This window comes from Natrix helvetica (assembly GCF_964273705.1).
Source record: "Natrix helvetica genome assembly, chromosome: 1".
Lineage (NCBI taxonomy): Eukaryota > Metazoa > Chordata > Lepidosauria > Squamata > Natricidae > Natrix > Natrix helvetica.
The window spans coordinates 271,627,772-271,771,950 of NC_138548.1; the positions used below are offsets into that span (position 1 = coordinate 271,627,772).

General features: G+C 38.9%; 1 protein-coding gene across 2 annotated transcripts; it reads left to right on the forward strand.

Annotated features, from left to right (window-relative positions):
- The first annotated feature begins 19,596 nt into the window (after positions 1-19,596).
- On the forward strand, positions 19,597-78,656 carry NSG2 (neuronal vesicle trafficking associated 2). Of its 2 annotated transcripts, none has more exons than XM_081942587.1 (5): positions 19,597-19,775; positions 20,502-20,652; positions 44,476-44,595; positions 73,926-74,036; positions 75,024-78,656. In XM_081942587.1, the coding sequence occupies exons 2-5, from the start codon at positions 20,524-20,526 to the stop codon at positions 75,213-75,215; spliced, it is 552 nt and encodes a 183-aa protein (XP_081798713.1). In that variant the 5' UTR covers positions 19,597-19,775; positions 20,502-20,523; the 3' UTR covers positions 75,216-78,656. The 2 variants fall into 2 exon arrangements, with proteins under 2 accessions (XP_081798713.1, XP_081798714.1); XM_081942588.1 differs by lacking the exon at positions 19,597-19,775 and adding an exon at positions 20,203-20,306.
- The last annotated feature ends 65,523 nt before the right edge of the window (positions 78,657-144,179 follow it).

The following is a 144,179-nucleotide window of genomic DNA, read 5'->3' on the forward strand; positions in this document are numbered from 1 at the left end:
AATTTGGTTTAGAAGCTGTCTCTCCTGTCAGTGAAGCCTGAGGTTCAGCTGCAGCTTCTGCTGTCAAATTGAACCGTTGCGAACTGACAGTAGCCATTTTGAAGTCACTGACAGCTATTCAAAAATGGCGCTTCGCGCTCTTTTTAAACTGCCACTATCCCCCTTGTCTTCTGCCTGGTAACAGGCTTACAAGCAGCTTTCTCTGGCTCTTTAAGCACCGTTTAAGCTGTTCTTTAATCTCTTTAGTCCCCCAGGTCGCTCCGCGGTTGATTTAAAGGCTTCAAAGTCAATTAGGAAGCTAAAAATAGCCGTGGTTCACCGCTCAACTGTTAAAGGAGTGGCGGAGCGTTTCCCGGCTTTTACAAGGGCTGGCTTTAAAGTTACAGTCTCAGTTTGACGCGCAGCCTTTGAGGTGAAAGGGAAGGGCTTCCACAAACCTTGCAGGTTCCACGGAGTTACAGGGGAGCCAGGATCTTGTCAGCAATTCAGTCCCCTTTGACAGCTGTCAGCCTACACGCCCTGACAGGGCTTAGAGGCTCTGACCATACAGCCCGGGCGCAAGGACCTTTAGCCCGGTCGTTCTGCTCAGCCAAGCAGGTGCTAGTAGACCAATTTTCACCAATTTAGGTTCTGACAGGTGTAGATGTTGATTTTAACACGGATCAAAGCGATAACGCAGCTGTCCTCTTGATTAGACTGAGTCAAAAGCTGGGTCTACCTAGCAACAAGGGGCGGAGTTTGAAATTTGTTACAAGACCCAGTCCTCAATATGATTGGATGAAGGTTAACCCAGTCTGGATGCTGCCTCCACCACTAGGGAGAATATCTACATTACAGTCACATAATTACTGTTACAAACTTGGGCATTGGTCCAACCTAAAAGTGGAGAATCTGTAGCCATTAAATTGGTGTTTCCTGCAGTCTGGCCAAGGATAAAAATGTTTGGAAAGGACGTTGGTAACTTACCTGATACACCTCTTCTAATAAGGGGAAGATAGCATCCATGCATGGGTTGACACTGTCCGTGCTCTGATTGGACTGAGTCTGATTACTAATTAATTAACCGCTATATAACTCCCTCCATTAGTGGTACCGCTCAGTTTTCTGGCAAAGAGAAACGCAAAAAAAAAGACAGACTCCTTGTGTTATCCCAATAGGATGAAGCTTTAGTAATTCATAGAAAAAAGGTTACAACATGTAATGGAGCCCCAGAAAGGTTCAGGCACAACCTCTAAAGGAAAGCATTCCCAATCATTCAAGGAACAGTTGAAGAAGGGCTGGGGCTGGATGCTATCTCCCCTTTATTAGAAGAGGCGTATCAGGTAAGTTACCAATGCCCTTTCTCAATAAGGGTGGAGATAGCATCCATGCATGGGACATACCCAAGCCCCATAATACTTAAGGGTGGGCCACTGACTGTTCCTGGACTGGTGCCGCCAAATGAACCGCCTGGAGCACCCTTCTTCCGAATGCCACTGGCCGAAGCGAACCTATTCAGTTTGTAATTGTGCACGAAGGGGGACGGAGAAGTCCACGTAGCCGCCCTACAAATCTCCTTTAGAGATGCTTGCGTCACCCATGCCATTGTTGTGGCAGCGCTCCTGGTAGAATGAGCCATCACCCCTACCGGTCTCAGTTCCCAGCGTGAGTCATACCCTGCAGCAATGCATTGCCTGACCCACCTCCCAATAGTAGCTGTTGAAACCTTCTGTCCCAGGGAAGAAGAACTGAAAGAAATAAACAGGGCCTCGGAATGCCTGTGGCCCACCATTCGCTCAATGTAAGTGCTTAGCGCTCAGCGCACATCAACTTGTGCCAGTGCTGTTCCAATTCATGAGTGGGAGAGGGGCAAAAATCAGGAAGTATTACTTCTTGTGAGCAATGAAACCATGACCCCACTTTGGGGTATGAATGATGGGTCTAGTCTGAGGACCACCCTATCCCCATGGAACCTGCAGAGATCTTTCCACACAGACAAAGCATGTAACTCAGAGATACGTCTTGTGGACATTGCGGCCACCAGAAAGGCCATCTTCCAGGTAAGTATCTGCAAGGGCACCTCCTGAAGGGGCTCAAATGGTGGGTCAATGAGGGCATCCAGGACCTTGGCCAGATCCCAGGTTGGATACTGATGCACCACTGGGGGTTTAAGGTTAACTGCCCCTTTCAAAAATCCCCGGACATTGGGATGATGCACTAGCGAACTGACCCCCACCCCAGGTAAGTACACTGCTAAGGGCCGCTACCTGTTGTCTAAGGGTGTTAGGGGACAGACCTTTTTCCAACCCGTCCTGCAGGAATTCCAGAACCTGGGGAACTGTGGAGTGAATTGATAATATCTGTTTGCCCGCGCACCAACGCAAAAATATTTTCCAGGTGGCGTTATAAATGCGGACCGTGGATGGCCTCCTGGAAGCCTGTATGGTGGAAATGACCCTATCAGATAAATTTCCGTCCCTCAGTGCAAGCCGCTCAACCTCCAAATGGTCAGTTGCAGCCACCAAGGTTCTGGATGTCATAACAACCCCTGGGTGTCTCCACGGTCTCTCCACTGAAAGCAACCTCAGGTCGGCAAACCAGGGACGCGGAGGCCAGTGAGGAGCCAGAAGGATGACTTCCGCTTCCAGACAGATGATCCTGCAGATGACCCTGGAAAGAAGGGGAATTGGAAGAAATGCATAAAGTAAGCCCCTGGGCCAGGGGCAGCGAAGGTCATCCACTGCTTCCACCCCCGGTGCATTGAACTGTGAGAAAAACCTCGGCAACTGGGTGTTGTCCGCGGTGGCAACCAGGTCGATGATGGGGAGTCCGAATAGCCGTGTGATCTCCTGAAAGATACAAGGGTGTAGACGCCATTCGGCTTGGTCAACCGTAGATCTACTAAGCCAATCCGCCGTGATGTTAGTGACACCAGATATACCTTGGGCAGAGATGGACCTAAGGTTCCCCTTGGCCCAGGAAAATAAGAGGCTCGCCTCTTCCATGAGATCATTGGATCTAGTGCCCCCCTGCCTGTTAAAGTGGGCCTTGGCCATCATATTATCCGTAAGAATGAGGATATGACAGCCAGCGACAGACTCTTGGAAACTCAGCAGTGCCAGTCTAATGGCCCGCAACTCTAACCATTTGATACTCCTTTCAGCCTCCTCCCTTGACCATCGTCCCTGGGCCATTTGAGTTCCCATATGGGCCCCCCAACCAAGAAGGCTGGCATCCGTGGTTACCGTCACTCTATCAATCAACCTAAAATGACATCCTAACTCTATAGCTGGGGATCTCCACCAGTTGAGTGACTGATGAACTTCCTTGAGTAACTGAACCCTGGCCAAGGAGACACTGTGGTTGGCCTTCTAGTAGGGGAGAGAAACCATTGCAACTCCCTCGAGTGTAACCTAGCCCAGGGTACTATGGAAAAGGTAAAGACCATTTTACCCAATAGCTTAGATAGAGTAGCCAGCGAAGCCTTGTGGCTGCACAGTACCTCCATCCCAAGCTGCCTGACTGTTGACTCGTTCCTCCAAAAGGAAGACCTGACCTATCACCGTATCTATCCATGCCCCCAAGTGTAAAATACGAGTAGTGGGTGTAAAGTGGCTCTTGGCCTCATTGATAGAAAACCCGTGATCCCTCATGACACTTAATTTGAGGTGTAGATCTGACACTGCCCTGTCCCTGGAGCTAGATTGAATCAATATATCATCAAGATATAGTTGTACCCTGACCGGGATCGAACGTAGGTGGGCCGCTAGCATTGCCAATACCTTAGTGAAGACACGGGACGCGGAGGAAAGGCCAAAGGGCAAGGCCCTATATTGGTAATGGCGTGACATGTAACAGAACCGCAAGAATTGTCTGTGGTCCTTTCGGATAGGCACATACAGATAAGCCTCAGTGAGGTCAATTGAGGAGAGAAAATCCCCTTCGTGAATACCCTCCAGGATAGACATCAAGGATTCCATCTTGAAACTTCTGTATTTAACAAACTTGCTTAATCACTTTAAATCCAGAATGGCCCTCCACCCCCCAGCGGCCTTAGGTATGACAAACAGAACAGAATAGAAACCCCAGCCGGCTTGACCGGCAGGTACCCCTTGAATAGCCTTAATTTCAAGCAAGTGCTGTATGGCGGACTGCAGAAGGGACTTCCTCTGGGGGCTGTTGGAAACTGGACAATGAATAAAAAACTTTGGGGGTGTGGAAACAAACTCCAAGATCAGACCGAACCCAACCGTGGTCCTAACCCAGGTATCAGTGGTCGTGATTTCCCATTGGTCAGTGAAAAAATGCCAATGGGATGCTGACCCTGGGGGGAATTAAGGTTTGCGGTAGTATCGGTTACCACCCCCTTGAAAGGGGCACTTAGACTGGTTGCCCCTCTGCTGCCAATACTGTTGTTGTTGCCTGGTCTGTTGAAAGAATCCCCCCTTGGGTGATATCCCAAGGGGGAGTACTCTTGCTGCCTGTTAGAACCCCCATACTCTTGGTTGCGAAAGGCCTGCCTCCTAGGGTAAGGGGCTGTGCCCGCAAACCCTCTTTTGGGATTGGAGGGGAGGATTTTATGCTTGTCCTTATCCTCTATCAAAAGGGGAGTGAGAGAATCCCCAAAGAGCGTGCCCCCCCATGTATGGTTCAGATGCCAAGCCCCACTTATGTTTGACCTCCGTTTGCCACTGTCGCAGCCACAAGAGCCTGTGTGATGCCACTGATGATGCCATTGCTTTAGAGGCAAACTGAGTGGAGCTCAGAGTGGCGTCCGCTGTGAATTGCACAGTGGCAATAATCTTATTCAGGTCCTGGTGGGCCCTTGAATCCCTCACTCCTGCAACTGCTGCAACCAGCTGAGGCTGGACCGTGAGAAGAAGGATGACACTGTCGAGGCCCGCACTGCCCAGGTGGCCGCCTGGTGTCCCCGCTGGATGATCTGGTTGGCCCGTCGGTCCTCGGGTTTGAGGATATCCTCCTGTGCCCCCGGCATCGTGGTGTGGGTGTAGAGGGCTGCTACGGGTGGGTCAATTGTTGGCCATAGCAAAGCCTTGTTGAGGCCTTCTGCCACATTGTAGAAGTATTTGTTATTGGTCGACGGGGCTGGGCCTGATGTAGGCGTGAATCACTGGCGCTGAACGGCATCTACGAAAAGCTGTGGGGCCGGAATGGTGTCAGTTTCCAGCTTGTGTTCAGTAAACCAAACACTAGTAGCTTGGGTTTGAGGTGTGGTCTCCTTTGCTGCTTGGTCACCCAGTTCAGAAGCCACCTTGGCCTTGCAGAGGAAAGGGGTGAACAGGTTAGCTGGAAAAAGGTCCGTACAAGAGGGCTTGTCCACAACTGGCCCCTCCTCATCAGACAGTTCGACATCCCTGATTTCACCCTCCTCAGAGGTGGGGGAGGGCAGTGGTCAGGCTCAGAAGGTTGGGAAGAGTCTGACGCTAATGGATAACCTCCAGTATGTGCAGGCCCCGAGCAGTTGTGGCTAGCGAAGCCTTCTCCTTCAGCTCATCTGTGATCCCCTGTTTAATAGCCTCTGCTATAATGTCCTGACATGCAGGGGGCATGCTTTGCATAGCAGCTGGTGCACCCAGGGCAGGCACGGAAGCAGGCACGCAGTCAGGGTGTGTGCCAGGGGTGCCCCAAAGTCCTGCTGTATTTATTGGTAACATTGGACTAAATGGGTCCTGGGCCAAATTTAATTGTAGTGGGGTCAGTGGACTAGGTGGCGGAGGCGCCCACAGTTCCTTATCATGACGTTGGGGGAGGCTCTCAGAGTGCTTGCTCTTTGAGGAGGCCTTTGAAGCCTTCTTTGACTTTGAGCCTTTGTTGTCAGATGAGCCCTTGTGTGCAGGCTTTGATGAGGGCCCTGAGGTGGATGGAGAGGTCTCCACCACAGCCAGGAGGCCAGGCTCCCCCAGTGCTGCTTCTCTGCCCATAAGAGAGGATGATTCAGGCATATTGCTGTCAGCCATGTCCCCAGGGAGCTGAAATAATCCTCAAAATGGCGGCCATGACTAGTTGCTTGCCCTGGCTCCGCCCCTTTTTCAAAATGACGTTCACGCTTTTTTTGCGGTTGGGCTCAAGCTTCTTGGCGCAGCGCTAGGCTCCTGAGAGGCCTGGGAGCTGTTTTAAGTGGTTCACGGCCTTCCCAAGCCTCTACGCACTCCCCCACAGCTTTTCCAACCTTCTGTTGCTTTAGGAATGCTCCAGCAAGGCCGCCATGCCATCCAGCCGCAGAGCGGCGTTTCAGGCTTTCCCCCTGCATGGGCAGCTGTCAAAAGCCTCTGCCGCCTTTTCTTGCCGCTGCAGCGGTGCACCGTTAAGCCTCAAGGCTTAGGTGAGATCAGGGCTCACTAAGGCGAGCAGGAGTGGGGGAAGCATGAAGGCTGTAGGCTGCAGCCTTTATCTCTCGAGTCCAGGAAGTTCAAATCTCACCTCAATGGAGTATGATGGACATGAATTCAGGCTTCAATATTCAAAATTTCAGTCAGTAAGAGAAGAAGTGAAGGATAACACGACTGTCCCAGAGTGGACCGAGTCGGAAAACTGGGCAGTACCACTAATGGAGGGGGCTATATAGTGGTTAATTAATAATCAGACTCAGTCCAATCAGAGCAACGACAGTGTCAACACATGCATGGATGCTATCTCCACCCTAATTGAGAAGCTGCTATTCAATAAGACCTGCTCATAAGAAAATACATTTGTGCAAGATTTCTCTGATCGAATTATAACTCATGTACAGCTTGGTGTTAGGAGAATTAAATGTAGCAAAAGACAGTGTGTAGGCTTAGGTTTTCATTAGGGAACCTTACAAGATATTATTATTTATTGCAAGATAAAAGTCTTTTTAAAAGATGTTGATTTCTTTCATCTGTCCTTGATCTTAACATCCCTCAGGAATGAAACCTTGTATCAATTATGTCTGGTATATACGGTATGCAAATGAGGTTGTATGTGCTTAGATTCTACATTTTAAAACTGAATGTGGAACACACACACACCCTGCTTTTATTTTCTGAAGTTTTTTGAGTTGATGATGAATAAGTCTGATCAATGGTAAGAGTGAATTGAGATATAATTAATTATTTTTGTTTTACAAAGGTATCTTTGAACAAGAATGAGAGAAAACATTAATCTAAAATGATAGGTCCAAGTAAAAATTGCACCCAATCAACACCTGAGGTGCTTTATTTTATTGAATTCCTACAGCCTCAGGGAATATATCTGTCTATAGTATCTATGGCTATTGGGGAGATTTTTTTTTCTACCAGAATGACCTCAAGCATTAGGTGTAATAAGTAGAGGCTTTGGGTTCAAACACAGAGCAAGTAAAATAGGGCTTAGCCCACAGCCACTGCTACTCTGATTGTTAACACCTTTTTCTGCCTCTAATGTCATTCACTGAATGATATTTCCATACGTCCCCCCCACTTCAAGAAAGCACATGGATTTTGATGCCTTGCTTTGAGAAGCCTCCAAATTGAAGCATCAAGGTCATAAAGATTGAAACCAGCATGCTGTTACCATATCCTTAATCTGAAGAACACCTTAGAGAGAGATGTAGAACTGACTGGGTGGGAAGTCCTACCCAATACAGTTGGTTGCCCTGGTCAGGTCTTTGGAAGCAGCCTGAAACCAACATTTATTATTTCCAAGATTATCGCTGAATTTTTACTAAGTTTATATTGAGATGAAAGGATAGGATTATAACAAGTCCACTTGAATTATTTCCCATTTCGAACCTAATAGGCAGAGAATTTTTGGTTTCTAACATCCTTTCTATGATTTGATGAAGAGCCGGACTACTCACTAGCAACAGAAATGCTTGTGATACACTGTTTACTTGAGGGGTCCTTGGTGCTCTCTGAGCTTGGTTTTTTTGCAGATGTTTCATTACTCAAACTAGGTAACATCACCAGTTAGCACTGATGATGTTGCCTAATTTGGGTAATGAAATGTTTGCAAGAAAACAACCAAGCTCAGAGGGCACCAAGGGCCCCTCACATCAACCCTGAGTTACAAATATTCTCCTTTATTAGTCTACAGACTATTCATTAGTCTAGGACCTCATTATTACAGATGTAAACTGTATCAACAAAGTTGCCTTTCGCAATTGACTGATGGTGATTTTGTCAGTGTCAATGGCATTCAAGGGGTGATTTAGATGTTTGGGATTGCACTCAGGGCATTATAAGTACTGTGCTTGCTTTTGCCACAGCCATTCTACTTCTACTTGCAGGTCTTTGTAATTTGTGATTTTCTCAAGTTATTCCTCTTCTATTCTGTTGTCTCCAGGTACTGCAATAGCCAGATTGCTTTTTCTGGACAATTGTTAAGTCTGTCAAGTAGTCAAGTGCTTGTCTGCTTGAATTTTAAAATCTCTGAGCACTTTCATTTCTTCATTTTCTATTATTTTGTCTATTTTGTGATGCCATCCATTTGTGCTTGTAGGCAAGTGGTGTTTCTTGCAGATATTCCAGTGAACCAATTTTGTTACTTTGCCATGCTGTTGTTTATATTCAGGCTGAATGATTTTCTTGCAGCAGCTAACTAGGGGGTCCACAATTTCTTCAGCTTCTTTGTACAGGCAGAAATTGTTATCTGTTGCTGTCTTCTTAATTCAGACTTTGTATACATTTGTTCTTAAAGCTTGATCTTGTGCAACCAGAATGAGTCCCTTGGTCTCTTTTTTTCAATTTCCCCACGCTTAGCCATTGCCAGGACTTCTTATTATCTAGTTGTGTAAGTATGTGCATGCACATGCACATGAATTGGTCATGTAATACTCTTCCTTGCCATGTCTCTTTTCTATTTTTCCTTTGTTTTGTTTGTTTGTTTATAAACCAGTTTGGTCTCTTTGGTATTCAGTAAGCTTCCATGGTGTACTAGCTTCAGTGAATCTTCATTGTCCTTCAGGTATTCTTCCAGTGCCCTTTTTCTTCTTCCATTTTCTATTTGCAATATTCCGCACTCATCTATGCTCCTTAGCAAGTAGTCAACATTGCTGCATGGATAAAGGGCATGATTCATTGTCATTATTTTCTGGTCCTCCTATTCAGTGCTTTTAATTCAGCTTGAGTCCAGGCCACTATTCCTGCTGAGTATCTAATGTGTTAATTGCTATTACTTTTATTTTAAATTGATTATAGTCATTCAGTGGATATTGGGTGGCATATAAAACCAAAAAATCCATAAAAACAGATAAAACAGAACCACACAGATAATCTGGACTAAAACCATCTGAAAATCAAACAGAACAGCCCCATCCCAAAATATAATGATAACATCAGCCCCAGGCTTGGGGCCAAAGTCAGATTTTGAAGGTTTTCCAGAACCCTAGGAAGAGGACACAGTCCCTATCTATAATGGGATGCTGTTCCTGAAGGCAAGGGTCACAGCAGGCTTGCTTCCTCAGTCTTGCAAGTTGAGAACATTTAGTAGAGGCAATCTGTCGTATGATAACAATCAAGTCTGCATCTCGAGGGTTCAATTTACTGCTTTATTGTTCAGGCCTATGTACAGGAATCTTCTCAATGGTTTGCACCTGGGTAAAACTAGATAAGGTTCAATGGCATTCATGGATGTAGGTGTATTGGACTTCACTCTCTTATGACTACATAGAGACTCTAAACCCGTGATAGTGAGCCTATGGCACCCAGCCCAGCTAAACTACACACGCACATGTGCTTCCCGATGGCCAGATGGTCTTTGGGTCTCTGCCGCACATGCATGTGTAGTGAGGTGCATGTGGGGGATATGTGTATGGGGGGCAGGGGACATGTGTGTGGGGTGCTTGCATTGCATTTTGGAGGTTCATGCACATGCATGCGACCCCTCTGCACCCTGTTTTGGGCCTGGAAGGCCTCCTGCATTAATCTGAAAGCCAAAATGAGGATGGGGCGGCAGGGTGTATGCACGTGGGGATGCTCACATTGCATTTGGGGGGGGGGCATGCACGCGCTTTGGGCACTCGGCAGCAAAAAGGTTAGCCACCACTGCTCTAAACTAATTCCCTCTCTAACAGGACCTGAGCACTCCCACTTTTCCAGAACTTTTGCCTTCAGGTAAAAGTGAATATGTCCCTTGAGTAATTAGTTTGCCCTTGGCTTTTGTTGGAAAACCTGGGGCTCTAGTAATAAAATCCAACAACAAAGAAGGTCTATGAACTTAGTCTGACACTATTCTTGATCAAAATCATGTGGAAGGAGGCTACTAGAAATGCTCGCTGTATTGCAGTTGCACAATGTCAGCAGGTTTATTTTTATATTTCCTACAGCTGTTGCCAAATTACCCCTGTTTAATATGCTATGCACCAGCCTTTGTTTTCTGCACACTACCCCTTTTCTTTATGGTATGCTTTAATTAGACACGAAGAGCCTAATTACGATTGTGAAAACTATGAAAAGGAATGGCTTGTGTGTATCTCAGTTTATTAAACTGAAATAGGATTGTCTGAACTGAATATAGCTCCCCTTTATAAATTTTGCCCAGATTTTGCATGATATATGCCCAAGCTATGTCATACTACTTCCAACTATAATTTTAGATTGATTCAGAATACAAGTTTGAGTCATCATATAATTAATTTTCCAATCCATTTTTCATGTTATTTTCATTCACCATCACTCAATGAGTGTGAACATGCTTTATTTGTAGAATGAACAATATCCAGCCTCTGAAAACTCTAGGGAACACACAAAATTATTGTCCAAAATTTAAAAAAAAAAAATTATTTCTTGAAGATACTTCAGATAGATTTACTACTGGAAGAGTGTTTCTGGTGATGGGGAGAGCTTGTGGATGACACTGTCAATCATCCAACTTATAGACCCAATAAAAGCAGGCATCTTCAGAAACTTTAAAATCTCCAAAGCAAGTCTTTATTGAGTACATCATCCTGGCACAGAAGAAAGCAAAACCAACTCTAAATTTTCCCATGCAAACCTGCATAATTAAAAATGAGTTTTTAACTCATCCTGTCCTCCCATGGAATGAGTCACATTGTCCAATTAGTAATCAGCCTGTTGTTTTGATAACAGTCCACATGTTGGCAGACACCTGGAGAAGTGTTCTTGGTTCTCATTGTTGAAGATTGTAGCCTCCGCATTCCATCTCACTCTTCCCTCCACCCAGTTCATTGGCAAGTTGAAAAGCAATAACTCATAGGAAGCTTAAGCATTTTTCAATCTTGACAGACACCTCCTATAGCAGTGATGGCAAACCATTTTTGGCTCACGTGCCATAAGCGGGGGAGCGCAGGGGAGTTGTGCACAGGCGTGCTGCACCCATAATGCAATGCGCGACGCCCCCAGCATGCATGCATGCATGACAGGCACTTCCCCCATTTTTTGCATGCTTTTTTCGCCTTCCCCAGGCTCCAGAGGCTTTATAGGAGCCTGGGGAGGGTGAAAAAGCCCCCCTGCAAGAGGCCCTCCAGAGGCTTCAGGAGCTTTCCTGAAGCCTCCAGAGGGCAAAAAACGATTCTACGAGCAAACCGGAAGTCCATTCCCAAACTTCCGGTTTGCCTTTAGGGCCAGTTTTTTGTGCTCCGGAGGCTTCAGGGAAGCTCCTGAAGCCTCCGAAGGGCCTCTCTGTGTGTGTGTGTCGGGAGAGGCTGTTTTCGCCCTTCCCAGGCTCCTATAAAGCCTCTGGAGCCTGGGGAGGGTGAAAAATGGCTTTAAAAAAGGCTGAACTCACCTTGCCAGTGCACACATGTGCACTGGACAGCTGGAAGGGCAACACCTCGTGTGCCCTGACAAATGGCTCCGCGTGCCACCTTTGGCACACGTGCCATAGGTTTGCCATCCTGGTCCTACAGCAACGATTGGTTGAAGTTCAAACTATTTATTTATTTAATCACAGTTGTATAGTAATACTTCACACATAATAACTGTAAAGGGTATAAACAACAACAACAACAACATATTAAACCATTAAAATAACAATTTTGAATTAAAATAATAGAAATCAGTTAAAAATGAAATGCTAGCAAAACATTCAGAAAGTGCATTCCATTTATTGTCATATAGTAGGAGTGTCAAACTCAAGGTCCATGGGCTGGATCCAACCTGGGAATAGCAAAGGACTGGCCTGCAATGGCTCTGGCAGCCCCATCTATGCCCTGTTTTGACCCACAGAGTGCTGCAGGAGGCCGTACAGACAAAAATGTGCCTGTTTTGGTTGCCAGCGGCACCACAGACCAGTCCTCTGCCATTTCCATGCCGGTCCTGTGGGCCAGATTTAAGCACCCGTTTGGCCGGATCTGGCCCCACGGGCCTTGAATTTGACACCCCTGCTTTATGACAATAAATTGCTGCAGGGGGGGCTGCCCTTGGTACCCAGTTTTGGCCAGCAAGGTGCTGCAGGAGGTGTATGTCCCATCTCTCCCCCCAGGCCAACCCATACAGGAGAACTAAAATGCTGATACGGCCCTCAAAGAAATCCAGTTTAACACCCATGTCATATAGCCATCCGGCAGGTTCTATTCTATTGAGAGATCTCCAAGCTCAGTGACAAAAAAAAGGCAATGGATTTGGGGCCAACTTCACCTCAAGGGGACTGATGTTCCACAGGGCAAGGGCTATGGTAGAAAAGGCTTTCTTCCTTGGTTCACTCCCTGGCTGATGGAACCCATGCTTCTCCTATTGTATCTGGATGAATATACCATATTTTTTGCACAATACAATGCTCCAAACCATAAGATGAACTTAGCTTTTGGGGAGGAAAACAAGAAAAAAAATCTGCCTCTGTCTCCTAGCAATTTGCCTCCTTGCAGCAAACAGCAAACAGCCTGGTCAGCTTCAGCACAGCCTGATTTAATACCAGCAGCTCATTGGCAATTGGATTGGCCTCCTGGAATACTGCTGATCAGAGGTTCTAGGTTGCAGGGATCACTGTCATCCATCACCACCATCGCCGCTGAAAATGGAGTGCGTGGAGGCCGAAAATAGGGGCAGCAATAGTGGCAACAGCGGCAATGGGTGCCGGCGATTCCTGCAGCATGGAACGGCTGATCAGTGATATTCTGGGAGGTCGATCCAACCATCAATCAGCTGCTCATGCTAAATCAGGCTGTGCTGAAGCTGACCAGGCTGTTTGCTGTTTGATGCAAGGAGGCAAATTGCTGGGAAACAGAGATTGAAGGATTGGGGGCTGGGTGGAACTTCAGCAACATTCTCTTTATAAGATGCACAGACATTTCCACCCACTTTTTGGGGTGGGGGTGGGGAAAGTGTGTCTTATAATGCAAAAAATACAGAAGCTGGTGGTGGGTGGGAGATGGTTTCTCAAATAACCTGGTTTCCAGGAGATCACGTCCGGTCCCCGAAGGCGACGGATGTTGCCGTCTGCTGCTCGTCTCCCCGGTGGGCTCCTTTTAGGAGCACAGGCGGTCTTGGAGGAACCACCTGCCGTAGGGTGGCTTGCTGGAACCCCCAGAATTGGCAGCAACCGCGGGGGTGGTGGTTTCCAGCTTCTCCTCAGGAGCCGGGGATCGTGGGGGGTGCATAGCACAGCTGTGTGCCTTCACCGAATGGATTCTGGAAGGAAATAATCAATCAGAAGTTGCAGCAGAAGTGCTGGAGGTGAGAAGTTTGCTCCGATCTCTTTTAATACCATTTAATTGATGAGCAACAGCTTTTTGCAAGTTGTGGATTCAATCTATTTGAAGTTGCAAGATTGGAGGGGTTTTTTTTTCACGACCTCGGGTAAAGTGGCATTTGGACTATCTCTCAATCTCAGAATGGAGAGAGAGAGTAAAACGTTGAATTACTCACTTGTACTAACTATGTGAGAAAGATTTACATCACAATTGCAAGAGGTGATTCCTGAGTTGTTTTAAAAGCTTTATGGAAACTTTGGATGCTTTGTTCCCTGGTTCCCTGTGAAAGGGGGAGCCAAGATGGCCCACTTCCATCTTCTTCTTTGCTCTTATAAATGAAACTTGCCTTTTGAAACTACCTTTGAAGAAATTTCTGGCTTTATACTATTACTACCCGCCGAAGGTCTCCTGGAGCCCCTCCTGTTATGTGGTCTTTCTGGATTTGGATTATTTGCTTTTCTTCTTTTGGCTTGGGATTGTGATTGAGGATTAACTTTCACTTCTGGGCTTGTCTGCCTCCACGGTCTCACCCAGCTGCGCATTCCACAGACACCATTTATTTTGTATAAGACTTACACTCATCTCTGAACTTAACAAATGGGGCCCAGAAAACCACCTCCTGGCAAGGCAGCCTCGGTGCCCACTTCCTCTACATCCAGCCCAATGACTCAACAGACAAAAATTTCAAAACAACAGAAAATAAACAGAGAATTGGTGTGCCGGAGGAGGGTGCGGTTGGGCTGAGGGAGGAGGTGAAGGCAATTCAGAAGGGGAATAGAGAACTGGAAAATATCATGGTAAAGATGGAACTTGAAAGAATGTCCCTTTTTCTCAGATTCCAGAACCTACCGGAGACAGAAGATGAAGATCTTAAGGATACTATGTGTACAACCTTAGCAGAATATATTAAGAGAGATAAAGAACAATTGCGGTGGGATATGGACCTGGTTTACAGGATCAATTCAGAATATGCCAGAACACATAATGTTCCAAGGGAGGTACATGTTAAATTTCTTAGGAATGAGGGATGAGATTTTAGGGGCCCAAAGGGGGGGGGGACCACTAAAATATAAAGATAAAGAAATTGCCATTCTTAAACAAATTCCGAAAAAAATAAGAGATAAGAGGAGGAAGTATTCCTCCTTATCAAAGAAATTATATAACAAAGGAGTTTGGTTTAAATGGTTATTGCTAGGAGGAATGTTGATCTTCTGGGAGGGAAACAGAATTAGAATCAATACAGTTGTGGAGGCAGAGGCCTTCATGAAAAAACATAGTGCCCTCTTAGAGGACGAAATCATAAGAGGTAGTGAAAAAGGTGACAATACACAAGATATGAGGGAGGGAGGGGCTGTGGCTCCACCAGAGGACAGGGGGGAGGGAGCAATATTGAAAAGACACAGGTTACAAAAATAAATGTATTTGAAATATTATTGTAATTGTTAATATATTAGAAAGTGGCAAAAGAGATGATTGAACATATGGTTGATACAAAGATGCTGTTTCTGCTTATCTTTTATTTTTTGTTTTTTTTTCTTTGTAAAAGTTGTGAGATTCGGAGAGATTTCTACTTTTAGCATGATGTAGCTGCCAAATTTTTTTGTATATCCACCTACCCTTTCCTATAAATGTTTAAAAACCAATAAAATTAAAAAAAAAATAACCTGGTTCCATGCCATGTAGGACTTTAAAGGTCATAACCAGAACCTTGAATTAGACCAGGAATCCAACTGGCAACCAATGTTGCTGAAGCTCCACCCACGCACCAGCCCCCACCCTCCAATGCAGCACATTGAACGGAGATATAATGTTTGCAGATCTTGAACCACATGTAACTCTTGCACTGTGCATATGTGAAAGTGCACATTAGTATTGAAATCTAACCTGAGCAATAATTATATTTTATAACTATAACAAAAGAAGATTCATTTATAGGGAAACATTATAGAGATAGGCATATCCTAGCATCTGGCTAACTAAATGCTATCAGGAGAATATCTAAAAGCATGTGGGCTGTGCATATGTGCCTAGGAAGAGTGGCAGGAGGAAGTAACCTCAGATTAATAATATCTTGAACAAAGAATAGATGGAATAGTAGACAACAATATGTTCCAGAGATAATCCTTAACTATGTACACTTACTGTCATTTTGGGGCCATGAAGTGTTGAAGTATCAGTGTCATCAGATTTGACTCTCCAATATCCCTATGTCTACCAACCTACAACTCCCACATGGTAATTTTTGAAGAGTTCTCTGTTGATCTCTGGGGAAAGACTTAGTAAGTGGATCTGTCAGCAATGTATTGATTGGGGGATCTGATCTGATTTGTATTCCACTGCACCAAAATGACTGCTGTTTAAACATTTCTTTGGGTTTCAAATCAGCAACCTGTATCTTCAATTGTGCATCTCTTTTGAAGAGTAGTGATTGAATTCAAGGAATTCTACCTGAGCATCTGTGCATGGTGGAATTTGGTTTTCATGTGCTTCAGTCATCTTTTGTGCAGCCTTTTTCCATTTGAGCCTCCTCTTGGATATGGCTCAATATGGCTGCTAGAAAATGCATATGCAAGCAGTCCTCACCTTCTAGCCACAACTGAGCCCAAAATTTCCATTGTTAAGTGAGACATTTGTTGAGTGAATTTTGTCCCATTCTAAGGCCTTTCTTGCCACCGTTGTTAAGTGAACCACTGCAGCTGTTAAGTGAGTGACACGGTTGTTAAGTGAATCTGTCTTCCCCATTGACTTTGCTGATCAGAAGGCAGCAAGAGGTGATGACATGACCCTGAGATACTGCAACCCTCATAAATATGAGTTAATTGCCAAGTTTCTGAATTTTGATTACCTGATCGTGGGGATGCTGCAATGGTCGTAAGCTTGAAAAACGGTCACAACTCATTTGTTTTAGTGCTGTTGCAACTTCAAATAGTCACTAAATGAACTGTTGTAAATCAAGGATTACATTTATATAATAGCTATTTCAACTTTCAACTGCATATCTGATTTATTTAATAAAAGTTTTATTCTGAGTAACGTGCAGAATAAGAAGAAAAGAACTTATTAGGGGTCTTAAATACGTTTACAAGAAGAGAGATAATGCAATTGGTTATCCATAATTCAGACATGCTAATAAAAGTGAAGACCTGATTTTAATAATAGAGAAATTTAAATATGAATAGTGCTGATATTTGCACTAATCTGGCAGTTTGTTTAGGGGCATTGTAGTCCTGCTTCCCAAAATGATTTGGAATGGATAGCTTGGACTCTTAAAATTAACAGATCAGCAAAGATAATTGTAAAAAGCAAGAACTTCTTGATTTGCTTAAATTGAAAAGGATATATTTCCCATGCTGAGAGCCAGTTTGGTCTAGTGATGAAGGCACCAGGTTTGATCAGGAGACTGAGAGTTCTAGTCCTGTTTTAGACATGAAAGCTGGTGGGTGACTTTGGGCTTGGCCATTCTCTCCCAGCCTCCAATGTCAGTGATAAGCTAGTTGGTCCATTTCTGTTAACATTTGGTTGACAGTAGGATAAAAAATATAGTCTCATTCTATGGGACTATTAATCACAAAATAAAACAAAGATACAAGGTACTCTGGCAGTAAGCAACATATAGTGTTTCCATGATGTTCCTTTGCATGCGTTGTTTGTTTGGATGGATGTCAGTTCATATTTAATATGCAACATAATCTCTAAATTTCTCTTTGATTTACTGCTTCCAAGTTACTTTTCTGTTTACTTTTTTAATGGTGTTCATACTGTGTTTTAACTTGTTCTTTCCCTCTCTCTCTCTCTGGGCAAAGCTGATATCTTCAAACAGAAAATACCAAGTTTATATAAACTCATTACTGTTACTTCATATAAATGTATAAATAATTGATTTGGCAAGTTGTAATGCAAAGGCATTTCAACCTTAAAATCAGCCTTTTGAACTTTCAAAAACAGCCAGGAGGGCTTCCACAGCTTTCAGGAGATAGCTCAAGTTTTTCTTCTCAAATTTCCACACAAGTTTTTATTTCTAGAAACAGAGAGAAACAGAATGCTATGACCAACAAAAAGAATCACAGGTTAGATATTTTCTTTTTAATTGTCATGATGACCAACTATCATATGTTGGTTAAAAGGCAATTTAAACTCATGACAATTAGTCAAAAGTATTACATTCCACTTAGTTTTCTTATCGCTACATCTTACTAATATTCAGATAACCTCATAATGAAGGAGCAGTATTTACCTGCCACTTCTTTCCTTGCTCATTCTCTCAGTCTTTTATTTCCTGCTATGTTTCTAATTGATTACCAAATGTACACAAAAGACTGTATCTTGAGACATGAAAAATAGAAATCACTGGGTTTTCAGCTGTGCTCCTGCATATGGTGTTCATATTGTACATTCTCTATATGTGGATGATTAATCCTAGCTTTGGCTATTGATTGGAATAAAGAAATTCAGAATTTCAGTTCTTCCTTGGGATCAAATTGAGAGCTATTATGTCTCTGTGCATGGCTTATTCACTACCTGCACTTAATTGACTCCTTTCCCTGCCATTTCCTCCCCTCCCCTCTCTTCCATTGGAGGGTTGAGTAATATAGCATTATCATTTGTGAGTGTATGGTACTGTTTATAATTCTTAATTCTTCCTCCCCCCCTTATCATCATCTTCATCATCGTTGTCATTATTATTATTATTATTATTATTATTATTATTATTATTATTATTATTATTATTATTATTATTATTATTATCACTATCATAATCATTATTATCATTTTTCAATTTTGGTGTCACCCAACTCCAGAGTAACAACTACCATTAATTACAATTTTATATAATTATATGCAGTAAATCTATATTTTTATTCTGTTCTTTATTTTAGCATAGTAAAAGTATACACCATGTAACTCTCAAATGTCAAATGGACTTGGATCACTTAAATCCACATGGCGGTGAGTCTTCAGTCTGACAACAGGCTATGTTTTCTGTACCGTACAATAACATCTGGGAGGGGGGAGCATCACTATAAATATTGGCAGCAATGGGCAAAGTATTTATTGCCCATACTCCACCTTCCTTTGAGAGCATTCTCAACAGCACAAATAAAAAGCATGATACTAAAGAAAAAAAGGTGTCTAACGTAGTGCTTGTGTGTCAGCTCTCTGGAATTCTATGGTGCTAAAATGAAAGAACAGGAGGCTGTTTCCCACCAAAAGTTGGAAATGAAACTTGCTTCCTTTGCCAAATGTTTCTCTCAAGAAAATAGAGTTGAAATTTAATAGTGAGCACTGATCAATGATTAAGCTGGAATTAAGGAGGAAATGCAATTCAGCAAGATACATGGATAGCTGGAATGAATATCACACCAGAAGAAATATAATCCATGACATTCTTATGTCTATTCTACTTTACATACAGGCTGAAAGGAAGCTTTTTCTTGTTTTAAAAACAAGCTAATCTTCACGTGTGATGGTCTGGTCTTAAGCATGTATATTATTTTTGAGTAACTTGAGTTCAATAAGCACATTGCTCTGGCCTGACTGTTTAGAAATGTATTATACTAATTTACCATTTCTCTGTATTCGGATGCATATTTTTTAGAGCCCTCCTGTTTCAACGGTCCTCATCTTCCATTTCCCCCCTCAAGAGTGGAAGAGTGAGCTTTTTTTAAATTCCTGCTTAGGATTTCTTGGCAAACATGGCTCTGCCTATTGTAGCTACAACTGCTCTAATTCCTGAAATCGTTCACCTATCTGTCAATGGCATCACAGCAGATGGGTGACTGACTTGGTGCAGACTTATAAACTCTTAGCATGCTGCTTTAAACAGGCAGGCCAGGCTGAGCTGGGACGTCGCCTGCCTCTGCTTCGTGCAAACTGTAGGTGGCGTTGTCGCTAAGCACCGTCTCCTTTTTCTCTTTGCTAGCGCTTGTGGCTGCCTTGGGCGACAGCAGGTGGTGCCAGATCCCGCACGGAAGCCGCCGCCCCAGCTTGGGAGTGTTTGCCTGCCGCAGACTCGAGCGGCTGTCTCTGCGCTCACTCCTTGATCCTCTTTCAGTAGCGTTTGGAACCAGCCGGCTGAGGAACGAGGCGCTGTCCTTTCAGCACCACCGGGGGCTTTAAAAAGCAGCTTTTTTTTTTTGTTGGCGCAATCCGTCGCGAACTTCCTTCCAAGAGCGAGGTTTGCCCTGCAGTAAGTAGATAGTGGGAGGATGATGGGGGTGGGGGGCGGGAGGAGGATTTCTCCCCCCCCGTGATCGTCTGATTCTGAGGCATGTATTTGTGACCCGCCCCTGATTACTGGTGCAGATGCATCAGGGCTAAGAAAAAAAAACGAGGAGGAAAAGGGGCTCTCGAATATATTTGACACTGTGTTTCATTTGTTAATTTCTTCACAGATTATAATTCATTCTGGAATATGTCATTTGCCAAAGAAGAGGTGGTTGTTAAAGAATGATTGTTATTAAGCATCCCTTTTGAAAGGTTTTGTGTAGTTGCTAGGGTTTAAAAAATAGATGTAATATACAGATAAAAACCTGGGCCAAATGCATCCCTTGTTTAGATATTTTTGGTTAGCAACAAAGGAGCCAAGCTAGGTGTACTCCTACAACCCGATCTTGATATAAAACAATCCTTGTCTGGATCTAAAGCAACAGAAGCTTAGCTGAACTCCCTTGTGGGTGGTTTAGACCTGATGATACATTCTTTAAAGCAAGAAATAAAGGTAAAATGCTTCCCCCTCTTCCCCCTCCCTCTTTTCCTCCCTTCCAATTTAACAGAGATATGCAAGTGGGAACCATATGACCTGCAGGGTGATTGAAATATGGCAAGCTGACATATTCTCCCCTTAATTTCCCCTCCTTTCTGTCCCATCCTCCTTTTTTGCCCCTTTAATACTGATCACCTCAATATGTTTTAGGTCTGGAAAGTGAGATCTAAGGATGGTGAAACTGGGAAGCAATTTGAATGAAAAGAACAAGCAGCAGCCGTCCAATGAGGATGGTTTTCAGACGGTTCCTTTGATAACACCCTTGGAAGTCAATCACTTACAGTTCCCAGCTCCAGAAAAGGTAAATGGAAAACCAAACAAAATCTAAAGGAGAGGGGCGGGGGAGAATACACACTATAGGCTTTCTAACTATTCTATTCTATCGCCCTTCAGAAGCATAGAAAAGACCCATTGTTCCCTTTAAAGGGGTTGACTTTTGCCGTGTGCACCTGTCTGTTTTCAAAAGCTGAGCAGACCAGCATATAATAGAAATGGATCATGGCTCAAGCCTGAAAAATGGCAGGGTCTGTTCATCCTTTTATCCAATAAAACAGAGAGGGGAAAAATACCTTTATTAGAACAATTACAATGAATTTGGGTATTTTAAAATCAGCTTTAAAGGTGCAATCCCAGTTGTTTATTTGACATGAATGTAAATTGCTGCAATGAATTCTTTTGACAAAGTGTTGCAGGGAGATATTTCATGCCTACATTCCTGTACCCCTATTCCTCTATTAGTTTGTGGGAAGAGAACACTTTTGTCAAGCAAGTCAAAGCTTAGATTTTGAATGGGATCCTCAAAAGTCAGCATCATGGATTTACTTCTTACTGAGCCATTATTTTAATACAGTCTGTTGTCTAATCTGTACACATTATCCTATTCTTTAGTATTATTATTGGGGGAGACAATGTAAGGTCATAAATGTGTCTCGAATTCATTTAATCTGTCTTTTATGTGGATAGGAAATGACTGCAGTGCATCTGTCTATTCGGTTCTCAACCCAAAATATGTAGAAAACATACTACATGGACTGTAGGCATGCACACAAAGGTGAAAAGAACAAATCAAACAAATTATGCTTAATTCATCTCAATAATGTCACTCTCCTGCCAAACATTAAACATTCTCTCTTTAATACATTATAGTAAGTCATAATGTCTTTTCTTATCTAGAGGAATTCTACTAAGTAATTTGGTGATGCAGTGATTGAAAGACAAAATGATACAAAAAATTAACAATCCATAAAATTGCATTTCTGATTGCAAAGTCGTGTAATGTGAATCAGTTCTTAGAAGCAATGGGTTTGATGGAAATATTGTGATGATATTTTTTTTGAAAAAAGATTATTTTGAATCTTGAAATGTTTGTTTGTTTCTTTCCAATGATTTTAAAAATGTATTTATTTATTTATCTATCCAAGTTATATGGATGCCTATCTATCCAAGAGTCTCTAGGCAGCAAACCAAAGTAGAATTACATTAAAACAAAACAAAACAAAACAAACAATCAAACACAACTAAATGGCATTGAGGCCCAATGAAAACCCAAAACTACAAGACACATATCTGATGCCACAGATCCCATTGTAATGTCCTAGTCCCAAAGTCTGGAGGAAAAGTCAAGTCTTCATGGCCTTGCCAAAAGCCAATAGAGAAGGGACTACCCATGTTTTTGGGGAGACTGCTCTAAACACTTCAAGAATAAGAATCTTTAAAATATAGAAAAGTAAAATAACTCTGTCAATGATTATTACTCTGGATTGTTATATAAAATTTGCAGAATCAGGACAATGGGCTTCTCAGTACTTTGCTGTGGAACAGCTCCAGAAGTGTTCTGGTGCCTTTATATCCTACTTGTGGGTTTCATGATTGGCTATAATGGAGGTAGAATATCCCACTAGATAAGCCTTATACCTGATTCAACAACACCCTCTTTGTTTTAAAACAAAATAAAAATTACATAGATCCTAAGAATAGTCCATACTGCAGAAAAGACTATTGTTTATTAGATATACAGAATTTCTAATAAAAGAGATGTAAGCTGTCGATCATATTTTCCTTGGGTCATGGAGATGTGGGCCTATACCCTTTTTCAACCACACAATTAATTTAGACAAATATTTATCAGTTTCAAGTTGGAATAAAGGTAATATGAGCTTCATTTTATTTAGGCAAGGAATTCAGTGCACATGGATGAATAGCTGGGGCAATCAGGTTATTAGCAATGCAATACAAAATAGATTATGTGGCTGTCAGATCTGGCAGACAAGGGCTTAAGCCGATCTTGAAAAACCTTGAAAAAAATATGTGGCAGCTGCTTTATCTGGGGATGTAGATGTTTTGGATAATAATTTCTACAATATCTTGATGTTGCTCATAATTGAGGATTTTAGAGTGTCAAATATTTGGTGGACTACAGATAATTTGAGCTTGTCTGGGATGACATAACAATATCAGATGTGTTGAATTTATATTTTACCAACAAAGAAATAGGGAGACTAGTATAGATCTATTTCAAGCTATTTAGCTCTTGCCATGTAGCCATACTCTTTCTGGGATTCGAACCCAGGGTACTTCGAACCTGGAACAATATAAGGTGTTACACAATCACTATAATTTTTGTTTCCTTTACCCAGACTTCCATTACAGCACAGTATTTAAGCCAAGGACTGGGACCTTGCTTACTTATGATGAATAAAGACATGAGCAAAACTGAATTATGCTGTCATTTCCCAACTGTAGCCTTGTGAATGTGTCAGATTCTGTTGGGCCTTTGGTCAAGACTTGTAAGTCATATTATCTCTTCAAGGCAGGAAGTTAACTGAGAAATACATAGAAGCATATACCACAATGTATACAATTATTGTATTTTTTAAAAATCAACTCTTTCTATAGGAGAGGGACAATTTTGGTAGATGTTCCAGGAAAAGGGTCTTGCAGGATATTAGGAAATGATTACAAATCATCAAATTTACCGCACAATATTTTTGTAAGAATCAAGCAAGCTCAATTCCCTATATATTTTAATATTCTTATATTTAAGATCAAATTAGGCCTTTTCTAAGAGGTTTTTAGTGAAAGAAAGCTGACTGATGGCACTAGAAAGAAAAATAAAGTATTGTTATGTTATAATCTTTAAAAAAAAACAAATGGGAGGAAAGTTTATTCTGAATATTTTATTTAGTGTCTTGGGAAAGTCAATAACTTTCTCAAAATCATTAAAAAATAGGGATATCTCAATTCCAAATTTGGCATTGTCAATTCTTCTCATAATATCTTTCCTTTCAATTCTTCTCATAGTATAGCTCATAGTATCTGTTTGAATATATATCTCTATACATATGTGTAGAGTACTCCATCTAAGGTCATACGTAAGTTTATTTTTTTGCATACTGCCTAAAACAACAATAGTGTGGACGGTGTCCTCTCTCTTAATGTAATATAACTAAAAAGGATTAAACTGCTCCAAAACAACCAGGTCTTCCTCTTTGTTCACAAGAGAATCTTAAAGATGGGGAGTTTAGATTGTGGCACTACAATAATCAGACTAATGTTCATGACTTTTGCCAAATCAAGAGTTACCTTGTAGATAGTGAGGCAACCACTGCTATGGTCTGGAAACACATTTATTGATATATCTGTGTTTTACTACATATATATATATATATATATATATATATATATATATATATATATATATATATATATATATATATATATATATATATATATATATATATATATATATATATATATATATATATATATATATATATATATATATATATATATATATATATATATATATATATATATATATATATATATATATATATATATATATATATATATATATATATATATATATATATATATATATATATATATATATATATATATATATATATATATATATATATATATATATATATATATGAACCACCTCATTGCAGTGGTTAAAGGCATTGAACTAGAAATCATGAGACTGTGAGTTCTAATCCTGCCTAGGCATGAAGTCAACTGGATGATTTAGGGCCAGTCATTTTTTTTTCTGGGCAATTTCAAAACCTACACTGAGAAATGTTGCCAAGAAAACTACATAGTCTTGTCCATGTAATCACCAGAAATCCAGAGTGACTTGAAGGCACAAAGTCACCAGCATCATAGACAATCAGAATTTAGCATAAGGAAAGGAATCAGGTTTTGGGTTTTGTTTTTTTTTGGAAATGTTTGATAATAATGTTTGATAATATCTGTGAAGTGTCTGGTGTGGCGTAAAAAAAATGGAAGTAGTTTAAATGACTCCATACTTTCTTTAGGGCAACTCTATGGCTCAGTGAAGCTGCTCTTTTGCCTATAAAGCATTCCAGATTGAGTGCTTGTGATCCTCTATGAAAAAGGCTAGGTATGTCATGGAAATTCCTTATCCAGAAACAGCCTAGGCTGCTTTGTGTTCATTGAACCAATAATAGGATATGACATAAGACCTTACCTAATGTCTCATCATCCAATGTATTATTATATCTGAGCACACTCAGAGTCCATTACTACATATAACCAAAAGCTATTTTGCAGCTCAAGTTCTGATCACTATCTATTTTTGTCTTTTAATTCTTTTAATCGACTCAAATGCCTATTTTGCAATTCCGGGAGCTCTGAAGACTGTAGTGGCTGAATTAGATAAAATTAGGTAAAAACAGGTCATTGTGAATATCCACAGGGGTCAAAAAGTCAGGATGGCAGTGTGACCACGCAATCAAAACCCTGATCATGTTTTAAAAATGCATTGTATGTACAAACAGGTATAAAAAATGAAGGCGGAGTGGTAATTGGCAAGACACAGCTATATCTTGACTTTTTAAATCCTTCCCTTTAGATTCCCCAACATATCACTAAAATTTTCTTGATATGGGGAGTTAGTTTATCTTCTTTGTTTTTCAAATAATAAGCCAAATTAAACAAGTAAGCCATATTTAGACTTTATAGAATAATGATATTTTATATCCCACTTCACACATGCCTCTATCTCTATCTCTATCTCTTCTATCTCTATCTCTATCTCTATCTCTGTCTATCTTTATCTCTATCTCTATCTCTGTCTATCTCTATCTCTGTCTATCTCTATCTCTATCTCTATCTCTGTCTATCTCTATCTACATATATCTATGTCTATCTCTATCATCTATCTCTATCTCTATCTATCTATTTCTATCTATCTATCTATCTATCTATCTATCTATCTATCTATCTATCTATCTATCTATTTCTATCTATCTATCATCTATCTATCTATCTATCTATCTATCTATCTATCTATCTATCTATCATTTATCATCTATCATCATCGTCTCTTGCTATGGTTTGAATAGAATAGAATAGAATAGAATAGAATTCTTTATTCGCCAAGTGTGATTGGACACCCAATAAATTTGCCTTTGGTGCATAAGTTCTCACATAAAATAAAAGATACATTTGTTACGAATAATAAGGTACAACACTTAATGATACTCATAGGGTACACATAATCAATCAAATCATACTAGGAAACAATCAATATAAATCTTTTTTTTAAAAAAGAAGTGAGGTACAAGCATTTGGCCTACTCCTAGGGCTGCTTTTAAGCAATGTGATTCAGACAGCTCTATACTATTTTTAACCCAGCAATTGTAGGTGATGGACATTTTAGTTCTTTGTGAGAGAATAAATAATTATGCAGCCAATGAAAGAGAAATGAAAAGAAATGCATAATGACACTTTTGCTTTTTCTATGCAAGCTCTTAAAAGCAAGGGGTAAACTTTTATTGAATTTGGGGAGGGGTAGAGCAGATTTGTATAAACTTGCCCTCTTAAAAATGACTGCTATGACTTTGAAATTACATCCATTGCTCTTCCTTGACTATCTATATCTTAAGTCTTTTTATTGCCTTCAAGAAACCTTAGAATTTATTTAAGCTACCAGGGACAACATTTATAAGAGATTGTTTGGGAGATTTTAAAATTAAATATGTAATTCATTTTTCAATTTTAGTGGAAAATTCCTCTATTCTTACAAGTATTTCTTCAGGATATTCAATTATAATAAAATTTCAAAAACTTTTGTGATCAGCTCAGTGATACCTTATTCCTTTTAATGTAAGGACATTGTCTTTGTTATTCCATTTAATGTCCTTTTAACCTAAACAGTTGGGAAATTAATTTTCTTGAAGTTCATCAGACATAAGGAGAACTAGTGGCAGTACCAGATCATAATGTTTGTTTCCATTATGTTTCACATTTCTATATTAGGAAATGAGAAGTTTGCTTAATTTCAGCAATTGTTTGCACTTGTTATTTATTTGCAGGTTTACTCTAATCAGAATACTCCAACAGTAAAAATATAAAACTATACAAAGCAATACATGAACTCTAAATACTTCTCTTAAGAAAATGGAGCATATTGAACAATGACCTAAGATAAAAAAAAGCTGAGTGAAATAAAGCTTTTAGCCATTTTTCAGAATGCCACAGGGGAAAGAGTTACACAAATTATGGGAAAAACAGAAAATATTTACCCTTTGGTCCACTATCTATTAATCCCCAATGGAATGGGGGTGTGGGGACCTTAATAGGTCTTATCAAGATATGAATATGAGATGGGCAAATTCAATCCTGGTGAGGTGGTGCTTTGAGGTGCTTTGTGTATGCTATATAGGACTTTAAAAGTGGTGCTCAATACTTTGAACTGGCCTTGGAAGCCTATTGGTGTAATTCAGCAATTTTAGAAGAGATATTACCTTGCAATGGTGAGGTTGATCTACAAGTTCTGTACATCTACATTTTGGACCAACTGCAACTTTCAGGACATCTCCAAATGATACCCCATATAGAGTGCAACACATTAATCAAGCTGAGCTTGAATTAGCATTACTAAAGAATCACGGTCTAGGTATGGTTGCAAGTAGAACACCAGATGAAGCTGGACAAAGGACCTCTAGCCATGGCCTATCTGTAATGTTGATCTATCTGTAACCCAAGAGGACACTTAGATCATGAACCAGTTCCTTCAAAAGAAGCAGGAGGCCAGCCAAGAACCAAAGCTCTTGGATGTACAGAAAGTTTGGAATTTAATCTAAATTAATTTTGCTCTATGCATACATCAGTTCAAACATTTTGTGTCATTTCCAACTCAGTTTAAGATGATAAAATATCATCCCAGAAGTCTGATGGCTCCTCACCCCAAACTGATCAGTGTCTTTACTTAGAAACTTCATATACGTATTAAATACCACAGGGGAGAGCCCTGTCTTACCTCATATTGGAACAACTATGGTTTCAAATACTGTGATAAGAAACTTGAACTGCTCATTCAGGAACATGCAGAACCATGGAAGAACTATACATACAACCTCCAATCCCCATACTCATTGAAAAGAAGAGAAAAAAAAAACCTCCCCCCCCCCGCCATAAGGTCCAGACAAAGGCCATGCAACAATGCTGTTTAAGTGCTCTGACCAGGTCTGACTACTGATTGGTAGCATTTCAGATGCATCTTTGAAGACAAGCTGCCATCATCTTCTTCTCCAAGGGGATTCTGCATGTTTCTGTATCTACTGTATATGTGTTAGAGAGAGAAAAACAACTTCCAATTATCAAAAATGGATGGCTCCCAAGAGGACTTCATTCAACCTCATACTTTCAAGCAAATGACATCCACCTTCATATTTGACAATCTTCCAAATCCAATTGCTCACATCCTATCAGGCTGCCTGTAGGAGCTAGCAAATTCAAAGACCCAACTTGTATGTGGCACAATTCATCTCAAAGAGAACATTATTTATTTCCTTGAGTATAATAAGCTCAAAAGAAACATATCAAAAGAAACTCATTTATAGAAGATCCTACCTCCACCCCATAGTATTCTGGTTTTATTTAATTTGTTTAAAGGTAAAGGTTCCCCTTGCACATATGTGCTAGTCATTCCCGTGACTATTCCCGTGTGCTAGGCTCATCTCCGTTTGAAAGCCGAAGAGCCAGCGCTGTCCGAAGACATCTCCATGGTCATGTGGCCAGCATGACTAAATGCCGAAGATGCACGGAACGCTGTTAATTGCTGACATAGATCCTCCTACCAACACTTGCTTAATCAGAAGATACCTTTTACAGTTAAAACAAACAAACATATCACTAATTATCAAATTCGACATGAAAATCAATGAAAACAAAACAAAATGAATCAGAAGAACAACAACTACAATTCAAAAACATAGAACCAGCCAAGCCTGGTCCCTGTGGACAGGGGATATACTGTAGCAGTTGTCCTGTAGCATCTGAAGGTTGCTGGTTCCTTGTCCCAAATTTTCTCTTGGTTCTCTTATTTAAGAAGAGGAGACAATGTAGCCTGAGGAAGAGCAAAGATCCTCTCATTATTCCCCAGTTCTCCAACCCAAGTTATTAAATGTAAGGTAAAGGTAAAGGTTCCTCTTGCACATATGTGCTAGTCATTCCCAACTCTAGAGGATGGTGCTCATCTCTGTTTCAAAGCCGAAGAGCCAGCCCTGTCCGAAGCCGTCTCCGTGGTCATGTGGCTGGCATGACTAAATGCCGAAGGCACACAGAATGCTGTTACTTTCCCACCAAAGGTGGTTCCTATTTTTCTACTTGCATTTTTACATGCTTTCACACTGCTAGGTTGCAGAAGCTGGACAAGTAATGAGAGCTCACTCCGTTACGCAGCACTAGGGATTCGAACCACTGAATTGCTGACCTTTCTAATTGACAAACTCAGCATCTTAGCCACTGAGCCATTGCAATTGGCTGGCATTAGATTGGGTGAAAAAATATATGCTTTTCCTATTACTAGATAGTTAGCAACTTTGGTAGAGGGCTTTGTGCAGAAACAATATTTTGCTATTCAGTTGGAATTTCCCTGAAGGACATGGGATTTCTTTGGCTTTATACTCATGATGACATTATAAATTATGGGAAAAGGTACACCTTCAGATATTTGTCTTTGATGCAACTTTATGTCAGACGAAAAGGCATCTTCAGAAGAGTTTTGCTTTTAGATTTTTTTTGTCTTTAAAAAACAATGTTTCTATTACGGGAGAATATACCCACAGGGATTCAACTGTAAAGGCCAGTACTTCAAAATGTCAAACATATTAGTTGGCAACCTTTTTCATAATAGAATAAAGAAAAGGGATGGGAGAACATGAGTGAAGACAACTCCCCCTCCTCCCACAGAGCTTTTATCACCAAATAGCTCTGTGGGAAGAAAGGCAGAGTATTCATTTGTGTTTTGAAAGTTATAATTTGTTGGACTTTGCATTAGGATTGTTGATTATGTTGATAGTATTTTGTATTCTGGAAAGTGTGATATAAAATAATGGCAATCAATTAAAAAAAAAAGAAAACCAGTGAGAACTGTATGCATTTTCATTGTGAAGACAAGGAGACATTTATTTGTTTGTCAAATTTAGATAATGCCCATCTCACTCACTGAGTGACTCTGAACAATGTGCAGTTAATTACACCGAAGGTTAAATCAAAGGTTAAAAGCCATATAAAAATATCATGCATCAATATGAAGAGCCAGATGAAAACAAAAATAGAATAAGTTAAAAAGGCACCCAGAATTGTTCCAATAATGAGATAGATAGGTATACATTTAATAAATAAATTACATATATTTCTTTAAGAATTTATTTATTTTTATCCCAGAGCTATAATTGCACTCAACAATGAACTAATGGGACACCATCAATGATATGTTGGACAGTATTACTTGGTCTGTTGTGTGGATGTTTTGGTGGTTTAGGGTTGGGGAATTTTTGGTGGGTGTTATGTGAATTTTTTTGGAGATTATCATGTGTGTTGGGTGTTATGTGAAATTCGTTGTCTGGGTATATTGTGTGTATACATACAATGACAATAAAGTAAATTTATTTATTTAAAATGTATATGGCCATCCAACTCATGATCAGTGACACTGGTTGTCTTACAAAGATAAAAACCCAATATAAAAAATTAGGAAAGCAATAATTACCCTGGCAATGAAATAAATTAAAATGTAGGGCAAGAACCAACAAGGCACTCACCATCCTGATGGTGGTGGGCTGTCCAGGGAGTCCCAGGGGAGTTGCCAGAGCAGGTCTCCAAACATCTTTGAAAGACCAAGAAGTGGAGGCCTGCTTGACTTCCAGAGAGACAATATTCCAAAAAGCAAGGGCAATAGCAGAGAAGGCACTTTTCCCGACTAACTGATGGAATCCATAACGTATCTTCCTTATTTGATGGGGGTGAGTCAGTTGCTCTGGTAACCTGGCTCCATGCCACAAATTTGTGTATCTCTTCAAAGGAAGAAATTTTCCAATTTAAGATCGAGCCAGATTCTAACCACTCTCAAAATTATTTACTTTCCAGAAGTCCCTGGATATGGATGGTTATGATTCTATATTTCCTAAGTGGCCCAAAGGCAGGTTTCAGTAAGGTAAACGCCTCTCTTCTGTAAGGAACCCAGGATTAAATCTTGTTGAAGGCATGGATTCTGCAAAGATAAACCCTGCCTCACCAAAGTAGATATTTTTTAGAAGGTTAAACAGGCACAGGAATGGAAGTGTATGGTTGACATTGTATTCTTGGATTTTCAAAAAGTCTTAAGTAGCGTTCCTCATCAAAGGATTCTGAATAAACTTAATAAGTTTATTCAGGAGGGACCTATCTGGTTTTTTTTAATGGATTACTAATGAGTTAAAAAATAGAAAGCAAAGGGTAAGAATTTATGGACAATTTTGTCAATGAGTGAAAGCGAGAAGAAATTCTTCAAAGACTTTTATTCTGACCAATGCCCTTCAACTCCTTTGTACATAACTTTATCTTAGAGTTAAGCAGAGAGCGATCCTAGGTTTCAGATAATAGAAAACTATTCAAGGTAATAAAAACCAAAAGTAATTGTAAAAAGCTCTAGAGATGTCTGTTCAAACTGAGCAAATAGAAAATGTGGTTCTATTCAAGTAAGTATAAAGTGAAAGCACTGGGGGGAAATTGTCCTATGTTCTTATATATACTGATTAAGCCTGTTGTCTTTAACCATTAAAAAAAATGATCTTGGGGTCATAATAGATTCTTCAGAGAAGATATTGATTCAGTGTTTGACAGCTGTGAAAAAGGCAAGGGATTATTTAGGAAGAGGATAGAAATCACACTGTGATACTGTCATACAAATCTATGGTATGGACACATCTAGAATACTGTACAATTCTGGTCCTTACATTTTTAAAAAGGATTTAACAAATGGGATAAAAGCTATGAATTTCTTTTCCAGTTGGTGGGCAAGCCCATTTGATATAGGATGAACCTCAGAATCCAGTTTCTCATGGAGAACAATATCTCCATCTTGTTTGGATTTAATTTGAACTAATTCATATTGAATCCAAACATATGGCTGAATCTTTTCAACTTTGATTGATCTAAAAGAAGAATTATTCAGGATCAAACCATATTACTTACCTACTTAAATGGGTGACCACCAAACTAGAACTACAATGGGCATGATGGGCCAAAGACCTAGACACTGAACAATAGTCTTCCAAAATGACTTTTTGGACACAACCCAACAGGAAAGTTTCTCTAAAAATGCTTCATTCTACTGGAGATTCAGAAATATTTAAAGATTAAGGTCACTGAAAGATGTTAAGAGTTTAAGAGGAGCCATTATTTCCATCATCATGCTGTTTCTGCCATGAGCCATTCTATACTCTGGGGATACAGAAATAGATCTGAGAGGCAACTTTGTAATAAAACCTAAAGAAGCTATAGGAAAGTTCCTGTTCTTAGTAAATTGTGAAGTGGAATGAGGCGAGTCAAGATGATAAGCCTCTTGAGATGAATCTTGGGTGAGACCTTCTGAGGAAGAAGAAAGGAGAATTATTTCACTTTTCCAGACTTACTCTATAATTCAAATTACATCTCCATTCATCATCATCATCACCAGCCAGCATCTTGAGAGTTTATAAGCCAAAACATCTGGAGAGAACAAGGATCAGAAAAGTAGGAGAACTGAAGAATGGCAAACTAAGATGGGAAGTGATAAAGATATAAAAGAAAGAAATCACATGGAAGCAATCCATACAAATAACATCATTCAGGAATGAAAAGGGGAAATAAAAACCTGAAAAGGCTAATTAATGAAAGGATGAGGAAGACTGAACCCAGGGGAAAGTCCAAGAATGAGGAGGTGAATGAGATATATGGGCAAGAAGAAAGAAAGAAAAGGAAGAGATACAAGGCTAAAATAAATGGTGTGCTAAGTTCAAGAGAGGTATGTCATCCTACTCATGCTTATTCAGTTTTAGAACTGGTTATGTGTGTTTGGGGACACGTTCACTGGATCATAGCTTTAGAGAATGCAAAGAAGCTCCTTATGCAGAATTCTTCTGGGGTAATTTGATTGTGAAATTCAGATGGCCACTTTAAAATCTAAAGCTCAGGCTTATTACCGTTACTATCCTTATCCTAGACCAGAGTTCCCCAACGTTTCCAGCTTTGCTGACTGGCGAGGGAGGGAGAGGGAGTGGTTCCGTGAGTGGGGCTGGCAAGCTCCATATACATGTGGGCCTGCCATTCATGCAAATAGAGTGACCACACAATCACACACTGCTTAGGCAAGTGAGGATGTGCATGGATGCACATACTGGTCGCCAGCCATTTCCCAATCGCAATCCCTTCACGACCCGCTAGGTTGGAGACCCCTGTCCTAGGCAGAATATGTGATAAAACAAAGCTAAGAGGGCAATCATTGAAGTAGATATGAGTTTGAAATAGATTTAGATGAGTCAGGAATCTGTCTTTGGAAAACAAAAATATGGATTCTCCTATGGTTTGTTGCTCTCTTTTTCTCCCTAATAAAGGGAATGCTCTAGCTATGAGGACAGCCTTTCTAAGGATACGTGGACCAATTCCAAACCTTAATTTCTTTTGGCATTGTTAATAATCTGGAGAAGAAAAATTTAAAAATTCATGTTCTGTGCTCCTTATGCCACCTGACCTGCAATACATTATATACTCCTTTGCTGCAAAGTGGGAATTGCATGTCCTTTCCTTAAATGAATAATTTAAGAGCATTCATAGCACCCAATCATGTTAAATATTTCACTCTGTCCTTGGTAAGAAAAAAAAAGAGTTTAAGTGCAAGTATAAAGTGCAAATAAATGGTACTAAATGTCCTAAAATGAAAAATAGTCTTCAAACAATACAAGCCAAGATACTGAATTGTCTTAGTCTTTAGCCTAAAAATCTGGGTTTTTTTTAAATGTGGGAAAGAATATATTCTTGCATTACATTATGTGCTTTATTTCTTACTGTATCTCCCTTTTTAATTTGGGCATCCATTAAAGCTTCAAACAAAGTTCACAGGGTTCATGCTGGAATATGAAGATTAAACTTAGAAAAGGGGTGAGCATTGCAACTTTCAGTATTTCTTCAGCTTATATTAAACTCTGAGCTGGAAGGAAAGTTTCCAGTTTACCCTCTTCCTGTTCATCCTCCTGAATGGAAGTTTGTGAAGCAAGGAGATAATTCCAGCAGGACTTTCTCTGACTAGGAAAACCTGTCAATAGTAGCATTGGATGGAAGAGTTTGACATATTGGGAAGTAATAAAGTGGCTGGGTGGGAGAAAGAAATCCATCACTCATGTCCTTAGAAATACTTCTCCCAAAGATCCTAGAACAAAGTCCCCCAAGTTTTTGTGGTTTTTGTGGACCAGTTGTGGGGGGGACGAGGAGGGACACAAAGGATGGTTCTGCACATGCAGTGGGCAAGCTTGTGCAAATGGAGCATATGAGTGTGCATTCACCTGCCACTTCCAGTTCCAAAAGGCTCAAGGCCTGAGAGTTGGGGAGTCCTATCCTAGAAGATAAACTGTACTCTCTACTGTTTTTGCTTGTGACTATATCTCCCCTGTCATGACTGAGCAATATCTGTCTTGGGAATTGTTTATAAGGAGAAAAGGTGATGTAGCTTCAAGATCAGATCAGTGCATGTTTTTGTGTTTCATGGCCATCAAATTCTCCTTACTGGCTAAGAAAGAATACAGCTGCTCTGGGCAATGATATGGGCAGTATATATATATTTTATAATAAATAAATAAATAGCTAGATCTGCAAATTGGAATTGCCTGTGAAAAAACAACTACAATGGTATCTTGGTACTTTTCATTAATTGGTTCCAGGAGGCGTGACGAGTACTAAAAATAATGAGTACCAAACAAACCATGTGACTTAACTTTCTTTTGGTCGAAAAGAGTCACAAGGCAGCCTACAGTGACAAGTACCAAGCGCATCAGGTACCAAGCAAATACAAAGCAAATCATTTTCCAGAAAAAAATTCACATGAAAATGTGCCAAATTCCAAATTTAATGAATTTTAAAGCAACCGAGTACCAAGGTATAACTGGAGTTATCTGGAAGCCTGCAATATGTCTGGAAATATACTGAAAATATATTATTTCAATGTATTTTGATGATAGCATGGCACTAAATGGTACCTAGCAATGGGAATGGCTCAATTCATTCTTATTAAAAGGTGTTTATTAATTTGAGATCCTAAAGGCATTTATCTGTGCTTCCATTCCCCTATGTAACCAAAGAGCATAATAATTTGCCTTAAAAGTATAGAAAATAAATAAGGGAAACAGACAATAAACTTCTTAATAATGATCATTATTAACTATTTCTGACAGTGGGTCTGTTACAATTCAGATAATGCATAAAATCCACCCTAATTTGTTAGAATTGTGATTCCTAAGTTATGAATTTTCATTATTCAGAACTAATCTGTAATCTTTGCTAGTATTTTCCAGAAATTTTATTGATTGTGAACTCCTTATTGATCCACATCTCAATTGTTACTTTGTCTAAGTTTTCCTTTATCAAGTGATTATTATTTTAGCTGCTAAAATTAAATAGGTGATAAATTCCTTATTTTTAAGCTTAACAATTCAACTAAATAAATTAATCCAATGCCATAGCTCTTGGTAGCATTCAATTTTCTACCAGATAATAATACTTTACACTAAGTACTTTTTGAGGATGTTGTGCTGAAGAGCATAACTTTAACACATAATTATCATTTTTTAAAGGACCCCATATTTTGCTGATGCTTGTACTACCTAGGGAAAATAACTAATGGTTGAAGAGTTCTTCCTTCCTTTCTCCCTCCCTCCCTCCTTCCCTTTATACACTTATTCTTGATCACTCCATGATTCTAAGATAATTTTGCAAAGTATTTTAAAGAGGTTGTACATGATAATGTAAATGCCAAGTATGTCTATCTCAGCATGTCCTGTGAAATCGTATTAAAGCTGGAGCTGAGCTTGCACTTCCTCCTCTTCAGCATGTAGCAGGAACAAAGGGTGACAGACCGACCTATGGAATTGTGAACCATTTACAAAATGAGAAAAACCAGAGGACACAATCTTTTTTAGCTGTTTTGTTGCACCCATTTTGTTACACATGCCTTCTATTAAGAGTCAGGACACACACTTATATTGGTTCATCATAACTCTTTCATTATACATGTAACATTCATGCTGGGTGCTTGACGATAATTGGAGGCTCCTTGTATTGATTTTAGCTTCAGTTCTCATCTGCTCCCATACGTTTCCTTTGATCTTATTTTTATCAGATTTTTTTTCCACATAGCATTTAAATAATAATTTCACCTTCATTCAGATTTTTGTTTTAAGAGTTCTGGGTAGTTAAATGTACCCACTCACTTACCCACCCATCTGTCCATCCATTTATCCACCCATCTCTTTGAATCCCATTCCAGGACTGTGAAACTGACAGCCATCTGTTGTATCAAGTGCAGGAACCAATGGCACTTTGGGATGCTAAGAATTTCATGTATCAAATCCTATGTTTAGGGTCTTGAGGGAGATCCTTTTGTTATGTTTTGTCATGTTATGGCTAATCTTTTAGTCAGGGTCTATAGAGTCTACACAATGCAATTTAGGGACTGGATCCAATAGGATCTGGAGAAAGAAGTTCTTAACAGAGTGGTTATGATGTTGGACTAGGAGTGGGAAGACTTAGAATCTCATCCTCCCACATCCACAGAATTTCACTGTGTAATGGGGCCAGTCTCTCTCAGCCCAACTTTCATCACAGGTTGTTTTAGGGAAAATAGGCAAACCAAATGCCAAAGCTTATCTAGAATGCAGTGGCCTCAGTATCTTGAGTATTGATAGATGAATAGTTGTTATTTGGCCTTTGGTGACATTCTAATTGTTGGATGTCACCTTCAAAACCCTTTGTGGCTGAATGCCTGGAGAGCAGAGGTACCAGCAACTCTTCAATATCCTTTGTTAGGGTGGGGCTGCCTCCTCATCCTTTTTCTCAGAGAATAACATCTTCGGGGACAATGGAAACGAACCTTTAGGATTGTTACCACCTTCTGTAGAGAAGCATTCTTCCAGACATCAGAATGATCCCATTTTCTGCTGGAAGCCCACTAAAATGATAGCCTTCTAAGTTAGAAGATGAGATATACTATTTTGTCCCCTGAAAAATTAATATCCAGACACTAGAGGTTTATTTGTGTCTGTGTGTTCTGTAAAACAGAGATGGGCAATTAATTTCCCAATGGGCCACATGAGAAAGTGCGCCTGTTGTGCTGGGCCACTGCCATGCCCTCCACCAACGTTTTTTCATGCCTACTGATGACGCCCTGTTCCCTGTCAACATCAAGCCACTGCAGGCCAGATAGGGGTAGTCTGGATGAGGTCTGTCACCTGTAAAATGAGTAGATCTGCTGTAAAATATTTTTGAAGGGTTTTTAACATCAGTAAACTCTTGCCCAGTTTTCTAGAAGTCAACAATGCATCAATATACATTCAACAGAGGAAACGTATTCAAAGAGAGAGACAATGGAATTAAATTTGAAAATGAATCAGAGATTGTAGAGAGGTTGTTCTGATATTGTTGTTTCATGGCGTTTTATGATTAGAACTGAGGAGAAATTTCCTGACAGTTAGAACAATTAATCAGTGGAACAGCTTGCCTCCAGAACTTGTGAATGCCCCAACACTGGAAGTCTTTAAGAAGACGTTGGATAGCCATTTGTCTGAAACGGTATAGGGTTTCCTGCCTAGGCAGGGGGTTGGACTAGAAGACCTCCAAGGTCCCTTCCAACTCTACTATTGTATTGTATTGTATTGTATTGTATTGTATTGTATTGTATTGTATTGTATTGTAGACAAGGGGGAAGGAACATCTAAGGACTGCAGACGTGCAGAGTTGAAAGGGAATGAATGCAGTGCTTCACTTGTTTATAAAAAGAGCACAAATGCATTTACAGAGCATTACTGAGCTTAGTGCTAATGATCACATTTTCTTTAATTAATGGTCCGGGCTTTAGAAAGCATGGAGAAAATAAGTATCAAAGTCCAACCAGGAATATAAGTGGAAAACAGGAAAGGAAAGAGAAGTGTCACCGCACTTAATGGAAGTAGAGCTCTTTTCAGTTTAGTGAGACAGTACTTGTTGATACAAAATAGCAGGGGACCACCTCAAGAGGATCACATCTAATTTATGTCAAGAACTTTCAATATAAACAGAAAGAACAATTCAGGGCAAACTCTTAATTAGAGGCTCTTAGTTCCATGTTGCCGAGCCAATAATTAGAATTAATGACATTTTGTCACCTTACTAGCATAATACGGTACTTTCTTTTACAAGCTTTCCAAACCTCTCCTGTATTGAGATGTCCAACAGTTTTTATTTTAAAAACAGTTGTTACTTTATCCTGTTGCGCCTGTGTTACTTTTGTATTAAATAATATTTATTACTTCATTGGTGAAATCTCAGTCCCCTTATTAAATTGTGCTGTTAAAATTGAAAGGTTATTTATACATACTGATGATGTTGTTATTGTGAGTGTGATGTGGATTAGCAAAGTGCAGCAGCCCAGACAGCTTGCAAATGCACCTCATGCCATTTAAAGCAGACACAGCTTTATTTCTGAGATGATTCCTGGGGGGGGGGGAGAAGGGGGGGAACGGGACCATCCTGAAACTTCGAAGAAGGAGATTGGGCAGGACATTGATTTATTGGTGTGTGGCATCTTCCAAAACTGTCCCATTCTTACATCTGAAAACCTCTTTTGAACTATAAATAAGGCAGAAAGAGGTGTGCACAGCATTTTGCTTTCATCAAAATGATAAAAGCACCATTGTGCTGTTGTCATGCAAACTCCTCCCTTTGTATACATGCACATGGATGGTATAATGCACATAGAAAGCGAATTTAACTTGTACAGGCAACATTCCTTTTGTCATTGTCTGCCCATCCCTCTGATATCTCTGAGGGCAAGAAACTAACAGATAAATGTATACATATTAATTGATTAATTAATTAATTAATTAATTAATTAATTTTAATCCATTGCCAATAAACAATTCTGAGTAGCTAATAAATAAAGAACCCAACCATATGTAAAAAGAATTCAGTAAACCAGAAGGGCAAAATGGAAAAACCAACCAAACACATTGATGTGAAGCGAAGCGAAGCAAAGCAAAGCAAAGCACAGTTTGACTCCATTTCCGAGAGCTCCTCAGCTCTTTTTGTGCTTTATTTCCCAGATCTTCTCAGAAAACCCAAGCACATCTGGGATCTGTGCAGAGAGAAAGGTTACATAGCAGCAATCCAATCTAATGCCCCAGCCAGATTCCAGGCTGTGAGTAGGTTGCTAAGTGGCCAAGCTACTTAGCAGATCCTTGTGGATAATCCTGAACTTTCTTTAAAACCCAACTCTGTCCCCCCCACCCACTTCCCAGATAAAAATGGGACGCTACTCTGCAGGATCTAAGAGAATACAGCGACTGGAAGGGTCCTTCATTCCTTCCATTTCAATATTAGCCGAAATATGTAAGAAACAAAATACAACAAACCAGCAGTGAATATAACAGTGAATTTGAGGGTAGTATTCTTCAGATGATGCCACATCTCTTTCAGAAAAAAATCAATCAATCTTTAAAGACCTGCCATAACCAATGTTCCCTCTAATTTTTTTTCGATGTGAGCAGAAAAGTATAGTGTTTGAGCGGCACATTTTCATGCCTGAGCACCTGAATTTTTTTCACAGATGTCACCTAAGACAACAACGAAATCAGTATTATTTGAAACTCAAAGTTATGTTTCTTCAAGGTACCCGCTTAATTCAAAGTGTTATATAATGTCAGTATCACTTAACAACGCTCCTGCTTAGCAACCAAAATGTTGGCTCAGGAACTCTGGCATTTGAAGCACGCAAGTCTTAAAGCTGTCAAGTTACAAGACCCTTGCACCCCTAACCCTTTAGGAAAAAAAAAATCCCAGAGGTCTTCAAACCTGACAGCTTGAAGACTTGTGGACTTCAACTCCCAGAATTCCTCCTCCAGTCATGTTGGCTCAGGAACTCTGGCATTGAAGTGTGCAAGTCTTAAAGCTGTCAAGTTACAAGATCCTTGCACCCCTAATCCTTTAGGGAAAAAACCCCCAGGGTCTTCAAATCTGACAGCTTGAAGACTTGTGGACTTCAACTCCCAGAATTCCTCCTCCAGTCCTGTTGGCTCAGGAACTCTGGCATTTGAAGCATGGAAGTCTTAAAGCTGTCAAGTTACAAGACCCTTCCACCCCTAGAAAAAAAATGCAGAGGTCTTCAAACCTGACAGCTTTAAGACTTGTGGACTTCAACTCCCAGAATTCCTCCTCCAGTCATGTTGCAGCGACGTCATCTGCGTGGATCTGCTCCATCTTTGTTTTCTTCATTGTGGGCAGGGCTGCTGCTGAAGATGCCGACGAGTTGCCACCAGAATAACTGCTGCTACCTCCTCCTCCTCCAACAGCACCACCAGATTTGCTCCTGAGCTCAGCGCTGTTACCCCTGCCCGCTCCTCCTCCTCCGTGCTTTTGAGGAGCCATGAAGCTTTTTTCCCCCTGCTCCCCCCGCCTTCCTACTGTCTCCTGCAGCCTCATGGCTCCTCAAAAGCACGGCGGCGGAGGAGGAGGGGGCAGGGGTAATCCAGCGCTGAGCTTAGGTGCTCCGAGCGGAGGGGAGGCGCCGCTGCCACGCGCAGAGATGCCGGCTGGAGCTTTGGCGGCTTCATCTCAGCCGCAGTGCCGGGCGGCAAATCCGGCAGTGCTGCCTGTTAGAGGAGGAGGAGGTGGTGGTGATAGCAGTTCTTCCGGTGGTGGTAGGGGCTTTGGGGCTTCACAACTAGCCTCAGTCGCCCCGTGCTCCTCAAAGCAAGTCTGGGGAAGTCCTTTGTGGGCAGCCCATTCTAGCTGCCTGCAAAGGACCTCCCCAGCTTCTGGAGCCTGTGGCAATAGAAATCACTGCGCGGCAGTTGAAAACTGCTGCGCGGTGTTTTCTTGCCACCTGCGCGGGCACGCAGCAGCGCACCTTAGAGGGAACGTAGGCCATAACCAACTCTTCATAAATCTCCAGTAGGCTGTAAGGGTCACGCTTACAAATGGTTCTGTAGAAAGGAAGGCCCCCACAGAGAATATATATTTCCATGTGTCCTTATAGTAAATATGTTGGGAACTTCAGCCGGTATTATCTGTGTGCATGCTTTGAGTAAGGTAAAGGTGCTAGTCATTCCCAGCTCTAGGGGCGGTGCTCACCTCCAATTCAAAGCCGAAGAGCCAGCGCTGTCCAAAGACGTCTCCATGGTCATGTGGCCAGCATGACTAAAGGCTGAAGGTGCACGGAACGCTGTTACCTTCCCAACAAAGTGGCCCCTATTTTTCTACTTGCATTTTTTATGTGTTTTCAAACTGGTAGGTTGGCAGAAGCTGGGACAAGTAATGGGAGCTCACTCCGTTACGCGGCACTAGGGATTTGAAACGCCGAACTGCCGACCTTTCTGATCAACAAGCCTAGAGTCTTAGCCACTGGGCCACTGCTTTGAGTAGGCAGATTCTAACCAAGCCCAAAGCCATATAAAAGTTTAGAGGTAATAATCAACATTTTGTATTATACACAGAAACAATATATTGCTAGTAAAGATGGACATTGGGCAATCAAACGTCATGCTCCCAGATACCAGAAATAGGAAAATAAATTAATCACAAAATTCACATGGCATTTCTTTTTCCCTTTACAGGACACTGTTTCCATTTTATGAACTGAAATTATGGTCAATGAATCTATATCAAGCAAATACTTTTTTTAAAACAAATAGATCATCTTATAACAAAGCACACTTCTTTCTCCTCTTTACATTGGTCACCATTTCTTCCATATATTTAGGAAAATATTCAAGGAGTGCTTTCCATTTTCTGCTCAGACTTCATGTCCTTAAGAAGCAGAATTTGCATTGCTGGTATACTGCACAGATACTGTAAAACTAATGCTTCATGCCTATCTGTTTTGAAATTATACATTGAGGCCATCTCCTTGTATCTCCTTGTAAAGATACTAGAAACAGAAAATGATCAATGTTTCAAATAGTTCAAATTCCATAGTTTTTTCCTTTCATCCTTGTTATAGGCATCACAGCCTTCTTACACTCAAGATGCACCAAGATTTCCTAGGGTTCAAACCATTACTGCTTTAGGGAATAATTTAAACTTGCTCCTTTCAAACTTATCTAGAAGTCACATTGATCTCAATGGATTTTCTTTCTGAGTAAATGGCCTAGTTTGTGCTGCCAATAAAACAATGACTTTTGAGAGCAAATGGATTAGAGGTGAGTAGTAAACAGCAGAATAATTTACAAGAAATTATTAGCAATCTGTTCTGCTTAGCATTTCCAGCAGAAAAAGTCATTTGTCCTGAGATATATATTTTTAAGGGCAATGGCTATAGTATATTTTTCTTTTGGCAAAGCAAAACAATTTGCTTTTTGACAAAGCAAAACAACTGGCAAAGCAAAACTGCCTTCCTTTATGTATAACTCTTGCAAGTAAATATCAAAAATAGTATTTCCAATTCTATTTTGAAGGAATATACTCACATTAAGATATAAAGTGTGGATTCTTAATTATCAGTGACTTTGCCAGCTGTTAAAAATAAGGCAATGCAGAAAACATAGTCTAAAATTATTCAGATATGTGGATTGATGTGAAAATGGCAGTTCTCCAAATTTTGTAGCCTCTGAAACAAAACCATCTGATTTGGCATCTAAATTCTGGATGAAATTCCAACAATTTGTTTCATTATCCACATATAATTCTGTTATTTTTTTTTATATCTCATTTTCTCAGCCAAAAATAGCTTCCAAAGTAGCTAACTATCTAAGGTTAATGCAAAATATAATACAGTGTTGGAAAGTGTTTATATGTATATTATATAAGTGAATTGAAGTAGAAATTGTTCATCTAACATTGCCCATAAACTTTGCTGTTTATAGAATTAATAAACATGGTAGGTGGCATCCAACATATTTTTAAACAGCTTTAGCAACGGTTCTTAAAAATGTGTAGGATTATCAGAATCCCAGTTAGATGCTACAGGTAAAACTTGAAAAATTAGAATATGGTGCAAAAGTTCATTTATTTCAGTAATGCAACTTAAAAGGTGAAACTAATATATGAGATAGACTCATTACATGCAAAGCAAGATAGTTCAAGCCGTGATTTGTCATAATTGTGATGATTATAGCTTACAGCTCATGAAAACCCCAAATCCACAATCTCAGAAAATTAGAATATTGTGAAAATATGCTTTAGAACTACTTCAACATTTGTTGTAGATTAGAGGGATAAAATATTATACTGTTAATTTTGAATGTGCATATTCTGAGCATGTGTTGTATTTCAAATGGAAGGAATGCTGGGGTACCACATTATGCCAGAAAGTTGCTATGCTACCTTTACCTGCCATTAACCATAAAAGTTATCCTATGCTTTAGATTTGAAAAGAAAAAGAGTGTTGAAGCACACACAAAAGCAATAGCACTTATATACCACTTTACAGGCTTCTTTACAGCCCTCTCTAAGCGGTTTACAGAGTCAGCATATTGCCCCCAACAATCTGGGTGCTCATTTTACCCACCTTGGTAGGATGGAAGGCTGAGTCAACCTTGAGCCTGGTGGGATTTGAACTGTCAAATTGCAGACAGCCAGCAGTCAGCAGAAGTACCCTGTAATGCTGCACTCTAACCATTGCATCTCCGCAGTTCATCTACATTATTTCTCAAATCAAATGCATGTTTTCCTGAGAATATTTATTCATTGAATTAGTTTCTATAGCTACCCAATTCTATCCAATTGACTGTTATGCTAGACTAGTCAGATTTCAGCAGCACCTAGTATGGCCTAAGCCTTGTTCCAACGTCATGGGATGTTCCTGAAGAAGGCGGAGAAAGAAATAGAAGGATAAAACCTATACAAAACTATCATTTGAAGTGCAGTCTTCATATTCCCATTCACTTGATTTATGGATAATTAATTGGCAACACTGGCTGAAAATTGGTTGAACAAAATATTTATAATGAGAAATACATGTTGCTTTGGATATGCCAAATGAGATACAATGTGACTAAGTAAGATGTATTCCATCAAATAAGGGATTCTTAATATTGTGGGATGGTTGTCTTTGCAAAATGGACTCTCCAAATGCTATACTTTCCAAAGTAGTCAGGGTAAGGCTCAGGCCTTAACCTATGATTCTCAGAGCATCCCTGCTGAAATTCAGGGCCAGAATGGCTGATGTTCAGCTACAGTTTTTAATAGTCCTAAAATTTATCCCATGTCATTTGTGTCACTCTGCAGAAGACTAAAATAATAACTTTGAAAATACAGATGCCAGGAGGAAAATGTTATCTCTATATTTTTCTGAAATAAATGGATTTTTCTTCATCTTTCCTTCTCCCCATATGTGATGTACAGGACAGTAGTAGGTTTAGGGAGGGTTTAGTAGATTTACTATTAGGTTTTGGTGAGTTTAGTTTCTCACCATCATGGAAAAGATTGTCAGTTCATTTATTTAACTTTCGCTGTTTCTTTCTGTGTGTGCCTGCATGTATTTTTCACCTACAACAATGATTTCTGCATACATAAAGTTATTCACAGAAATGATTTATTGAAAATCAATTCTTTAATGAAACTACATATTTCATTTTGGCTGGGGAAAACTGAAGATGTCTATTTTTGTGTCTAGGTGATTGTGAAAACAAGAACAGAATATCAACCAGACCAGAAGAACAAAGGAAAACTTAGAGTGCCCAAAATTGCTGAATTCACAGTCAGTTTCACTGATGGTGTAACAGAAAGGTTAAAGGTAAGAAGCACAGAGGTTTGGTAAATATCCACTTTTCAATTTTCATATGTAGAATAATTAACAGATTGATTTAAAAATGGCATACAACTCAAGACTTAAGAATTCTTCGGTTGGAATGTACAGTTTACCAATGCATGGTAATGCATCTGCATTAGAGATTGGATTAGATCAGTGTTTCTCAACCTTGGTTGAGAAACATTGGATTAGATATATGACATGAAGAGGAAGAGGGAGTCAGCCAGGCCCAGCCTAGAGCTTTTAAGGTGCTATTACTCATGCCATGAGAAACCTACATTTATAGTCATAATTCAACTGGGGAATCAAACTTCTTGCTTTCATTATAACCATGATTTAAATGTTTCCTTAATTAATTAATTACCTTAATTATCTGAATTCTGGTATGTTTGGTCTCAAAATCCCAAGATATTTCCAGAATCTAAAGGTAAATGATTCTTCATCTTTTTGTAAAAAGCAGGTATTACTGCATATTAAATCTATGTTCTACTCCATCTGTTTCTTATTGGCATAGAGGTTTCAGAGTTGTTAGCCTGATTACATAGTGGAGAAGCAGACCCTATTATACCGCAGATTGAATTTGTGTTCAATTGCAAAGTTTTATACTGTTGCAAAAAAAAAAATCCCAGATTAAATGGATATCATCTCCCTGACTCAAGACGATTACTAGTAATATTGCCACTGTTGGCTGGATATGATCAAAGAGCAGAAATTGCATTTAAACATGAAAGTCAGGCCTGAAGACTATTTCTATCAAGGCCTGTTCATTGGCAAGTATGATCCATTGTCTTTGATCTTGGTTTGCTCTAAAGGATGAGATGACAGCTATAAACTTTGTTTGTCAATAAAGAGGAATCATTAATTTTGGTATGACAATGAGCTGCAACAAGTTTTAGGGTGATCTGCTCCTGCTCCCGTCATTTCTTTTTTCTGTCTGTCATGAGGTATTTGTTCAATTTGCATATTAATGTAAATTTACTTAATTGGCAGATTTCAAATCAATGTGCAGCCTGTGAATATATACAATTGTATATTTGAAAGAAAAGTGTGAAATGTCCATAGTTTTCTGATGAACTGCACATGAATATATATGACATTTTAATGTAGACATGGAAATAAAAGAATTATAGTCTGATTCTGTAAGGAATTTAATTCTAAAAAAAATAAGACCTAAAATGGAAATATCTTATTTTCTATAGAAAACTAGCAGCTTCCACTTTTGATATACTGCATTTGGTATCAAATGCAGAAGACTTTCCTGTGATCTCCAAACTTCAGCAGCCATGATTTATTTAAAACATGGTATCTGGAATAAAACAATCTTGGAAAGCATTTTTTGATCACAGTGCATTACTAATTCCATAAACATCATAAATAAAATCTATTAAGAATATGTCAGAATTTCATGCATAACTGACAAGCCTTCTAGAGTTCTACAATATGAGGGAAACAAGCTTCTATATCCATGTTGCCATATGGATGGCATCCACATCGAAAAATGATCTTATGGGCGTAGTATTAGCTATCATGTGGCATATGAAGTTGCAGAGTAGTTCCGTTGCAGAATTCTGTCTCAACATAAGATCTATAAGAGTTAGTTTGAAATGAACTATGGACATGGGAATCAAAAATCTGCCAACACTCAATACAAAATGTAAACATTAATAGCAGTTGGATTTAAATCAATGCAAGGGCCACATTTGGTGCTTTGAAAAGTTCTGAGAATCCTTTGAAATCAGTATATTATGCTTTCTTAAGCCAGGAAAACTCTTTTCTTTGTTGGGACTCTATAGTCTGAAATTTGGAGGAATATTTAGTTACAAAAACACATTACTGACAACTTAGTTCCCTATCACTTTTATTTCTCTTTAATTGATCTCCCAAGCTACTTGCGGAGCTACTTGGGAAGACATGATAGCAGTGTTCCAATATCTCAGGGGTTGCCACAAAGAAGAGGGAGTCAAACTATTCTCCAAAGCACCTGAGGGCAGAACAAGAAGCAATGGGTGGAAACTAATCAAGGAGAGAAGCAACTTAGAACTAGGGAGAAATTCCCTAACAGTTAGAACAATTAATCAGTGGAACAACTTGCCTCCAGAGTGGTGGTGGGTTCCAGATCCCGTTGCAACTGGTGTGCGCATGCATCGTACCTGCCAGTGACACCTCCGCAAGCCTCCGCGACACTCCAGCTGCTTGGTGGAGCATTGCGCACGTGCTGTAAGTGCTATGCACCATGCGTGTGCACGGAGGCTTTAAAGGACAGGTAAGGAGCTCAGGTGGGCAGGTGGGCCCTCCGGAGCACCGTACCGGAAAGGTACCCGGTGCTCCGGGCAGCTTCTGGTACACCGGTACTGGGGTGTACTACTTGCCACCCATCACTGCTCCAGAGGTTGTGAATGCCCCAACACTGGAAGTTTTAAAAAGAGGTTGGATAGCCATTTGTCTGAACTGGTACAGGGTTTCCTGCCTAAGCTGGGGTTTGGACTAGAAGATCCCCAAGGTCCCTTCCAACTCTATTATTCTATTCTATTCTATTCTATTCTATTCTATTCTATTCTATTCTATTCTATTCTATTCTATTCTATTCTATTCTATTCTATTCTATTCTATTCTATTCTATTCTACTCTACTCTACTCTACTCTACTCTACTCTACTCTACTCTACTCTATTCTATTACTCTCTTTCCCTTTCTAGCATTCTTCTCACACTGATTGTTCTCTGAGTCAGCAAATAATTCCAATGATCTGCTATTCAATTGAAAATGTAAGTGCTATTTTCTGACTCTTCATCTGATTTTGATTTTGACCTCTCTGTATTACCTTTTAATCGCCTACCATGATAAGAGAAAATAGATCAGGCCATAAATGTCTGCCTGCTTTTCATAGTTACTGTTCTGACCTGGCTCCAGAACATGACAAACCCTCTGTAGTTACCTAATTGTTCCCTTTATTAGGAGCACCAGCAGCCCTGGAAGAAAGTGTCTCCCTCTCTCTCACACACACAGTAGGCTAACAAGCCTGTCCGGCAGGGAGATGAATAGTTGTCTACCACACCTATTCATCTCTGCCCCCTGCCTTTTATCCTCAGAGCTAGGGTGGGGCTTTGCTAGGAGCAGTGGCTCTTCCATCCCAAGGACTGTCCCATGGATTTCCACTGCTCTCCTCTCCTTTGTCTTCTGCGCATCTGTGTGTGGACCTAGCTGTTCCTCCTCATCCTCCTCAGCCATCTCCAGACCTGAAGACTGTTGACCCTTCATCTGATGGATGGCCCAGACTCTGCCTCTGTCTCTATCTCTGACACCTCCCTTCCTTATCTCCTCCCACCTTGGAGCTTTCAGATTGCCTTATGCTGGCCCAGACTCCCATGCTGCCACCTCATCTGATTTGGCTACCCGAGTGGCCAATGGCCGACAGGCCACAACAGATACTCCATATTCCAGATTAACTTTATTGACTTTGTTGAATTATCTCCTGATCAAAATGAGCTGAGATAATAGATTATTTTATTATCTTTTATATGGTTTTAAAAATTGCTCTTCATTTTTATTCCACTGCATATTGAAAGAAGGTTGCTAAATATACTTCCTTCCGATAACATACATATCTTTTATCTTGTGCTGAAAGAATAACTTTCAATTGTGCTTATGGAGAAGGGAAGTGACATACATGTTTTAAGGTTTATCAATTTTGATGCTTTTTAAAAAGAAAGGAAAGGAAAAGAAAGGAAAGGAAAGGAAAAGGATGAAGGAAATACAGACTAACAGACATTGTAAATGAAATCCTCATGTTTTCTGTTTTTAGATGGAAGCTTGTTATTCAGTATAACTCTCCAGTGAGCAATGTGCTAGAAATTTCATTTTCACCTTTCTGGAACAGTAAAAAAAGAAAAGGACTTTTACCATACATATAAGCCATCTTCATCTTTTATAAATCTTTGTGTGATTGCTTATTAAGAAGCAATTATTACTATGCTCAGTGGGATTTGCTCTTAAATTGGATGTGAGGAACTGCAGCCTTCTTTGTCCTTCCTTCTAGGGTTTATCCATGGAGCTTTTCTGTAACAAATTCTTGGTGTCCAAATATAAGGAAGGAGCAAGTGATTTGACTAATATCAATGGGATTCATATAGCTGTTTGAGAAGCCTTCATTTTTCCAAACTGACAATTTTCTCAGTTTTGCCCAGGTTTTACTAATTCTTTTTTTTTATTGAAAATTTTTTATTGGTTTTTACAAATGTTTTGAGGAAAAGGGTAAATAGGTATAGAAAATTTTGACAGCTACATCATGCAGAAGGTAGAAATCCCCCAAATCTCACAACTTTTACAAAAAAGAAAAAGAAAACATCAAAATTTGAATAAACATTGGCAGCTTTTTGTTTTTACATTCTATCATCAGTATATTCAATCATCTTTTGTATCACTTCCAAGAATTACATTATAACAACAATTGCAATAATGTTTCAACTCATTTTTGTGACCTGAGCCTTCTGAGTGTTGCATCCTCCCTCCTGTCTGCTGGCAGAGCCGTGGTCCCTCCCCCCTTCATATCTTGTGTACTGTCCCCTGTTTCATCTAGGAGGGCGCTCCGCCTCCACAACTGTATTAATTCTAATTCTGCCGCCCTCCCAGAAAATCAGCATTCCTTCTGGCAATAACCATCTGAACCAGAGTCCATTATTATATAACTTCTTTGCTAGAGAGGAATATTTCTTCCTCTTATCTCTTACTTTCTTTGGAATCTGTTTAAGAATGGTTATTTCTTTGTCTTTATATTTTAGTGGTCCCACCCTTTGAGCTCCTAAGACCTCATCTCTTGTAGTCTTTCTAAGAAATTTAACATGTATTTCCCTTGGCACGTTGTGTGTTCTAGCGTAGGCTGAGTTAATCCTATAGATCAAATCAATATCCCACCATAGCTGTTGTTTATCTCTTTTAATATATTCTGCTAAGATTGTGGTCATGATCTCCTTGAGATCTTCATTCTCTGTTTCTGGCAAGTTTTGAAATCTAAGAATAAAAGACATTTTCTCAAATTCCACCTTTATCATATGATTTTCAAATTCTACATTCCCCTTCTGGATTGTCTTAACCTCTTCCCCCAGCCCAGTCGTGCCCTCCTCCAGCACACTTATTCTCTGTTTATTTTGTGTTGCTTGTTGTTGCTTTTCTCTGAGCTCATCAGTTAAATCTGCCAGTTGTTTTTTCAGTTCGTCCTGTCCCTTTATAATAGTTTGAAACATTTGCTCAACGGATAGTTTCTTTGAGCTCTCTTCAGTCGCTTTAGGTTGTAAAAATGAAGCCAGTAGTGTCTTTTGGATGACCGGGCTGGATGTAGAAGATGTTGGGGCCAAAGACGGCTTACCAGGCGGTAATTTTTTAGGATCCATATTGAGTTCAGAGATAGTTATAAGTCTGCACAAAGAAATGACATCTGTAGAAAGACACAACCTGGAGAAGTCATAAGGCAAGCAAGTCCAGAGGAGAGCATTGGTCTCTATACAGCTCCAAGCCAGGTGATATAAATCAAGTGTTCCAAATCCAAGGAAGATACGTGCAAGGAGAGGCTCCTGGAGATCTCTAGCGTGTGATATAATACAAAGCCAGAAATTCTTTCAAAAGGGAAACTTCATTCAGAAGTGCAAGAAGAAGGAGGAAGTTGGCCATCTTGGCTCCACCTTCACAGGAGATCAGAATGCAAAGTCCAAAGTTTCCATAAAATAGTTTAAAAGAATCAACTCAGCAGTCCTTCTTTGCAGTTGTAGCAAGAAATCATCGTCCCATTGCTTAAAGGAAGAGAAAGTAACTTTTAACTCTCTTCCAAGAGAGAGGGATTTTCCAATTGCCGCTTTTCCGAGGGGGGGTGAAAGCCCCCCTCCAATCTTAACACTTCAAAAGGTTGAAAGCACAGTTTAAGAAAGGCTGCTGTTCATCGATTAAGTAGTTAAAAAGGAGATTGAGGGAAACTTCCCACCTCACCGCATTTCAGCTGTAACGTCCAATTAGTTGTTTCCTTCCAGGTTCCGCTCAGTGAAGGCGTGCTGCTGCGCACCCCCCATGCTCCCCGGCTCCTGGGGCGAAGCTGGAGACCCCCCTGCAGCCGCCCCCAATCCAGGGGGTCCCAACAAGCTGTCCAATGGCAGGGAGCCCCTCCAAGGCTCCCTGTGCTCCCCCTAAGCTTAAAGGAAGCCCACCGAGAAGACGAGCAGCGGACACAAACGTCCGTCACCTTCGGAGACCGAAAGTCGTTCCCAGGTTTTACTAATTCTGATGCACATTTATTTTTGAGTAAACTGATTTGAACTTAATGCCCCCCCCCCTGCCCTGCTGATATTGTTGATCTACAGGACTTCTTTCCTAAAATTTCATGTGATGGTTGAAACATTTGAGTCTGTTTTTCAAATATAGACTGATTAGGGTTTTTTTTAAATTGTTTGGTTTTGGTAAGATAGCCATGTATGAAAGTTTGCAGGTATTTTCTTAGTGGTTGAAGTTTATAAAGACAGCTATATGGGTGGCCCATTGTGAATGTATATATATATATATATATTTACAAACTTGCTTTAATTGCTGCTATTAGGAAATTTATTTATTGTTTTGTATTTTTAGATCAAACAAGAATAATCCATTTACTTTGAAAAAAAAGATACGTTTTCTTGTTTAGATATTTAACTGCTGTATTTCCTTTCCTTTCACTCCCATGTGAGTGACAATTTCATTGTGGCAGCAGCCATATTTATTTTTCCCAAACAGAAAAATCACTTCAGAACAACATTTTAGGGCCAAAATTAATAATGCCTGCTATCACTCTTTCCCTTCCAAGGAATGTTGCCCTACTATCAAACTATAAGAAAAAGAAAATATCTAACATTTAAAAAGGGATCCTTCTCAATTAGGCTATGTCCTAAATTGCTTCTAGCTTTTCCTTCCATCTCCCACTTGTAAAAACAGCTTTGTGTTTCTGCTGAAAATAGGTTGCAATCACATGCCTATTGCAGAACTGTCTAAAGTATGCAAATTAAGCCAAACTGTGTGCTGTTTTTGCACAGTATATTCTGACTTTTCCTATTAGAGTACAGAAATAGAAATTCCCAAGGATATTGATGTTCCTTTGACTTCCAGAAATCTTTTCAGCTATGTCCTTGACATAGAAATTTCTGCATTATCAAACATCAATTTCCACTTTTGCTAACGGGCGGAAACCTGCCTAAAAATAATGAAAATTGAGAGTGAGGTTTTCCTTCTAGCGTTATATTCTGCTTACTTTGCGTATTCTCTATCACATTAAGTTTATCATAGTCTTTGCCTTTAAATATACTGATTTTAAGAACAGTAGCACCTTCTATTTAGAAAACTAAATTCTTTTATTTCCAAAAATAAAAGTAGCCATCCTCCCTCCAAAAGCTCCAAAAATATGAAAATGATATGCCTCCTATAGGGACCCAGTACCCGAAGAGACATCTCCTTTATATGTCAGCCAAGAGATTTTACTGGGTGGGCTGATTAGACATTGCAAAAACTGAGATACATGGACTTACCATACTGTACATTGAGTATATCTACCTGAGAGGAATTTGTAGAATCCTTTTGAGGACCTTAATAACAGTTCTGTTCCACATCACATGACTTGAAGGGAGAAAGTTTGGAATAAAGGATCAGCACTATCTCAACTTTGATGTCCAACTACCTTTTACAGGTAGAGATTTTTAATGACAACACCCCCCCTCCCAGCTCTGGCTGGACTGAACCTATTTTTGAATTCAGTCTTTATTTTCTTGCCCTAGAGCCAAACATGGTCCAGTCCTCATCAGTTTTCAAAGAATTATCCATACACATAGAGAGAGACACTCAGAATCCTGACCCCATTCATATTATTGATTTCCAACTCTTTCTCAGGTTGGATGAAAAGATAATTATATGCAGAAGATAGTATGCCTGCTGTATCCTTCACTATCCGTTAAGGACAGGCTGCAGATTACCATAGCCATATTAATTACATAGATTAATTCATGTGAGCAAAAGGTACTTAATGGGTGGCTTCAGTTTTCAGTCAGCGCTAAAAAAGAAAATCAATAAATGGCTGCCCATCTTCTGTAGCTTTAGAAGCTCAGTGTTTTTCATTGATGGTAATGTGTGACTTTCCTGTCTGTTTCACCTGTTTAGCCCATTTGCTAGATCTGACTAAAAATCAATTATTTTTATTTAGAGGTTTTGGGGAGACGTATAATTCTAGAATGGAAGGGGGGGGGGTTAAGATGCTTGCTAGACATCAAGGATGTGCTTCTTTCTATTTCCCTTTAGTTTTGTCAGTATGTGATTAGTAGCCTGTTCTGACCCCCCCCACCTTCGTCCACACCAAAACACTCCGAGCCAAAGATACTTTACAAGATTTATTGACAGACAGACAGGTCCTTGGCAGTAAACCAACACAGATAAGCCTTAATAACAACCCGGCACTGATAAGCATTAGCAGCAATCCAGCCTGCCACGCTCACAAGACTGTACTCCCACATTAGTGCATGTGTTGACTTCTGCAAAAGGGCGTGTGCACAAGCAGTCCTTTTATAGTCTGGAGAGGAGTCTAATTACCATCAGCCGAGTGCAATTACCTCCTGTAACTGCGCAACTGTTCCTGATGCCTATTAGCTCTTCGGTGATGAGCATTCAACAACAACTCACAGCTGACATCTGACTCATTGTCCCTTGTCTCCTCCCCACTGCTCCAAGGCATGACATCAGGAGCACACTTCCTTTGGCTTTCACCACTGCTCCATGCCTCAGGCGCCTCCTGGTGGCCAACCAGCCTCTCTGATCCCTGCTCAGAGTCGGAACCCTGTCCAGGGTTCTCCACATCCTCCAGAGCTGACTCATAGGGACCTTCACTGTCGGAGTCTGGTGGCAGCTCCAACGGCTCCTGCTGGGCCACAACAGTAGCCTATGTAATTGGTGCAAGATTGATAACATATATTTCAATGACTTTCCTAGTAGAGTGTATTGAGTGTACCTCAGTGATGGGTATGTGTCTTTAACGCAGACCCTGTTCTTGCATTGAGTTGCGCAAACTACATCTAAATATGGCCCCAAAAAACATTACAGTAAACACTGGATTCCAATGGGCAACTATAATAAGACCATCCTGCCTTCTTTCTATTTGCTATTCAGCAATGTCTTTTACTACATGTTCATGTCTTCTCAATTTATTGTTTATTGTATAGTTGTTGAAAATGTTTTTTTCACCATTCAAATGTTTTGTGTTAGAGTGTTCAAAAACACCACAGGAGTTACAAATGATACTTTGCATGCAAAAGCAACCATATCGATGTTGTAACATAATATGCAGTATTTGATATTCCAGTTGGTTTTACAACTTCTTGCAATTCGTCAGCAATATTATCTATCCCAGGATAGTCTTTGTTCAACTTCAGATGATGGAGCAACACAGTGAAATTATAGGTATCAGGATGCCTCAGTGAATTTCCATCTCTTTATTTGGTAAATCTTTTCCAAAAATGCATTGATAGCCTGACCTGTGTGAGTTTGCAGGAGATATGGAAAGTGACTTGATGTATTTCCTTACAAAATGATCTGTGGCTTCCTCAATGTTTTCTTATTCTAAAAGCATTGCAAAACAGTTGTAAGGAACCAGCTGGAACTGCTTTTTGTATTGGTCAAAAACCAATACAGTGGGAATGTTTGGCCTTAGGGGTGAGTCACTTCAATCAGAGTTGCATGATTGCATGTACAAGATGGAAATTGCATGTACAAGAGAGGAAGTATGTGTTAGGGGAAGCTATAATATATGTTATGAGAAGGGAGAAAAGAATTAATAACACATAACTATTTTCAATGTTTCTTGTCTCTTGTAGACTCCAATTCTACCCTCATCCTTGTGAGTAACATTAATTAGAACATTTTGTTTTCAGGAAAGTCACTTCACCTTTGTAGGAAATATCAGAACTCCTTGTACTTGATAAGTAGCTCTAAATGTATTCTTCATTCTGAGCCAATTGAATAAACTAACCTGTTAATTGCATCACATTTTGGTCATGGACAAGATAGAGTTTCTTTAGAAGAGCAGCTTTTATAGTAGAGCTGTCATCCACCTTGGCAAGCACAGATGGGTGGGTGGGTGAAGTAGGAAGATTCAAGATGTTGGCTGTGATCAAAGCCTTTCCCCCCTTTTTTTGCACACATCACAATCACTAGCTTAACTTGTTTGCCCCCACACCTGTGTTACAAGAATAGGGTTAAAGTGAGTAGGAGAAACAGAGAAACTGAAGCCATGCTCACAAGGCCTCTGTGTGTCTATAGAAATCTTAGGTAGAATGCTTATAGCCTTACCCATATATATATTGTGTCAGCACACACTCCATTGTGCTTTTGTTTATTTTAGATGCAGATACCTCCATAGGGGTCTGGGATAATTTCCCAAAGGAGTTGTTGTCCCTGCACAACTGCTCTTATTTTTTTCTTACTGAAAACTTACGTTATTTCAGGAGCTTGTCATTTCTGAAATATGATATTACATTTCTGTGCTGCTCAGTTCAGTTATGCAGCATTCTGGCAGCTTGACCAATTATTCTTCAACTTCATGACTCATCCTGAACATACATTATGACAAATGTCTTCGCCCACTCTGTGTAGGTGGAATACAGGAAAATAATGTTAAAGCAACATTAAGACCCAGCCACCAATGTCTCAAAGTAATTTCAGTTCTGTTCTGCTCTCAGAAAAGACCCGTCAGAATTTCTGTATATGGAAGTTTTATTCTTTTGCTATAGAAATGGACTGAAACAGAAGCTCATAGAAGGTTTTTCATTTCCCTGCAATGTCCTAAATTCTCTGTCAGGAATCTAGAAATCATGATGAACAAAGTGGCTGAATATGTAAAGCAAGCATCCTATGGGTTTCCCCATTTCTGAATGAAGATGGGAAGAGAGGTAGGCTTTGATGATCCCTATCCACCCCCCGTGGAGCTTCTGACAAGGAGCCTGTGAGGTCTCTTGGTGAAAGAGGACCTGAATTTGCCTCAAGTGTCAAATCATTCTTGTCCCACAGATGACACTCTTGACTGGATCAAAGCATCTTTGGCCATCAAAATAACACCAATCAGAACCAACCCACAGTGGTCTTGTTTGTGGATGTTGCCATTCATTTTTCAATATTAAATTATCTATTGAGCTTTTCTTTATGTATATTGATATTCAAAAAAGTACAAAAATATAATAATATATGTGGATTGATTTACCTCATTACTGCCTCTCTGCCTAAAAGGAAGTAGAACTGTCCACTCATCAGTCTAAACTTAAGTACAATTCATGATCATTATTTTAAAGATTAAAATTTCAAACCGAATATTATTTGCATTTCCTTCTTTGTTGAGGCGAATTTGGTCACTAAGTAATCCTGAGTTTTGACAAATATTAGAGACATGATTTTTAGTTTAATGAACATTCCAAAGAGTTGAATATCCTTTTGTAAACTTCTCACATGTTGTTATTTTTACTTTTCAGTTTATATTCTGTATTAAGTAAAATACTATCTTCTCACTGATGACATCTTATCTGTTGATCTTCTATTTACCATATATGTTCCACAGGCATTAGAGAAAGTAAAAATAAACGTATTGTGTTAGATACTTGCTCTAACTACAGTGGTTTCCACCAAGGTCCTCATTAACAAACTAAATGAGCACCTATCATCTATCCATATTTTATCAATTTTGAGAATTTTATAATATATGTTAACTTATTTTTATTGCAAATAAAGGATAAAAACATAGCAATTGGCTATGATGACACATGTTTGATTCTCTCCATCCTGCTCTTTAATACTATATGAGGTCACTGGGAGAGAATACCTATTTGGATTTGGATGCCATATCATCAGTATGACATTGATACTCAATTGTTTATTGTCATCTTGAGTCAATCCAGATACACTGTTGAAGCTTTCGTGTTTGAAGGTAGTTGGGGTCTGGATGGGTCAATGTAGGCTAAAATCAAATCCAAGCAAAATAGATTTTGTGACAGCATTAGTCTTGACTCTCGAGGAGAAGGCACTTCCCCCATAGAGTAGATTCACAACTTGAGAGCCGCTTGGACTTACCATGGCTATTGCTGAGTGGGCAGGTGGAGGCTGATCAAGAGGGCGTTTGCTCAGATTTAGTACCATTTGTAACCTTACTGGGGTCTCAGTAGAATGGCTCATTCTATCAAAACCACTTGGTTAGGCTATTGCAGAATCACCTACATGGGGCTGTACTCTGAAGCTTCAGATGGTGCAAGACTGGATGTTTGCAGGAGTTGACCATTGCAGTATTTGAACACACTTGATTTGTGGACCCTGCTTCAGCTTGCTATTAGCTTCCAAGTATGATTTACAGTGATGGTATTTACCTATAAGGCCCTTTACACATTAGCACCTGGCTAGTTGGAAGACTGCCTCTCTTCATTAGAGTCAGGCTGATCACATTGGTCATGCTGAAGGAAATGCTTGTCTCCTATTTTGGGGAGATTGGAGGAGTCAAATTGGAGGTGTGCTTTTGGTGATGACATGACCACTCATTGGAGATCTGTTTATCTGCAATATAGTCTAGTTTCTGAAATTGGTGTTTCCTGGAGGTTTTCTGGGCATGCCACATGTGTTATGTGGATTCTCTTTGTCTTATTCTTTTCCATTTATTGTACATATATACAGAATATATATATATATTCTTGGCCACTGAGAGTCTTGGGAAAACTGCAGTGTACACATCTGATAAATATTTTTTAATTTCCTCAGAAAGCTTTGAAATCTGTCAAATGTCAATGTCAACAATTCAGTTTCCCATCTTAGCTTTGTTATGTTTCATATTCTTTTTATTCCTTCTACTGCCCTGAAGACTGCTGTAATGATCTTGTATCTAGTGGCTTCTTTCAATTATCTATGATAGACATCCACTCATAAGATGAGACATTCATTGCTTTCCCCGCTTTCCAATAGTATGTATGCATGTGTGGGCGAGTATATCTCTAAATCAGTTCAAGAGAGGCTTCTCCCAGTCTGGTAGAGCAACCTTGGAGGGCAGAAAGAGCGACATTCCACCAACAGTTTCTGTTCGACTGATAAACAATACTAACCTTTAGTTCTTCTATTCAGAAATAATGCCATGGGGATATACAGTAAATAGTAAAGCTGTGCTGTATTTAGGGAGTGCAGAGTTGCTCGATCTATCTCCAGCTGCTTTGGACAAATGCATATTTTCCTGAGATTTCATGATATCAAGAAATATCTAGGCATGGAAAGCCTTGGCCAAGGCAGCTGAGTTTCTTAAGGACAGGATTTATTGTGATGTTCAAATGTTTATGTAGTCCAGGAAAGCTGGAAACAAATTGAAGTCAATATAAATATGATTAGAGTGGTATTGAAAGGGTACTAAATGAACAAGGATGCACATATAAAGCGGGAAAAGACATCCTGGTAACACTGACTAGAAAAATGGAGCACACATTCTTTGACTTATCAGGTCCAGTGGTGGGTTTCAAATTATTTTACTACTGCTTCATTCATGCGTGCTCGCGTGACACTGCTGCGCATGTGCAGAAGCTTCTTCACATGCGTGGAAGCATCTGGATGGGTGGGCTGAGCCTCCTGCTGCCACCACCACTACCATTTTGCCTGATCCCAGGTGAACCGTTAGAAACCCATCTCTGATCAGCACCCTCTTGCCCTAGATTTTTTTTTAGGGCTGTTAAGAATGGATTTGGTCGGGGTCAGGGTCAGAGTTAGGGTTAGGGAGTTGTGTGAAAAAAAGAGTTGCATATATATATATATATATATATATATATATGTATGTATGTATGTATGTATGTATGTATGTATGTATGTATGTATGTATGTATTTGTGTTACAACCCCTGGTATGACTAAATATGGGAGGAAGGTCACTACTCCCTCTTTCTGTCCTTCGGCTTATCACAAAGACCATGCAGGCAGAAAACCATATTTTTATTTTTACTGTTGCCTTTTTATATTTGTGTTGTAATTGTACTGATAAATAAATAAAGGGAGACTTGGATAGATCTATTTCGAGCTAATTAGCTCTCATCAGCTAGCCATACCCTTACTGGGATTAGAACCCGGGCTGTATATATCTTAGGCAGGAGTCTTAACCACTAATCTAATCCCAGTAAGGGTATGGCTAGCTGATGAGAGCTAATTAGCTCGAAATAGATCTATCCTAGTCTCCCTTTATTTATTTATCAGTACAATTACAACATATATATATATGGATTCCATGTCATCAAGTTGAATGCCATCACTGGATATAGACTTATATTTAAAGGTACTAGTTCCTTTTATAGAACCAGTATAAGAAAATGCTGTAAATTGGATATGCGATGAACACAAGAGCAGTTGCAATGGCAGTACAAAGTATTGGACTGGATGACCGTCGGGGTCTTCCAAATCAATACAAATAATAGCATTAGTAATAGTTTCTGAATGAGAGACAGGAATGTATAATGCATGAATGCTAACAATAGTTTTGTTTCTTGATCTACAGTGGTCCATCAGCATTCTCAAACAGAACTAAAATACTAGACCATAGCAGTAAATATACTATTACTACTTTTCATCTCATCTCTCATGAAAAGGTCACTGCATTTGAGGTAGAGAAATTACTTATCTGTATTTATATTTAAACTCACTTCTTTGCAGGGCTCTAGCAAATGAAGCTCTATTTTGAGGGATATTACATTAAATGTCAGAGCCAGTAGAACACTGAAATGTGAAAAAAAAAAATGATCTGAGGATACAGAACAGAATACAAAACTCAAACTCCAGAAAATTAACTTTTGTTTGCCCTCAGTTGTTCAATCTACTTTTGTGACAGTGAAGCAGCAATGCCTATTTAGTTGCTTTTGTAAATTTGCCTTGTTTAAAATTACTTGTCATAACTAAATGAAGGTAGGCTATCAAAACAGAGGAAGTAATTTGGGCCACGGTGACTCAGAATGCCCCAAAGGTGCTTTTTCAAGAAGCAACTGGACTTTTCAGTTTTTCTTTGAAGACATTTTGCTTCTCATCCAAGAAGCTCCTTCAGCTCTGACTGGATGGTGGGGAGCTTCTTCAGTCAGAGCTGAAGAAGCTTCTTGGATGAGAAGTGAAATGTCTTCAAAGAAAAAACAGAAAGTTCAGTTGCCTTTTGAAAAAGCATCTTTGAGACAACCATGACAGGATGACCGAGATTCTCCATAGACACTGACTTAGGATACATTACATTTAACATTTTACTCCTTTGTTGTACTTAAATTGTTTCATAGAAATGCAACTTCATTTTTAAACTTTTCTGGATTTTAGGTAAAATCTATGTGCTGCTTTTAGTTACTTTGAACTTGTATTTCATTTGTATTTTGTATTTTTGAATTTGCATTTTATTTTATTTGTTAAATTTGTTAAATTGTCCAGATAATTTTTTGTTTACAAAAATTGGCATGTTAGTACAAAAATGAGGCACTGGGAAAATTCTCTGTCCATACATACTGTAAAAAAAAACAACTATATTTTTCAATAGACATTACCTGTTACCCCACTCTAATTCTGGTTCCACCACAACCCCTTATTAATAGGAATAGTAAAGAGATTGTCATTTTGAAAGTTCCAATATGCATCTGAGAGGATTTATGGGAACAAAAATATTTCTGGATATCTTTGTCATAAAGTGATTTCCTCAAAAAATTGACCATGCAAAATAGTTCATTATAAATGGAAGCGTTTGATGGATTTCACTTGAAATTGGAGGTGATTACCCATCTGCTTAAGTTGTATCCATAAATGTTCTTTCCCCATCAAAAAACATTATTAAATTTCAAAAAAATATAAAATACAAAAAGAAAAGCGTCAAAGAGAATGGAAAGGGGTAATGGAAAAAAGGAACAAAAACTATAGAAGAATGACAACTTTTGACTGTCTTTGATACAGATAAAACTCAATTATCCTTTGAACTGGAATAAACCATAAACCATAACAGATAGTTCTTCTATCATCATAAACAATCTAATCATCAAAATCCAAGGTTAAAATTTCTTTTCTTTCATCTTCAGACTCTATATCTATCATCTATCTATCTATCTATCTATCTATCTATCTATCTATCTATCTATCTATCTCTCTCTCTATCTATCTATCTATCTATCTATCTATCTATCTATCTATCTATCTATCTATCATCTATCTATCTATCTATCTATCATCTATCTATCTATCTATCTATCTATCTATCTATCTATCTATCTATCATCTATCTATCTATCTATCTATCTATCTATCTATCTATCATCTATCTATCATCTATCTATCTATCTATCATCTATCTATCTATCTATCATCTATCTATCTATCTATCTATCTATCTATCTATCTATCTATCTATCTATCTATCTATCTATCTATCTATCTATCTATCTATCTATCTATCTATCTCCAGAGGTGGTTCCAAGTAGAAAGGAAGCTAGATAAAGATTGCTTTAATAAAAAACAATCAATTTCACCATCTCCGTCAACTCCATTAATTTCACCATCCACTATTCCATTTTTAAAAATATGTGACTCCTTCCATCTCTGTGCATATAGAAGCCGTGCTGCTGTTATCATATATAAAAACGAAGTTCCATGCTTTTTTCAATCTGTCCATTAAACCTAAAAGAAAAGTCTCTAGTTTAGGCTTTTAGTTGTATATTCAGTCCAGCAGAGATGGTAAAACGTGCCTTCAAATTGTTTACGTTTCCAACCTATGTGTCAACATATTTTTGACACACCCTCATATTGTACATCTTCAACAATTTATCAGGTGTTAAAGGCCAGTGGTACATCTTCTTGTAATAATCACTTCAAAGTTATAATTCAATGTACATTTTAATTCTTTATTTATTCACACATTGGTCAGGTGTTATAATCAATTTCTTGCCTATTTGATAAAAAAACCTTTTACACATTTGTCTTCCATATTCATTTTCAACAGTAATTTATACATCTTAGCAATTGCATGTTTGTCATTAATGTCATTAGTCATAAAACCAACTCTAAATCAGTTTTCTCATTGGTAAGAACAACATTCTTCTTATCCAGTTTAAATATTTCTGTTAACTGAGTGTAGGCAAACCATTGACAAATGTGGTCTTCTCTTTCCAGTATCCACAAATGTTCTAACTCAGTGATGGTTAACCTTTTCTGGACTGAGTGCCCAAAGCATCCATGTGAATGCACACATGTGTGGCCAAACCCCACAAATGCAATGCGAGTGTGGCCCTGTACATGTGCCCCACCCCCATGCATGCCGCACCCCCACACATGCACGTGCAGCCCCTCTGCATGCCCCACCCCCTGCATATGCGCGCATGTCCCGCATATGCCCTGCTCCTGCACGGCTGAGACCCAAAGACCAGTTGGCTGGCAGGAGGAACATATGCATGTGCAGCGGAGCTGACCTGGGATGATGGCTCACATGCCCATAGAGAGGGCACAGTGTGCCACCTCTGCCACGTGTGCCATAGGTTCATCATCACGGTTCAAACTTCTTTGATAATTTCCGTGCTGAATTATATTTGGTATTTGCACTTAAAAATGTCCTTCAAGCTCTGGGGCTTTCCATTAATGCAAAATCCCATGTTAATCATTTGGTGAAGTGCCCTAGATGAAAGATAAAGCAATGTGATATCACCTATAAGAGCTGGCAGCTAGGGGACAAGCTGTTATATAGAAGCTCTATTACTTGAATCAGTTGCTCAATTTACAGATTTGAAAGACAAGTCAGTCCCAATTTTTCTCATCACAAATTTTCCTTTTTATAAGGGTCATTTTAGAAAGGCTGCTCTGAAAAGTACTCATCAACTGAGAACACCCATTGGAAGTTAAAGGATCATGTTCTTGCAATCTTTTTTCCTGGGAAAGCGAGTCATGTTTCAGAAAATTAAGCATCCTATCTAACCCACTATTCATAGTTTATCATTACTTTTTATTTTCCCTTAAACATTACACTGTTTAGCATTCAATTGCTCATGTCTTTCCAGTGTAAAGATCTCCTACAGTTATGCCATTGTTAGACCTACAGGACAGAACCAACCATGACTGGATAAATGGAATACATAGGGGTGGAAACAGTGATTAGGGATTCTCAGAATCATGCAAAACCTGAGTTTTTAAAATCCTTTTTGCCAGTTGAAATGGACTAGCTGCCTGAGAATTACAAGAACTGAAATCTAAAACACCGGACGGAAACCAAATTCGGGAAGAAAAAGCTGCATAATTACTTCCTTGTCATATTTATTACTGAAACTTTCAATCAGTTCAGTACATTAGGTGATGTCATGCACTTCACATTACAAAGTTCTGTTTGTAGAAAAGGATATTTGTAAGCTACCTTAAATGTTATTTTGACAATGGAAGACTGGGCTATAAATACACATAACAACACATTTACAAATAAACAAGGACAAGGACACTGTCAAATCATATGTCTCAGTACCAGAATTTGATAGTTAATATTCAGTGCATGGCAAAATCAATTATTTTACAGATACTGGCTTTTATAAACTTTTATACTACATTTTTAACTTATCAGTATTGCCATGTTTGATTTACTACAGTTATTCTTTGGGCTAACAGAATAAAACAATGTATCAATAAAGGAGAATATTTGTAGCTCAGAGTTGATATGAGGGGTCCTTGGTGCTCTCTGAGTTTGGTTGTTTTCTTGCTGATATTTCATTACCCAAACAAGGTAAACATCATCAATGCTAGATGATGGACTAGCACTTATGATGTTACCTAGTTTGGGAAATAAAACATCAGTACAAATGGTTAAGCTTGGTTAAGCTCAGAAAGCACCAAGAACCTCTCGGAAAAACAATGTATTCATCAGATATTTCACTGGTACTTTAGGACAGAATAACAGAATAACAGTTGGAAGGAACCTTGGAGGTCTTCTAGTCCAACCCCAAGCTCAAGCAGGAAACCCTATATTATATCATTTCGGGCAAATGGTTGTCTAATCTCTTCTTAAAAATCTCCCGTGTTGGAGCACTTATAATGTCTGGAAGCAAGTTGTTCCACTAAATAATTGTTCTGACTGTATTGTTGGACTTTTGGGTCTGTGAATGCCCCATTCCAGAGTATTATGATGTTGGTGATTTATTCATTGATAGAAGAAAACTGAATGAATGATGTGTGGAATAACTAATTATGAAAAACTAAGATTAGAAAAACAGATTAATCTAAAATAGAAATTCTTACAGGGAATAAAAAGACAGTTGCTATTTATTCCCCCCTCCAAGCTTAATATACACACACACACACACATACAGACTGTAATATGCAACCTTGTGGGTTTGCATTCTGGCTTAACTCTGGGGATTCATTGTGAAGCATGCAGTCAAAATGCCGTGTCTTCCTTCACAAATGGCTTAGCAGACTGGATGGTATTAGCTCAATTTTGTAGATTTGAATGAACCAAGTTTTTTTTTCTTTTTGTAGTTTTTCTAAAAAGTCCTAATACAGACATTCAATCATTTATCTGTAATTAATAATGTGTCTTATAGCTATAGGATTATATATGGCTATACATGGCTATACAATCTGAGGTTACCATAATCTGACTGATTATATTGTAAATGAAATTGCTCATATCTGCTCTGAACAGGAGCTTGGTTGGACAGGATAAAATGGTGGATATAGCTTCTTTCATTGTTACTGGGATATTTCTGAGCAAGTGAGCAAAAGGATTCTTTGTAGCATTATCTTAGAATTTGTGGACCTTCCTGGCTAGTTAATTGTCTGGAGACAAATGTGTACTTAGGTAACTTCTAACCACCATCCCCTGTAGATGCTGGTAACTTTGAGAGAAGCAATGATCTATTCAATAAACTGCCTTGGATTAATTTATTTTGGGAAACCATCATCCTACGTCCAATTTTTACTATGTGGGGACAGTGGTGGGATAAGAGTTGCAGAACCATGGATGAAACAGATTGTCCAGATCCATTGAAACCGGGATTCAGACCTGAGCATAGGACTAAACCTAATTGGTGACTCTCATATGTGACTTGTGGCTGAACTTGGATGAAGAAAGCATGAACATCCATCCTTGTTTTATTAGAACTTTTGCCATTTGTATAGTCCTGCTTCATTGTTTATGTGGTTGGGATTTGGAGGCCTGATATTATATTGATTCCATTCCTTCTTGAATGATGGAGTTAGCTGTCAAAAGGTAAGGTGAGAATGAGCAGGTTGTTGGTCATTCCCTCAAGGGATGCTAGTGATCTTCCTTGACCCCTCTCTGATTTAACACCAATTTGAAGCTTCTGGGAGAGGCAGTTCACTAGCTTAAGGTGAGATATTATCAATATACAGATTATATCCAGTTGTATCGAGAATCACTAACCCTATCCCAAGGAGAGCAGGTCAAAATTTGGAGGTCTCTTCAATGTACAGGTCCTGCAAGTAGAAGCCAAGGCAGGAGTAATCTTACCTAGGAAGCAATAAACAAGCCTTTGTCATCTCCCATATTGATTACTTTACATGGGGCTGTCTTACTTGGGGCTAAGGAAATGAGCCTTCTCTGTCACAGCCACTCTCCACCAAAAACCTTAGTTGGAGCAAAGCATAGCAGTCAATAGGCTAAGTGGACAGTCTTGATACTGCCGTACAACACCATTGCAATGGGACTTGTACTGGATATGTTTCCAAGTACAATTCAAAGTGCTAGTTATCACCTATAAAAATTTAATAGTTCACAACATGGGTATATTTGAGATTGCCTCTCTCATGGGTCAGAGAATGCCTACTGAAGATCTCCAACTATAAAGGTATGAAAAGATATGGGGCATGAAAAGGGGTATTCTCTGTGGGCACTGCCCTATTTTGGAACAGCTTGTTTTGGATCCAAGGGTAGCATCTGCTCCCATGGTCTTATGGAATTTTGCAAAATTATGGTTGTTCTGCAAGCCTTTGGGATTTGAATAGCTACTGTATTTCTAAGACTAATTGTGATGTTTAACTGTAATTATTATGTTTGTTTCCATTATATAGTATTGTATATCTACAAGCGGATTTGGATGTTCCTGCATAGTATTTAGAATCAATTGACTGAACAGACTATAGATTAATTAAAACATTTCCCTATGGATCCTGTTATGCTCACTCCATGTCCTCCAGGAGTGAGAAGAAACCAAATAACAGAATATTTTAACATGAAATCTGTCACATCTAAGTTGTGCATGAGCCAAGCAAGTTTTCTGTAGAACATTTTTTTTAAAAAAGAAAGCTGCTACCATTTTGGTCCCATTAACCTTCTTCTATGTAAACCTCCCACACAAGTGTAAATCATTTATCACTTTAGTGCATCTGCTGAGAAAACAGCATTTTATAACTTACCCAGTGCTTATTAAGCATACTGTGATTGTTATTCCCTCACTGGAAATTGAGGACTTGGCAATGGAATATGTCTCCTAACTGCAACCTGGCTCCACAAACACTTAAAGCATCAAATCCATTAGGATCCAAACAAGCTCCAGAAACGATATTATGTGATGGAGTTTGGCCAGTCTAATTGAGCCAGCTGCTTAATTTAATTATTTGACAAATTACTTGGAAACATGATGTACTTGTTTGTTCTGTCATCTCAATGCTCTCTCAGAATAGCAGGGCAAGCAGAATTAATGGCAGAGATATAATCTCAGAAGGCAGGCTTTGTGGTGACAAGATGCGTAAAGCAAACTGGGCAATGGTGACATTAGAGGTTCCCCCCAAAAAATGTTGGAATAGACATCGAGGTTTTTTTTTCAATGAAAAGCATTTTCTGAAGAATAAGAGTATAATTTAATTTCATCCATGTGCTTTTATTAAAGAAACATCAACAATTTCTTCCCACCTTTAAACTCTCCTAAATATTATGCATAACCTATTTTGAAATAATATTTTAAGATTTTCTTTATAAAACTTTCCAAATAGTGCTGGATCTCTCCCTGGAATGTGTAGAGCTGTTCTCTCCAGTTGCACCAAACTCTAATTCCATGTTCCATATATTGTGGCTGTTAGAGCAGGGATCACCAAACTTGGCAACTTTAAGACTTGCGGACTTCAACTCCCAGAATTTCTCAGCCAGCCATGCTTGTTTTTAAGCATAGGAAAACCAGCCTATCCTGATGCAGGGAAAATATTACTTATAGTAGAATAGGGCCATCATTCTTTCACTGTAGGATTATGATATGATGGGTGATGGTGAAAGGGGAAGAAGGACTGTAATACCATGGAAAGGATGAATATTTTTATTTATTTGTTTATTAGGCTTACAGGCAGCCCATCTCATTTAGATGCAACATAAAGATCATTCTTCATATTATAGAGACCTAAAGGATGTATCTTGCTTGTCTCTTCTGCCAAACCAGCAACTGTATGTGAAATTTCAACCAAATACAGAATCCTCCAATTTGTCCAAATGGGAAATTCATTAAATTTATGCATTCATTACTTGGCTTCAAATAGAGCCAATTTTTTTGTCTAATATTGTCAAGCTTTCCTACATGCCTCCATCTTCTATTTTTAAACTTTATCTTTGTGAGAGGCACTCTTAATAGATGACTCATCTATATAAAACATGGATATTCAATTATTCGTGCAAGCATTAAAAATGTTTCCTGAGTGTTCTAAAACCAGTGGAGATGTTAAGAAACACTGTGAAGTATATGTCTAATGCTTCATATTTTAATGAAAATTGTTGTGGACAAACATCTGTAGAGTCATCAATGGAAAAGAGGAGGAATGAGATTGGAAGATGTAGTCCCTCTTGGAGAACCACGTTTCCAAAGCATCTTGATGACATTCCCCTTCCTTCCCTATCTTCAGGTTGCATCTGCATGCGTATAACAAATAATATTGACTATATGGGTTGATTCTGAATCAGTTCTGAACTAAAATAAGGTTACTTGAACTGCCCAGGTAAGATAAATTTCTTTGTTAATTAGTCAGCATCATTCAATGAGTAGATCAGGTCATGGAGTTATGATAACAGTAAGTTAAAAGGAATTAAATATGTGGCTTCCACTTTACACATTTCTTTTATCATGCAGTTGAGTCTAAGAGGAAAAAAATAGAACATGAAGTTCTATGTGTACACAAGATATCTGGTTTTGAGAAGAATGGGAAATGATGCTTTCATATGAAGGCACTAGAATTCAAGTGTCACGAGATATGATAAAAATAAGAGGAGCATTAGGAAAAATGAAAGTACTGAGACATAAATTATTATAAAAAAACCAAATTCTCCTCCTCCTGTGGATTAAGGAACTTTTATGGAAGATTCCTTTTGGACAACTATTCAGATAGTTCATTTTTCTGATTATGTGTTATTTCAATAATAATCAAGTTCTGCATTTTCAAGAGAATTTGGAAAATGGTAACTTATGCTTGTTGTTCCCCCTTCAGTCTCTAAAGGGCTTGATTTTTTCGCTATACTGGATTTTTGTCAACTTTACTATTCTTTAAAATAATCCATTAAATTACATAATTTATAATAATAGTTGCAAACCTGAAACATAGCTTTACAATTGGAGGCTTTGATGGCTACAACCTGTTTCTCACAATGAGATATTTCAAGCTAGTTCAAATGTTAATTATGGGTAACTGTGTATAGACATGAATAAGTATTTATTTTGCTGGCTTTGAATTTTGTATTGGCTGAGAGAGTAAAAGAGATTGCAACCTGGTGATGGAAGACCAAGGCAAAATGAACTGAAAAGCAGGCTAGAAGTTAATACATAGCACATCAGGGGAAGGAAGAGCTTGAATGGAGAATGCCACTAAATGCACAAGTTCCTAGGATAGTTTTAACTTCTGTACTGCTGGTTCTTATTTCCATCTGATTGATTTATTGTTTATATTTTATATAATATTTTAGTATGTGCTTTAACTTACCATTATGGTTGCTTGAATTGTACTGTCAACCACTTTGGATTTTTTTAAACAAGAAGAGGCATATAAATGTTTATACAAAACAAATGGAAGTTTCAATTTTGTAGGTCGTGGTAGAAGTATCTAAAAAGAGATAGCAGTAAGGTTGGATGGATAGAATGATTAGTATGACAAACCTCCTGAAATCACAAGATGCAGAACCAATCTAGTGACTAGTGGTTTGAAAGGACACTTTGCTTTTACAGAATGTTAATGAGATACCACCTTGAAGCCTTGCTAAAAATAAAACAATGGTCCCCTATATATTTTCCCATTGTGTGAACCAGCAGCATTGCTTAACAACTTTTACAGACAAGAAGCATCTGATCGAGGCAGATCGCACTGTTTCAGCAGTTTGTTAGGACAGAACTGTTTCTCAAGGCATAAATATCTTTCTCAACTCAAAGGTGCTTTTTCAAACAGCTCTTGGATGAAATGTGAAATGTCTTCAAAGAAAACCCAGAAAGTCCAGTTGCCTTTTGGAAAAGCACCTTTGAGACAACCATGACCTGGATGACTGAGAATTTCCTTAGATATTTTTGTGAACTTTCTTGATGATTTTTGCACCATTGAGACAAGGAAACTCAACCCCGGGATTACTTGAGGCAGATTACAGTCAGTTTGTCTTAGTTTACAAAGCAAAAATATTGGAGGCACTTTAAGAAAGAAGAACAGTGATGCTTTGGCCTTAAGATAGATTGGCTGCCCTTGCACAGAAGTGTATCTAGGCAGCTTTCCAGTTTTTTAAAGAAGGTCATAATATCATATTTTCAGCTGTGAAACTCAAGTAATGTTCTGTTTCCAGTCATATTGTCTTTCTAGGTTCAACACTAGAATAGAATAACAGAGTTGGAAGGGATCTTAGAGGTCTTCTAGTCCAACTCTCTGCCTGGGCAGGAAACCCTATACCCTTTCAGACAAATAGCTATCCAACATCTTCTTAAATACTTCCAGTGTTGGGGCATTCACAACTTTTGGAGGCAAGCTGTTCCACTGATTAATTGTTCTAACTGTCAGGAAATTTCTCCTCAGTTCTAAGTTGCTTCTCTCCTTGATTAGTTTCCACCCATTGCTTCTTGTTCTATCCTCAGGTGCCTTGGAGAATAGCTTACTCCCTCTTCTTTGTGGCAACCCCTGAGATATTGGAACACTGCTATCATGTTTTACTGAGGTTTTACTGAGTACTTGATATATTATAGCAAACAATTTTTTTTTGTCCCTAATAAAAATGGTTATCGATTTTGTCACAACAGATATTTGCAAATTGGCTTTCTTTTTGTTGTGGGCAAACCCTGGCTCATCTAAAGCAATCAAATCACTTTGAAGATATGACATAATTTTATTTCCATGCAAATCAATAAATAATATATTCTGGACTCCCCTCAAAGCTTGACACTTTGCTGAAGAGCCATGAGCCAAGGCAAAATCAGAGTTTAGCTACTTTTGGTCCATTAGCTACATTACAAGGGAAAGAAAAAGAAAAGGGCAGACACAGTGGCAATTACAGCATGATGTTAGAATGTTTTAGATAAACACATCTGTGTGACCTTCTTATCGCTTATCCCTTCCTACTCAGTCAGCATGCTAGTCCTACTATCTTAGAAATATAGTCAGTGAATGGAAACAATTTGGTTTACTGGGCCACAGGCTCCTGACTGATTTACCTTGACAAGGACACTATAAGGAAGGGATGTCAAATTCCCGGCCCATGGGCCAGATGTGTCATGCACTGGCCACGGCCATGCCTGGTTTAGCAAAGGGAAAAAAGTATTGATACGTCACTTGACGCTGCTGTGACGATGTGACTTTGACAACCCTGCTGTAAGGAGTTGCTATGTATTTCATAAGTTTGGTTATGGATTCAGCATACTTGTATATTGGAGTGCATATCATTATATTTACATTTATATTTTGCGGCTACATTTTCTTGAAGATGAACAATACATTTGAAAAGTGAAAATAATATCATACTCGGTGTTGAAGATATGCATGCTCCACCAGTTGCCCCGGTTATAATCCATTTTTAAAAATGAAAAAGAGGGAGCAGAATGAAATGAGCATCACTTTTTATGGCTTCAGGTACTGAGGCTGGATCTATATTTTGCTTCCTGCCTTCATCTCCTATTCTCTCGGTGCTAGTTCAGCAAGTGGGCTAAGGCAGCATCAATATACTCAAAATCAGCCAGCATTTATACTTAGAGTGCATTGCAGCCAATAACATCTCTTGTCATTTTCATCCAGAAAGTCATGTTTTCACCTTGAGCTGTTTCCAGATCAATCTCAGTGGGAAACTATGTTATTTTGACCCTTGGCTTCTTAGGTGTTATTGTGTTCTTATTGCCAGATGGTCACACATTTGGTGATATTTAGCATTGCATATTTTATGTTTTTTCTGCCTAGAGATATTAGATTCCAGTGCAAATTAACTTGTCTACATTGTATATGCTCGAAATTCATAGTTTCAGATGCTAATATTTATTGTTACTATTGTGGTTGGTCACATAATCAGCCAGATGTTCAGACTGAATCTTTGTTTTTTGTTTTTGCCATAGTCATTCTATTTTCATTTACAGATCTTTGTATTTTGTGATTTTTTTCCATTTCTTTCTCTTCTATTCTGCTATCTTCAAGTAGTGCACGATCCAGACACATTTTTCTTTCTTATCAACAATTGTTAAGTCTGGGATGTTGTGGCAGGTGCTTGTCTGTTTGAATTCTAAAGTCCCAGAATGCTTTGGCTTCTTCATTTTCTATTACTTTGTCTATTTTGTGGTACCACCAGTTCTTGCTTGCAGGCAAGTGATGTTTCTTGCAGATATCCCAATGCACCATTGTTGCTACTTTGCTATGCTGTTGTTTCTAATGAGTCTGTGTCATTTTTGCAGCAGCTAATTAGGTGATCCACTCTTTCTTCAGCTTCTTTTGTTGTCTGTGCTGTCTTCTCAATTTTGGCTTATATGCATTTCTTCAATAATTGATTTTGTTCAGAATTAGCCCCTCTATCTCTTTTCTTCAACTTTCCATGGTCAGGTCTTCTTGTTTTTTTGCCTTACCTGCTAGTTTTGTATGATGTGCTGGCCATGTAATACTCCCCCCCCCATATCTCTTTTCTATTTTCTATTTGATCTTTCTTGTAGGCTAGGTTTTTTTTGATATTCAATTATTATCTCTTCACAACAATGTGAACTCACAGCTGCAAGTTCTTTAGCTGGTGTTGGCCTTCATATGCTTCATATTCTTCCCCCAAAACCCAGAATGTTGTAATGTATCAGTATAGTATATATGCACTCCAGGTTGTGTGGTTTTTTTTCCAGTTGACAGATGGAAATGTCAATGCACAGATTTTCTAAGTGCTGTACAATATTTTTTGGTCTGGCACCCAGTGTGCTGATAATCCCTGGGACTGCCATGGCTGGTTTATGCCACAATCTTTCAGTTTTTCAGATCTTGATATTTTGTGATCCTCTCTGATTTTTTGTCTTCTATTCTATTATCTCCAATTCTTTGTCTTCTATTCTACTATCTCCCTACTATCTACTATGACATATCCATTATCCACATTTTCTTCTTTTCTACCACAGTTGTATCTGATGCATTATGAGTCAAGATATTCATCAGTCTATATTCAGAATTCCACAAAATTTAACCTGCTCATTTTCAACTACTTTTTCAACTACAAGTTCCTACTAATTCATTACTGGTACATGGTAACTTTTACAGATTTGCAGTGAATCATTTTGGTGACTGTGTTATGTCATTGTTTATGATCAGTTTGCATGACCATCTCACCTTCATCGTATTAGTTCAAAATACCTCGCTCTTGTGCAACAAAAATCAAATCTTTACTTTCTTTTTTTAATGTTCCAGTCGTAAACCATTGCCAGGTTTTACCCTTATCCACCTTCCACATGATCATTTGTAAAAATTGACCATGCAATCCTTTTCCTTGCCATCTTTTTAGTCATGTTTTTATTATATTTTTTCAGTATTCGCTTGTTGCTTTAATACCTTCTCATTTTTAACTTGCATCAATGCTTGTTCTTGACAGTCTTTTAAATAAAAAAAAATGAATGCACATGTTTCTTCTTCAACAGTTTGTCTGACTTGAAGGAAACCTCTGCCTGTGGGGCAGGTATAATTCATCAATTTCTTTACAGAGATGTAATGCATAGTGAATGGTGGTCAGTTTTCTTGTTTTGAGCTAAACTGTCTAATTCAGCTTGTGTCCAGTTAATAATTCTAGCATTGTATCATATCATAAGTATGAAGCAGGTATTGATAGCATTGCTAACTTTTTGCTTGGTAATATTCTCTCTCTTTGGATGTCTTGTTTATTAATCACACTTTTAACTAATCTATGCATGATGTTATTCAACTGTATAATGCCCAGATATGTGTAGGCTTCATCCTGATGGCTCTTGATAGTTTGGCCCTTTGGCACTTCAATAACATTACTGTTTGTGATTTTGTCCTGATTTATTGCTACAGAGGCACATTTCCCTAGGCAAAATTCCATTGCTGTATCTGTGCTAGAAATTTGTATAGCAATTGTTAATGATTGGACTTCAATTTCTGATTTTCTATAAAGTTTTAGATCCTGCATGTCAAACTTGCCACATCATGTTGCTGTCACGTGACATTTCATGATGTTTTTCCATTCATGGAGCTGGAGTGGGTGTGGCCTATGTGTGACACACCCAGCCCGTGAGTTGCCAGTTGGACATCCCTGCTTTAGATGTTGATGATGATGACTTAGTTTTAGCACAATTATCTCTTTATTTCTGTGATCTCTTATCTCTATTTCATCTATAATCTATCTATTATCTATGTTACATGTTTGTATGTAGGTATGTAATTCAAGGTAGCAGAGATAGCTAACATTCTTGCTTTCTATTTTCTATGCAACATCATCCCTGTCAGATGGGTTGGGTGGGGTTGAGAGAATTATTGGTTTAAAGTCACCCAGTGGCTTTTATCCCTAAGGCAGGCCTATAAACAGTCTCCTGATTTCAAGGCCAGCACCTTAACCACCACATCAAACTAATAGCTGTAATATCTCTTCATGAATACTTGCTGCAATCTGTTCTAGTTTAGCTTTCTGTCTTTGATATGGTTCATCCAAAGTTATTAATTTGCTTTCTAAGAGTTAATATACCCTGTAAGAAAATATACCAGTATTCATTTTAATATCTGTGATGATGGGAGTTAAGTGCTGCATGTTGTGCTAAAAAACAACACAGCCACAAATCTGTTAAACTGACTATAAATACATATGATTTCCCAGGGAGCTAACATTCATGACAAGAGATTAATTTAATTGTTAATTGTTTTGCAGGTCACTATTCTCATAAGCCTGGCTCTTGCATTCCTTGCCTGCATAGTCTTTCTTGTGGTGTACAAAGCGTTTACCTACGATCACAGTTGCCCAGATGGATTTGTTTATAAGGTAAGAAGTCTGGCTTGAAAGAAGTGTCTTAGCTAGTGATAGAATCTAGTTTGCTGCATGGCTACAATTTAATCCTGCCTTTCTCTGTCAGGACCGGAGATATAATTTGTCAACAACATGCTGAAAAGTGGTTGGTGCTTTAGAAAATAAAGGTCTGCAATAACCTCCAACAGCCTCAATTATTCTGATTCTGACAGGTATAAATTTTCAAGCAGACTACAGCCAGCCATCCCCCATCTATTTTTGAACAGGATGACAAAAACTAGGTTTTTGATTCAGCTTAGTCTCGGTATCTGATTAAAAATGTAAGAGACATACAGTTATGCTGTATGCATTTTGAAAGTTTTGGGACATCTTTATTGATTCTCAGTTCATTGTCACAGAAAAAAAGGAGAAATAAGGGTAGGAGTAAAACTGAGGAAAAATTACCTATTGGCAAGTATGATTCACTCTGTCTTGTTGAATTTCATGTCTATGTCTTTACATCTAAGGACTATAGTCTGTTCATTAGCCTATACCCTACAAAGAGTTGGATTGAGAACATATGTACTTGTAGTTCTGATGAGATTTGCAGGACTATCCTAAAAATAAATTGCATCCAGAAAAGAAATGTTTCTTTTGAGTCAAAGTCAACTGCTGATGATTTTTGCTCCATGGACAGTTCCATGCAGTTATTTTGGCAACAATGCAGAATGGTGCCACATTGCTCTTTTTTTCTTTTTCTATTTTCCTATTTCTTATAGTCAGAACTACACCCGTGGGCTTTCACCAATTCAAGTAATAGCCAGATCCAACTCTAAGTTTAGCTAATCAGCTAATAGTCAGCAGCCATGGAACTGGGTTCAGAGAATTACACTCAAAATATGTAAACTTTTGCAAGGTGTTCAGGGTGAGCTAAGTTGTTGGCAAGTAGATAATTAAACAAAAAAAGTGTTTTTGCTTAATTGGTATTCATGGTACCTGTTTTTCCCCCCTTTTGATCTCCAGCATAAGAGGTGCATTCCTGCTTCACTCGATGCTTACTATTCAGCTCAGGATTCCAACTCCCGGGGCAGATTCTACACCGTCATCAGCCACTACAGCATGGCTAAGCAAACCAGCTCGCGGTCTGTATCTCCATGGCTTTCTTCAGGATCGGTAAATCATGAAAATAAGGCCACTAAGACAGAAGGCCATTAAAGCCATGTGATGGCCTGGGGATGGAGGGAGTGGGAAAACCACATCATGTCTCTAAATCATTGCTCTAGTTCACAGAGGGCGCCTTGCTAATTGGTGTGACGAGAATACACTAACTCCAAGTGCAGGTGTCATCTTAATGGATAGTTTTCTCTCTTTCATTCATTCTCACCCTCCCCTTTAGTGCATTGTTCTCGTTAATTTGTAACTAAGTCAGGATCTTGTACAAAGGCATGTTAGGTGTTGACTATATCTCACAATGTACAAATATTTTTAAAACCATTGCTAAGTATTTGTTAAGAAAATAAAAATGAAACAAAAAAAGCAAACCCAGAAAACATTGACAAGAAGGTAAAAGAAATAGTAAACATAATTTATTAGGCCTTTCTTGGCTGAGAAAACAGCCTTGAAACTTGGCAAACAAAGGTGGGGAATTTCTTTATCACAATGTAACATGAAAGAAAGGAAAGTTCAGATTGATGGAGGAACTTTATAGTGCACAACCATCATATACAAATAAAATACACAATTGTCTGGGCAAAAATCCATCTCAAGGGATGGTGATGTTAAATGGATGCTTTTAAAGCAATTTAGCACCACTGGTGCTCCAATGTGCATTATTCTGTCCTTAACATTAACATGAATGGGAAAGCCCTTACATACAAGGAAAATCCTGTCTCTTTACCAAAAGCCCCACACATGCATTAAACTATTGGATTGTGGCTACTAATCTTTGGTTGTTTCTCAAGAGGGAAATATTAGCCATGACAGTGAGTGCAAGCAGGTCCCTACGTGTCTCCTGATTGTCAACCCAATTTCGAATGCAACAATTCTACCCTCCCACAATCCAAAACTGATCGCCAAAGTTCAAAAACAATTCAAAATTTGACCTAGAGAAAGAGGGTGAACTGCTGTCTCAGAAGGGCCCAGGGTTGGAGTTTTGTTTTTTGGGGGTGTGTGAATTTGAGATAAAGTAAAAAAATATATAGAAGTAAAACATTTTGTTTTGATTACTCAAGGAGTACGAGAGGCTTATATCCCCTTGGCTCCTGGGAATCCTGCTCAATAGAGCAACAGACAGATGTCACTGCAAATGCTCCATCACATGGCCAGCCACTCTTACAATAGAGAGATTCAAAGAAACACAAAGATAGCCTGTTTTCTATGTTTGCCAAAATACATTAAAATTTTTTAAAAAAATGGTTAGCCAATCACCTGAGTTATCGCACAAATAAAATTTTGCTAGAGATACATAATAAGAGGAATAGCAATGGTATTTGCTACTAGCCGCCATGATCCCAAAATGATGAAATAATGCATTCTGACATCACGAGGCATATGACTGCCTTTTCCTATCCCAAGATTAAATACAAATGCAAAAGTTATAGGTTTTGCCTGGTGATATTATGACAACATGTAAACATTTGCCCTCCTTATGCCAATGGGTACCAGATAGCTTCAAAAAATTCTCATCCCCATTGGCAAGGCCCATTCTCTTTCCTGAAAATCTGACAGAATTGGATAATACTGTCCTCTCCTCAAAATGTAAAAGACAGAAAAAAACAAAACAAAACAAAACCCAACCAACCAACCAAAACAAGCAAGCAAACAAACAAACTTCCAAGCAGGAATTTTTTTTTTTAAATGGAAGTTAGATGAGAAGTAGCACATGCTGAAACAGTGATATTGTCTATTCAGCGTCACATTTTCTGCAATAGGGATCATGAAGGAGGTGCTGGTTCTCCTGTGTATTGGATAGCATTTGATGAAGCATATCAAATTAAATTAGCACATTGTGTAGATGATGAGTAGGTTACAAAAAGGATTTTAGGAGTATAACCTTGCTGTTTTTTGCCACATTTGCATGCTGGCATTTTTAAATTCTTCCCTCTTCAATTGTCCTTCACCCTATACAATAACTAAACATTTTTTTAAAGAAATGAAAAATAATTTTAAAAGTCACCCATGACATAATGTCAGAGCAGCTGTGGAATAAACCACCGCCAAAAAAACACCCATGCGTATTTCTATACACTCCCATGTAATCATGCCATGCACCTATTGCAGATCATAGCTTCACTCTTTAAGAAGATTCTCCTAACTGACTCTGTGGGTTCATTTTTAGCAATGAAACCAAGTCTAATATCACTGTCAATATGTAGGTGGTAAAGAGATATGGAGCTACTCATCAGGAAGCCATTTTTTTCCTCCCAGGAAAAGAATCCACATGTTTCTAAAACCAAGCATATACATTACTCTTAATGGAACATAATGCCTGTGTTTGTTTGCACCAAGTCCTTGGCATCATCTAATAAATTGTGTTATAAAAATTGTGTTATACAAATATACAGGCTACTAGTGCAGCTGGATTAGTACTAGTGACCTTGACAGGCAATGGCACTTCATAGTCTCCTAAACAGTACTGATTAAGGCCACATGATTCAACCACTTCAAGGTCCCATCAGTGCTAAGATGGAAGACTCAAGTCACATGAGTCCAATCATAGATGTAAATGTGCTACATAGTTTTATATTACAGCTACAGTGAGTTTACACTTGGCCAATAAAGAATACTATTCTATTCTCTATTCTATCTTCAGTAAATAAAACATGCTGAATTTTTAACAGAAGTTCTCAGAACCCCACAAATTGGCTTCCATGAAATCAGTAGAGCCCTTTAGAACGATAGGAATTACTGAATACATGCACAGGAGGAAGCAGTTCAAGAGTGTGTTTGATCTAAGACATCATATTAGGAAACTCTGTAATCTCAGATGCTTTATATCTATACAAAGGTTTGAACGAATTGTGTATTTAAATATTCTTGGTTTTGCAGAGCTGGTTTGTGTCAAATTAACCTTCAGTTTCATGAAGAAAAAAGAAACCAAGAGTGTGATCCACCAAAATCTTAATTTGTATTAATAGGAGTTGCTTGGGAGTGGTCAGTGGGGGAATTTTTGGCTATGCCCAAATTATGCAAGTTAAATCAACCTGAATGTAGAAAAAAAAGCTAAGCAAACAATCTGTTTTAAAATTAATCAAATTGTCACTAAGAGTCCTAAAGATGGGCCCCCAAATCAGATTCATGATTTATATTTTACCTGCAAGAAAAAAAGAAAGCCTACTCTACTGGAGATGGAAAACAAAAGAAGTAATGATAAATGGTTGTATAATGTAGCCAAAACTGTAGTGCCAAATCTCATTGTCTTTTTATCCCTGTCTTTATCTCTTTCTTCATACTACATCTGTAAATCCATTTCTCATCTAAAAATGTAAAAAAAAAATCATTGGAAAAAAAAGGAAACAATTTCCAGAACAGCTCTGGATAATTTATAATTTTGTGGTTGTTGTATGTCAGTAGATAGAAGAGACTGAAGTATTTTTGGTGTAGTTCTTGACTTTTTCTGACAGGACAAATAAAATTAGATGTGTCTGAGAGTCTCAACTATTGTGGTACCATTGTTTCCTTCCATTTTCACTCTAAGAATTTACATGGATATGATGAACATGTTAGAAATGATAAAATATGGATTGTGCATTTTTATTTCACCCCTCACAAAATATAATAGACTATTCTTACATTTTTAACACACACGCATCTTTTAGAGAAATATATAGGTGACTGGCTTACCTCAGATGAACTTTACTTCAGATCAACTAAATTCATAGGTTGATCTGGCTCATAGTGATCCCAACTGTCAGTTTCAGGACTCAACTGGCATCTGCCAGTCAAGTATATTAAACATTGCATAATTGCAGTGAGTTAGACTTCAAAATGGATGAGTCCTTCACAATTCAAATCTTTGGCTTCTGACAACCTTGCTTAGATATCAGCCATCCACCTGCACATGCAACCACACTACATGCTTGGTATATACACTTTTCTTTTGTGAACATTTTGTAGCCCTTACTTATTTTAAGATCCAAGCTGAACTTATTGTGCAGAAACTCATACCTTTCTGGGAGGAGGGAAGTGCTGAAAAATTGTTCTTGAAAATTGCTCAAACCCTAAGAAAAGTCAAGAAAATGATGATTTAATCAATATCATACTAGAAATAGAGATTATAATCAGAGTCTTCTCAATATCAGTCAAGGTAAGTGATATATATATCCAAATATAACCAGCATACCTACACCTGTGAAAATCTACAAAAACATATGTATGTATGTGTGTGTCTGTCTGTCTATCTATCTATCTATCTATCTATCTATCTATCTATCTATCTATCTATCTATCTGTCTATCATCTATCTATCATCTATCTATCTATCTATCTATCTATCTATCTATCTATCTATCTATCATCTATCTATCTATCTATCTATCTATCTATCTATCTATCTATCTATCTATCTATCTATCAATCATCTATCTATCATCTATCTATCTATCTATCTATCTATCTATCTATCTATCATCTATCTATCTATCTATCTATCTATCTATCTATCTATCTATCTATCATCTACATGCACACACACACACACACACACATACATACATACATACATTGAAACCTTTTTCATGCTGCTCAATTACATTTTGTCTATCTAAAAATACTTTTAATAAAAAACGAATCAGATAAAAGAGACTAGTGCATAAGAATGCATCACACAGTTCCAGAAATTAGGGAGGACAAAGATCATAATTAAATGAGAAAATATAGGTGCCAATACATTTTACTGCCAACTAGGGGGTTAATGAGCATGCATATGCAGCATTATGTGTTAAGAAGAACACATATACATCTACATATTGTCTTTATTCACTGCCTTGTAGGGTAACTTTACTTATAAGAACTTTGCCACTGCATGAATGTACCAAACCATAATAATTGCACAACAAGATAGTTTATATGGAAGCTTTTATATTTCCGCAATTTCTCTGCTACAGAATATTACATTGTAAATGCAGACATCACAGTGTGACTTGGAGAGGGGAAGATGCTACTCTCCATGTGTTGAATCTACTTCATGCAAGCCATCCTTTGACAGAACAAGGGATGGTTTAAACATGAAATAAAACCAGTTCATGGAAACTAAGGCTATCAGGCAAAGTAAATCACAGTAGCTATTGCATTCCTTTCGATGCTCATTGTTGCAGTAAACATGATTGGGAAGTATCAATTTTGAGACCAGCTCTTGGGTTTTCTCCAAGTATGTATTTACCAATGGAACAAAATGCAGACAAGTGGAAACAAGGCACAGTCATTTTCTCAGGTTTTCATATGAAGAGGGAAAGCTTTACCAGTGCCAGGATTCATTCTGACTTTACTTAATGCTATCTCCTTTTTCCAATGCCCAACATTATGTTTGTTTAAAAAATATTAGTAAAGTTTTTAAGTGGGTTAATAGCAGACTTCACTTTTACTAAAATCGGTGCAAAATTAGTCTTAAAAATACAGATAGTTGATATTCCAATGCAGGTATAGGTCTATTCATTATGAAATTTAAATTTGAAAATAAGGGAAACATTTCAATCTGATCCCACATTAGTTTCTTTTATAAATTGAGCACCATTTTGGGAATGCAGATAAATCAAAGCTATAGATTAAAAATAACGTTGCCCACCGATGAGTTCTGTAAACACAACAAAGATACTTTTGAAATTATTCTGTGTGATATTCATGTAACAGACTTCTTGATTAATCAATGTTTGTACAAGCTGCCTAGGCAATTTTTTATCCCATTGGGCAAAAACTTTGGGACATGAAATTTCATCACTAGCAGCAGGCAAAAAATGACCAAGATGAAAATACAAATCTTTATAAAATAACTGTGTGAATACCCAAATTAAACGTCTATAAATCAAATAAAAAACCAAGTAAATGTGCCAGCAAAGAAAAATAAGGATGAACCCAAGTAAGGATCCCCAACGACTGCCATAAATTAATTAGCAAAATACTTTTGTGTACAGTTAAAGAAAAACCGGAGCAAGAAAAGATTGTAACATTTCATATAGTTGTAGTTTTTCTCCAGAGCGATCTGCAATCCATAGATACTTAAATCATTTTTTATTTCTAAAAGCCAATTAATTGGTATCTTTGGGGTTCCAATTAAAATATCATTCATATAATGATTTAACAAAGCTGATGGATAACACTTATGAAAAGGATTCAATTTTGCAACATAAATCTGACACAAAAAAGGACTAAGTAAATATATAAATCAACCAACGAAATAACTTTGGACATTTTGCTTTTGGTTTTGACCATTGATGGAAAGGACTACGGGAGGCTGCAGATATACCACCACCCCCGATTTTGACATTCCTTTTTAAAATGACCAGGTTTACCACAGTTGTAAAACTTTCCTTAAGGCTTGCTGCCTTGCAATAAAGCAGCCACCAATTTATTAGTTTGACAAAAGGCTGTTTCTATATCTTGACACACTTCAATCATATCTGCCAAATTAGACAAACCAATAATTGCCCTCCGGCATTTGGAAGTAGTGTTTTCCTTTGCTAATTTCATCAACAACTTCGTCTGGGCCTCAGGATTGTCTATCTGTTGTTTTAAAGCATCCTGAAATCTGTTAACAAAATCAGGATACGGCTCAATAGCCTTCTGTTTGATATTAGAGAAGGCTTGCTGAGGCTTGCCAGAAACAGGCACAAACTCTTCCTGATCAGGGGACTGAGGGGGATAGAGAAAATGGCAGGCACAGTGGAGACAAACTTTTCCTGATCGGGGGGAGGGGGGGCAGAGGGGAACAAAGGAAAAACAATTCTTTTAGCCAATTATTTCATGGTCTTGTGAAATCAATTTAGGTGAACAGACAGAAAACATATCTTCTATATCCCCCCCCCTCTTTTGCTAATCATTCCTCTGACTGTGGAGAAGCAGAAGAATTAACTTATCCACGAGGAGCTGAAAGTTAAATTAAAGATGATTTTGGGGGAATAATTTTTACTTGATCACAATCAGGTGGAGGCTCTGTGGTCAATTGTTGTCCTGCCAAAACTTTAGAGCCAAATTTTTCCACTGCATGGTGGCACAGAAACCATAGTTGTAATATCTCTACTGGGGCCCTGGGTTCAAGATGTAAAGTTTGCCCTGTTTCTTCCCAGTCATGTAAACGAAGCGTTCCTCATTCGGGATACCAAAGACAATGTGTCCCTATCTCTTCCAGTAGCTTCCTTATGCACGCCTCAAGTGCTGTAACACCTGACTTCTATAACAAGAATCTAAGTTCTGTCACGTGTTGTTGCTGGTGTAGAGACAGCCTGAAACCCATACCTACCTCTGAGGGGTCCTGTAGGATGATTGGTGCACCTTGGGGTCTGTTCCAGACGAAGGTAAGTATGTTGGCAGTTGCTCCCCCATAGGGTGTCCTAGTCCCGGGTTTCGGCACCAGATGTAGGTCTCAGAAATCCATCACAGCAGGTGGTGTCCAAAATGTCTGTCTGCTTACGCAGAGTTTATTTGGCTTTTATACAGTTTTAACAAACAAAGCATAAGCAGGGGTAGCAACAGCATCTTATTGGTACATAGTCCTTGTCAATATCTAAGACCATCCCAGCCAGAGTAGAATCTTCACATAACTCCCTGGTACGGCCTGTCTCTGCTAGGTGAGGTCCTAGGTTAAAAGGTAAATAGCCACTGAGTCATGGCAGTTTTCTGCGCATGTCTTTACGTAATCTTTCCTCTCATTCCTACATTTGTGCAAAATATTCAGTGAGTTGGACACAAATGTCAAAAGAAAGATACTCAGAATAGCAGTCAATGTACTTAACTTCAGTTAGCCGTTGAGTCTGAATTACAAGGAACCTCCATTCCTCACATCACAGAATTATAGATATAAAAGTAAAAGAGAGCATAAGTCTTATACTGAGCCATTTAAATTACCTCTATAGAAAAAAATACCTGTTGTGGATTGTTTGTCAGTATTTTCTCTTGCATTTTCTTATGGAGTCTATTTCCAATCCCCTCATCTCTACCAGCAAATCGCTTTGGCTCACTTGTGATTCTCTCTGATACTGTTAAGAGGGAACATTTTTTTTATGTTCAGCCACCCTTGGGATTTTGTAAGTGTGATGCTGATAGTGAGTATTAATAATATTTTGAAGAAAAAAGAGCTTGAAATTGGGATAGCAGAGACAATCAGGATCTTGCAGTAACTGTTGTCACTGTCAGGAGTTTCCCTGATAGGTTTAGTCCACTTAAAATGTAGAATAATTGGCATCCTTGAGTCCAAGCAAAGTTGGCTGAGTTTTTCTGCATTAAAATATATGGCAGTGCAATAGAACATTGCCAGAATTATTAATCAATTGGCCTTGGATAAACGTTTGCACATAAAAGAAATGCAGACATTTTGTGATGGCGTGGTTTAGCCTTCCAAAATGACAGCAGAGGAGAGAGGGGGGAGGAAGGGGGGGAGGGAGGGAAATATTAAATGTTTTCATTTTATGGGGCTAAGAAAATGAACCTTCTCTGTCACAGCCTCTCTCCAAGCATTAGGGCCAATTCATATCTGCGGGAGTTCCAAAAAGTAGTTATTTGATTTTTATTGGTTTATATTTATATTTGTAGGCTATCCAGAGTCTTTAAAAATGGGAGACTATAACAGTTTTATAATGAATTAGCCGATAACCTGGCATTGCCCGGGTATTTATTTATAGGAGGAAATGTCTGGACCAAATGTAATTTCTAATGTTGGATTTCCCCCCTTACCAGCGGGAGCCCCCTTGTGGAATACTGTGAAGTTGTTACCGTGGCAACTCTAATGCACTGCACAGTAGAAGCCATTTTACGGCACAACAGACTGTATCTTAATAGAATACACACCCCAAGGGGTTTTAGAGGTATCTTACCCCCCACAATATTTTTTCTCCAGAGGATAAGTCATCTGTGTACCAAATTTGGTTGAAATTGCTCGAGGCATTCCAGAGTTATGCTGGAACACACACACACATTTTTATATAGAGGGATAATGATAGTAATGGTTCATGTGGATAATATTAAGAATTTATTGTTAAACACTCATTGGAAATATTTCACATATCAAAGTGATGCACATCCAATTGTACCATATTGACTTTTTATCTTTCAAAATCCATGATCCAACACAATGGACTCTTCAACCACATGGATGGCAGCAATGAGTGGAGTTTGCAGCCAGGCATTGTTCGTGGCTCAAAAAGTAAGTTGACCAATATGTAAAATCAATATATGTTTCTGAACCATGCATTCAAAACATGCATTCTTGGACTGAGTTATATATAGCAGAAGCAATAGCACTTAGACTTACATACTGGTTTACATAGTGCTTACATGGTGCTTTATAGCCCTCTCTAATCAGTTTACAGAGTCAGCATATTGCCTCCAACAATCTGAATCCTCATTTTACCAACCTCAGAAGGATGCAAGGCCGAGTCAATTTTGAGCCAGTGAGAATTGAACTGCCAAATTGCCGGCAGCCAGCCACCAGCAGAATTAGCTTGCAGTACTGTATTCTAACCACTGCACTACCACAAGTCTTGCCATGGTGCATATGCATAATGAAATAATTTATACTGGAAAAATGCACAGATTGGGATAATAAAATATCTGCATGAGAGCAACTTATTGATTTTCCAGATACAGTATTTCTACAAAAATGGATTTTCCAAGAAACAAATGGAACAGAACAATACGTGCATAGATGTGGCAGTGCCACAAATAGAATTTCCACATATCATTATGTTCCCAAGAATTGATGTCTGTGTTATCACATAAAGATATTTCATCTAGTTAAAAATACTTATTTTTTCTTATTCCCTGGAACATCATTGTTGTTATTTAAAGATCTCACTATATTTTTGTTTTTTTTAAATATATTCTTCTGAATTAATTTAATTTCTGCTTGTCAGTATTAACCATTCAGGTATAGAAAACAAATTCAGAAGAAAGGGAAGTGGCCAAGCAAAGCTTGCTATTATATATGATAATCTCTGAAATGCACCCTAGCATTAGAACTTGTCATAACTGAGGAAATTACAACCAAGAGGAAGAAACCAAATAATAGTGCTTTATTTTTGTTCCTCTCACTTTACAGGGCCAAAGTCTGTCAGAATATAGGGAAGATAATTAGCTGTAAACATTTGCCTGGGTTCACGAAACTAAATCAATAACAGAATAACCGTGGAGAACATTAATTAGTTCTGAGTTGCAGGGTATTGGCTAGATACATGTGATTACTTGCCAGTGCAATGGAATTTATATAGATGGTGCTCTACTTCCAAGAGAATATTCTTCCAAGAGAACCAGCAGCCTCAGATATCAAACTCAGAAGGGGGTGGGGAGAATAAACCTGAAGGTCCTTAATTCTGCTTTATGAACAAAGTCAGAAGAGAAATTTCAACTGCGGCCATTAGAATCTGCTAATCTAAAAAATTGTAGTCAGTTCAGTCATTTTCTGGATCAGCTGGGAAAAATAAGTACACAGTGTGAGATGAATTCCAACATATTTTTGGGAATTGAATCATGCTGTTTAATTATTCTAGGAACTCCAACAAACAACAAAGCAACAAAAATCGAAAGAGAGCCATTACTTAAACTAATATTTGAATTATGGCCAGGAATTTGTGGTCTATAATACCCAGTGACGTGCAGTCAGGTGAGGCAGGTGAGGCACAGCCTCACCACTCTCATCATGAAAAAAAAAGGAAAAGGAAAAAGCTGAGCTAGTTGCTGCCTCACCATGGATGACTCTGCTTAACCTCACTGGTGCTCTCCCTCCCCAAGTGTAGTGACTTCCTCCCCAGGCCCCCATTCATTTCTCTCTCTCACACACACAGCTGGATAAAACTATATAAAAATCTAGCCCACCTTCACTGATTACAAGTTTGAAAAGGCAACGTGGCTCCACCTGCAATCAACTCTGCTTAACCTCACTGGTGCTCTCCCTCCCCAAGTGTAGTGACTTCCTCCCCAGGCCCCCATTCATTTCTCTCTCTCACACACACAGCTGGATAAAACTATATAAAAATCTAGCCCAGCTTCACTGATTACAAGTTTGAAAAGGCAACGTGGCTCCACCTGCAATCAAACTACACTTGGGGAGGGAGAGCACAAGCTAGCACTGAGGAGACCACAGGAGGAGGCAGGAAGCCAGGCAAAGAGCCATGCTGTAGTACACATACTTCCCCCCAGCCTCTTTCTTTTGGAAGGCTCGACTCGGCTCCCCTCCGGCTTCTCTGCCTCTCCTCTCACCCCAGCCTGCCAGCAGGAGATGGTGGGTGGGCTCTATTGTGTTCCAGGCATTTCCCACCCAGACAGCAGGCTGCATTTGCAATGGTGGAGGTGTTTGGGAAAGGCAGCAGGGGAATGGGGGGGGGGATGGCAGAGGAGCTGCTTTCAAGCCACTGGAAAAGATATCCAATCCAACTTTTGTGTGTGTGGGGGTTTGTTTGAGAGTGAGTGAGAGAGGGAAGGGGTAGGAGAGATAGTCCAATCCAACTTCTGTGTGTGTGTGTGTGTGTGTGTGTGTTTGAGAGAGGGGGAGGAAGGGAGAGAGGGAGGAAGGAGGGGAAGGAGAAGAAAAAGAAAGAAGGAGCAAAGGAGAAAAACAAATGCTGTTGCTTTAAATTGGAACTGAGCATGCCTGGCTGTGGAATTCTGGGAGTTGAAGTCCACAAGTCTAAAAATATTTGAAACCCAGCACTGTGTCAGTGCCTCACCAGTCATAAACCTCACCGCACGTCACTGATAATACCCCAGCATCCCTCACTTTGTTCCATGTAGGTTCAGACAGCTGGACGTTCTTTCGTAATGGCTGTGTGGGAAACAAATGGAAACTGTGAACGACCTTATAAGCATCTGGCACAACACAGTCATGACTCTGCAAATAAATGTCTGTCTCTTCTTCTTTACCCTTTGCATAAGATGTGAACCTTGGGCAATGAAGACAAATTATGGTTCAGCTGAAAGCTGTGGAGTGAATCTACCAGTAACTCCTGTTTCCTAGTGGAAGTTAAGCTTTCACCCTGCAGGTGCAAGGGCAGGAATGATATTTCCTGATGTCATTATCTCATGTTGGAGACCTGTGATGGAAATTGTCACTCATCATTTAGAACATAATTATTATTGTCCAGTAATTGCACCTGGGGGCAGCAGGCTATTTCAGGAAATGCAACACAAACATTTATCCCAATAGCTTCTTGTTTGCCCCCTCCTGGCATCTCCACTTGAAGTCAGTTGCTTTACTACATTCAGTAGTAAAGCAGAATCCGCAGCCTAGATTGCAAAGCAGAAACAAATCCCCCAAACTAAGAATGGTGGATATTAGGTACGCTAGTTATGAACTAGTAACCAGGTTTCTTTGTTGAAATGGTAACCAAGCCGAGGAGAATATTTTGTTTTTGATATTTGTATTCCTATTATGTACTGTAACACAAAAACATGTCTCCCTAAAATGCTAGTGTCTAATTTGTACACATAATTTGTCTGTATCATATCAAATAGTCATTTTGCTTACATACATCCACACAGCATTTCCTGGGAATCAGAACTGATGTTTTACATTTTCTCATAAAAATATTTAAAGTTAACATGTGGCTATCCCAGTCAATAGAATCTGCTGTAAAAAATTGTTTAGCTTGACATCCTCCAGAGTAGATACTGACACGACATGAATAGTCTTTCAATTAATTTTTTTTTGCAAACATCAATATATTGTTCCTGAAAGGAATTAAAATCAAGTTCTCATTCTTATCACTGGTAATACTGCAATGTGAACATTTACAATTATTTCTACAGTGATCCCAGTTTCTCAATATTGCTTTAATGAAATCAAATTACGTTCTCACATTCAAATGCTAGATACTTGAAAATCCTACTGAAATATTTTTGATTGGTATTGGATTGAAATAATTTCTTTAGTCTCTATTTGATTTTGATTTTTTCACCTAATTAAATTTAAATCTTTAAATTAAAGTGTTTAAATAATGATGCAGAGTATTTCTACAGATTTAAGTCTGTTAGTGAAGCAGCTGTGCTGCTGTTCTCCCATAAAAGTATTTCTCCTTTGCACTGCTTTATGTCCTTTCGAGCTCTGTTATTTCTGGCTTGACCTGCTTCTTGAAACATCACTGGTTGGTCTGCTATGATGTCACAGAAGTATTTGGAGCAATCACAATTCATCTGGCTGTCAGTGGCTCAAGAATGCTGATTTCATTGTAATTTTGAAGTCAATTCGATAATGTAGTTTATAGTGTACTGTATAGGACTTTAGCATTCTGTGAGCATCATTAAACAAAAACTAAAATTGATCATATGGTGGGATTCTTCAGCTGATATCATAATTTGAATTGAAATGTTCTAAATCCTTTAAAGAAAAATAGGCAGGCAGAACTTTTGTAAAATGTGGTACATGACACTGACAAAAGATTGGTTGATTTATTAGATTGCATTGAGTTTCAGATACATATGGAGAAGAACTATTGAAATCCATGAACACAGCTTATTAATGTCCAACATATTTTATAGATTTCAGTTTCTCTACTTCAAAAAAAGACTAAAACTGGTATCAATCCATTATCGTGCACGTATATTTATCACGCCATTCCTTTTTAGGACCTGCAACTTTATGTAAAGTGTAGAAAATGATTACAAAGTGGGAAGCCAATTGAAAATAAAGATATGAGGCAAGAAAACGTCATAGATACATTCTTTCCTATTACCAATAGTTGAATATTCCGTTAATACTGATGTTTGAAATAACAATACTTTAGGGCAGGGGTGTCCAAACTTGAGAACTTTAAGACTTGTGGACTTCAACTCCCAGAATTCCCCAGCCAGCCATGCTGGGAGTTGAAGTCCACATGTCTTAAAGTTCCCAAGTTTGGACACCCCTGCTTTAGGGGACAGGAAAATGAAACTTTGTTAGCATCCTTTAGGCCTGAAGAGGCTGTCATTAGTCATGTTTGGTCCCCTGTAACAGTGTTTGATGAGTTTGACTTAGATTTTTAGCTTGCAGAAAAACATTTTTCAAAGTCGGCTTGGGGAATTGGTTTGCAGAACCATATTTTGAGTTAAAATCCCTTCTTGCAAGTGGCAGAAACTTTTTAAAATATATATTGTAGCTCGATTCAGGCTTTGCAGAACAGCAAAATGTCTTAATATTCAGTCAGCACAAGGAGAAAACTCTAGAATATCATCACATACTGTATATTCTATATTGAAAAAAAAAATCAGATCTCTTGAACTGAGACATCTTGGTTGAGGTATGTGACTGCATGCATATATTTACTGCATACTTGGATTTTTTAATAGCAATGGATAAAAAAATGACTCTTCAGGATTCATCTTTCCGAAGATACTACACAATAGGCTATAGGTTAACATTCGGCTGAAGTTATTGGTGACCAGTCTGTGGGTGAAGCTGGCTTTCCTATATGTATTTGTCTGTGTGTGTGTGTTTATGTGTATGTGTAGAACAGGACAAGACCTCTTGCAGAAATCAAACTGGGATTATCCCAAAGTCTATCATATGAATATGGGTTAAAATTATTCTTGAACTTTAAGCTTCCAAACATACTCTGCTGTCCTTAATGCTGAAAATACAATAGAACTGAGATTAAACATGAAGACAAGTCTATGCGGTGATATTGGAGGAGCCACAAAATGACTTCCTACTTATACCTAGAGTGGTTTGTGGGGCTTTTTGTTTGTTTGTTTGTTTGATAACTTACATTCCACAAAGAAATGGAAGAACAGGCTACTAATGATTACAATCTGGCTGGTTTGATAGCTACCTTTAGAATCACACTACACTACACTACAGTACACTACACTATATCACACCACACCACACCACACCACACCACTACACTATACTGGTAGTCCTTGACTTATGACCACAATTGAGCCCAAAATATCTGTTGTTAAGTGAAATATTTATTATTTATTTTATGAGCATTGTTGCAACAGTTGTTAAGTAAATCATCTTAGTTGCTAAATTAGTCACATGGTTGTTAAGGGAATCAGGCTTCCCCAATGACTTTGCTTGTCAGAAGGTTAGAAAGGTGATCGCATGACCCCGGGACACTGCAACCATCATAAATATGAGTCAGTTGCCAAACATCTAAATTTTGATCATGTGACTATGGGGATGCTGCAATAGTCCTAAATGTGAAAAATGGTCATAAGTCACTTTTTTTTCAGTGCTGTTGTAACTTCAAATGTTCACTAAATGAACTGTTGTAAGTTGAGGACTACCTGTACTATACTAAACAAATAAATAATACAAGTAACAGATCAAAATTAAGAAATAGTGGCTTGGATCTTATCATCCATCATCTTTCATGCTATGAATAAAACAAAGTTTGTTTAGTTATGTAAAAGATTTGTCTGATTGCCTATCTTAGAACATAACTTTAAGTAGGGCATAGCAAGCATATGACCAAGAAACAACAAAAAACAACAACATAGAAACATGGTGCCTCAACTCCTTCGATATATCCAACAAAACTTTGTACAGGATCCCTGTGGGAAAAGTGAGCCCTTTACTATCTTCCAGAAGCTTAAAAGGCCTAGACCTGGAACTCCCCCGCCCCGCCACTACCACCACCAATCAACAGTGACTACAACTGCCCCCAGAGAAAGAAGGACGACCACTGCCAATCCCTAAGGTAAGGTTCCCCAGCACATGCATTTCCAATTCTAGGGGCGGTGCTCATCAAGATTTCTAAGCCAAAGAGCCAGTGCTGCCCAAAGACTTCTCTGTGGCCAGCATGACTAAATGCCAAGGGCACACAGAGAGCTGTTACCTTCTCTATTTTCCTACTTGCATTTTTTATGGGCTTTCAAACTGCTAGGTTGGCAGAAGCTGGGACAAGTAACGGAAGCTCACCCTGATATGTGGTGCTAGGGATTCGAACTGCTGAACTGCTGACTTTCTGATTGACAAGCTCAGCATCTTAGCCACTAAGCCACCACGCCCCAATCCCTAATTCTAGTCCAAATAAATTCTGTAGACAATTATATTGAAAGCTACTGAAAGATTCCAGAGGGTCAGGACAATTGCATCAATTCACCAAACTGATATTTAAATAGCAGTTATCCAATGTAGCCTTTTTCTTCTGCAGTATCTTCTTCCTCCAATACATTGTGAATTGATGAATCTTTGGGCATGACACAAGACAGGATATGGAGGATTGCAGATGGAATAATAAAGAACAATCATCTCTTCATATCTTCCTTACTTGAATAAAAGCATTGTTTGGAATCCAAATCATTATATTTAAGCCAACTGATTTGTTGCTGAATTACCTTGCAAATGCCATTGGTTGTGTTAGAAAAGAGTTGATAATTTGTGTCTAGCATTATTTTGCTAGACTCTGTTCAGTCTCCTAATGGGATTACATTATGCATATTATTTCAAACAGATTATTAACATTCTATTGATATTCCAAATTCATGTGGGCTCATTCTTCTACCATTCCATTTTTTAAGTCATTTTTAAAATTGCACTCTGTGTAAAATTTCCATATTGTGCTTATTTGCATACATATTTTCTCTTGCAGGACTTGATCTTCCTCTGTTGGGGTTTTCATTATTAGCTCTGGCCTGTTAGTGTAAACTTTCAATATTCTTGACTGTAATCGATGTTTACCCTGCTTAGAGAAGTGGGGGGTGGATGGACTACTTAGCAGACATAGAATAAAACAAACCGTACTTTACCTCCATGCTCAATATTTTCAGTTGACTGAAAATCCAATACAGACGTATAGGAATCCACTTTGTAAAACTACCCTGCCACTTATTTCAGTCTTTCATATGTCTTTTTTTAAGAAAAATATTTTTATTAAACATGCTTATTTACAATTGGTCTATTCAGTATTTACAAATATAAGGATATCGTATTTCCATCCATGTTGTTTTGTTCTTGTCTTATACATTTTCACTGTTATTTCATACATAATTCTAATCTCCAGTCTATAAATCTTAATCATTGCTTATTTTGGGTCTTTCCTTTTGGGTCGTTCCAACCATCGATAAAATTTATCCCAAATCTTATAATATTCTAAGTCATCTTTGTTCTTCAATTCCCACATCAATTTATCCATTTCAGCACAAATCAGAATTTTCCTAATTACTTCCTCTTCTTGTGGAATTTCCCTGTTTTTCCAGTTTTGGGCAAAGGCCATTCTTGCTGCCATAGTAGATTACCCCTTTGTTATGTTTATCATTTATGATTCCCAAAAGAAATAGCTCTGGTTTGAATTCTATTTCCTCTTTGGTTATCTCTTTCAGTCACCTTTGAATTTTCCGCCAATATTATTTTGTTTTTTGGCACGACCACCACATATGGTATTATGTGCCTGATTCATAATCACATTTCCAACAGTTTGGAGATAAATTTCTAAACATTTTGGCTATTCTCGCAGGTGGGAGATGCCACCTATAAAACATTTTATATACGTTTTTTTATACGGTATTGCCAATGTTATTTTCCTATTCCTTTTCCATAGTTCTTGCCATTTTTCCAGATGTATATTTTAGCCAAAGTTTATCTCCCATGCTACCATTGTCTCCTTAACCTGCTCTTCTTCCATCTTATATTCCAATAAAAAATTGTAAATCTTTATCAATTTATCATTTGTTCCCAAAAGGATCTTATCTATTGCCATCAACTCCCTATTAATGCCCCTTCTTTCATATCTTTCGAGTGATGTGATTGGATTTGAAGATAGGACTATCATTCCAATTCTATCCCTTGCTCTGTTAGCTCCCGCCTCGATCTCAAACTCCCTTATTTGTCTATTATATCTATATAGGTGACCTGTTCTCCCTGGTTGATAAAATTTGGGTGCACTAACGCTTCTAATGTTGATAGCCAAATTAGAACCTTGCTGTAAATTTTTCTTTTGAATTTTCTCTTGATCTTCCTCTGTTGGGTTTTTCATTATTAGCCTCTGGCCTGTTAGTGTAAACTTTCAATATTCTTGACTGTAATCGATGTTTACCCTGCTTAGAGAAGTGGGGGGTGGATGGACTACTTAGCAGACATAGAATAAAACATACCGTACTTTACTTCCATGCTCAATATTTTCAGTTGACTGAAAATCCAATACAGACGTATAGGAATACACTTTGTAAAACTACCATGCCACTTATTTCAGTCTTTCATATGAACGGCCTCACGTTGCACGAATAGATCTTGTTCACTTGAGAAGTTCCTACTGGTGGTGTTTGACCTGGTTTTCCTTGTTGTTGCAGACATCTGCTAGTTAAAGCCTATAATATTATTTGATGTCTTAATATTGTGCTTTTCACTCCATCCACTGTCACTTCTCAGTCAGCTAAATGCTGACGCTCTTCTCTAAAGAAAGCAGATATTTATCACTATTAGCCATATGACAACAAGGAAAAGAAGGTCGGTGAGCAAAGACTGTAGCCTTGCGATGTGGCACTTGGGCCTTGTTGCCAAGGAAAGCTCCTGAAATCCCTATGTTACTAACTCTCAGTTAGATGAAAAGATTTTCTCCTACACAGGGACCTCATCTGCCGGTTATTCTTACTTCTTTTGTTCTTGGTTAAAGTGGGATTATTGCACAACAGGTAGTCCTCGATTTACGATCACAATTGAGCCCATCATTTTTATTGCCATGTGAAATATTTGTTAAGTGAATTTTGCCCCATTTTACACCCTTTCTTGCCACAGTTGTTAAGGGAATCACTGCAGCTTTTAAGTTACTAACACAGTTCTTAACTGAATCTGGCTTTCCCATTGCTTGTAAGAAGGTTGCTAGAAGGGATCACTTGGTCCCAGGACAGGGAAAGTGTCTTGAATATGAATCTGTTGCCTGACCATGGGGAGGCTGCAATAGTTGTAAATGCGAAAAAAGTTACTTTTTTCAATGCTGTTGTAACTTTGAACAGTCACTAAATGAAACTATTGTAAGTTGAGGACTACCTGTAGAGTCCTTTTGGAAGTTCACACATTTAAAAAAATATTTCTTGCTACAAATGCCACAGGTGTTCTGTGGTTGTACTGAATGATCTCTGATCTTGAGGAAAAAAGGGGTGGCACTTTGAATTGGTCATTTCTGATCAAAGGAAAATAGCAATAGTACTTAGACTTGTATACTGATTCACAGTGCTTTGCAGCCCTCTCTAAGCAGATTACAGACTCAGCTTATTGTCCCCAACAGTCTAGGTCCTCATTTTCCCCACCTCAGAAAGAGGGAAAGACGAGTCAACCTTGAGCCTGGTGAGATTAAAACTGCCAAATTGCAGGCAGACTGAAATGCTTTCTACATCCTACTAACAATCCATAGGCTTAGGGTACATAATACACATAAGGGAGATTTTAAGAACACAACCCCTTTAGGTGACAGTTGACTTTCAAGGTAGTAGCTTTCAAATATGTTTTTTGATTAATGTATTCATTATGGAGTGCATGTCTTAACTTTTTCCTCTAAATTCTTTTGGACAGGGCAATGAGCCCTGAAAAGTGGTTTAGAAATATATTCAATACATTAATAATCAGGTTTTCAGCATGCTAACCCTCTTTGGGTTAATGGGTATCCTGGTTTATTCACTTCAGTGCATTTTGGCTGAAGAGGGAGATAAATTATAATATTGTTATAGGATCCTTTGGGTTGGGTTGGAAACTTGGTGGTATAGTTATGATTTTCCTAGCAATACGGGAGTGATTTACCATTGACCCCTGGAATTATTTTATCTCCCAGTCTAGCCTAGAGAAGGTTCTCACCTGTGTATTAATCAGGATTGATCCTGCTTAGCTATTGGGCAGCAACCAAACTTGGCTGGCTGCTGCCATGAAATCACCAAGAGCTTAGTCTGATTGGAAAAAAGAAATTATAGAAAATATTTAAATGAATATATAAATTAATACATAACAATTAAGAATCATTGATTGCTTCCTAAGTATCAAAAGCCTCTTTCTCCAGATTTACTAAGTCCACAGTGACTGTGCTAGCATCAGAAAATTTAATTGCTAGAATCAGACATTGTTAAGCTTAGTAACTCTTGTTTCTTTCAAATGCTTTAATAAACAATGAACAAATCAAATAAATAAAAAATATTGTATACAAGAAATTGTTTTCTTTAATAAAATTTAGAAAACTATATAAAATGGGTGAATGGATTTATACAAGTTGTCTAAAACAGAATTATGTAATCATTGTTTTCTTTCATAAACTAAGTATATAAGCACTACATAACACACTGAAGTACTAAAGTATGTGCAGTTAAAGAGTTAAGAAGTGGGAGGAAATCCACGTTGTCATTTTGCAAACATTTGGAGTTAAACGTAGGTTCCACTCTAATATAAAAACAGGCACAACAACCAATACAGGCAATATACCAAAATTCAAGTGTTTGTTTCAGCGGAAAATTGTACTGAACACACATGTTGGACTTTCCTATTGAAATTAATGAGCCATTTTCTTATTGATTGCTGAGCAATCTTTCAGCTCAACAACTTTGAAAAGGTCTCTTGATGTTGCACAAACATTTCAAAGGTTAATAAGACATAATGGGACAAGAAACATCATGGAAATGGAAAGACGTGGGGTGGGAAGGGAAAACATAAATCAACAGAAGAGCTACTGTACTTCTAATGAGGTGGTGGCAACAACTTAAGTTATTTCAAGAGCACCATAGGCTGCAAGAAGAATTAATCAGGAAGGAAAAAAAAAACCCTGACTGCTCCGTTGAAGCAAAGTTTGCCAAGCAGAATTACAAATTTTTGGTGTGAGCAGGTGATGGATTAAAAAAAAATCTAGGGTGGCCAAAGTTTAGGGAAGTATAAGAATGAGAAGACAATGGATGGATGGATGGATGGATGGATGGATGGATGGATGGATGGATAGATAGATGGGTGATAGATGGGTGGAGTGTATTTGACTGTACACCGCCCCGAGTCCCTTTGGGGAGAGGGGGCGGTATAAAAATCTAAATAAAAGTAAAAAAGTAAAGTAAAGAGAGATGGGTGGATAGATGGGTGGATAGATGGGTGGATGAATGGATGGAGATCACCACAATAGGCCTGGAAGAGCTCCAGATTGTCACTTGGCTGAAAGTTTGTCCATTTGTCTATTTCTGCCTCAGTGATATATAACTGTTACATGGAACCATGTTGTCTGTTATTAATGTTCTTTCAACCAGCATAATTTGCGAGTTACAGACTATTAGGGTTATTTGAGGGATTTCCTCTTCCCAATTTCAGCTACTCATATTATCACATCCAGCAGAGAGGGCAAGTTGTGTACCTCAGGGGTTACATTTAGTGAGCCATAGGTGGTGGGTCTTTTCTACTGTGGTGTCTGCACTATGGAATATTCTCCCACCTGAGGTAAAGTTAGACTTGACATTGTTGAGCTTCCAGAGGTTCCTCCAAACCTGGCAATATCAACAGGCCTGGGGACTCCAGGGGACAGTTAATTATTGAAGTGGCTCTGCTATTTTAAACATCCCTTCTTATTCTTATTCTTATTCTTCTTTCTTTTATCTTGTTTTTTAATACCTTTTAATGTATTTATTAACCGCTTTCAGTTCTGTTGTATGCCACCCAGATTGCTTATTTGTGAGATGGACAGCTAGAGAAATTGGTTTAATAAATAAATAAAATAAAATAAATAAAATTACCCAAAGTACTGTTGGAGTTGCATATAGAAATGATTACAAATTATTTAAACATATTTACCAGTAAACGGTGGCAGAAAAATTCTGCCAGCCAAATAGCTAGATTAGAATAGTGGAAAACATTCTAAAGTGGGTGAGATTTTGTTGGACTTTTTCATTTCTTCCTTTTCAATCAGAGAGATGAATTAAAATTATCTTAATTATCTTATATCCTCATCTTTTATAGCAATGTATCAAGCACCTGTGTCATATCCTCCTCACTGTGAGACTAGATATAATTATTGAATCTACCAATGCATCCCAGATTATTTTTTTAAAGAACGTCGTAAAATATTTCTTCATAAGCCTTAACAACATAATTTCAGATACAATAGATCTGAATATGAGAGAAATTTGAATTCATCCATCCTTACAGCAAAGAACCTGAGAGAACCTGGCAGAGAAAGGCTAGAAGGGCTAGAGGTCTTCATTGCTATTTGTAATGAAGAGGAGGGCAATAGCCAAATTTTCAGAATGAGAGAAGATTGATTGTGTTTTCCAAACTAATGACATTTACCATCTTTACTTGGAGGTTCTGAGCACAAAGGGATAAATGTGCAAAAGGCAAAGCTAAAAAATGTTCCAATGAATATACCATAAGGTGTGTCATACAAATCTTATTTTCTCCCCTTTGTTAATAAAAAGGATGCATAAGATATTAGTTTATTATTAATGCATTTGGTTTTTTATAAGCCCTCCAAATGTTATTTCCTGGGCTGACTTCCTCAATTACAGTAAATGGGAACTAGGTACCTATTCCATGCCTAGCATGTCTGGCTGATTTGGTGGAAACCAAATGTTTTAGCAAGAAGGAACCCATGATATTCTAGTCTGGGTTCCTTCTTTGGATCAAGGAAAGAACAAAAGAGGTACATAATTGTCTCAGTCAGAAGTCAAAGCAATCCTTTCCCAGCACTGCTTTTCTGTATGATTCATGCAAAATTCCTTCTCAAATGTATCTCAGTGTGACAACATGGTTGGAACTCAAGAGTAGAAAGGATTCTTGTATGGATGTCCTGGGTACAGTCTGCATAAGTGTCAAGATAAAAGGATAGAATGCTTGCTGTATTAACAATAGCAATAGCACTTAGACTGATATATTGCTCCATAGTGGTTTACAGCACTCTCTGAGCAGTTTACAATCTCAGCATATTGCCCCCAATAATTTGGCTCCTCATTTTATCAACTCAGAAGGATAGAACCTGTCAGGAATAAATTCCACTTTAGTATCTTTAGATACTCTTTAATGGAATAGAGGAATTGAAAGATCCATGTGTTTTTTTTTCAGTTGGGAAACATGCAACTTCTCTCTCTCTCTCTCTCTCTCTCTCTCTCTCTCTCTCTCTCCCTCCCTCCCTCCCTCCCTCCCTCCCTCCCTCTCTCTCTCCCCTTACTAGAATAGTTAATTAAGTGGGGCTTATTTTTTCTAGCTGACTTCTTGGAAATTGAATATAGCCAAACAATCATGAACTGTAATGATTGCTGCTCCTTTAGGGCAAACAACATATGCCACTTTACAGAGGAATCACTGAGGCAGCAACATGTTAAGCAATGCTTAACCAAGTGTTCAATGAGGCTTTGGATCTAAATCCTTTTAATATTTAACTGGTGAATGTTTAAACATCTTCATATTGCTTTAACCAGGAGATTCTGGGAGCTATTATTTGTCCTAGAATTCAGTGGTTATCTGTTTCTACCTCCTGGTCTTTTTGGAATTGGGTTTAATCTTTTTTTTAACTTTTGTGATGTGTGTTTTTAATGTTGTATGCCGCCCTGAGTCCTTTGGAGAAGGGCGGCATATAAATCCAAATAAACCTAAACCTAAACCTGTGAATAATGCGGCAGAAAGTGATGAATCTTGAATTAGATGACTATAGAAGCATGGAATCTTTGGTTATTTTAATTGTGCTGATTGCACATAGAGTGTTTCCATAGAGGAGAGGAGAATTTCAAAGATTTAAAATTCATGGTAGAGGACATCGTTTCATAGAAGAACTTCCAGGAGATTGAGATTGCTTCTTTCTGATATTCTCAACAGCAGCTCATCAGTCATATTTACTATTAGATTTATTCTTAGATTTTTAGATTCCACAATCTAACAGAATCTCAGTGGCTTACAAATATATGAAATTTCAAACCCCAAAATAGAAACATTCAGAAAAGGACTAAAATCTATGAAGCATAGAATGCCAAAGAAAAAGTCCTCATGATGCAAAGAACTTCTAGAAGAGATTGGTCTTCAGTATCTTCCAAAAATGTTCAAGGCAAGAGATGGTCTGACCTCAAACAGAAGGCCATTTCAAATGCAGAAGAACCAAAGAAACAATCCTTCAAACATTGACTCCCCTGACCTCTTGAAAGTGGGGAACAACCAGTTGCTTCTCCCAACATCATTTTCAGGTTGATTTTAGGAGATAATACCGTAGTCAGTGGGGAGTGAATATATTCCTTAGTAAAAGCAACTTTGTATATAATCATTTCCAGAACATTCAAGTCGGTTGAAAAAATGATTACAAATCAATTCTTAACTTGTGACTTCCTTTTATAGCCACAATAACAATGGAGATACAGTAGTTTGAAAAAAAATAACCTTGTGATATTTACAGGATAAATATTTGGGGCCAACAAATAGCAAATTTAGGATGGAAATTTCAAACCACTTAATTTAGGACAAATGGCTATCCAACATCTTCTTAAAGACTTCCAGTGTTGGGGCATTCACAACTTCTGGAGGCAAGCTGTTCCACTGATAAATTGTTCTAACTGTCAGGAAGTTTCTCCTCAGTTCTAAGTTGCTTCTGTCCTTGATTAGTTTCCACCCATTTATATACACATATAAACACCCATATATATATATATATATATATATATATATATATATATATATATATATATATATATATATATATATATATATATATATATATATATATATATATATATATATATATATATATATATATATATATATATATATATATATATATATATATATATGTAGATTTTCACGGGTGTAGGTATGCTGGTTTTGTTGTATTCGGGTCTTTTCCCGTGTAAGGTTGAGATTGTCTTTGCAACGTTTCGGCAGGGTCACACCTGCCATCTTCAAGCTGTGGGCTTAAAATGGGAACGGAGCTGCCGTCTTTCTGTAAGTCTTGGTGGGAGGGGATGGGGTGCTGGCTTTGTTTCAGTAAGTGGAATGATTGGTTGTGTGGTTGTATCATGATTGGTAGATTGGTGCTGATTGATGCAGGTTGTGTGTGCATTGTTGTTTTGTATTTTAACGGCTTGGGTGGTGGGTGGTGTTCGTTTGTTGGCTAGGGCTGGTTTCCAGATGTTTGGTAGGCGGGAGGTATCATCACGTTTGTTCATGCTGTGGGGGTGTTTCTCTATTTCGATGGCTTCCATGATTATTCTCTTGTGGAGGTGTTTTGTTTTGGAGATTAACCTGGCTCCTTCAAAGTTGATTTCGTGTCCTGTAACTTTAAGGTGCTGGAAAAGGGAAGAAGTTTTTTCTTTTTTTTCTTACTGCATTTTTGTGTTCTGTGATGCGTGCATTTATTCTCCTGTTTGTTTGTCCTATGTATATTGCTGGGCAGATTTTGCATGGTATTTCGTAGACTCCTTGGTTTTCTAGCTGGATTTTGTCTTTGGGGTTTCTTAAGATGTTGGCTATTTTTTGGTCAGTGGTGAAGGCTGTCCTGATATTGTGCTTGTGGAGAATTTTGCTGATTTTATCTGTGGTGCCTTTGATGTAAGGGAGGAGGGCGATGCCATTTTCCTGTTCTGTATCTTGGTTTTTTGGGGGAGTCTCCTTTTGGATTAGGTTGGTGATTGTTTTTCTTTGGAATCCATTGGAGATTAATACATTTGTGAGTTTGTGTAATTCAGTTTTCAGGTGGTCTTTGTCAGCCTGGCGTTTGGTTCTGGAGATGAGGGTCTTGGCTACAGAGTTGATCTGTGCAGGGTGGTGATGGGATTGTGCATTTAAGTAGCGGTTGGTGTGTGTTTTTTTCTGGTAGATGGTGTGTCCTAGGGAGCCATTGGGTTTTTTGTAGATTAGGACATCCAGAAAGGGAAGTTGGTTGTTTGCTTCTATTTCCATGGTGAATTGTATTTTGGGGTGTAGGTTGTTGAGATGTGTGAGGAAGTTGTCCAGTTTTTCTTTTCCATGTGGCCAAATCACGAAAGTGTCATCAACATATCTAAGCCAGAGTTTGGGTTTGTGTTCAGATTTGTCTAAGGCATTGGTTTCAAAATGTTCCATGTATAAGTTTGCAATGACAGGAGAGAGGGGTGATCCCATGGGTGCTCCTTCTATCTGTTTGTATCTTTGTCCATTATGGATGAAGTATGTGTTGGTTAGGCAGTGGTTGGTCAGGTCTAGGATGTGTTTAGGGGGGTTGTGTTTTTTCTGGATGGCTGTCAAGGCTTCTTTTATGGGCACCTGGGTGAAGAGGGATATGACGTCGAAACTCACAAGTAGGTCACTGGGTTGTAAGTTTTGTTTCTTTATTGTTTCTATGAAGTGGAGTGAGTTTTGTACGTTTGAGGTTCCAACCCTACGCAGAATCCATCACCTCAAACGTACAAAACTCACTCCACTTCATAAAACACAAATATATATAATGTATTTGTGTTACAACCCCTGGTATGACTAAATATGGGAGGAAGGTCACTACTCCCTCTTCCTGTCCTTCGGCTTATCACAAAGACCATGCAGGCAGAAAACCATATTTTTATTTTTACTGTTGCCTTTTTATATTTGTGTTTATTTATACTCCCTTTATTTATTTATCAGTACAATTTCTCTCTCTCTCTCTCTCTCTCTCTCTCTCTCTCTCTCTCTCTCTCTCTCTCTCTCTCTCTCTCTCTCTCTCTCTCTCTCTCTCTCTCTCTCTCTCTCTCTCTCTCTCTCTCTCTATATATATATATATATATATATATATATATATATATATATATATATATATATATATATATATATATATATATATATATATATATACACACACATACACACACACAAAAATATAGAAGTCAACATTTTAAGATGAATTCTGGTTCTTTCAAGCTTTGGCTTAGCAAAGGCAATTATCCTGTATATCTTGAAACAAAACAGTGTTTCAAATGTTAAAGTGTGGTTTGAAAAGACAAAAGATTTTTAAAATATCTTTATATTGCAAAAGCAGAAGCTTATATACAGATCTTCCGATTTAATAATATGTCAAATGACTGACGTAATTCTTTAGTAATCACAGGGATGTTTCCCTCTTTTTTCAGCTTTAGCTAACTTTAATCACCTCTATGTAATTTTTTGTTCTGTGACTGCATTACCACCGCTACCTTGTTTTCATCTTCGTTATATTTCACTTTAGTAAAGAAAGCTTGCCAGCAGCTATGTATATAGCGGTTCAACTATATTTGGGGAATTTTAGAGGTAGAAATGGTGAACTCCCACAGGCTTCCTGTTCTCATTTCTCCAGAAGAAAATAAATAATTACCAGCCTCCTTCCAGCAATGGCACCAGAAGCTCAACTACAGAGGATCTACTCCTGAGCATTATTTCTGCCTTGTTTGTATTCTTCTCCCTCATCCAGCCTGCATCCTGTTTTTATTACCTATCTTTGATAAAGATAATTGGGGAACCTAAGCATAGTGATGATACTACAGTCCACATCCTTTGATGATCTCTCCTGAGAGTTTATATAGATATTTAAAAATGCATCTGGAAAAAGACAGCCAGCTTGGTATAACAGTTGAGGCACCAGACTAGAACTGGGGAGACATGAATTCTTGTACTGTTTTAGGAGGATGTGGGGCCAGCAATTATCTCTTAGCCCCGGGGAAAAGGCAAAGGAGAACCTCTTCGAAAAGCATTGCCAAGGAAGTTTCCTCTTAAATCAACCAGGAGTCAAGAATGACTTGCAAACACACATAGAGGGTTGAACCCCATCCATATATATGTATGCATGTAGGCATGCACTGCACACCAAGACAACTAGACCAGTAATGATACTCTATTTTCTTCACTACCGGTTTGGTAGCGGGAGCACGCACGTCTGGGCATGCGCAGAAGGTTCTCGATGACGTCTGGGTGGGTGGCGGAGCCTTGCACCGCCACATTACTGGTTCGGCTGAACTGGTACGAACCGGCAGCATACCACCTCTGAACTAGACAAAAGAACAGTTTTACTGAATGCCATCACCTTGCTAAACAAATAATTCCCTCACCACTGTTAAACTATTCACTAAGGCTGCATTACTATTAGTCTTCTCATCGTTCCTATCACCCATCTCCTCCCACTTATGACTGCAGGACTGCAACTTTGTTGCTTGTTTCCTCACGATTTATATTGATTGTTTCTGGATTGCTGATTTGTACCCTATGACTATCATTAAGTGTTGTATTATCTGATTTTTGATGGATGTATCTTGTCTTTTTATGTACACAGAGCATATGCACCAAAGACAAATTCCTTGTGTGTCCAATCACACTTGTCCAATAAAGAATTCTATTCTATTCTATTCATATGCATGCATATTATCAGCAGTAATAACATTACACAAATATTACAAAAACATGGTTCAAAATCTTTCCGAATCAGTATAATAATCTGGGGCATAGAGGGGAAAAAAACAGCCATGAGCTTGCTCTGAGGTCAGTTAAGCATCTTACTATCTGACACTTGTTGGTGTTGTATAACATTGGCACTTCAGTGATGAAATGGTGACAGAGCAGCGTATTTGTCATACAACAAGTAGTCCAGCTGTATAGTTTCCTTGAGAAAATACTTCTTATGGATTTGGTTTTTTTTTCACATTCAGATTATTTCTCTCTGATGAGCTTCTCCTAATTCTGCCTATAGAATTCCTCTTGTGGGAAATTCTGTTCATGCATCAGAAGAATCAAAGAGAGGCTAATCTTCACATTGGCTGAATAATCACTAGTTTATTGAGGGAGACAGCTATATTCTTCAGTGATCAACTCCTTCCTTGCTGTTGATTAGATGGTGATCAACTGTGATGTTTGGTGATGAACTCAAGATGGTTGCTTATGTACAATGTCTTTTTTTAAAGTCCAACATTCCAATTTTTTTTTTCATGTGCTGATAGAATTTAAAAGATATTTTACTGATTGAGCAACAAATTGAACACAGATATACTGAAGCTGCTGTGGCCGATAAAGGCATCATATGCCTACTCTCAAACCATTTGCACATTATTTGTCATCTTATTTCTTGTGCAGCAAACATTTATTACAACAAGTAAAACTCAATGAAGAATATGACTGAGGTCACTCTACTTATTCTAAAGTAATCTTACCAATTTCAATGGAGCTACGTTGCAGCAGCGATTTCAAATCACTGATGGACAATAACTGATACTTTTTCAGATATCTTTAATGACTTGTTCTGAGAGTTTTCCAGGTTCTCTTCGTGTACATCATTCTTAGTTCTTCTTGTTGGAAATGCAGGCCCAACTTCTCTGGATCTCATGACCTTCTGACCGTAAGGTAGCAGGAGGGCGTCATTTAGAGATTGGAAGGATTAATCGGGATCTGTCTATGGTTTTACTTGTTTTTGTCTAAGTCTATAGACTTCGGGGATGTGGTGGCTCAGTGGCTAAGATGCTGAGCTTGTTGATCAGAAAGATCAGCAGTTTGGCAGTTTGAATCCCTAGTGCCGCAAAACGGAGTGAGTGTCAGGCCTGCAGCCGTATTCCTTTTGGATCTTTGGCCTGCCACACTTTCTATTATTCTACTATGCTTTTTCTATTGTGGGAAAATGGGAGGGGGGATTGAACGGAGATAGATACTATGTAGCCAAAATAAAAATTCCTTTCTAGAAAGCCAAGGTTATCCTTTGTTTCTGCACTTCTGCACATGACCAGAACTGGATGCGTGGAAGTGCTGGCAGTGGAAGATTGGACCATATGATGGACTTGTGAGTGTGGGTGCAAGATCGTGAACATTCAGTTGGGTGAGGAAAACCAGGAAGCTTTCAGATTTGGGTTTTCTCAGAAGTGCCAACATGGCTCTCTTAATAAATTGGAACTTTGAGCAATATTTTGCCTTGGACTCTGATTTAATTTTGGATGCTATTTGGAACCCTGACAGTGAGCTCCTGTTAGTTGTCCAGCTTCTGCCAACCTAGCAGTTTGAAAGCATGTAAAATGCAAGTAGAAAAATGGAAACCACCTTTGGTGGGAAGGTAACAGCTTTCCATGCGCCTTTGGTGTTTAGTCATGCTGGCCACATGACCACATAGAGCACTGACACTGTGGCTACATGACCACGGACAGCACTGGCTCTTTGGCTTTGAAACAGAGATGAGCACCCTAGAGTCAGGAACGACTAGCACATACGTGTGAGGGGAACCTTTACCTTTACCTTAGAGATTGCTGATCTGATGTCATTTCCTTCTGCTTTGTTTCCTGCTGGGATCCCTTTCAAATGGGCCAATAATGCTTGACAGAATCAGTAATGATGAGCTGCTGTTACAGATGCTTCAAGGCAGGTGGTTCTATTTTTAAAGAATTTCTCAATTTCTAATACTCAATAGATGGCAAAGCCCTCTATTGTTATCCCTAACCTTTGTCTGTCAGATGACCTTGGACTGAAAAATCAGCGAAGCTTCAGTAAGTAGTATACTGTAGATTGCAAAAAATCAGGAAGCCAAGAAAGAAAAATCTCATGCAAGTGGTGCTTGCTAAATAACCGATCACTTAGATCTTTTGAAGTTATTACAGACCCTCCAAAAGGTACTTGCAATCCAGTTCTGGAGTTCTGATGGCACCCCTCTTCCACAGTCACATGATCACATTTTGGGTGCTTGGGAACCAGCTTTACTGCTGTTTGCAGAATCCCGTAATCACCGGACAATAATTTTCAGTGGTTTTTGCCAGTATTTGCAATTTACATCCAGTTTATTCATTCATTCATTCATTCATTCATTTATTTAGTTAGTTAGTTTGTCAAACATATACAAGATAACAGGTATAAGTATAAACATGGACATGAATACAGGAATTGAGAACAAATAAATGGGGACCATAGGACAGGGATGATAGATATGCTGGTGAGCTTATGCATGCCCCCTTTATAGACCTCTTAAGAATGGGGTGAGGTCCATAGTAGACAGTTTGAAATTGAAGCTGTGGGGGTTAGAGGATATAACAATGGAGTCAGGTAGTGCATTCCAGGCATTGATCGCTCTGTTGCTAAAGTCGTATTTTCTGCAATCAAGTTTGGAATGGTTTACTTTGAGTTTGTATCAACTGTTTGCCCATGTATTATTGAGGTAGAAGCTGAAGTAGTCATTGATAGGTAGGACGTTGTAGCAGACAATTTTGTGTACTATGCTGAGGTCAGACCTTAGGCAGCAATTGTTTCCAGCAAAAATAATTCCTATTGGATATAATGGAATTGCTTAACAAGCATCACAAAAAAGGTCATAAAATTTGTTGGGGTCACATGGTGACCTGTTTAACAATGGTAATGACTAATTAATTAAGTAATTATGAGCTCAATCACAGTCAAAGGTTCAAGACCACCTGTATAACTGAACAAAAGAGTTGTAACTTCCACTCTACTTTTGTTACAATCTTTATGTTATTAAAGAACTAAGATTTAAAAGCACTTTGTTTATAACATCTGGCTTGCCTACAGCATGTTTCCATCCCTAATCATTGGTACAATTTATACAGTTACCATCCCCACTGCAAACCATCAAATAAATAACATCCTTTCTTGTAATTCTTGGTTTTCAAAATTGGTAGATGACAAGGTTGTCATTTGATAAATGAATACAAAATGCAGAAGGTTTGGTGAAAAGAAACATCTCAAATAAGGTGTCATAGCTGGAGAGTTTCTAAAGGACTAGCCAAATTAGTTTTTCCAAAAGAACACATGAATTATCTTTAATGTATTCTAATATTTTAATAAAAAGGAAGTGCCTTGATTGATGTATTATTTAATAATAATAATATATGGATTTCTTTGTTCATTGTGTAGTGCCCAATCACACTTGGGCAATAAAGAATATTCTATTCTTGCATAGGAAACTAAGTTTTCAACTCATGTTTTACACATTTGTGTAAGTGAAGTCCAGTGAATGTCAGATGTATTAACTTCATGGGCTGTTGGTTGGCCCTAGCAGAACACAGCTCCATCCTATATCCTTTTGGATTTTTGCCAGGATTTATTTACCTTCACAGAAGGTGACTCAGAGCAGTATAAATAAATACATAAATTAACATTTGTTTCAGCACCTAAACTAACTGTATATGATCAGAACACACAACACTTTTTCCAAAATATTTAGGCAGAATACATCATTAGTTATATTTGAACTTCCCAAAGGAATTAGAAAATGTGTCCAGTTACTGTTCAAATGCCTACATCAAAAGTGTTCCTAAATTTAATGTAAATGTGTTTTCCCATTTAATTTTCCTTCTATCCAGGGATTGTATAGGCAAAGTTGTCTGCTTTATCTGTTTGATTTTCTTTCTTTTTGATGCACTGTAAGTTTAGAGCCATTAGCCGATAAGGTTAGACAATATTTGTGTCTTTTCTAATAATTCATTAGAAAAGTAATTATTATTAATTCATTAATCCATTTATAAATATATTAAACAATTTAAATGGGCAGCCAACTCACTCCCATTGATTCCAGGTAGATTACAACATATTGTAATAGTAATGATATTTTATTATTTATTGCTGAACCTCTTATTTTGATTCTGAGTTTTAGGTGTTTGGTTAATATTTGTAAGCAAGTTGTAAGATATTCTGTTAATGATTTAAGTCTGAATCAATGGCAACAAACAAAAAATTATCAATGTATTAAGTTATCATGTTTATACAGACATTCATACATTGAATGTATTATTTATATATTCTGATTGTTGATGTATTCTAATTATAATTATTTCTCAAATAATTATATTAAATATGAATAAGATATGAAAAGATTTGCTCCTTTGGAGGGTAAGATAAATACTATCAAAATGCACGTAGTTACCAGAATATTTTACATTTGGATTGGAATCCCCATGTGGAGATCTGAAAAATATGTTTAAAACCTCAATCTACTGTTTTGTAACTTTTCTACAGAATTCTTCAGTTCAGAAGGTAACTCTTAAAAAGTTCCCCAGGAATCATCTGCTTGCCCATGTTCAAGAGCTGATGGTCCCATATCTATTCCTAACTGATTTCAGAAATTCAGACACACAATACATCAGGATTGTAATTCGTCATTCTTTAAAGTGTGTTGATGTTTCCTTAACCATTTAATATGGTTGCAAATTGCCAACACTTGCTAATGAGATTTTACAATTGATGTATAGAATGTAACTCTCAAGAGCTAAGACTCCTCAAAAATAATGTCTCTTTGCACCTGTGGAAAGGGCAGACTGTGCTTTTCAGCAACAGCTAGGGTGACCCAAAATCCATGATGGACAATGATGATTCATCTGTTTTGATCAAGAACTCAAGCTGTGCTAAAACTGGCACTGAAGAGACAACAGAGGACTCTCTTTGCTCTCTGCAGAAACCATAGTGCTATGAACTGGCTTCAAAGTCTAACAGAAAAATGTTGGACTGCCAGAACTGTGATTTTCTTACTTTATTCACCTCTTTTTTATTGTAGTTGCTAATCAAACATTTTCCAATGATCTGCTCCCATGGATTGTACCTCTGGTTAAGCACTGGCATCTGTTAAAAAAAATCTCACCATTCAGAAATGGAATGCACATATATAAACTTATTCTTGTATTGACATTATTCTCTTCTCCTCCAATGTTTTCATCTTCTTCTAAGAGTTTCAGAACTGCAGTTTAGGCTTAGAGAATTGTTAATTCATTAGGATGTTGTTTTGCTCTTACATAATCAGTATATGCTTCACCTTTATCCTGGTCTTGGAAATTTGTCACCTTCCTTTTTGGTGAGCACCTGCCCCATGTTTCTTAGTGATGCAGCTAATTTCAAACCACTTTTCCACCTTCCTGAAATCCATTCTCCTATTAGCTGGTTCCAAGTTCCCCTTTCAACCAGTAGGCAAATTTTCTTTTCTAAATCAGCAAGGTTCTTCCTCTTGCTTTTGTTTCTTGATTGTACAGAAATATTTTTCTTGTTTTTTTTAAAGTTTGCCACCTCAGAAAAGAGTTTAATCTCCAAGGCTGTTGAGTGAAAATATAGCAAAAACACTAATCGTTTGCTGCTGAGCAAACACATTTCCCCTTTTGAACACCGAGAGAAGGTAAATCCTTCCAAGTGTTCAATCTTGCCAAAAGAAAAGAAACAAAAGAGAACTCCAAAAGAGACAGTTCTATGGGATGTGTATGTAATTCTCCAAATCCTAGTTAATCCTAGCACAAAGGAAAAGTCACAGACTTGGGCTTTTACATTTTAAACCGCTGTCATGGTTCAGTCCTTTTGCATAGGCCATAAAAATAATGTTGTAAGGAATCTGCAAAGCAATTTTATACTAGATTGATCAAGGCTAGGGTTAATCTTTGGGCTACAGGGAGGTTTTCAGAGAGCAGATTTTTTTTTTTTTAGCATTTCCAAGAGACAAAGTTTTCTTAACCATTTTTAGAGTATATAGCCTCATGACCCTCCATTCATTTCTAACCTACTATGGATCATAGTGACAGTGTGGTTGGATTGGCATCTGCTGAATTCTCTTGGCTCCATCTCTCCTTCCATTTATACCAAAGAATACCCAGACCTGATATACATCATGGAGACTTTCATGGAGAAAAGAATGCAAGAGAGAACAGATGCTAACAGTTTCACAACAGTATGACTTTTATCTCTGCATAATGTTGTGGCCAAAACCTGACTCATGTAAAGCAACCAAATCGCTTTGAAGATAGAATATAAATTTATTAACATGCATAGAGATACAGAATGTGCTGAGCTCCCAGCAAAGTATTGGCAGCTTGCTGAGCAGCCCTGAGCAAAAGCAGAACCACCGTTTATATACTTTTAATCTGCTGCATTTCAAAGACAAGACAAAAGGAAAATATGAACCCAGTGGAAATTACAGCATAACATTGGAATGTGGCTGATAAACCCATCTGGTATATCACTTCTTTCTAGGTTGGCAGGCTAGCCATACTATCTTTTAAATAGAATCAGTGAATAGAAACAGTCTGGTTTACTGGGCCACTAGGCCCTGTCTGATTCCTCCTCCTGTTGCCACTCAGGGTGAATTCAGCTTGCTGTGAATCTTCTAGGATACTTTAAGCAGTTCATTTTCATTGGTGGAGTACCACATCTGTATCTACCAAAATTCTTTCTTTTCTCTCCTTAAAATAGTTGTATCCTTTCCTTTTTGGCACCTGGCTTGAGACCGGAGCTTTATGTGAATTCTCAGGATTTTAAAGAAGCTCCGTGCAAATATTTCAGGCTCCTCTTTAATTTAAGAATCAAACTCCAAAGCCTGCAAGTAGTTATTTTTATTCATTGCCTTACTTTTAATTTCCCAGCCAAATTTGTCAGCTGGGAAATTGGCTACAGATGCCAACTTCTCCCACCTTGTTCTCCCCCTTTGAAAGAAAACCATAGCAACAGTTTGTGATTCCAAACTGTGGAAGTTGTGAAGATTCTTAGTCATGCAGTTCATGGTTGCCCCAAAGAGGCTTTTTCCAAAAGGCAACTGGACTTTGTTTTTCCTTGAAGACATTTCTCACCCAAAAAGCTTCTTTAGTGGAACGACTAAATACTTTTTTTCTCCTGCAGTCTTTAATCTTATGTAGCACAAATGTTTTCAACCTGGATATGTGTGAACTTTGAAATGTTGACATAAATACTATGACACACACACACACACACACACACACACACACACACGTATATATATATGTATGTGTATGTATGTATGTATGTATGTATGTATGTATGTATGTATGTATGTATGTATGTATGTATGTATTGTGTTCCTAGTATGCCCAAATATGGGAGGGAGCATACTGCTTCCTTTTTCTGTCTAATGGTTCACCCTAGGAGCCATCCAGGCAGAAAGCTATTTTTTAATGTTGCCTTGTTACATTTGTGTTGCATTTGTGCTGATAAATAAATAAAGGGAGACTAGTATAGATCTATTTCAAGCTATTTAGCTCTCATCAGCTAGCCATATCCTTACTGGAATTGAACCTGGGCTGTATTACATATTAGGCAGTTGTATTAGCCACTAAGCCACAGGCTCTCCTCCTTTATCAGCTAAGCCAGGGAAATAGGTATGTATTGTGTCACAACCCCTGGTTTGCCCAAATATGGGAGGGAGCATACTGTTTCCCTTTTCTGACTACCGGCTCACCTTAGGAGCCATCCAGGTAGAAAGCCATTTTTTTATGTTGCCTTGTTGGCTTAGTGGCTAATACAACTGCCTAATATGTAATACAGCCCAGGTTCAATTCCCAGTAAGGGTATGGCTAGCTGATGAGAGCTAAATAGCTTGAAATAGATCTATACTAGTCTCCCTTTATTTATTTATCAGCACAAATGCAACACAAATGTATCGAGACAACATATTCATGTTGTAGGGGTCCTACATACACACACACACACACACAAACAGACACACACACACACACACGCATGCATTGATCTATTCTATATATACATTGATCTATTCTATATTCAATCTACATTTCTAATCTGAGCTCCAGATCTGGCAGAGTGCAAACCATGGTCGTTGCCTGTTCCATAGCCACAATATGAGCTTAGGAACAGAGGGGCCACTGGCTACAAGGTTACCTGGCTAGCAAGAGTACACTGCAAATATCTCCAGGCACCCGGAGAGACAGAACTCCCGGCCCTCGCTGGATCAGCTGATCCAAGGGCTGTGGTTAAAGGACCTAACAGCCATGAGATGACTGCCCTCCCTACCTCCTGCACCTCAAAAAAAAGACCTCCCCCAAAATAAGCACAAGTGCTTATTTTCAAGCCTCAAAGAATAAAATCTGGTCTTATTTTCGGGGAAACACAGTATTATTGTTTTAACTCTTTTTTATGAACTTGTCTCTGGTTGACTTAGAATTAACCTCATCTTCACTTTTATTGCATACTGTCAATCTAGCTGTACTTGTACCCTGAAAAACAAGGCACCTGCCACCTTCATTTCTTTGCCATCATTTTTTTCTCTGATTTTTCTTTGACTGCTTATTATTGCAATATTAATCTGGATATTTCACTTTCCATTTTAAATTCCATAAAAGCATCAAAGTCTTTTTAAGCTGTCTAGTCTTGTGTCCCTCTGTTTTTTTATTAATTCTGCCAACTAATGTGGCCTTTTCTGATATCTATTTGTTCATTTTCTCTCCATGTATAATCCAATTCTTCTCTGTAAATTCGTAAATAAAAAGTTGCATTTATGAAAGTTGAGTGCAATGGTTCAGGAGTGTTTGCATTCTTTTTATATTTTTATTTTTCAGAATAGCTGTGTAAACTGATCTTTTCCAAAATTGGCCACTTAAACTTGTTTTATATTTACCGACATCACTATTGTTAGCATTTTAACTGTCTGTTCTGCTGCATACTTAGACAGTTGACTATAAATATTCCATCTGCATCAATTTGGCAATTGATTTACTTGACTGTCATATCTTGCTTTCAAATGGGCTTTGTTCTTGAAGACATTCCCTTTCTGCATATGTTTATATTATTGCATAATGTTATTATTAAAGAATTTTCAACTTCCTTTAAATTTATTTGCTTGCTTCAGATCTCTTTTGAAGTTGTTCTTACATATACTTACTTCAGGTGTTAAAATTCAAATAGTTTTCGTGATTTTCTTTAAAAGCTTTTTAATTTTTCCTTTTCTTGTTATAATCTTCCATATATTGATACTTTTGACTGACATATTGTCTTTGTCCTTTTTTACTTGATATTGAAAAGCAATATGTTAACAGTCATTAGACCTTTTCATGTCCTGTCTTTTTTTGGCTATCATGACAGCTCGTTCAGAGAACCACTTAGATCTTTTCCTCTTTGAAAGGTTGGAAATTTTCTCCCACTTTGATTTTCATGACACCTCCTTCCTCCCCAGCCAATATCTTCTCATGTTCTCTTTCATATAAGTAAAGAATATGTCCATTGATCTTATATTCTGATTGTATATTTTCAAGGTGATGTCTTCCTGGTATCTCTTCCATTTTATAAATTTTGCCATAATTTATGGTCTCTTGTACTATCTACATCTAAAAGTGTTCCAGCAGAGTTGCACATTTACATGTTCTATTTCCTAGAATAAGTATAGACTATTTGTTTCCAGTGTTGCCCATTGGTGATATTTAGGTCTGCTTACATTACATGAAGAAAGAGTAATAACAACAAATAACAACAACAAAATCTCTTTGCAAAGTTCTTTTAAAGAATAGAATAGAATAGAATGGAATGGAATGGAATGGAATAGAATAGAACAGGTTTTTTTTTATTGGCCAAGTGTATTGGACATACAAGGAATTTGCCTCCAGTACATAAGTTCCCAGTGTACATACAAACAACAAAGTGAGAAATCATAAGATACCAATAGGAGAAGGTAATAGAAAAGATGAGAAGGCTAATAGTAATACAACCCTACTACTTGGGTAAATGTCCTTAGGCATAAGATAGTGCTGTAGGAATTAGGTGTTTAATAGACAGATGGCATGAGGGCAAAACTGTTTTTTGTGTCTAGTTTACTGCATTATTGTGTTCCAATTCACATTTTCCTGTGAATCTAGTTTCCTCCATTCTCCCAAGTTCTATATTCCACTGCTTGTTCCATCTTTTCTTGATGTTGCATTTCAATCCTGCTGTGTTTTGCATAGCATTCCTTAATATATATTTTTATTGATAGGTGTTAAAAATTATATATATAACCCTACAGAAGAAACAGTCCACAGTCCACATGGGATTTACTGCTTAACTGCCACAGGAAGCAGGAAATTGTTATAGTCATAAAAAAGCCATAGAATATACAACAAATGCAACTACAAACTTATAAACACTAACCATGTAACCATCAATTATACAATTGAAATACCATTCTTTTTTTTAAAGGGTAGTGCCATCTTTATTTTTCTTTTTAACACCCTTTTCCTGGCTATGGAGGCAATTGTATAATTTTGATGTTTATTAGATATCCATGAATTCTAATTGATTTTATGTTGTTTATTCAGTTACAGACAAGAACATACCTAGCAATATCCTTACTGAGTCTCACTGTCATTCTGTTCCTTTTTATGGACTTACTTCATTTCCACTTTGATAAGTGCACAATCTCCTTCGTTTCTGCTTCTCACTTTTCATGAGCCAATAGTGCTTTCCTATGTACAGTGAAGAATTTAACTTTCAAAATTGGAATTACCAGTGACAAAACATCTTCACCACTTTGGTCAAGCTACATCATATCCTCCAATCTACTCATAGAAATTCCAATCTTTTTCTCAGTAACTAAACTAATGCCTTTTGTCATGCAGGACACCCTGGGTGATTATTTGGCCCTGAACTTGTCTAAACTTGACTGTTTTGTAATATGCTTGTTTGCTAAATATCGATAGAGATTCTCAGTCATCCAGGTCATGGTTGTCCCAAAGGTGTTTTTTTTTTAAAAGAGGCAACTGGACTTTCTGGTTTTTTCTTTGAACACATTTAGCTTCTCAGCCAAGAAGCTTCTTCAGCTCTGACTGGATGGTGGGGAATGGAAGGATTTATACTCCTTGCAGACAGTTGGTCGTTTGCATTCTTTTAGAGATTTGTTGAAGCTACTTGGGTGTGTGTGTGTGTTATCTGTGTCCTCCGGGTCACCTGAGTCATTGAGAAATTGGAGTTGTGCTTTCTGCAGGATGTTTTCTGCTCTGTGTCCCTTCATTGTTGAACACAGGCACAGGCTATTGGAGATGAGTCTGTGTTGTCTGCATCTCAAACTGGATGAGAAACTAAACATTTTCAAAGAAAAAAAACAAGGAAGTCCAGTTGCCTCTTGGGAAAAAAGCATCTTTGGGACAACCATGCTTGTTTGCTCTAATAGTCACCAAAGCACCTCTTTTGAATTTATTTTTTTCAAAGCATGTAAAGCCCTCATGACTGCACTTGAGTGTGCCATGTGGGTGCAGCAATTAATGCTTTGAAGAGGTTCAATAGGATCTTGAGTCACAGATGTTCATTAGGTAGCTTGGGATAAGCCACTATTTTCTATTCCAATCAACATTATGGAGGTACTTCTTCTTAGGCTAAAAGAAGGGGAGGGTCCCCCTGTATAAATAGAATAGAAATGCAACAATAAAGGAAGAAATAGGTAAATCAATCAATCAAAGCAGTTACAGTGAGGCAAAGGGCATCTCGTCTAGGTACTACTAACCAATGTAATTCTTTGTTACATACATTTTCAGTCTTTAAAATATATGTCCTGCATGCAATCATCCTCTTTAGCATGTATTCTTAATGAATTGTGGAAAATTGACAAAAGAAAGCAATCGATGCTTGCAGACTCTGCTTGATGAAACTGACATGCTATCTTTGGAGACTATTTTATTTGCAAAGCTGCTTCCACAGAAATCCATAACAGACGTCTTCTTCATTTTGAGCATGAACTGAAAAATATTGTATTCGATGCGATGGCTGATGCTGCGAAAATTCTATCTGCTATGATTGTTCTCTGATAGCTCACTCAGATATTCACTTTTGAGTGAACCAGTCTCCTAAATACTTTGCTGACTCAATCCCATTGAGAACCTCTTAAATGTGATTCAAAAGAATAAATTCTAGGTTATGCTGTAGACCCCGTAAAAGAATTCTGAATTTTGCTATATAAGTTTTGTATCCATTTCTTTCTGTTTCTGTCACAAAATGTGGGCTATAAAGTAAGAGACAATTGATTTTTTTTAACACAAGTTTGTTTGTTATAAATAATCAATGTCTTATTAGATGGAACTGAAGGACAGAATGAAAATGTTGTTATCAATTTTGTACCAGGATCAATGGCCTGCAGTGGCATAGCATGGCTAATTCAGAGTTTTATGGCAGGTAGTAGAAAAACAGTGACAGTTTGGTTGGGCACTAATAAGTTCTTTTTTTTTCTCAATAAAAGCAATTGATAGCAAATAGGTAACAGGCAACCAGTTCAAAACCTTTTGTGGGCCACACTGTTTGCTGGGTAAGTTTGGGGTCATAGTTGTGTGCACATGTCTCATTTTTACACACACACAACTGGAGAGAGAGAGGGGGGGAAGGAAGGATTGATTTGTGTCTGACTTTTCTTTCTATTCCTTCAATGATTCACTAATAGCACAGTTTTCACATTGATAACAGACAGACATGCCTCTTTATATGGGGTCAGCTAAACATGTGAACAAATAGAAGCATAGAATAACAGAGTTAGAAGGGACCTTGTAGGTCATCTAGCCCAACATTCTGTTCAAGCAGGAGACCCTATACCATTTCTGACAGATGGCTGTCCAGTTCTTCTTGAAAGCTTCCAGTGATGAAGCTTCAACAACTTACGAAGGCAAGCTATTCCATTGGTTGATTGTTCTCATTGTCAGAAAATTTCTCTTTATTTCCAGGTTGAATCTATCCTTGATCAGCTTCCATCCATTGTTCCATGTCTGGCCTTCATGTGCTTCGGAAAACAGGTTGACTCCTCTCCTCTCTGTGGCAGCCCCTCAAATATTGGAACACTTGTCCTTCTTTCAATAGACTAGCCATGCCCAGTTCCTTCTGGTCCTTCTTTTCAATAGACTAGCCATGCCCAGTTCCTTCTGGTCCTTCTTTTCAATAGACTAGCCATGCCCAGTTCCTGCAACCATTCTTCATATATTTTGACATCCAGTCTCTGAATCATCACTATGATACTTTATTTCTTGCCAGTGAACATGGAGAAATAAATCATTTTCTAATGATTAGGCTATTCTGTTGGTTTATTGGAAAAATTAAACTTGCAGTCCTGCAGACGTTTTTGGTAACCCAAATCCCTGTGCCATGTTGCCCACAGAAAATGATGGCCATACAAACATATCCATATGTTAAATTGCTGCTCACTTACTTTGGGTCAGATGGGCACATTTTGAGAAAATGTTGCGAGTGCTTTCAGAAAATGTCTGTTTGGGGACCTTTCCCAGTAGCAAAATAAAATAAAACGGTTGTGAAGAACTGATTTACCAAAATGCTCCGAGCCTTTCCTTCTCTAACACATCTGTTGTGCGTATTGCAAAGCACTGGCTTTATGTTTTTTTTTAAGTTTCTGAGGACCATTAGGGCTTAGAAACACTTTTGGAATTAATATGATGGGAGAAAGCATGCATAGCTTAAAAATAGCTCCATTTTAGGCCCTATGAACAGAAGGGAGGAGAGACAGGGTTTAAGGCTGCAGCAGTCAGCAGGATTCCAAGCCAGGGCCCATCTGCTTCTAGCATAAGGACACAGGGATGATGTTTTCCTTATCTGAGGCTCTTGGTCAAATCCAGCTTATTTTTGAACTTAAGCTGTCTTTTGCGGAATTCTTTTCTATGATAGTCTGCATTCAGCTATGGCTCCCTGCTGACATTTTTTTCAGAAACCCAAACAAATGCTCTGCACTATTTTTGCTGAGAAGGAGAAACTGGGAGTAAAGCTTACTGTAGTTTTTCATAACAAGCATTCCCTTAAGCCAGGCAGGTAGGACTAATGCATGTGAACTCTGCATTAAAGGAAGTCTTTAAAACTTGGAAAGAACTGGGGGAGAAAGGGAAATAATATACGTCAATAAAGATAAACTTACACAGCTCCAGCTAGGGTACACAGTGGCTCATGTAGTTAGGACATTGGGTTGACAACTAGCAAGCCTGTGTTCGAGACCCCGATAATGCTGTATAAAGGGGTGAGCTCCCATCATTTGCCCCAGTTCCTGCTGACCTGGCACTTTGAAAGCGTGTTACTGATAGATAGGTGTCTATTTGTCTGCTTGCAATGACAAGGAGGACACATTAACAGGGAAGAAGCCCGCAACTGGACATCCCCTGGTCAATGGTGATGTCACCAGCTAGTCTTTTCAACCTGGAAGCGGCAGGCAGAGCAAGCGTGGTGTGGACGGGTGGTGGGAGGGAGCTGGAACCGGTTCTAAACGGCATGGTAGATTTGTGGAACCTCTTCTATAGAAGAGGTTAGAACTGGCAGGAACCTACCCCTGAGATAGTCCTTGTCTTACAATCATTTGTTTAGTGAACTTTTGTTAAAAAGTGTGGCTGTGGACTTCATGCTTCAGATGGGGAAAAAAAATAAAACTTTGATTTTGGGTTTTACTGATTGGATAGATTTGTGGTTACAGAAATGGTTAGTTTATACTATTATGTAAAAGGAAAAATTGTGGTTTGATGCTACTGTTTTATTCTAATGCACCAGAGGGAGTTTGAAGTCAATACCTTTTTTTCTTTTTTCTTCTTCTTTTCTACACTTCTCCTTTCCCCTTTCCCTCCCTTATTTTTCCTACTCTTTGCTTTCTTACTTTTGTATTTTATACTAGCCGATAACACGGTGTTGCCAAGGTATTTATTTACAGTGGGAAAATGTCCGGACCAAACACAGTTTCTAATGTTGGATTTCCCCCCTTACCAGAGGGAGCCCCCTTGTGGAGTACTGTGAAGCCATTACCATGGCAACTCCGCTGTGCTGCACAGTAGAAGCCATTTTACAGCAGTATAGTAGAAGCCATTTTAAGGCACAACAGGTTGTATCTTAACAGAGCTCATGCCCCGAGGGGTTTTAGGGGCATCTTATCACCACAGTATTTGTTTCCAGAGAGTAAGTTATCTGTGTACCAAGTTTGGTTGAAATTGCTGTAGGTGCTCCAGAGTTTGCTGGAACATACATACATACATACAGCATATATATATATATATATATATATATATATATATATATATATATATATATATATATATATATATATATATATATATATATATATATATATATATATATATATATATATATATATATATATATATATATATATATATATATATGATTAATATTATAAATTTATAAAAACTGAAAAGATGGAAAAGTGTGTCTCCATTGGACAGTTTCTATCCCAGGAAACAGTGACGATGTAGGTGGGTGATGCTATTCATCCATGTCCATAAAGATGCCTGAAAATGTTCCTTTTCATGTTTGAGGATTTTTATTTTTCAACCAAGAACCATGTTTGAAAGAATTTATTTAGAAAGGATCTGTTCATCAGCGTGATAACTCTCGAAAAATAGAACAGTATGGGGTGAATGTGACAAGAGAGCTCAGTGAAAGAAAGATTGACAAGGGCTGGGAGATGTAGACAGAAAAAACCCCAAGAAAGATAATTTGATGTGTCCCTTGGCAGTTGGGCAGGGATTCCAAACGCTGTTGTTTGCTCCTTCTAAGCTGTCACCTATTCTTAACTGGTCATACCTTCTAGAATAGGGGTGCTATTAAGCATTGAAAACTTTCAGAAGCCTGGAAATTACCTGCAAGTTTCCTCAGTCAAATTAACCAGACATTACAATGGTACATGATTTATTTATAATTGGATGGACTATAGAAATGGGTTGATCGAAAGAGAGATGTCTTTTTTTTTTAGCAGTTCAAAGACTATTTATGTATAGACCTTGCATGTGAGATGAAAATATTACAGGGAGTTTATAACTGATATTCATCCAAATATGGAATTAAATTGCCTCATATAGAACAAAACCTTAGCAACTCTGGAACAGGTCAATTTCTGTGTGCTAAAAACATGCTACTATGTGTAAGTAGAAATAGAGGAAAGCTTAATTCAATGTCAATTTTAATAACAGTTCACATAATCTTACGTTTGCAAATTATCAAAGGAAACAAGGTTATATTTCAGAATGTGTACTTTTCTGAATTAATTAATAGCAAAAATAGTTTAAAGTACATTAGGTAAAGAATTAAGATAAAAATAAATCGAAGTACATATAAATTCAGAGATGAGAACACAATTTTTATGATTTTTGTCTGGTGATTAAAAATTAAATATATCTCAAATTGATGTGGAAATTAGAAACAGAGTCAAACAAAGAAACTCAGTGAAATAAAAATGGATTGATTCACCTTTACAGTATTACAGGTAGAAGGAAGTCAAGACTTTTTATAATTTTCAACTCTCTGCCTGTGCTTTTTGCTAAAGAAAGGGTTGCACCTCTGTTACTATTATAGTTTCAATACAGGTTCTAACTGTACCTGATAACAAAACTGAATGCATTTATGATCCATATTTGCTTATATTTCTCTTCTTGTCAGCTGCATCTGAAACTTTTGCCATCTGTGGACATGATTATAATCATAAAGATCAAGTAAGAATTTCCCACCTCCCTTTGTAGTCAGATTCCCCAGTCCAGAAAGGAGTATGTGTTGGTCTGGGACTAATAATTAATAATAATTTATTAAATTTCTAGACCGCCCCCTCTCCCCGGAGGGACTCCCCGGAGGGACTAACACACCCAATGCTTCTCTGATGGTTAACTATTCTGTGGGAACACTAGAGTTCTGTCTTTCTATCATTGTATTTATCAGTAGAGTCAGATGAACACATAAAAGTATTGTTTGGAGTGTGTTGAGTTTTGAACGAATGTTAGATTACTACAAGGGAATGAACATGTCACATGTTATAAAAATCTTACATAGGCTTTCTAGATTCTGTACATTTTTTACAAGTCTAGATTATTAAAATATCCATCATATTTTACTTTGCTCCAGGTTGGATTGGGGCTCAACTGAAAGCTAGAGCATTGTGAAGCATGCCAAGCTGCATAAAAATCAACAGACGGGATTTTAGGTTACTATGACTAAAAGCAGGAACATTCTTGGAGTACTCCTAGTAATTCTTTGCCAGGATAAATTGATTGAAGCTCCTGGTCTCAATCTCTCTGATAATACTGCCTCTATGTTACAAAATGAGATGGCTAGAAAATAAGAACACACACACACACACACACACACACACACACACACACACACAGAGAGAGAGAGAGAGAGAGAGAGAGAGAGAGAGAGAGAGGTTCCATGTGGCAAAGAAATTTGATTGTTGTCTACACTCCCTACCCTCAGTCTTGCCTCTTACTCCTAAAACTGCAATTGCAAAGTTAGTTGGAGAATGACTTGTCAGTCCCTGAATTATTCTAGTAAATAGTGAAATAACATTCTCCCCACCATGACTTTATGTGAACATGCATGAAAGGTAAGTAAGATAAAGCCCTCTAAATCAGAAACTTAACTTCTACTGGCTTCATGGACAGATCCATATAGCTTCCATAGCAATAATTTGGGGTGGATTGGTTACTGACGTTTCCCAGGAGATTTTGGTTTTATTTTTTTGCATGCTCTGCATCCCAGGGATTTTCAAATGCCACTGCTTCAGGAGTCACATTAACCTAAATGAGTGGATTCTTCAAGTAGAGTCTGAAAAAAGCTGAGCAACTTATTTACTAGCAGAGTACTTCTGGATAATCTTTGACTTGTGCCTAGCCCTATTGTATAATGTTTCTTGATGTGAGATTGCCAGAAGACTTCAGAGATCTCCCCATCTTTTTCTCTTGTTGATACCTCCTTTGAAAATTCAAAGCTTTTCCCATTAGCATAAACACCAGACATTTTGGAAAAGTAAAACATGAATTCTGCAGTCCTACATTTTGCAGCTAGCTTTGTATCTGAACACGATAATGATAATGGAGGATTAACAGGGATTTGTTCAGGTTCTTTGGGTATAGTCTTGATAACGATCTTTAAAGCGCTCCATGGCTCAGGACCTAGATACCTGCGGGATCGTATCCTGCCCCATACATCCCTGCGACCAATCCGCTCGCACAGAGAGGGACTCCTCCAGGTGCCGTCCGCCAGACAATGTCGGGGGGGCGGTGTCTAGGAGTAGAGCCTTCTCTGTAGCGGGCCCAGCCCTGTGGAATGACCTTCCCCCGGATATTAGGACTACCTCTGACCTCCGCGCCTTTCGGATAAAGCTCAAGACCCACCTATTCCAAATAGCTGGCCTGGCTCAACCATAGTTCGCTCACTCTGATCCTGACGGGTTTTTTAATTTTAATTCTGGGGTTTTTAGATTTTACTGTGTTTTAATTGTCTCTATTTATCTGCCTCCCTTCTCCATGTCCATGTCCATGTATTTGTTTATGGTGTATGTGTTGTCTATTTTATATTTTATGTGTTTTCTTGTACGCCGCCCCGAGTCCTTCGGGAGAGGGTGCGGCTAAGAAATAAATTTTATTATTATTTTTATTATTATTATAGTCACATTAGAGATCTGGAAATAGAATTTACAAGCTTGCCTTCACTAAAATGCCAGCAGCAAACTAAAATACAGCATCAGTGGTTTAAAGCAAAACATTCTAAGACAATAATCATGTTGGAGAATCCATTCAAAGTTGGATTCCTCGCAAAAGGTTGTTTTTGAATAAACAGGTGAAATATTATACCTCATTATCAAGACAAAAGATGAATATGATTAAAACTTAGTACATGTTTGATTATACTGTTATGAAGGGCCAGATTGGGGGACCGATTATTCTCTGAAGAAATTCTATTTAAGCCAGCTTGATAGCACACTGCACTAGCATCAGCACTTAGACTTATATGCTGCTTCATGGTACTTTACAGCTCTCTCTAAGCAGTTTACAGAGTCAGCCTATTGCCCCCAATGATCTGGGTCCTCATTTTACTGATCTTGAAGGGAGGGAAGTATGAGTCAACCTTGAGCCAATCGGGATCAAATTGCTGGCAGATGGCGGAACTGGGCTGCAATACTTCATTTTAACTACTAAGCCACCATGGCTCATAATTACACACCATGTATTAAGTTAGCCAATTTTAATGGGCTATAAACAATGGGAGTGAAATGATTATGTATTATGGTTTTTTTTTGTTATCCATGCAACTTCTACTTTGTCTCCTTCCCTGTGGCAAAGAATAGGGAAATCCAAGAATCCAAGTCTCTTTTTTTAAAAAAAATATGCGTATGAATATGAGTCTGACTCAAAGGTTCTTCCAAATTCTTAACAACTAAGTCAGAAATGGGCCATGATAGCACTACTGGCCCTAAGAGGCTTCCCAGAATCCATGCTGCAATCCCCAGTACTCCAAGATTGCAAAGCCAGAATATGATAGCAAGAGAGCTGGCATTCAGCAACCTGTGTCCCCCCCTCCTTTTTCATTTATTTTTCAAAAATTAAAGTTCAAATAGAAATGGGAATCAAACTACTTCCATTTCCTCTCTTACCCTCCTCTCCAAGCTATTACTTTCCCCCAAGATTGTCATTTAACACTGAAAATAAATGTCAACATTTTGGCTGTTTTTCACATTCTGGAAAGGATAAGAGTGGAAACGGAAGTGGCCTTATGCTCCCACTCTTGCTCTTTAAATTCTCCCAGACACAATCCTCTTTCCCACCTCAAATTCACTTCACTCCTTTTTATGACATCTTCATGTTTTCCTGTGATCCCCAAGAAAGGGAATTGCTCTCTCTTGCACTGAGATCTGCCCAAGGCTGAAGTATGTGTTGATAAATTCAATCCTGTCAAATCTCATATAACCATCTTTTACAGGTAAGAGAGTTTTTATTGATATACTTGTATAACAACAAAGAATTTACGTTAATTCCTTAGGAAGTGAAGGAAAATAAGAACAAAGCAACGTATTCTAGTACGTTGCTCTTCCATTACAAAATACAAAGTAAAACATAAAAAGAAAGAGACACAAACAACAAAACAAAACAATGTTGGCAATGGAAGTGCAGCAAGCGAGCATCAAAAAATAATTTATAACTGAGGCTTGGGTAGAGCAAAGAATGATGGATAGTTTTGAATGATTTTTGGAAAGGCTGTGTAGCTGTTCAGATAAATTTAACAGATTAAGAGTTGGAAGGGACCTTATAGGTCATCTAGTCACAAATTTCAGTGGGCTCATCTTATCAGATTTAATTAAGGGATTTCTGACGAAATAGTAAAACAGGTGAATATATTACATTGGCTTTGGCCTTACCAAACAAGGAGACAGCCTAAAAAACTAATAAAGTGATGGAAGAAATACAAAGAAAAAAAGCAGTACAGTATTCAAAAGTCTACCCATTAGCTGGGAAAATTCTCACTTGACTGGATTAGTTCATGATGAGAGGTACTAATAAAGCCAATAAGTCAAATGCCTTGTTTTGTTGGCAAACACTTAGGAATTCAGCAAAGCACCCACACTAAATGGAGATTAGTGCTATCCTTTTTTGGAAAAACAAAATATTTCCTTGGAAATTAGATTAGCAATGGGAGACTATGTGATCAATGCATACAGATTATCCTCTGAATCCCCAAGACTATCAGATTTTTCTTTTTAAAGACTGTCTAATTTCACAAACAAGGAGGAGATTGATATTTTTTAAATCCAAGTTTCATACTTTGGAGAAGTCCAACATTCTTATACATAATGCAAACTATAATATAAAAACAGGATGACCTTGAACATTTCCCCCTCTGACTGAAAATAAATAAAGTGTACTGCACAACATCTTCAACTTTAAATTTTTCATTTTTTTATTGCCGATAAATATTAGCTGGGGAAAAGTGCTGAGTTGCTCATTATAGTTTCCTTATTGCATATTAGAAGAATTAGTCTCAGTATCTTCCAGAAAGCATACTTTCCCCCAAAAATTTCTGCTTCGTGTTCTTATCAACATACTTTTCTCTATTTCCAAGGTAGGACTTGTACAAATCAGCAGTGTCCAATCTGCTTTGAGTCAAGGATATCACTTAGCTTGTGGCTGCACTCCAAAAATAGGTGGAGCTGGAGAAAAAAATAAAAAGAGCAAAGGAACTAAGTTTAAGCCTCATGGCCCACTATCTCCATCACTAACTTTTTTATTGGTTATTCTGCAAAGGCAACTAATGGGAAGCATTAAAAACAGTCAAGAAGCTGGCTGTTATCCCACAATAATGGCTCTGACTTTTGTAAGTGCATTGATTTCATCTGCATTTAGAAAGGTCAGGACTTTGCTTATGTGGTTGCAGTCACTATTTAAACTTTTCAGACAACCTCTTAATTTCTCCTGCCTTATCCTTGCCTCTTTGTGTTGCATGTTCCCAATTGATTTGTTTTATATCCTGTATTTTAATTTTAAGAATAGCTAATGAAAGATTTAACAAAATCACAGTCTATAAAGAGGAGCTATGTCCTTGTTGGATTTGTGATCAATCTCTTAGCTATATAGATTCGCATGAAGCTCCTATCTTTAAAGTAACAGAAAAATGAGTTTTTATAGTGATAAAAAACAACAATGCACAGAAGCTTAGAAATGTGCACTACAGAAGCTTTGAGAATATGCATACCTTTGTAATGTCTTTATGGCTGCAGTTCTAAACAATCTGCAATACAGTCCATTGAAGCTGACTAGAATGAAAATGGAAGAAACATATTTATAAATGGATGCCAATGTCCCATCCATTCTCATTTGTGATGCATAGTAGTAGGTAACAATGAAAAAAGTCCCATCATTTAAAGACCAATGTATGCTTTTGAAGGCAACTACGTTTGAATAACTTTATGGTGCAGCTGCCTTCTGGTTCTGCTTTTATACTTGCATCTAATAATGGGTCTTATGAATTGCAATGTAGGGAACAATTATTAAATCTATGACAGCAGAAGGAGCAGGTAAACTGAACCTACCTGATGATCTTGGAGGGGAAAGAGTCAGGCAACAGAAATCAGATTCTTGTCTTTTCCTTGATGTAAAATGAGTCAATGTATGGTCAAAGTAAGAAATAATGTTTATATTTAGTGGGTATTGGAATCAGTAGAGAAGGATTGGCTGGAAGAATCTTCAGAAATGAGAAGAGATTCTTAAGAGATTCTCTTAAGAAGAGATTTGACAACCATTTATCTGAAATAGTACAGAGACTTCCAAGGTCCCTTTCAAGTCTGTTATTCTGTTATGTAGAAGTGTTGGACCAGCCCATATAAGGTCCCCCATGTTCTTATCAGATGCTACATATTCCATCTACAAAAGTCATGCTATAATTTACATAATCTTGTGATGTGGTATCTTCCTACTTTGAATGATACCTGTCTCTCCTTTCATGTTTTTTTCATCCTTGACATCCCTTTTTACACAATTTGAGTGTCTTCATCCTTCTTCTTAGGAATGGCATAGGCATATTGTAGATAGTACAGAAAGCCTGAGTCATTCTTGTTCAGGAAAGAGGCAAGTAGTCCACAGCTATGCAAAATAAGTAGTACCTTTTGATCATTGTGTTTGATTAGCATGTTCTTAGTATCCTGAGCAGTACCCCAGGAGGAGACATTGGTGGTGGTGGTGGTTGCAAAGTCATGTCCAACCCATCGTGACCCTATGGACAACATAACCCCAGGCCTTCCTGTCCTCTACCATCCTCTGGAGTCCATTTAAGCTCACTCCTACTGCTTCAGTGACTCCATCCAGCCATCTCATTCTTTGTCGTCCACTTCTTCTTTTGCCCTCAATCTTTCCAGAATTAGGCTTTTCTCCAGTGAGTCCAGTGAGGAAACATTAGGCTGGAGGAAATTGAAAAAGGGGATTCCCTAAAACAGGGAAGGAGGAGCCAGCATCTCCAGAAGATGCTTTAGCAGGCTTCTGCTGGCAAGTTGGTTTCTTCTGATTTTCTGTGTGCTGATATTTTTATGCTTTATTGATATTAGTAATTGGTTGGCTTGTAAATTTATATAATGATAGTCTCCCCAGGAGCTTCATTGCAAAAAGATAGGAGAGAAGTATATGTAAAATGAGTAATAAATGAATATGTGGCATGCCGATTCTGTTCTAGAGAGTTTTATCTATTTTTTTTAAAAGAAATAAAAAGAAAAAGGTTTGGCATTTCTGTGTGAAAACGTCAGCCTAGAACAGCATCTTTAAATGAATGAGTTATATTTATTACTCAAACTGAAAATAACATATTGAGAACCTATCCATTTAACTTCACATCACCTACACTTTGATTAGAGACATACTATTTTAGAGCTAAGTTAGACTCATGATCAGGAATTAATTTACTTTAAAAAGCAAGGAAACAAGCCTGTTAAATTTAAAGACGTATTTCTATTGATTCAGTCTCTTTCCCCGATCTAAATCATAGGCACAGCCACCCTCCATAGCTCATAGGAGGAAATAATCCAAGTGATGCACTGTTAGCTGAAGAAAATGGAATAAAACATATTAGAGTTTTCCCTTTTCTCACACCACCATTATACGCAAAAAATGACAACAATAATATTCATAGTTATGATTTATTAAACTGCACACAAGTCAACTGTCAATAACTCTGGGTCATTCTCAACAATTAAAAAAATAATTACAATAAAAGCAATAAAACAAAAGATAAAAATAAGAGATAGCAAGTATATCCCGGACTATACAGACCCCAGTGAATTTGTTTATCAGGATAGTTGAAAGTTCTATGCGATTTAATATAATGAAAAGTAGTGAAATAAAAACTATTGTTTGACTATTTATCTGCTAGAAAAAATACCTGGAACGTCCTCTATAAGTTCTCCTCTGTTTTCTAACCGATTAGCCGAAATGGCAGTTGAACAAGTTCTAGAATTATTACAAGCTCTCATTCCTTGTTTTCCCTTCTTAATTTAATTCTAAAACATATAAAACATCATCTGGGGTCTTATATTGAAATAAAGTCTAAAAGTGAACCGCATAACTGCAAGTTATTGCAGTTCTAAACTCTAGATCGAAAGAATGTTTGTAGCCCTCTATCAGTGGTGGGATTTAAATTTTTTAACTACCAGTTCTGTGGGCGTGGCATGGTGGGTGTGGTGTGGCTTGCTGGGCATGGCTTGGTGGCTGTGGCAGGGGAAGGATACTGTAAAATCTCCATTCCCTCTCCACTCCAGGGGAAGGTTATTGCAAAAACCCCATCTCCTCCCCTTCAGCTGGGACTCAGGAGGCAGATAATAGATTGGGGCGAGGCCAGTCAGAGGTGGTATTTAACAGTTCTCCGAACTACTCAAAATTTCTGCTACCGGTTTTCCAGAAGTGGTCAGAACCTGCTGACTACCACCTCTGTCCTATATGCTATACTTATTAACAGACTGACTGACTGACATATCCCCACATTGGGTGAGGTTGAAATCCACACATCTTTTGTTGCTGAGTTTGGAAACACTGTTTTAGGAACACAGGACAATACTTTTGCATTGAAATCACATTACAGAAATGGTGACAGTCATGGTTGGCTTTTTCACAACTTGAGATGTACTGTACATTTATTGATTTATTTATTGATTTCCCACCTTTATTAATTTTACAAATAACTCATGGTTATTTATTATCTTCAAAATTATTATTAAAAATTATTATCTTCAAAAAGGGTGAACCCATCCTAGTTGAAAATTACAGACCAATCTCATTATGTTGTGTCACCTGCAAAGTCATAGAATCAATTATCAACCAATCCATTACCCTCCACTTAGAGACAGACAACCAGGGGTAGGTTTCAAAACTTTTCACTACCTATTTTGTGGGTGTGGCTTGGTGGTCATGTGACTGGGTGGGCATGGCCAACTTTATGTCACTCACCAGGAGATGTCATGGATTGGGTAAAATGTGGTGAAGCTCACTTAACAATGCTCTTGCTTAGCAACCAAAATTTGGGCTCAATTGTAGTCATAAGTCAAGGACTATCTCTGCCTTCCTCTGCATGGCAGTCTTGTCCTAGTAAACTTCTTCTCCTTTCTGGCAATTTTCCTATCTGTTAGGGGCACCACAATAATCCAGACAATGTAAGGTTTCCTGTTGCAGCAGGGGGTTGAACTAGATTACCTAGTTCAACCCCTTCTAGCCCTAAATTGCTGAGCTGTGCTGTCTGTCTGTCTTTCCTTCCTTCCTTCTTTCCTTCCTTCCTTCCTTCCTTCCTTCCTTCCTTCTTTCTATCTATCTATCTTTCTTTCTTTCCTCTGTGGGGAGCAATCACCGCCCAAAATAACTGCTGAATGTCAATTTGCAAACCTGAGCAGCTTTTCAATTTAAAGTAGGACTCCAAAGTTTGCAGCTTTAAAACTTGTGGACTTCAACTCCCAGAATTCTACAGCCAGGCATGCTCTGTCACATATAAAGTGACAGCATTTGTTTTTTCTCCTTTGCTGAATCTCCGGCTGAAAAGTGAGTTTCCTTCCTTCCTTCTTTCTCTTTCTTTCTCCCTTCCCTTCCTCCCTCTTTCCCTCCTTCCCTGGCAAGGGAAAAAACTTTTTTTAAAAAAGTTTCTGACAAAGCTTCTGATGAGAGAACAGGTTCAGGGATGTGGCCAAGGCACCATTTTTAGTTCCGGTCCTATCCAATACGCCAGATTTTCACTACCTCTTCTGGCGTATCGGACCGTATAGGGAGGAACCCACCTCTGCAGACAACCTACTCTCTAACAAGCAGTTTGGTTTCAGAAAAAAATTGTCCTGTAATCTACAACTCCTACACTGCAGAAACATTTGGACCGCACAAGTTGAACAGGGTAAAGCAATAGACACAATTTACATAGACTTCTGCAAAGCCTTTGATTCAGTGGTACATGACAAACTACTATTAAAATTACACTTTTATGGCACTTCTGGATCACTGCACAAATGGATAGCTGCATTCCAGGCAACAAAAATAAGGAATGCCATATCAAACCCTGCACCAGTTAACAGTGGTGTTCCCCCAAGGGAGCATTCTAGAACCCATTCTGTTTATCTACATAAATGACCTTTGTGATCCTATTATAAGCAGCTGTGTCCTCTTCGCTGATGATGTAAAACTATTTAACACCACTGACAATGCTGCTGCCCTGCAAAGTGACCTTGACTATGTGTCAGAATGGTCAAACAATTGGCAACTTCAAATCTCAACCAAGAAATGCTCTGTCTTACACATTGGCAAAAAAAATCAGAACACCAAATACAAGCTGGGCAGATACAACCTCGTAGTCAACCCTCGATCTGTCAAGGACCTAGAGTATTCATTTCAAAAGATCTCACTGTAACAACATTGCCAAAAAGGCATTAAGAGTTGTAAACCTAATTTTGTGAAACTTCTTATCTGGTAACATTGTACTGCAAACCAGGGCATATAAAACCTTTGCAAGACCAATTCTTGAATACAGCTCATCTGCCTGGAATCCACACTGCATAATGGACATTAATACAATTGAGTGAGTCCAGAGGTATTTCACAAGAAGAGTACTCCATTCCTCTGCTTGCAATAGAATACCTTATGCCACTAGACTTGAAATTTTGGAACTGGACAACCTAGAACTATGCTGCCTATGGTCTGACTTAAGCTTAGTACACAAAATTGTCTGCTACAACGTCCTACCTGTCAATGACTACACGGGCAAACAATGGATACAAACTCAAAATAAACTGCTCCAAACTTGATTGCAGGAAATACGACTTCAGTAACAGAGTGGCCGTTGCCTGGAATGTATTACCTGACTCTGTTGTTACATCCTCAAACCCCCAAAACTTTAACCTTAAACTCTCTACCATGGACCTCACCCCATTCTGAAGAGGTCTGTAAGGGGGCGTGCATAAGCATATCAGCGTGCCTACTGTCTCTGTCCTACTGTTCCCATTTATTTGTGCTAATTTCTTATTTATATACTTATACCTGCTTATACTTATATGTTTATATATTATAATCATAATGATACTTGTTTTCTCATACATGCTTGACAAACCAAATAAAATAATAAATAAATAAATAAACATATTCAATACCTTTTCTTCTATTTTCACCACCACAACAACAACCCTGTGAGATGGATTGGGCTGAAAGAGTGACTGACCAAGTTTTCATCCATTGGAAGAAATATCCATCTGGTTCAGTTCCAAGCCAGGAGAAAGACAGTGAAAACATGGAGGCTGATTGGAAAGATGGTTTAATGGTGAAGCAGAACCACCAAGCACACATGGGTTCTGGGCAGCTGATCACATGGAGTTGAGAGCGAGGGGTATTTATACCTTCTCTTGGGCTTTGCACTTGAACTTCCTGTTCCTGTGCGAGAACATGTATTTTATTGGCTGTTGTCAGACTCCCATGGGGCCATGTACTAGGAGTTTGTCTGAGCTAAGTTTGGTTGATGTTTGTTGGGGATGGTGCAACTGAGATGATACAATGTGTTCTGAATGGGTGTTGAATAGAATAGAATTCTTTATTGGCCAAGTGTGATTGGACCCACAAGGAATTTATCTTTGTTGCATATGCTCTCAATGTACATAAGGAGAATAAAATCCATTAATCAAGAATCAAAGATACAACACTTAGGGATAGTCAAGGTTACTAATCATCTATCAAATCATACTAGGAAACACATAAGACCAATATAAATTGAAAGATACAAGCAATATGGTTAGAGTCATAAGTGGGAAGAGATAGATACTAGGAAGGAAGAGAAAAATAGTAATACAGACTTAGTAAATTCTTTGACAATGTTGTGGGAATTAGTTGTTCTTTTTATATCCAGTTTTTTATTTTTAATGCAAATTTATACATATTATAGAAACAAAGTGTTGACTGGATCTTTCCTTTTATATCCTCTCATTTGCATAATCCATTTTACATCAAAGCTTGGTTTTCAGTTTCAGCCAAATTATTTTCTTCCGTTATTGTGGGAAATAGTTGTTAAGCACAGTGATGGCATTCGGGGGGGGGGGGGGGAGAGACTATGGGCAATTCCTATTGTGGCAGACGGCTAATCCTACCTTTGTTAGATCTTGGGTGAGGGTATTTGCTAATGAATAGAGCTAGCTATCTCTTTATCTCTTAATCTGCTGGGAGATATTAAGAAACATGGGGACTACCCGTGTTTCCCCAAAAATACAACCTGTCCCGAAACTAAACCCATGCCACATTTTTCGCGTGGGCAAAAATATAAGCCCACCCCCGAAAATAAACCCCCCTTCCGGCCAGGCAGAGCACCGCTCACTGACCTAGTGTTATTCCGAAAGCGCCAAGTCGCAGGAGCCGGGGTGTGTGTGTTGTTTGCCGCCTTCGGGATACCGCTAGGTTGGGGAGTGGCGTTCTGCCTGGCTGAAGGGGAGAGTTGCCGGGTGGCTGCTCCCTTGTGAACTGGCTCCCGAAGAGCCGGGCACAGCGTCAGCGGCGAAGCAGCCATGAGGTAACCATGTTCATGAGCAGCCGCCCGGCAAATCCCCTCTCCAGCTGGAAAGAGCGCCATTCACTGACCTAGGGGGTAATCCCTAAGGTGCCAAGCCATGTGGCGCTCTGCCCGCCCTCCAGCTCCCGCGGCTTTGCACATTCGGGATACCCCCTAGGTCAGTGCATGGAGCTCTGCCCGGCTGGAGAAGTGGGTTGCACGAGCGCCTGTTCCGCCCGCAGCTTCACCAAGCACTTGCGCAGCTCTCCCAGGCCACCGCTGCTGGCTGCTGCTGCCTGCCGCCATCCCATTTCGCTCCGCGCATAACTTCCAAATCCAAAACTCAGGGCCGAGTGTTCTAGCATCGGCCGCTCTAGGACTGCTCTCTATGGTGGGCCGGCTGCTGGAAGACTCTGTCCGGAAGACTCTCTGTCCGGCAGCCAGCCCACCATAGAGAGCACTCCTAGAGCGGCCTATGCTAGAACACTCAGCCCCGAGTTTTGGATTTGGAAGTTATGCGCGGAGCGGAACGGGGCGGCGGTGGGCGGTGGCGGGCAGAAGCAGCCAGCAGCGGTGGCCTGGGAGAGCTGCGCAAGTGCTTGGTGAAGCTGCAGGCGGAACAGGCGCTCGCGCAACCCACTTCTCCAGCCGGGCAGAGCTCCATGCACTGACCTAGGGGGTATCCCGAATGTGCAAAGCCGTGGGAGCTGGAGGGCGGGCAGAGCGCCACATGGCTTGGCACCTTAGGGATTACCCCCTAGGTCAGTGAATGGCACTCTTCCCGGCTGGAGAGGGGATTTGCCAGGCGGCTGCTCGTGAGCATGGTTACCTCATGGCTGCTTCGCCGCTGAGGCTGTGCCCGGCTCTTCGGGAGCCAGTTTACAAGGGAGCAGCCACCCGGCAGCCCCAAAACAATAAGCCCTCCCTGATAATAAACCCAAGGGCATATTTCGTGGGGCAAAAGAAAATAAGCCCCTGGCGTATTTTCGGGGAAACACGGTACTTTCCAAGAGCATGTTTTTCCATTTCTCATCCAGGGAAATATAATATTCTGTCTTTTTAATATTTCTCAAAATATTTCATTCTTCTGGGAGTGGGGTGGGAGCTAACTTTCTACACCTAGGTAAAGAGAACTAGAACTCATAGACTCCTGCTTTTAGCCTGGTGCTTTAACCATTAGACCAAACTGGCAGCTTGCATTTCCTTTATACATGATGGGGAGTTGTCATCTATTATAATTTGGTGGCACAATTATATGGTACATTTTCCCGGCAATGCAATTCTCAGATTGACTTCATCAGTGCTATGCATTAAAAAAAGTGCTGGTTTTCGACTAGCAAGATCGGGCTTGTAGTTCATCTCAAGGTCATAAATATAATGGATCTCACAGACTGAGTGCTGTCACCAGGGAAGCAAAGCTGCTGTGATGAAGCTATCACACTTCATTATAGCCAGAGAGCTGCTAGGAGACAGCTTGATTTCAGCTTGTGCCAGCAATTGAATTCTCTGTCCCGTAGAAAAGATGTCCCTTAAATTGTAATGGTTATGTCCCTCCTCAATCATCTTGAAAAGCATATTTCTAATTTACAGATGACATCTTTAAATGGAAAAGGTGGTGGCAGCGGCTGCTTTTCCGATGCACGTAGTCTTGTAGGCTTTGTTTTTTTTTAAAAAAAAAGAAAATTATGATTATTTTTATCTGTCTCTCAGCCTTTTTAAATCACATATTTTCACATGGGGCCGGGGTGGGGTGGGGGGGAGAAAAGAATCACTTCCCTGGTGATACAAATTTGTCTCAGCATTAGAGAATAATTGGGTGCTAGAAATCTCTGGCTGAAGGACTTTTGTCTTGCTAATTTTCATGTTAGCAGCCTTGCACTGTGCTTCTATTATCAGCTCTTGCATCTTTATGTGATAGCAATGTAAGCATCAATACATTAATATCATCAAAGAGGACAAAGTGAAATGGAATGCCAGCGAATATCAGGGCAAAACATTGACAGTTTTCTCATTCAGTCCTCGGCAGAATAGAAATAATGGATTATTCAGCTCATAACTGTAGCTCCATTTGTGGCTCAAATATTATTCTCTTAACCTATGAGCATGTTGAGATTCTGTTACTACTTCTGCCCAGGGGTTTGATATACATAATGAAAAATGTCAATACTTGGCCTTCATTTTTGTTTTATTTTGTGTCATTTTCCTGTTCGGCTGGATATTTACTCAGGAGGCAGGGGGGGAAAAAATTCTTAACCTGAAGCTAGTCCATAGGGATAGTGCATGATAAACACTTTCATCTGCTTCATTATATCCTTCCGTTGATGAATGAAATAAAACATGAGCAGGGATTTGGCTACGTTGAATGTTGCCATCTCCCCAATTAAATTTTAGGACGATGCTAGTTGGAAAGAAAGTGCACAAAAAATCCACAAACTCCCGTTCAGAACAACTGCAGAAAAGGGGAGTAGCTGCATGTAAAGGAAGCATTTGAAAGTAATAGCTGAACTAATTCTTAACTGTCATTGTTTGACAGGCACTTTATTTTAGAATTCACTCCACTTAAATGATCCATTTGCAAAGTGTGGTGCTTCTTCATGTTTTACTGCTGATTAACTTGTATAATTTTCACAAAATGGGTCTTTAAAGTGGCAAAGGGGTTACTGATGCAGAGTATAATTTACGTAAGCAATATCTCTATATTTGGAGATAGATAAGAACATCAGAAGGACAATATTTTCTTTATGGGACAATTTATTTATTTGCGCAATTTATCTACAGCCTCAGTCCCCACAGAGGAGAGGGTTACAGATGTAATTTGGGTAATTTATGAAATCTTCACATTAATGTACCTCTCACTAATAATAATAAACAAGGAAAATCCACTGAGTGGGAGGGGTGAGCACAAAAGGGCAGATTGACAAAGTGAAGGGAGAGGAGCATATGGGGTGTAATATCACATTCTACTTCTTTCATGCAGATGAAAGCAGCAATATACAGTACTATGGATGCCAATGAAACTGGAGTAAGACTACTATCTCAGGTGCCTTGACTGAGACTGATATGAAGGAGAAAAAACTTTCAGGTGAATTGATTATGGAAAGAAGTATCCTTACAGTCTTGCCATACGGATCGTTGTGGAGGCTAACTAACGTTAGACTTTTGTAGCTAGTCAGTAGTCATATACCACCTACTTCCACAGCTGCTTTTTTATTAGCTTGGATGCAGTGGCTCAGTGGCTAAGACGCCGAGCTTGTCAATCAGAAAGGTCAGCAGTTTGGCGGTTCGAATCCCTAGTGCCGTGTAGCAGAGTGAGCTCTCATTACTTGTCCCAGTGTCTGCCAACCTAGCAGTTCAAAAGCATGTAAAAATGCAAGTAGTAAAATAGGAACCACTTTTGGTGGAAAGGTTCCATGCGCCTTTGGCATCTAGTCACACCAGCCACATGACAACAGTGACATCTTCGGACAGCGCTGGCTCTTTGGCTTTGAAACAGAGATGAGCACCACCCCCTAGCGTCAGGAACGACTAGCACATATGTGCGAGGGGAACCTTTCCTTTTCCCTTCTACCTAATAAATCACCACAGATGGATTCGTAACTGGCTGAACAACTGCACTCAACGTGTAGTCCTCAATGGAACTGCATCTACATGGAGGGAGGTATGCAGTGGAGTACCCCAAGGCTCTGTTTTGGGCCCAGTACTCTTCAACATCTTCATCAATGATTTGGATGAGGTAATAAATGGGGAACTCATCAAATTTGCAGATGACACCAAGCTGGCAGGAATAGCCAACAATTCAGAGGATAGGCTAAAGATACAGAAGGATCTTAACAAACTTGAACATTGGGCACTATCTAACAAAATGAAATTCAATGGTGAAAAGAGTAAGGTTCTACATTTAGGCAACAAAAATGAAATGCACAGGTACAGTATAGGTGGTACCTTGCTCAGTAGTAGTAATTGTGAAAGGGATCTTGGAGTTCTAGTGGACAACCATTTAAATATGAGCCAGCAGTGTGCAGCAGCTGCTAAAAAAGCCAACACAGTTCTAGACTGCCTCAACAGAGGGATAGAATCAAGATCACGTGAAGTGTTAATACCACTTTATAATGCCTTGGTAAGGCTACACTTGGAATACTGCATTCAGTTTTGGTCACCACGATGTAGAAAAGATGTGGAGACTCTAGAAAGAGTGCAGAGAAGAGCAACAAAGATGATTAGGGGACTGGAGACTAAAACATATGAAGAACAGTTACAGGAACAGGGTATGTCTAGTTTAATAGAAAGAAGGACTAGGGGAGACATGATAGCAGTGTTCCAATATCTCAGGGGTTGCCACAAAGAAGAGGGAGTCAAACTATTCTCCTAGGCACCTGAGGGTAGAACAAGGAGCAATGGGTGGAACCTAATCAAGGACAGAAGCAACTTAGAACTGAGGAGAAACTTCCTGACAGTTAGAACAATTAATCAGTGGAACAGCTTGCCTCCAGAAGTTGTGAATGCCCCAACACTGGAAGTCTTTAAGAAGATGTTGGCTAGCCATTTGTCTGAACTGGTATAGGGTTTCCTGCCTAGGCAGGGAGTTGGACTAGAAGACCTCCAGGGTCCCCTCCAACTCTGCTATTGTATTGTATTGTATTAATAATTCCTAATAACTTTTAAAATTTGCAATCAATGCTTTACATTACAAATTTAGCGGTGATTATCCGGGAAGACTTAGAGCCGAGAGAGTTCACTGTGCCGCAGACATCCGGGTGTGAGTCCCTTGTCGTGAGATGGGGCCCAGGGAGACAGTTGGGCCTGCTGATAGTATACCTGGCTCCTCGCTATACATCAGCGGCCCTGCCTGAACTCCTCGAGCTGATCGCATCGGTGGCGGTTGAGACCCCCAAACTTTTAGTGATGGGGGACTTCAACCTGCCGTCGATGGGAGAAGCGTCCGAGGTGGTTCGGGAGTTCATGGCTTCCATGACAGCCATGGACCTGACTCAATTAATTCAGGGCCCCACGCACGAGGGAGGCCACACGCTGGATCTTGTTTTTGTCTCTGGCCAGTGGACGAGTGATCTGGGAATAGGGGATTTAGCTATCACTCCCCTGTCATGGTCAGATCACTCACTTCTCCGACTTGACTTCCCTGGCGCTACCCCCCGCTGCGGGGAGGCGGAACCGGAAAGTCCTAGATGGTTCCGCCCCAGGCGCTTGATGGAACCGGATAAGTTCCAGACAGAGCTTGGGCCACCTCCTGTAGACCTGACCCGCCCCCGGATAGAGGACCTGGTAGCTGCATGGAATAGTGCGGCTGCCGGGGCCTTAGACCGGGTGGCGCCTTTGCGGCCTCTCCTGCGGCAACAAACCACCCTGGCCCCTTGGTTTACTGAGGAGCTAAGGGTGATGAAATGCCACAAGAGACGCCTAGAGAGTCGTTGGAGACCCTCCCACTCCGAACTTGACCGAGCACAGGTACGAACCTACTTAAGGACATACCTTGTGGCGTTAAGAGCGGCCAAACGTCGACATTGTGCTGCTCTTATTGCGTCCGCAGATAACCGCCCTGCCGCCCTGTTCCGGGTGACCCGCTCCCTTCTGTCACAGAGGCCGCGGGAAGCCCCTCTACAGGGCAGGGCAGAGGAATTTGGGAAATATCTGCAGGATAAAATCGCTCAAATCCGGAGGGAATGGGTCCCTTTCAGTGGGCTAGGGGAGACGCCCGAGGCGAGTCTTGAGAGACCACTCTGGGAGGAGTTTGACTCGGTTGCCATCGAGGATTTGGATGGGTTACGCGGGCGACTGCGGCCTACCACATGTTTATTGGACCCGTGTCCCTCCTGGCTTGTACTGGCATCCTGGGAGGTTACACGTGACTGGCTCCTGGGACTAGTGAATGCTTCGTTGGGTGAAGGGTCTCTTCCGGCCGCCTTGAAAGAGGCGGTTGTGAGACCCTTACTCAAGAAGACTTCCCTGGACCCAACGGAGCTAGCCAATTATCGTCCTGTCTCCAACCTTCCCTTTTTAGCGAAGGTTGTAGAGAGTGTGGTGGCCCAACAGTTCCCACGTCACCTGGAGGAAAATGATTATCTAGACCCGCGCCAGTCCGGCTTCCGACCCGGGCACAGCACGGAGACGACCTTGGTCGTGTTGGTTGATGATCTCTGGAGGGCCAGAGATAGGGGTTGTTCCTCTATCCTGGTCCTATTAGATCTCTCAGCGGCTTTTGATACCATCGACCATGGTATCCTTTTGCACCGGCTGGAGGGGTTGGGGGTTGGGGGCACCGTTTTACGGTGGTTCGGCTCCTACCTCTCCGGCCAGACGCAACGTGTGTTGGCAGGGGAGCAGTGGTCGACCCTGAGCCCCCTCACTTGTGGGGTGCCACAGGGGTCGGTCCTCTCGCCTCTCCTGTTCAACACATATATGAAGCCGCTGGACGAGATCATTCGTGGTTTTGGGGTGGGATATCATCTGTACGCTGATGATACGCAGCTGTACCTTTCCACCCCGAACCACCCCAACGAGGCTGTCGAACTGATGTCCCGGTGTTTGGAAGCCGTACGGGTCTGGATGGGTGACAACAGACTCAAACTCAACCCCTCCAAGACGGAGTGGCTATGGCTTCCGGCCCCACGGTTCAACCAGTTGCTTCCATCTCTGGCCATCGGGGGCAAGCAACTGGCCCCCATGGAGCGGGCGCGCAATTTGGGCATCCTCCTGGATGCCTGGCTGTCCATGGATGACCATGTAACAGCCGTGGCAAGGGGGGCGTTCCACCAGGTTCGCCTGGTGCGCCAATTGCGCCCCCTATTGGACCGGGATGCCTTACGCACAGTCACCCATGCGCTGGTGACGTCCCGCCTAGACTACTGCAATGCTCTCTACATGGGGCTTCCCTTAAGATGCACTCGAAGACTACAGTTGGTCCAGAATGCGGACGCGCGGGTGATTATGGGGAGTACTAGATACTCCCATATAACACCTCTCCTGCGCGAGCTGCATTGGCTTCCTGTGGTCTATCGGGTGCGTTTCAAGGTTTTGATTACCATCTTCAAATCGCTCCATGGCACAGGACCTAGCTACTTGCGGGATCGCATCCTGCCCCATACATCCCTACGGCCAATCCGCTCTCACAGAGAGGGACTTCTCCGGGTGCCGTCCACTAAACAATGCCAGAGGGCGACACCCAGGAGTAGGGCCTTCTCTGTGATGGGCCCAGCCTTTTGGAATGACCTCCCCCTAGACATTAGGATTACCCCCGACCTCCGCTCCTTCCGTTCAAAACTCAAGACCCACCTTTTTCAATTATCTGGCCTGGCTCAACCATAGTTTCATCTTATTCCTCCTGACAGTCTTTTTAAATTAGTAATTTTAAACTGGGATATTTTAATTTTCTAATTTAATTACTATTATTCTATGTATTGTATTGTTGTTACCTCCTCCGTGTAATGTAATATATATATATGTGCTTTTATTTATTGTACGCCACCCCGAGTCCCTTGTGGAGAGGCTAACAAATCAAATAAATAGAAATAGAAAATTTAAGTTTTGAAGGAAAAACTCTAAGAACCATAGAATATTTCAGAGAGAGAGAGAGAGAGAGAGAGAGAGAGAGAGAGAGCGAGAGAGAGAGAGAGAGAGGGAGAGAATGGTAAAAAGAAAGAAATTTGATACAGAATCCTCTCCTGGGCTACTCCTGATTTTGAATGGATTCTGCTTGAATTAGAAGTCTAATGCCGGAAAGAATCAAAGGAAGGCATTTTGTGGGTGACCAGGAGTCAGCTTGTCAGTGCACATAATTGAAAGTCTTTCTTTCCTCCCAATGTACCATCACTCCATCCTGTTATCTTAGAGGCCCTGAACCTGTCAGAGAAATAATCCATCCCGTAAAACCTCAGGTAGCCAGAAAAAGGTCAGAGAGGTGAAATCACTATACCTCCCTCATTTTCTGAGCTGGACTTTTTGAGTACGTTGCAATCTTCAATTAGAAACCAACAGCACTTAGTTTAACTTGCCCATTCCAAGTGGGCTGAATTAATGGAATACATTAGAACTATCATTCCAAAATGTGTCCTGGAACTTTAGATGCTGCAATTGCAAAATGCAGAAACAAGGACTTGGAGCAAAAGCAAAAAATATGGAACACATCATTATTCTGGATTTGCATCAGTTGCTGGGCACAAGTTCAATTGGTGTAAAGTTTTAAACAGCTGTTAACCTTAATGAACATTTCATATCTCTCTTATTTGTACATTAGCTGAGATAAACAGAGTACTTGTGCTGTGAAATTCCCTCTCCTTCGAAATCCATCTTTTTTTTTCTGGAGTGGCATTTCAAATTATTTCTTTGACCTGCTTGTATCCTGAATGTATCTATTTTTATTTTTAAAATTGTTTTCCATCATGTAGTTTTGAAATGTCATGCATTTTACAGTTGATACCCATATTAGATATCTTCCAGCCAGAGGAGAAGGCTTATCTTCTTATTGGTCCCTTCAAGTCATTCTTCACTCTTGGTGAGTTACAGGGACAACTTCATTGCAATTTTCTTGGCAGCATTTTTGTTCTGATTTGCCAGTGCTTCTTTCCTAGGGCTGAGAGAGGAGAAACTGTCCCAAAGTCAACCAGACAGTCCCAAAAGGCAGAACTGGAACTCATGCTTTCTTGCTTTCTAGCCTGGTGCATTTAACCACAACACCAAATTGGCTCTTATAATGTTAATAAAATTACTTTCCATCTCTTGTGTTTCCCAAGAGATGCTTTAGGTATCTAAAATCTATGTGAACTGTTTTGAAACATCATCTGGGATGGCTTTCTTTTCTGTGTTAATAATGTCACATTTCTTTTTTTAAAAGAAGGAAAACACCTTTTTCCATTTCACAAGGTTAAAGAAAGCTGAGAAGGAGTATTTCCCAAAGACAAAAAAATACATTCCATATACTCTACAAATGAAAGCAGACACATACACACCCAGCACCTAATGGGAGAAGAAAATTTATAGGTAACTGGAGGACAGATTTTGTTGCTGATAAATTCCTCTTTATTAATAAGATAATCGAAGGGCAGAGGGGAGATGGAAAGACAGAGGTATGCCTTCATGTTTACCTTCTTTTGTTTTCTATGTTACTAATTTAATAACTAAGTCTATTTTGGTTTGAATTCAGACAAATTTAATGGACATCTAGTCAATCTTCAGTTCATCCCTCTTGGCCTAATATTTCAGAATTTGATTTATCCCTCAGTTAAATAGGCGGTGACATTTCCTAATCATCTGGATGTTTTCTGGTAAAGTAAGAAATCCATTCAAATTAGCTTTTTAAAATGTGATGTGTCGACTTTAACACAATGGGAATTATTTCAGATAAAACAAAAGCATGAAGCAAGCCAAACAAACAGCACACACACAGACACTCAAATAAGTAAAAAAGCAAAACATACAGGCATGCAAGCAAACACATAGCATGTAGTCAGTGAATCATCCATATTATTTGTATGGAAAAAAAGAGAAGCATTACTTCCAGATGACGAAGCAGACTTGCTATGAAATGGAAGGCAAAAATTTGAATATGATTTTGAGACTCCAGTCTGTCACACATGATCAATATAATATTTGCACATTTACCTGGGATCAAATCTCTTCCTGCCAGGTGTGAAAGATCAGAACCACATATGAAGTTTCAATTAAACTGACTTACTACTAATCTTGTTCATGCATAAGAAGCTACTCAACTAATGGCTAGCACTATATTGGAGTTAGATATGTGCCAATGGAGTTCAAGAGGGGCTGGACTTAGTCCATTTATGACTATGTTGAGACTCTAGGCTGATTCCTCTTTTGACTCTGTCCCCAGGTTCTGACACTTCTTTTCCTATACTTCCCCTTCCATTTGTTCGCGGATCAGTTAACAAGCTTCCACACTTGCTTTGCAGTTCAGAAGGACAAGAATGTAAAAAATAGACAACTATTTGTGAAATTGATGGCAAAGAGCAGGGTGGAAGTGAAATACAGGATGAAACTGATAAAAATTGGGAACTAAAAGGCTGCTATCAAAGCAACAGTATATATGTCTCAAGAAAAATACAGAAATTGTGCTATAAATATATATATGCTTAGTCATTTCGTGGAACAATTTTATTAATAATAAAGATGTCACTATTTAATAGCAGTAACAATAGCCAGGATGTTTTTCCCACCTGATAGCTATTTCAAAAAAAAAAAAAGTATCATTTTAATTCTGTTACTGCTGCTCCTTATCAGCCTAGTAAAAGATGGTAGTTTGCTATATATCTTCAAATTCCTGCAATTTTAAGTATTGTTTACAACAGAATGAATGTGTGTCTATATACGCCCGACCTCTGTTCACAGAAAAGTAATACATACGCACCAACTAATATATTTGTTCATTTGATGTATGTGCTATTTATCAGATATCAGGGCTCTGACTGTTTTGAAAATGATTCTGAAGAAATGCTTTGGGGCTCATTCAAAGCCAGCATCTCTCTGCCATTTGTTAAAGGAGCCTGTCTTATTTCAAGTGCAGAGAAGAGTGATAAAGATGATTAGAGGACTGGAAGCTAAAACATATGAAGAACAGTGACAGGAACTGGGCATGGCTAATCTAGTGAAGAGAAGGACCAGGGGAGACATGATAGCAGTGTTCCAATATTTGAGGGGCTGCCACAGAAAGGAGGAGGGTCAACCTCTTTTCCAAAGCACCTGAAGGCCAGACAAGGAAAACGACCAAGGAGAGATTCAACCTAGAAATAAATAGAATTTTTCTGACAGTGAGACCAATCAACCAATGGAGCAGCTTGCCTTCAGAAGTTGTGAGAGCTTCATCACTGGAGACTTTCAAGAAGAAACTGGACTGCCATCTGTCAGAAATGGTGTAGGGTCTCCTGCTTGGGTTAGGGGTTGGACTAGATAACCTACAAGGTGCCTCCCTAACTCTGCTAAACTGTAAAATCTGTTAAGTTTCTGCAGCATGAAAAATACTGCAGCTTTTTAAAGAGTCAGCTCCTGCACAATCAAAGCTATTGTTTAATTAAGTTACCTCGTCCACAATCCTATCAGATACAGAACAATTTCCAAACAGTATATATAAAACATATGAAAGCAACATTAAATCACAACACACACACACACACACATAACTACATGGATATACATTTTTATGTAACGCAGATAGATACTTAAATATTTACATACCTATAGTTTTATTAGTTAAAACATTTAATCACAAAACGATGCTGCACCAGGCATTTTTGACTCCTAAAGTTAGTACAAGTAGTTCTTTTATTAGTGACCACAACTGGGACTAACGACTTGATTGTTCAGCCAAGTAGTCACTAAGTGAAAAAGAAACTGTGCTTATGATCCTTCCTTTGTTTTAAAAACCTGTAAAGTTAGCTGTGCGAATTGGTTGTAAAGTTAATTTTTCAGGATAGTTGTAATTATGAATCGTTGTGGTATAAGGCAATCGCAAAATGAGGACTACTTGTAATCCCATATACCTGGGATGTCAACATTACATTTTCCTGGTGGATAGGTCTGAAGCAACAAGCAGGTGGACAGAGCCCCAAGTTGTGAAAGCTTTCATTCTTTTTCTGACAGTCTTCTTAATTTGTTTCTGGTGTCATTTCCCCCCCTGGACTCCATTAGCAGGCTAGGGAAAAGCCTGAGAGACCTCTATCCAAACCCTTGAACTCCTATCATGGCAGAAGATTTTTGAAAGTGGGTCAAGGACAGTCACATGAACATCAGTTCCTTCAAGGCAATCCTTCCTTCAAGGTAAAAGGTAGCTTTGAATAACCAACAAATAACAATCCCCTGATTGGGCATCAACAACATTCCTTTCTTTATTTTTCACTGCAAGCTCACAAATCTACACTGAATAGCAAAATGCACCGTATTACCTGACCCTTGAAAAGTTGCTAGGTAAAGGTTCACTAGTCATTCCCAACTCTAGGGGGCAGTGCTCATCTCCGTTTCAGAGCACTGCCCAAAGACATATCTGTGGTCATGACTAAACGGCACACGGAACGCTGTTACCTTCCCTCCAAATGTGGTTCCTATTTTTCTACTTGCATTTTTTACGTGCTTTCGAACTGCTAGGTTGGCAGAAGCTGGGACAAGTAACAGGAGATCACACCGTTATGCAGCACTAGGGATTCGAACCGCCGAACTGCCAACCTTTCTGATCGACAAGCTCAGCGCCTTAG

Bases quoted from the DNA above. Each gene is read 5' to 3' on its own strand.
- NSG2 (XM_081942587.1), top strand. From the start codon at position 20,524: ATGGTGAAACTGGGAAGCAATTTGAATGAAAAGAACAAGCAGCAGCCG. The intron at 20,653-44,475 runs GTAAATGGAAAA...TTTTGTGTCTAG, and splicing joins AGTTCCCAGCTCCAGAAAAG to GTGATTGTGAAAACAAGAAC. The intron at 44,596-73,925 runs GTAAGAAGCACA...ATTGTTTTGCAG, and splicing joins GTGTAACAGAAAGGTTAAAG to GTCACTATTCTCATAAGCCT.